The sequence below is a fragment of the Equus caballus genome, chromosome 25 (assembly GCF_041296265.1).
Source record: "Equus caballus isolate H_3958 breed thoroughbred chromosome 25, TB-T2T, whole genome shotgun sequence".
In the NCBI taxonomy this organism is placed as follows: Eukaryota; Metazoa; Chordata; class Mammalia; order Perissodactyla; family Equidae; genus Equus; species Equus caballus.
In genome coordinates, this window is record NC_091708.1 from 16,358,498 (window position 1) to 16,502,676 (window position 144,179).

Below are 144,179 nucleotides of genomic sequence, written 5' to 3' on the forward strand. Positions count from 1 at the left end.
TTAACTGAGGTCCCGTCCTCCTGACTGGGGTTCTGTTTGGATCATCTGTCATGTTCCTTAGGTCCTGGAATGCTACCATGCTCTCCCAGGCTTTTCTCAGGACTAGAGCCCCGTCTTAAACCCCATTCTAGTGTCTGAACCCCGACTTCGCTGACACTAACTGATTCCAGGCCTCCCAGAAATCCCCGCGTTTGTGCTATGCCCACCTACTGAGATATTCTGCAGCTTCACTTGGAAGCTTTTCTGCTTCATACGCATGTGGATTGGGGCCTGATATTATCGTATCTTTTTTAGCATTTTTTTTCCCTTGTCTTATAGCATGGGTCTTATGGGAAGCTCTTTTGGGTCTCAGCTGAATGACTGTGATGCTGAGCAAGGTCTCTCTGCTCTGTTTGGGCCAGAACTGTACAAAAACTGGCACATCTGTTTGGTAGTTTTTTTTTAAGATTGACCCTGTGCTAATGTCTGTTGCCAATCTTTTTTTTCTTCTTCTTCTCCCCAAAGCCCCCTAGTACATAGTTGTATATTCTAGTTGCAGGTCCCTCTACTTCTGCCATGTGGGACGCTGCCTCAGCATGGCTTGAGGAGCAGTGCTAGGTCCTCACCCAGGATCAAAACCAGCGAAACCCTGGGCTGCCGAAGTAGAGCACGTGAACTTGACCACTCAGCCACCAGGCCAGCCCCTCTGTTCAGTTTTAACTGAGGCCATCACTCTCTGTTAGGCCTTACAGAATTTTGCCCTGCACACGTGCAGCCCAGCCTCCTCCAGGGACCCGTGGGGATACCCCACACCTACTTCTTTGTGTAGCTCTCACCTTTCTGGTGTGCTGCTTAGAAAATACCAGCTACCTCAGCACGCTGCTCTCCAGTCTCTGCCTCCTCAGCCCAGCAAGACCATTGCTTTCTGCTTGGGCCTAAACTCCCTGCTTCATGATGAGAAACTGCTCTCTGACAGAAAGCCAGGGCAAAAGTGGGATTCACCCCTTCTCCTTTCCTTCTCTCAAGAATTATAGTCCTGCTGGTAGTCTAATACCTGAAAACAGTTATATTGTGTATTTTGTCCAGTTATATTTTTGTTTTTTATGGCAGGGTAAGTCTGAAACCAGTTACCCTGCCATGGCCAGAGGCACAGAGTTTCGGTTTGTGTTTTTATTGATGACATAGAAAAGTTTCTGTCAGTTTCATAACTTGCTATTGGTTATGTCATGTACATTTTTAGTAGCTGTGAAATTTGGAAAATTCTATATCAAGTTTCTTTCATATACGAGCTAATGTAATCACTAAATATCCCCTTAGCTAGATCCCCAAACTGGCCACAGTTACTCCAACATCACCAAATAGGAAGGAAGGTCAGAGTGGAGAGACAGCGTTTTCACTGATGACTCTCAAATTGTCTAACTTTTGAAAATTTTAAGAAAATGGAGGACTACGTGATCACAATTCCGAGGCCTCATCCAGACTTTGGAAGGGACTTGTGCAAAAGAAGGGGCCTTAAATTGCATTTGCTTCACAGAAACTCAGTTTCTTTTGTCATCTTCTCACCAAGGATTGCTGCCTTTGTTACTTGCATGTATGCGGAGTCCAACCTCTGTATAGCCCGGAATCGTAAACTTTCCTGACTCAAAAACTCAATGATTTTCTCTGGATTTTTGACACGCCATTTTTAGCCATCTCCTTCCCCCAAATGACCATATCCAGCTTCTGATATCTCTTTATAAAAGTAAAGCAGGCAGATATTAAATGGTTACCCACAGGGGTCCTAGCCCTGCCTGATGAATTTATGCTCTGGTTTGACTTCGCCGAGAGGATCTCTGAGTCCAGATCCCTCAAAATAGGAAGGCTTTGCACAACTGCTGGAAACCCATAGATCTTAAAAGTGAAGGAAATTGTGCTGGAGCCACTGAGTATTTTAATTAAAGTAGGATTTTAGGATGCCTTGTAAAAGCAGAGATTATATATCCTGGCAAATATTCCTTTACACATATTAAATTATTTTGGCATATTTTTTGACATCTATTTGGGAAACTAGCGTTAGTTACTCAAACTTATTTGATTTGAGAAATTGAACTAATCTCTGGGATTAAAACCCAAAGATGGTAAACATTGAAATTAAAAAGCAATTCTGGCGGCCGGCCTGGTGGTATAGTGGTTAAGTTCACGCACACTGCTTCTGCAGCCTGGGGTTCGCAGGCCTGGATCCAGGGCGCAGACCTAGCATCACTCATCAGGCCATGTTGTGGCTACATCCCACATAACATAGAGGAAGACTGGCACAGATGTTAGCTCAGCAACAATCTTCCTCAAGCAAAAAGAGGAAGATTGGCAGCAGATGTTAGCACAAGGCCAATCTTCCTCACACACACACACACACACACACACACACACACGCAAACACACAAAAAGTAACTGTTCATTTATCATTTAGTAGAAAGACTGTCATACGAAGATAATTTTTAAGTTGAGAAGACACTATGTGCACACAAACGTAAGTGTTTTCTTTTATATATTATAAGCTTAATATGATATAACAGTCCGACACAGATTTTCATTTCCTTGGATTAGCTAATGCAGGGCTTCCTAGATAAAGATGAAAATATAATTTGAGTTGTATTCTACTTGAAAATAGCATAGAGTTAGGAATTCTACCTTTAATAGTGGGAAGAGCATGAAAGATCATTAATTAAAAAGATTCTAATTAGTAGATAACCCATTTGCTCATATGAGAAAGGCCACAGAGATTTATATATAGTTTTAGGTCCCTGATAGAAATTCAGATTTATGATTATTTTTAAATATATAGGTAAACCTTTCATGTATCCCACTAGTTTGTGCATGAGAAAAAGTCTTTGGGGAGGGACATGAAAAGCTAATTAGAACAGTAGGAAATCACTCTTTATTTCAGTAAAGATGCCTAAAATGATTTTTAGAAAGGAAAATTAAAATTTGGCATTCCCAAAGGAATGGATCTAGATAAGACATCTTAAGCAGTAGCTTACTCTGGTGAAATGATAGTTCTTATTCTCTGGTTTTTTTCTCTACAACCATGAACGTTTTTTAGAAAGGCTAGTCAATAATGTGGCTTTGCCCCTGTTGGACTGCAATGGACCTCTCTTATTTATGGCATAATATCCATTTTCCACCTTTCTTGGAGTACCTTTGGCAAAGGCTCCATCTCTTATTTTCGTCATGCGGTTTGGGGCGGGGTTTACCCCATCACTGGACATTTTGATTTATGTCTTCTGTCACTTGCAACTGAAAGACTCCTAACAGTTACAAGACTTAATTTTGTTCCTTTTGTAACAGACGAAAACAGATGTCAATCCCCGCAGAAGTTATATTTGGATAAAAAGAAAATGTTGAAAAATATTATATCAAAAAGCTTCTGAAAGGAATAACTTGGCAGGAAAATCATATCTTTTTATAAGAGAGTGAGGTTTCATACTAATATCCACAATATATCCCTGGCTTAATGAAGCATCTGTTTGACTCATCTTCTGCAATTTTGTCATGCACTTATGTAAAAGCTCAGATCCATAAAAGTTTGTTGTTTAACATGTAAGTTTAATGAAAACATATAAGGCCTCTACCTTCATGCTTCTTCAAACTCTCACAGCTCTTCTCATTTCTCTCATTCGTTCTGGTAGTGTTTGATAATTTAAAAGTGCTTACGTCGTGTCTCAATTTCAGCATCTTGGGAACAAAGATTTAAACTTAGCACTTACCACGCTCATCAGTGACCCCAAACAATTTCTAGTTGAATTATATATATGCTTCCTGTTATAGAGATGAAAAAGGTACATATACTCTTATCTTCTTGTGATAAGCTTTTATTAACATATGCTAGTAATTGCCTTGATAGACAATTAGTCCTTTCTTCTAATTACTGTCAGAAAAATGGTTTAAGAGCAACTGTTTTAAAACTGAAATTATCATTTTTTTTGGAGAGATATTCTTGACAATTATTTGACTAACAGTCAACACTTCTTTATGTCAGATAAAGTCATTCCATTACTTGCAAGTACATTTTTTTACGAGATTTCTGAATGTATTTGCATGTTAAAATACAAAATCAGGTAATATGAGTGGAAAAATAATTTTTTAGTTCTATAATTCAATTGCTTTTGATATCCTGATTCATACTAATATCTGTTTTCTCCTGTTCTCCAAAGGAATTAGATTACATTTTCAAGCAAAAGTTCACAGGCAAGAATTAGAACAGAGAAATCTTTTAAAAATACATTGAAGGATTTAAAACTAAGAAGTCACCACTAGGGGCCAGCCCCGTGGCCGAGTGGTTAAGTCCGTTTGCTCTGCTTCTGCCGCCCAGGGTTTCGCCGGTTTGGGTCCTGGGCTTGGACATGGCACCACTCATCAAGCCACGCTGAGGCAGCGTCCCACGTAGCACAACCAGAAGCGCTCACAACTAGAATATACAACAATGTACTGGGGGGGCTTTGGGGAGAAGAATAAAAAAAGAAAAAAAAAATGATTGGCAACAGTTTTCAACTCAGGTTCCAATCTCTAAAACAAAAAGAATAAAAGAAGTCACCACTAATTAATAACTGAACTCTAACAATATAATTTTTGAAATAAAATATTTGGAATTTTAGCTTACATAATCAAATTTCTTGTTTTATGATTTATGTACAGTAAACTGTATTTAAAGTGTATAGTATTTAAACAAAGTGTATAATTCAATGCGTTTTTACAGCTGTATATACTCCTGAAACCACCGCAATCATGATAAAGAATTTTTCCCTCACTCCCAAAAGTCTCCTTATGTACATTTGCAGTCTCTCCTACCTCTGGCCTCCAGGTCACTCCTGATCTGCTTTCTGTCTTTATAGGTTAGTATGCATTTTCTTTTCATATGAATGAGATCATAGAGTGTGTCCTCCTTTTTGTGGCTTCTTTTGCTCAGCATGTCCGCAAAATATATCCAGGTTGTTGCAGGTATCACTCATTCACTCTTTTTTAGTGCAGACTACTATCCCTTGCAAGTACATTTTGTAACACATCTATCTTGAAGGGATCATCAGAAAATTTCATTGTTAAAATTAGATATTCTTTGTTTAATCAACTGAATGAGCAACACAAACAAAAGAATCAAATGCATGAACGGCCCTCCCACTGCCAACCTTCTCCAGAAAGTTCTCTGAGCACTGTGTCAGGTACTCTTCGCTTGTCAACCCCACTCCACTCTGGCTTCTGTCCCCAACCATTTCCCCAAAACCGTTCTTGTTAAGGTCTCTGACACATCTATGTTGACAAATCTAGTATATTCTTTTTGTCCTCTTTTAGGTGACCGCTCAGCATATTTGACATTGAAGATCTCCCTGAAACATTGCTCTCTCTTGTTTGGTAACGTGTGCCTAGTTTTCTTTCTCTCCCTTTGTTCTCAGCTTCTATCGTTGATTCCTCTCCTCTGTACTGATCCCTAAGTGTTTGAGTTCTTCGGTGTTTTGTAATAGGCCTCTCTTTTTTCTCCCTAAAGCCTTTATTTGGTAATAGGTCTCATACGTTTCTACAGATTTAAATATCATCTATGTGCTGGTGACTTACAATTTATATCTCTGGGTCCAGCATTTTCTTAGACCTCCGGTCTTAGACATCTAACTGCCCATTTGACACCTTCATTTGGATGTTTTACAGACAGCCTATGTTTAGCATCAGTCTTGTGAATCACGTTCCATTCATAGTCTTCTTCGCGTCAGTAAATAGTACAGCTTTTCTCCTCAGCTGCTTAATCCAGAAACCTGGGGAAAATCCTTTATTCTTTCTTCTCTCTGTCCCTCCACTTCTAATCTATTAATAAGGCCTGTATGTTTTACCCACAAATTACATCTCATATCTCATCACTGTACACATCCATCACCAGCATTCCAATTTAAGCCATATAATAGTAGTACTTGGAACTACTTCAACAGTTTCCTGGGTTTCTCTACTCCCTTCACTGAACTTCTCCCTGCTATCTATTCTCCCTATAGCATCCAGAATGATATTTCAAAAATAAATTTTGCTACTTGCCTGCTTTAAAACATTTTAATGGATTTCCATTGCACTTTGAATCAGATCCAAACTACCTATATTGGTCTAAAAGGACTGGCATGGAATGATCCTTGTTTATTTCTAGAATCTCATTCTTTCACCACACTCTGGTCATGTTGTCTTTTACTTTCCCTCCCAAGATTTCACCCACTTTAGCATATTTGTTGATTCTTCCTTTCTTTATGGAATGCCCCTTCTCTGGAATTTCATATCGCTGGCTCCTTTTCAGCTTGATTATCACCTCCTAACTATGATATGAGGATTAATCATTCTTTTTAAATAGATCCCTTCCCCATCTTATTCTCCATCATAGTGCTGCATTTGATTCTTTCACTGTATTTTGTATTCAATAATTTTTATTCATTAGTGGAGTTTGCTTATTATTTTTATCTCTCCATTACATTGTAAACTCCTTGAAGCTTTTGCCCAGTGCCTAGCACATAGTAAATATTTTGAATATTTTAAAATATGTACTGAATAAATAATTGAATGGGTGAAGTTTTGATTTTTCAACATCTGGCATATCTGTATGTACTATGAGCATTTCACGTCAGAACACAGCATTAAGTATCTCTCAGGTGTTCTTCACCAACAAACAGCTCTGATTGTTTGAATAGATATTTGAGAAGAACTGTCTGATGTGTGAGCAGTAACGTGAAGTTTTCTCTCCCTGTATAACCAACCTAAACCACCAAAATGGAGAGAGAGGCCAGCTATGTGCATTGGCTAATAATTAGATAGTGGAAACTCATGGAAAAAAAAAAACACTGAGGTATGAAGTGTGAGAACTTCATTCTTGCCCTGGATTTCTGTTCTATAAAATAAATGATATTTAACATGATTTCTGCTGCTCGGCTGCTCCATATTTAAAGTAGAATTAATAGTACCTGCCTTTACCCACCTTCTAGGCCTCTGGTAGAAATAAATGGAATAAACAATAACTCTTTAGCATGTCCTAGGATAGTAGTGAGTAGATGAAAGTTCGCCTGCTCTAAATTCATTACTGAAGGTATGTTTTCTGAAAATGTAAATGATATCTCTCTTCATGGTTTTTTAAAATTTAATTCACTAAACACACATTGAGTACTTGCTGTGTAGAAGGCAACATAAGAGGACCCAAGGTGCATGACCTGGTTTGTACTTTAAGGTGTTTGCAGCCTAATACAGGGAATAACATATGCAAAAATAACTATGTTTTTTAAAGTATGTGATAAATACTACTAAAAACATGAGAAAGTATTATAGGAACCCAGAAGAAGGTGCAATAAGAGTAGGAGTTGAAAAGTTTCCAACTATATAAAGTTTCCCTTCTCTAATGGAGACAATAAAACCATTCTTCATAATTTACTGGACTTGGAATAGCTTGGCACTTGTAAAGCCTTAATAAATATTTGTTGAAGGAATAATGTGATTAAAACGTAGATTGGACTGTCTAACAGACAGAGAAAAACCTTAGTTCCTGAAGAAGTCTCTCCTTTATTACATTCTACTCTCCTTTGAGTCTTGTTTCTTGGTTTAGCCTCTTTTCCTCTTTTTTTTAGTTTATAATCCCAGTTGAACAACATCTATGAAAAATCTCGGCTGTGATGAGCCAAAACCAATGTTGAAAAAATAACATTTCCCACTTTAAATATTTGAACCAAAGCTTAAAGTGAAAGCATAGTCTGGCTTTTTTTTTTTTTTTTTTTCCTTTGGACTTACAGCTCATTTTTCTTTCCTTACCACTTGATTTACTGTGTCAGTCATCTTCTAGTTTATCTCTGTTCCTTAGCATATTAGGTTACTTAAAGATCCAAGTGTGTTCCTTTTGGTCTCTGTTAACCTCTGTTTCACTTTGCAGATTGCTTTAAATGATCAGTTAAGTCCATACTAAAATTGTTTTGCTTAGAATGCCAAAAGAAGTTAAGAAAAGAAAAATGATTGACTTGACCTACTCTCTAACATCTTCATTAAATTATAACAATAGTTTTAGCGTACAACCCCTTCATCCTCAGTGAATCCCTGAGAAAGAACTTTTATATGGAAAGCCGGTTTGCAAAACAGACGAAAATGGTGCCGTTCTGCTGGAAAGCAGTGGGAGAGCTGGCATCCCTGAAGCCTTGGCCTCCCTCTGCTGCTGCAGCAGTTGGTGATGAACCTCCACAGAGCACTACACTTGGTCTCAAGAGTTTGAAAATGCTTGCAATTTATCTTTGATCAGCTATTCTGCTGCTCTATGGGCTTATCAGTGGGAACCCAACCCACTGGGTTGCAGAGCTGGAAAAGAACAGAAAACTTCCAGGGAATTTTATTCCAGAGACAAAGCTCAGAATTGATTTAATTATTTCTACAATTAACCCCTCTTTTTCCTACATTCTATAAAATAGAATTTGAAATTTAGGTCATAACGCAAATATTTATTAATTTTTCTCTATAGATTATGAAAATTGTAGAACTTGGAAAATTACCTAACAGTAATATTTAATAGCTTGTAACTCATTTTTGTTATTGACATTTTATATTTAGAAGTTGCCACAGTATATTTCTATTTCTCACCTCCCAGCTGGTTACAATTGATATTCAACTGCTTCATAGAATGCAATTGTAAGATAAACAAATTTAAAATTCATAATTAAATATTGAAAATGTTCAAAGTGGCAACGACATAAATAGCCTTAAGACATAGGTTTTCTCAAGAGCAGAGCTCATATTTTGCATCTGGCAATGGAAAGCTCTTGGCTATAGCTGAGATAGGTGAACATTTACCTCTATTCTGGCACTGATACTTTAACTCCAAATTTGTTTAACTCAATAGTTTATTTTGACAGAAGACATTATGAAGACCTTATTCTCTAAGTCAGAGTGCTTCCATAAAAATATAACCTTAAGAAGAATTTATAATAATAAACTTTTGTAAAATACTTGTTTCCTCGAATCTATTTATGTAGTGAGATTAGATTAATTAAAAAGAATTTTTTTCCAGCTCTATGCTGAATATGTTACCCCTCACTTTTTCAAGGTGACTTTTATTTTTAAAAATCAATATTTCACTCAGTGAAAATGTTATGGAATGAGACATGATAATTAGCATAAATAGATTACCTCTGTAATGCAATCCAAAGTATACAAACTCTTCCCATAATCATCAATCTTTAATTTTAGGGAAAGCGGTTGTTTGACTTAACTGACTATAAAGCATAAGGCATGCCTCTTGACCAACAAGAAGACATAAATTAATATTTGAGGATCAGTTGGGTATAGAGCCCATACCAAGACGCAACCAAGATAGATTCGGTTCCCAAGGAATTTAAATTCTAGAGGACAGATGAGAAGAGAATCGTAAGAATTTACTTTGTCTTGGTGACTATACTAAGAGAGATGCGCAACTAATTACTGGGCATTTGTGCTTTTTAGCCCAACAGGGCAGGCGCAATTGGGACAGGTGCTCAGTGGTCTAGGCAATTCCAAAAAGTATGCTCCTGTTCCCAGATAGATGACATTGATCCAAAGTCCAACTGTGACAACCATTCTTGAGATTCAGGCTTGGCTCCTTGCATGCAGCAGCCACCAGAAAGTAGAAGGCCATGTTCCAGTTCATGGTCACTCTGCAAGCAAGTAGGTGGCACAGTTTGATTTGCTGAATGCCTCTGAAGCAGCCACTGAGTAGAAAAATTCAAATCTCTCCAGACAGCGTACACATAGGAGCTGCTGGGGGAGTGTCTGTTGCTATGGCTGTCTGCAAAAAGATGATGCTCTACTTTCTGCATAAGGTTGAATCATTGTTAGAAAATCAAACAAAATGAGAGATTCTGTACATAACCATTCCTGAAGAAAGACTTTAAAAGCAAAATGATATTGCATGGATATTGCATGTCTTTATTGTGACATTTATAACAGCAGAAAAATATAAAGAAAACAAAAAATTCAACCAGGGTGATTAAGTACATTTTGATTGATCACCTCAGGGTACTATCAGTCTACCAATGCAATGATAATTATGAAAACTACTTAGTAACAAGAGAAAAGCTCCTTCAATTACATTAAATGAATAAAGTAGGAAACATATAGATGATATATTTTGTTTAAACTATATTGAAAAATTTGAATGTCAATAGAGGCAGATAAAAAAGAACATAAACAAGTACTAAACATGGAATCAGCAGATCTGGATTTACAACCTGCGTTTGTCATTTATGATCTGCATTTGGGCAAATTAATCAGTCTTCTTGGACCTCAAAATTGTAACATGGATATAATGATACCACCTTCATTCAGAGGCTATGAGTATCAGCTAGGACAATGTGTCTGTCATCTGTACAGTGTTGTTAAGAGGGTGGGCTCAGGACCAAGCAGACTGCTCAAACTCTGGTTCCACCACATATTATTTATGGAACTGTAGACAAATTAATTAACTCACAATGCCTCAGTTTCCTTACTGGTAAATGGGATGTTTAGTTCAGGGGTTAAAAGCATGGATGTTGGAGGCAAATGCTTGGATTTAAATTGATTATTTACTGGCTTTGGCAAGTTACTTAACTTCTCTGGGCCTCTGTCCCCTCACCTGTAAAATGAGGATAAAGCAGTGCCCATTTCATGAGCTGCTGTTAAGATGACATGACTTAATTTCTTTAAGTGTTTCTGGGACAGTGCCTGGCACACAGTAAGCACTTAATAAATATTAGCTATTATTATTCATAAAAAATGGAAAACATTTGGGTTGAAGCTGATTCTGAATTTGAATAAGAGCTGAAAGGGAACCCAGATAAAACAATTAATATATTACTACAATAGGACCATGGGAGGGGGGAAGTTAGTCCTTGTTATAGATTTCTTTATTCCTCCTGCAATTTTTGTTTGTATAATAAATCATAACCTAAAATGGGGAAAAATTAACAAATCCACCCTATGTACCATTCCCTGAGGCTACGCCTACTCAGTGACTGACTGATAAACTAATTTGTGTTGTAGTGTTAATGGCTGGTAATGGATTAATATGTTACCTCTTCAAGGTAATATATTTGCAGTTTAAACAGGCACCTTATGCTGAGAAACTGCCTGATGTGGGATTAGCAGAGCCTTGGTACAGACTGGTATGAGGAAGCTTTTGATTCAAAGGAAATTTGGGGCACTGCAGTGGTCACCATATCTTGGTATCTAAGAATCACACAAGTGAGGGAGAAATTCTGGAGGCCTCTCAGGATGCCCAGAGATGTTCTTTGTCTGATCAATGAAGCTGAGCAGAGCTGTGGAAAACAAGAGCATCATTCCACACGTGAAAGAGAAACAGTACCCAGACCCACCGGATTTGCCACTGCAGAAGTCATGCCCACCTTTCGCCCTAAATTGCCTCTCTCTCCTCCATCCCTGTCCCAAAGAGAAAAGCTTCTTTCATGGAGTGACCCAAACTAAATCCGTCTGCCCACAAAACAAATACCACTGACAACTTTGTGTCTACAAAGTTATGTCATGAATATTTTAGTGATCAAGGATCCTAGCTCAAGTACTCACTGAACTAGTTCTTGAAATCAGCCTCCCTTAAAGCATCCTGAAGCTATTCCACTACAAATATTTACTGAGGACCCACCAAATGCCAGGCATGGGGGACAAAGAATAAAATCCAATTTCTTATTCACACAGGGTTTTCTTTCTGATGGGAGTTATGTCCAGAGTTTCATAAGGTGGACTTCTCTGTCCTTACACTGGGTCAGTGGCAGGCATCTCCATCCAGTAAACATACTGTCTGTCCTCTCCTGTTCTGTATTCCATTTCCCCTCCGCTGTCACCCACTAAATCACTTGGCTCAGAGAACCCACAATGTTACCAATTGCCTCCCCTGAGAACCCCAATGTTCTTGCTAAGGACACCAACTCAAGATATTCAATCCTCAGGAGACCAGACCTGTTTTGAGTTCCATGCACATTGAAGGAAGAAGATCTACTTTCTCCTTGACTATGACCCCAGTCTGTCATCAGTGCCCTCGAAGTAGCTCTCCTTGTCTCCAGTCTCGTTTGTGTGGAAGAATAAAATTATGGCCAACCCTCTCGACTAAAACCTCATGAAGACAGGTCTATGATAGTCAGTCCTTCACCCCTGTAATAACAGATCTTAAACACAGGCTTAGGAACCAGATGGGGACCTGCTTCTTCCCTTGTCATTCTCCTCTCTGTGCTTTGCTCTGCAGCAAACTCCTCCATTCTCCAGACATAAAGCAAAATTTCCCGTACATGTTGGTAAGGAATGACATACCAAAAGGAATAATGTGGTCATGATATCTCAGTCTCATTTCAGTCACCAAATGTAATGTTATATCCTTAAGGAAAAAAAAGAAACCATGAAGGACTAGAGGTGAGAACACTGAGGTCAATGTGACCAGGAGAACCCCAGCTCTGGGCACTGAGGCTCAGGCTAAATCTAGGTGTGAAATCAACAACTACCTCTTTCTTCCTCTAGCGCATATCTTCTTTATAATCCTTATGAAGTACTGCCAAGTCAACTTCCTGATGGTCAGAGCCCAGTACAGCAGAAAGAGGACCTGGGTCTTCTGATCTCATGAGACATCAGATATCTCGGACAGGAATCACCTCCCTTGAGTGTACTATTATTTCTAATGTCCCAGTCACATGAGTATATTTGGAACTTGTATCTTTTTCATGGAGGAGGAACTGGAAGCTTGATTACATCCTCTGACTTTTCCTATTGTTTTCCCAGAGTCAGTTCAATAGAAGGCAAGGAGATAATAAACTGCTAAAGTGTGAATGGATCACATAGCAGGTAAACTCGCATCTCAGAGACATGATTAAATGCCACAGAAGGAAATTTATCATGTGATTCTTATCTCAGCCCACATCAGCCTAGAAGGAAAACTATGTATAACAGTCTTACAATAAAAATGGCGCTTCTCTGGATATTTCTACATGGACAGCAATTTCAGCCCTATTCCAAGTCTCTCTTCTCTTTAAGTTTTAGTAAAGCTGATAGTGTCACTAAATATGCAACCATGGTGTATGTTGTCCGCCATATCCTTGTCTCTTTTTCTGTCTACAGATTCCCAAAGTGGGGACTGCTGGTGAGGACTTTGGCTCCTGATGCCAAGTTGAGCCTATCAATGCAAGTGAAGCATCTGTTGGCTTCCTGTCAAACAAATGAGATGTCTTGTACAATCCTGTAGACATCAACTTTTATTTTCAATGTTTTAGAGACTATGGTGATACTGGCTTTTCTATTTTGGCCCTTTCCCCAAAACTCATGTTTTGGACTATCAAGACTGGGTCAGAATACAATCTCAGGGACAGGTTCTATTCTGGGCTTAGAATCCTCTCCCCTCTTCCTCCAATCACTATCACTGGCCTGTTACCCCTGGATCCCACCTGTGCGCCATTGTGACCTTCTCTATTTTGAGGAGAAAGCCTAATCAAGGAGATTTTGAAGTCCTTCTTATAAACTCATCTTTTGACATTAGCCTCGGCAATCCTTAAGAAACACTGAGCATATTCTACACTGGGGCTTCTGGAGTAATGGTGTGAAAATAATCACATGAGCTTAGTAAGAAACTCTCTGACTCCATAAAAACTCTCTCAGCTTGGTCTCCATGCCCTCTCACCCCTCTATACACCAAACTAATTCTGTTAGAAGGGATGTTTCATGGCTCTGAGCCCTAAAGGAAACCACAGCCAATTACATTTTAAGAAGAAGAATGAGTAGTACTTGTTAAATCTACTGGTTTGAAGAAAGAGGTTGACTACTGAACTGAACGAAAAGGGTGGAGTTCTTTAAAATGTAGAAATATTGATACATTCTTGTGGGAATAAATATTTATTTACTTTTTTATCAGGCAGGGAGAGACCCAAGATTTCAACTTAAACCTTTTTATATGCCATTCTAGCAGGTGGAATTGTCTTGACTAATTAAAACGATGTTTAACATATTTTTGGATGAATTGTTCACCTTTCCTCTAAATAATTTCTCTCAACTAGAGTGACTAGATAGGTAATCTTGGTAATTCTAGTCAGCTGCATAAACATTTATGGTTCTAAGTTTAGAGGTAAGCTTCATCCATTCCAAAGTAAATGATTCCAATTTGCGTAATTTCCTAGGAATTTTACCTTAGGAATACCCTCAACCTTTACTCCTTTGTCATTTTCTCAACATCTTTTTGTGCTGTACTTGGACCACTCCTCCATGCTCGTATCATGCTCCTTAATTTATATTGTTTACTTCTACATGGCCTAAATAAATGTGAGAAGCACGCATTTTAAAGAGTCCTCATTTACATAAAAGTAGGAATGAAGACAGTCTACCATAGCAAAAATATTCAATGCTAATCTTTTCCCGTTATTCTATAGTTTAAACATGCATTCTTTAGGTAGACTGCCTTGTTACTGTGGCATTTATGAATTCTGGAATTTTCCTGTGTGATTTACCTTCACACTGCTCTGTAATTGGTGGAGAATATTAAAAGAAATTCTTTTAGATAGGAAAAAAAAAGAAACCAACAACAATAGCCAATTATTCTGCTGTCTGAAACCAAGAGGCAGCCTGAACTCTTTAAAAGCAAAATCATATTCTTTTAAAGAATATTATAAAATGTTTCTGCTTTCATCTCCAAAAGGTATCCATCGACAAGCTTTTCATCTCATATGACCCTGTTCATTTCTACTTTGCATTTAAGCCTTTGTTCGTAGCTGTAAGAAATCAAGTCAAAATCAAAGCCCCTCAGGAGAGGAAGGGGACATGATGTGGAATATGTGCAAGGGAGCCAGACCAAGCCACTCGGCAGTTCCACTAATGAGCCACACTCTTACACCTCCCTGTCTTTCTACACTGCTGCTTCCTCTCATGACATGCTCTTGCTGTCATTCCTTAGACAATCTCTGTTTCTTTTTCAGGACTCAGCTCGGACGCTGCTTCACGAGGCAGCTTTCCCTGGACTCCCCAGTCTGGCTAGGTGTCTCCTCTCTGCTCCCCAGGGCCTGTGCTTCCTCCATCCCAGCAGATTTCTGTGTGTTGTGATTGCCTCTGTCTCTCTGTCTTCGCCGTTAGAGAGGCAACACTGTTGGCCTGACTGCTTTTCATCTCTGAGAAGCCAGGCCTAGACCAGTGCCTGGCACGCATGATTTGAGTGAGTTAAATGAACGTAGGTGAATGACCTCCTGCTTTTGGAAGGGAGGAAGGAACACCCTGCAAATTGAGGGTTGCACGTCTGACTTTTGGAACATTTTTCTGTTAGGGTAACCGATCATAGTAAAAAACTGTTTAGCTACTATTTAGAACTTTTCCATGATGTTTAATACATGGATGCAGGGAGAGAGAAGTATTCTGATTTCCACTTTTCATGCTAAGGCTCAGGCATCAAGGAAGTGTTCTAGATAGTTGAGAGTAAAAGAAGGCTAAGAGCACAGTGTTGTCAGGTGGTGGGCTGGCGGGGTGTGGGTGGCGGCTGGGGAGATCTCTGAGGTTCTTGTCTGGTACTGATGCTAAGCAGAGATGCCATGGGCCTGTCCCAGGGCTTGTGTGGCAGGGGAGGGGAGGGACACTGGAGTCAAGGCCTTCATGGACTGCAGGGCTGGTCGAGTGGATGCAGGCACTCTGAGGCCGAGTCATTCAGTGACTGATATCAGGACGGACCAAGTTGGAAGAATCCAAATCAAGAGTTACTCCAGCAGCTGCAAATGCCAGAAGGTAAGAATACAAATGCCCATGTCAGAATATGAGAGCCAGTGCAAGCCCAAGAACAAGGATGAGGGCTGGGGTCCCCATTGCCATCTCTCCCTACCCTTGGCAGCTTTGTCATAGCAAACTCTTCCCTGTGTATTTGATGTTATCTTGGAAAGAGAAACTGGGAAGTGGAAAGTCTCTGATAAATGAAACACATTTTACTCAGAAAGTATTGAAAATTACCCAAAGGGACCGTTTTATAATATTGGTTCAGACTAAAGTTTAAATTGGGTAGGAATAAAAGTTATTATCATTATTGTTTTCACTAATCAGATCAAGGCTTTAGATAAACATCAAATTGGTTTTAAAAATTGCATGTTTCTTCACATCCAAGTTGAAGTATGAGTTAATTTTGCAAACTTGTCACACATTTATCTCCAATTTAATTGAAAGCTGGTACGATGATGTAGGACTTCTCTTTTCCATCCAAAGCCTAATCTGGTACCTTACAGATAATCTTTGCTCCAGGAACGTTGATTTCATTTCCATGTTTGAAATAAAATAACATAGACTACACATGTAACAAAACAATCTGTAGCCACAGTATTGTCTTAAGATCTTGTTAATTTGCCTGCAAATGAAATGATCAAATCCATGTGAGATTTGCACAGATACAGTTACCAATATCTTCCTTGTACACCTGAGAAAGTAAAGATAAAAGAAACTTAACGTATCTTTAAAGACTGTAAAACTTTTGCTTACACTAACAAAGCAAAAAGGAGAATGGCATGAATTATCTCAATTATTTAGAAAAGCCGTTATTTTGGTCAATTTATACACAATTTCCTTTTTAAAAAACAAGCACATTTGCCTAAACGGGCAACAGCTGTCTTCTTCCCACCTGTGCCCCACTGAAAATTTCATGGATTTATTATGCCAGTGTAATTTCCGCAGACAGTGCATATTCCTATTTTTTACTGAAATTCGCCAGAAGTAAAATGGAGAGTGAATGAGGGAAGGAAGAATAAATGTGTTTTCAGGAGGTCTGAATTAAATTATTCTGCTCATCATTTCCTTCCTCATTTACAAAAGCAAAGTGAAATAGAAAATTGGAGCAATTATCCAAATAATCCAGACTCTCTGTCTCAGGCTGAAGGGGAGATGGCCAAAAGTCCTTTGTTTAGGATCCTTTGGGTCTCCTGAATTTCTCTAAGCTTCTGTCAGAAACACAGGTTTGGCTTCTCTAGGTGCAAAGCAGCTAATTGAGAATCACAGCGTGTCATTTGAAATTCTGGATGAGATGGGGTAAAGAAGTCACGGTTTCAACCTCTCACATGATTCAGGAGCAGCTCTCAGGAATAAAGTTTTCAGAGCTTCTGCCAAGTTTGAGGGGCCCCTGATTCTAGGACCGTCCACAGCTGTGCTTGTGCTGGCATTCTGCAATTCAGGAAAATGTTGAGTCCTCGGTATGACTCGCGTCCTTAGTGATGACCATCCTAAATACTGTTGTCTATTTATATCATGCTTTGGAGTTTATAAAATGCTTTGTCCTGTCACCCAATTTCTACCTTTCCAGCTCTCTGTGTGATTCAGTCTCCTCTCCTGCTAACTGCCCAGGGACTGTGTCTTCTGTACTTTAAGAAGTGTTTGAAATTAGGGCATATCTTTTCCCTTTGTATCTTCATGTTTTCACACACGCTGTTTCCCCATCATTATGTGTCCCGATCTTTTAAGACTTATTTCAGGAATCATCTTTTCCATGATGTTTTCTTGACATTACCTTCCCCTCCTGCCCACTCTGGAGAAATGTGACACATTTCTCCCTCTCCACTCCTCTACTATTCAATAACTCCTATGGCATAAACCTGTCACACTGCATGTAAATATGGTTATTTTCTTGTACCTCCACTCTAGACTCTGAATTTCTTTAGATCTAGCAACAGTGCCTGGCACATATTAAGTTGTGCAATGAAGCATTTTTCTTTTTTAAGTAGTGAATGAGATAGATACGATAAATCTTAATATCCTTATTTTCACCCTAAGAATTGGAGACTTGGGAATTTCAAAGATGAACTTAAGGGTATAAAGCTGACAAAGGGAGGAGTGGAAGCTTGGGTTTCAGTAAACTGACTCCACGGAGAATGGTTTCCACCTGGGGTGTCTGCCTATTGGAGGAAGTCACACCTTTATTGGTTCCACCTTTCTGAAATTAAAAGAGCCAGGTGTTTTCACTGATCTGTGCTAACTGCATATTACAAACGGGAAGCAGCGTATGCAGAGATGAATAGTATTGACTCTGGAGCTAAGCTGCCTGTACTCAAATTTCAGCTCTTACTTGCTGCCTGTTGTCTGACTTTTCTGTGCCTTGCATGTAAAATGAAGATAACAAAAAGTTAAAGTTAATTATGCCAATCATTAGAACAGCACCCAGCACATCAAGTGCTCTATGCGTTTGCTCTTGTTATATATGTTTGTTGTCACTAAAAATGGGGAAATAAAGGATTCCTTGGTAAATTTGAAATTTGGCAGATGAAATATTTCAAGTCAAGGAGAGAAATAATAAAAGCATCTTTAGTGAAAAGGTTGAGAATCATTGGATATGCTGTTTGTCCTTCTGGCTGAACTTTAGAGATTGTCCAGTAAAATCAAATATTTCATGTAGTCCACAAACATAAAATGTCTCCTTTCCAGGGAGGACACTGATGGAGAGGAACAAGCAGATTTCTAGTTGCTGGAAGCAATTTGGCAAAGAAATAATATAAGCAGACATCATTTTGAGTAAATACTCCCTTTACGATAGTCACTGAAAAGCTATTAAGTATGCCTCCAGATCAAAATTTACAACAGACCCACAGATAAGTTTCACAGCTTTTTGGTTTGGAAGGGGCCTCCTGTGGTTGCACAGGGACTATTTAGAGAACTCTTACTTTGCAGTGCTGTGTCTTATTTAAGTGATACCACACGTGCTAAGGATTGCTTTGAAACGCAGTCGAAATAAAGCATAAGGGTGATACAATAAAATTCAAATAAACTGCAATAATATGCTAGTTTTGGGACTCACCAGCCCATCTTGGAGTCACAACGGTAAAATAACATGTCCAGATGAGGCAATTAAGTCAGGGTCCTCATTCGAGAATGTGGAAATACATAAAGGGAGTGCCAGTGTTGAATGACACTAAATGGGGCATTGCTAAGTCCTGTTGTATGTTTGTGGGATCCCTGAATGCAAAAATAACAATAAAGCAAAAATCCCCAGGATTAAGAAAGAAATTGAGAATGCCTATTGCTGACAGTTAAAAGACAACATGCGGAGTGGGGCTGGCCCAGTGGCATAGTGGTTGGGTTTGGGTGCTCCTCTTTGGTGACCTGGGGTTTGTAGGTTCGGATCCTGGGTATGGACTTGCATACTGCTCATCAAGCCATGCTGTGGCAGCATCCGACATACAGAATAGAGGAAGACTGGCACAGATGTTAGCTCAGGGAGAATCTTCCTCAAGGAAAAAGAAGAAGATTGGCAACAGATGTTAGCTCAGGGCCAATCTTCCTCACGAAAAAAAAAAAAAAGGCAGCATGGAGGAAGAGAAACAGCATCTGACTAAAGTCAGAAAATCTGGTTCACATCTCAGTTCTGTTTGCTCCTAGCAGCACGATTTTAAGAAGATGGATGCTCTCTGAATTCTAGTCTGTAAATTAAGGGTTATAACACCTGTCTACTTTGCAGGCTTGTGGTGAGAATCAAGTGATGCAATGGATGTGAAAGCATTTTTGAAACTTTAAAGTGTCAAAAAAATTCAAGTTGTTCCCAAAGAAAATTTTTAAAGCAAACTTCAAAACCACATATTTCCTGTACACAGAGCCTACATTTCTATTTCAAGGAAGATTGAAAATGGGCTGTTTATTTGCATAAAAGAGAGAAAGTAAGAAAAAGTAATGGAGCTAGGAACAAAATGGTTAGTGTTTAACAAGTGAGCAAAAACAATTGGGTTTTGTTTTTCCCTAAAATGTAGCCTGGGAGGCTATATAATTGAAAATTTCTGACTCAAACGATCGCAGACCATAATTTTTGAAGAGGCCCTGCTTAGCATGAGTCCTTGGGATTGCACTCTTCAGACCTGAACGGAAAATTGAACTGAGGGCTTAGGGTTCCATTAGGAAGCAATTTTCCTCTGGCTGAGTAACTCAGGATAATACCAGCTGTGACGGCAGAAAGCTTGCCAGCCACCCTGGGGGCACTGTGAGAGGACAGCCCTAGCGGCAGGCCAGGCTTGTTTTTCCAGACTCTGTGCCCCTGACTCAATTGGGAACGGGGCCAGCAAACCCACAATCTGTGTTAGGCAGTAGTTATTTTTCATTCTGAAGCAGAAGCTTAAATACCTAACTTAGGAGGTCTGTTTGACAGACTGCTTCTTGGGGGTAAGGTGGGATAAGAGATGAATGAGAGTTCCTGTTTGTAAACTGCAGATTGTTCTCATTCTGAATTTGCCAATGCAGAATGCATAAATAAACAACCCCCTAGGTTTACCCCATTTTCACAAACTTGGAAACCTTTGGGAAAGATAGCGTGGTAAAAGCAAATGTATAAACTCTCACACATTAACTGAATAAAATGACCAGCTGAAATTAAAGATATTGCCAATTACAAACATTTGAAGACTGTTTATCAGATATAACATAGCTTAGAACACTTTTAAAGATGACACCGGAAAGCAGGATACAACCTACCTTTTCTGGTGGGTGCTGTTGGTGCCCTGCCCTTCACTGAGTGGGTGCAACTTTCTCCTAGTTGCTGTGAGTGTTGGTTGCTAAGGACTCATAGCTTCTATCTTCATCCAAATCTCCCAGACTCCTCTAGGATAGCCAGTGACCAATGACATTTGGCAAAGAAGACAAAGGCTGGGCCCCTTGCCTAAAGATGGAATCAATTCTGAGCTGCAGTTTCTGCTCCAGAGATTCCTAAGGGCCTAGGATTAAAGTTAGATTCTAGCTGAGAGACCAGATCTTGCTTGGCTTTCTTCCCTTTCCCTCTCCCGCTTTACTCACACTCCTCCTGAGAACACAAAATAAAACACTTTTGTAATCCCTTTCTAAGTCTCTGCTTCTAGGGAACCAGATATTTCAAAGACACCTTATAAGAGTTCATTGTTGTGGAATTCAGGTGAAAAAATTTTGGAAAATTCTACCAATATCTGCTAATTGTAAGGGTCCAGGCATTGGAGGTATGGATAGGCTATGGGAAGGACAAGGGAAATCCATTTTGGAGTTCTTTCCCCTGGCATAGGTATATTACATTCCAGGGCAACAGTCGCTCAATCAAAACTACTTGCTTTTCTCTGAAATGATTTCTCAGTAGCAATATTCTGATTTGAGAAGGAAACTCACTGTAGTATTTATCTATAGCTGCAAAATGAATTACTACATTGTAGTCACTAAAACAATGCACATCCTCTAGGCCAGGAATCTGAGCATGGCACAGCTGGGTCTTCTTCCTCAGGGTCTCTCATAGACATTAATCAGGGTTTTGTCTGTGTGTGGGCTCTCATCTGAGGCTCACCTGGAGAAGGATCCATTTCCAAGGTTGTGTGGTTGTTGGCACTATTCAGTTCCTTGTGGGCTGTCAGATCAAGGGCCTCAGCTCCTTGTTGACTGTCAGCTGGATAGCACCCTCAGTTCCTTGCCACATGGGCCTCTCCACATGGCAGTGTACTTCATAAAAAGCAGTGAGGGAGAACACCAATAGATAGGGTCTGCTAGCAAGAGAAAAGTTGCAACCTAATGTAACATAATCCCATGTACGACATCCCTTCATTTCCACTGTAGGCTATTAGAAGCAAGTCATAGATCCTGCTCACAGTCAAGGGAGAGGATTACTCTGGGGCAAAAGTACCAGGAGGCAGGGACCACTGGGGTCACTGTTAGAGAGTCTGTCTGCTGCCACATCCACTAATTTAGATCAAGGAGTTCTGGAAATGAGGATGAGTCCTTGGAAGAGTAGAGGAATATCTATTAAGAGCCATTTAACAATTTTAGATCATTAGTAGTAAAAGAATTAAGGAGAAAACATGTAGTTTTATCACATAGAAAGAAGTCTGATGTGGCTTTTTTTTTCCTGGCATAAATTCTTGCCTGTATGGCCAGCTGAATTAGAAGTGGGAGAGAACTAAGCGCCTCTTATGATGGGAGAAGATTTTCTCTAAACCCAGCTGAGTTGGCATCCATGCAACAGATTTCAACAAATGTAGAGAAAACGCTTTCAGAGAAAATATGCTTTGGCTGCAGCTTCCTATAGTGTCAACTTCCTTCCCACATTCTTGAAATCACTGCACAACTGAGGTGACAACATCAACCTACATCACCGCCCTCCAGCTTACTTCCCAGGAGCATACATTTCAACATGTTAGGAATAAAGCAAGCAAGATGAAGATCAATAGAAAGACTCCTTCTCCCAATTAATCCATTATGCTAAACCCACCACTCTCATGCTTTGGTAATGGAGGAGATTAACACATTCTATACCAACAGTGTGAAAAATTTAGTTGAAGAGCATATATTTGAAGAAGACTTACCCAAGGAAACAAAATCAAATTTTAGGTACTATCTATTTTGGAGTAATATTAAGGATAACATGGTGTCTGACATGAACATGAATGTTATGTTTAATAATGAGCCACAGGGATTTTTGTTAAGGAACTAAAAAAAGTAAATTTAATAAAAGTAATAATGTTATTAAAGCATTCGAAGTGGTAAAGAACAAAATTATCACTGCAAAAAAAATGTATCATTAAGGCATAGTTGATAAAATTACCTAGAACACCAAAGAAAAACTACAAGATTTTTATGAAAGTTATAATAAAAAGAGGTTAGAGAAAAGAATAAGATAATGGTGATTCAATATACCTATGATTTGTGTTCCTAGGGAAGAGACTAGACTAGAGTAGAAGAAATGAAAAAGACTAGAACAGAGTAAAAACTAAATATAAGAGAAATTTCCTGAATTGAAGGTAGATCTTAATCTGTCTATCTGCAGGGCCCTCCATGTGTCAGGAAAAATTAATGAAAAGCAACCCACGCTAAGATCTCTTCTGATGAGGTTATTGTATTTCAAAAACTAAAAAGCTCTGTGCAAGTGAGTAGAGGGGCAGAAACACATTACCAGAAGGGGAAACAAACTTTTGTTGTCCTCAGTCATGAAAGATGTTAGAAAAGAGCAGAAAAATGTTTTGAAGGAAAAGAATTTTCTACTTCAGGAAGAGTTTTTCTTCAACATAAAGGAAATAAAAAATTATCACTCCTGCACCTCTTAAGTGTGGTAACAAACCAAAAAAGCAAAACTTTGGTAGACACTAATTAATCAAGGGGCAAATTGAACTAATGAATTTATAAGTGGGGGATTGATAAATAAAATGTCTAAGAAGTTATTAGCTTTGAATTCACTTCAGCCAAAAATTACATGCAAAATGTGTGGCCTTACAGATGTATATGTATAACAGTAGATTCACAAGCTACTATCTTAAATTATAAGAACCTATTTAGCACTTATATATTTCCCACTTAGTCATTATTCACTTAAATTTAATTTATAAGATATATAATATAATTTGGACATATTTTATAAGATCAATTGTACACTATTGTATTCTCTTATTTTCACCTTTATTTTGAAGTCTCTATTCTGACTGATGGGAAGTTTAATTACAATCTATTCTCAATTATTTTCTTTAAATTAGTACTTCCTGTGTGATAGTCTATTTTCTGCATGCTGGCATTTATGCAGGTGAATGATATCTTAGCTAGGTATAAAATTCTTATATTGCATTCTTTTCTCTTCAAAGTCTGTCAACACTAGTCCATCAAATTCCAGCTTATAGTTTTTCAGATAAGTCCAATGCTTTTTTTTTTCTTTGTAGAAATTTCTCCTTTCTGCTAGAAGAGGGTAGAAGTTTACTTTGGAGACAGGATTTTTACCAGGCTAGGTAAGGCTGGGTGAATGTTTTCTAAAGTCAATACTGGAATTCATTGATCCCTTTCAATCTGAAGCCTCAAAAATGTCTTAAACTCAGGGAAATAAGATTTTTTAAATTACTTTTTAGTTTTTGAAGAAGATTAGCCCTGAGCTAACATCTGCTGCCAATCTTCCTCTTTTTGCTGAGGAAGACGGGCCCTGAGCTAACATCATGCCCATCTTCCTCTCCTTTATATATGGGATACCTGCCACAGCATGGCTTGACAAGCAGTGCATAGGTCTGCACCTGGGATCTGAACCAGCAAACCACAGGCCACCAAAGCGGAACATGCTCACTTAACCTCTGCACCACTGGGCTGGCCCCAGGGAAATAAGATTTTTGTCTGTTATTTATTTATTTTGTCTTCCATTTATATGGTGGGTCTTCCAGATTTGTCATCCGTATTAGTTTCCAAGGGTTGCTGTAACAAATTACCACAAACCAGGTGGCTAAAAACAACAGAAATTTATTCTCTAACAGTTCTGAAGACTAGAAGTCCAAAATCAAGGCATGAGCTAAGCCATGCTCCCTCTTCAGTCTCTAGAGAAGAATACTTTCTTGCCTCTTCTAGCTTCTGGTGGTGGCCAGCAATCCTTGGTGTGTTTTGGCTTGTGGCAGCACAACTCCAGTTTGTCTCCTTATTCACATGGCCTCCTTCCTTGTGTATCCTCTGTGTCTTCAAATCTCTCACTCCCTACAAGGACACCAGTCATTGGATTTACAGCCCATCCTAATTCAGTATAACCCCATCTTACCTTGATTACATCTATAAAGACTAAATAAGGTCACATGCAAGGTATGGGGTTAGGACTTCAATGTAGTTTTCTGGGGGACACAATGCAACTCATAATATCATTCAAGCTTCTAAACTCATGATATCCATCTCTTTATGAGATGCTTATACTTTGTATTCAAGGACACATATTTTAGCAGTTAACATCAGCACGAATTAATCTATTAAATTTTAACATTAAAACATTTTTAGTTGAAAAAAACAGTTTTATTTTGTGCCACAATTGAATCTCTTTGTGTTCATAACGGTTTTTTGCCAGAAGATGCCTGTTTTGAGTGTTCTTCTGGGCCTGTCCCTCTGTGAGTGGCTGAAGGTCCGTAGATGTGTCTTTTTCTTCATCTGCTCATGTCCCATCTTTTGGGCATGGGGTTCCTGATCTCTCTTATGTGGGATCTACCTTATGTTGAGGTGGGAATTTCAGCAGTCTCATTCCCTGAGGGTCAATGATGTAGCAGATAATGATTTGTCAGTTTCTCATTTGGGTCCCAAAGGGGAAGCTTTTTGCTACTCTTGTCTCCTCAATTGCAATATCTAGGGCAGGGATCTTCAACCTGTCTGCACACGGAGCAATTCCTTAGGAGTAATTCTTAATTAGGCATTGGTATGCCTAGTCCCTGTCCGTGGTTTATCTAATCTGGATTTCTAGTTCTTGGGTTAGATGTGGAACTTTTTATACTTTCAGGTAAATATGAATCCCTGGCCATCTTGTTGAAATGCAGATTCTGGTTCAGGAAGTCTGGAGTAAGACCTGATCCAGTATTTCTAACAAATTCCCAAGTGCTGCTGATGCTGAAAGTAGTCAAAGAACTGGTTCTCAAACTTGCCTGTGTGTTGGGATCACCTGGCGGACCTCAAAAATACTAATGCTTCTATCCCACCCCCAGAGATTCTGATTTAATTGGCATGGAGTGTGGCCTGGACAATGGGAGGCTTAAAATCTCCCCAGGTGTTTCTAATTTGGAAAACCACTGGGCTAGAGCCTCACGGTCAGGGTCAACTGAGTTGCTTTGTTAATTTCTCTGCCGTTCTTCAAGAATTGTCCTTCCTTGGGGCCAGCCTGGTGGCACAGTGGTTAAGTTCACGTGGTTCGGCAGCCCAGAGTTCTCTGGTTTGGATCATGGGTTCAGACCTAGCACTGCTCGTCAAGCCATGCTGAGGCAGCATCCCACATAGAACTAGAAGGACGTACAATTAGGATATACAACTATGTCCTGGGGCTTTGGGGAGGCAAAAAAAAAAAAAAAAAGGAAGATTGGCAAAGATTTTAGCTCAGGGCCACTCTTTCTCACCAAAAAACGCATATTTAAAAAAAAAGAATTGTTTTTCCTCTCAGGGATCCTTGGCTAACAGAGGGCCAACATCCCTCTTGCCAGGTGTTATATTCCATTTTCCTGAGCTTTGCACTGCTGTCCTTGGCTCGTCTCCATCCTGAGGGGAAGAAGTTGCAGGTCTGTTCTCTCCATCCAGACCTCAGCAGAGCCTAAGACCTGACTTGTCATCTCCAGGCCCTGCCTGGCAGCTTCCATACTCAAGAGGCTGATTGTTGGATGGGAACTGGGATGGTAAGGCAGTAGGGTTGTGTTTAAGTGAATCTCTTCTCCAAATCCAAATCTTTAATTTTCAAGAGCTCTGTCTTTTCTGATTTGTGTTTGCTTTCATAATGTAGTGTTTTGTTTTAGAGAAGCGATATCTTCTTAAATGTCATTGAAGACTCTAACTTGAAGGTCTTTCTTTCTTTGTCAGTTTCTTATTTCTCTTACCTTTTCCTAAGGTTATTTTTCATTTGTCTGTTGTTTGTTTTCAAATCTTGGTATTTCTTTTGCATGCTGTGGCCTTTCCTCAAATGTATCATTTGCTCACATTTAGAATTGGGTGACAGTATGTCTGACTGTAGAATTTATGTAGAGAGTTAAGGTTTATTCACTGCCAGGCTTTCTCCAGAATAAGGAGCAGAAACCGGCTATTAGGTTAGAGTACACCTATATAATAGAGTGAGGAGGTCTTTATCTTTTGGCACCAACACCTAGCCTTTGCTGCCTTAGTTCTTTCTAGATGGTTGTTTGTTCAGAGTTGAGTACAAAGCTTTAGGCCATTAGAAGCAGGCAAGAGAGAGGTACCAACTGTTTCACAAGTTTCTATACGTAGACCTCCATCTACTGTCCATTTTTAGCTCTTTTACCCTTCCTTCCTTTTGCCATACCTTCCTTTTGGTGTGCTTGCTGGATGGATCAACTTCTTCCTTTACTGGTACTCATACCACATGAGTTCCAGGCTCGGATTTCCTTTGATATTCCTTATCTACCAAGATTCTTCTATTTACCTCTCATTGTTTATTGCTGGCTATTTTCTTTTCCTATTTGTTGTATACTTATACCTTTTAAACATTTCCTTACTATTGTGAAAGAGTCTGAAGAGGGAGAGAAAATCTGCCCTCTTGCATCAGAAACTGTACAGCATCATTTTTACGGATGCACAATATTCACCATATTTTATTTGTTCAGTGAGTATTCTGTGGTCACAAATCAATTTTCCCCAAAGTTCTATTACTATAAACAATTGTAGAATGAACAACCTTAAAATAAAACCTTGGTGCAAACACTTTGTAGATAATATCCTACATATATATTTTTAGGTTAATTTGTGTCTATTTAAAAAATGTGTTTATTTATGCACACATCCTCTCAATATAGATTGCTTCAATTTATGGTGCCCATTGTCCAGTGCTCTCTTCAACATTGGGTACAATAATTATTTCCTTAATCTCTCTTAGTGTATAAATTAAAGATTTTATCTCATTTTAAGATAATCTCTTTGAAGAGACTAGCTATGTAAACAGGATTCCCTCCTGCAAACCAGTTACTCCCTGTAATTTTACCTTATTATATCATCTTCATTACACTTAAGTAATTAGGATTTATTAGTCCCTCCTGCTCCTTTTCAAGCTCCATAAGATCAGGGGCATTGTCTTTGCAGCTGTACTTCTTGAATTTGGGAAACTTTCCCTTTATCCTCATATGGTTTTCCCACTATATTTATGCACTCTGTGTCCTAATCTCCTCTTCTTAAGAAGACACCAGCCATATTGGATTAGGTTCCACCCTAATGACTTCATTTTAATTTAATTACTTCTCTAAGGACCCTATCTCCTAAATTACTGTGAACTATAAGTATTTTCTTAATAAAAAATATGAGGGAAAGCATAATCTTTTTTTTTTTTATTGAAGTATTGATACCTAACCTCTAAATCTCAAGTTCTTGTGCCCCATTCAAAGTAAGCCAATCACTGAGACATTGGTGCTTGGAGTTGGAGAAAGGTTTATTCACATTGGGCAAAAGAAGGCAGGAGGGAGGATAGTTCTTCAGATCCACCTTGACAAGAGAAGAAAAAGGAGGGTTTTATACAGCTAAGGGCCTTGACAGGAGAAGTTTCAGAGAAACAAAGGGGTAATCCATGTTTCTTTCACTCCAGATAAGCCCTTGGGCAATCTGACTTCTGGGCTTCAACTGGCAGTTGGGGGCTGGTTATCTGGTGGTGTAACTTCCTTGACAGCCTTTGCTTTTTGCTACAAAACAAGCTCTAGATCCTTGTGAGCCTTGAGTCACCAATCAGGTTAAACAAGAAAACAGCACATTCACAAGATTAACTTCTTTTTATCTGTGTGGGGAATAAGGTTGAGGGGCAATCACGTTCTTATTGAATACAGTAACTCTCAGGTAGCTGTTTTCAGTATAGATGACATACGGTATTATATTAGTTTCAAGTGTACAACATAGTAATTCAACATCTATATACATTACAAAATGATCACCACAAGTCCGATAACCATCTGTCACCATACAAAGCTATTACAATATTATTGACCATATTCCCTATGCTGTACATTACATCCCCATGACTTATTTATTTTATAACTGGAAGTTTGTGCCTTTTAATCCCCTTCACCTATTTTGCCCATCTCCCCACCCCCAGCCCTCTGTTGACCACCAATTTGTTCTTTGTACCTATCAGTTTTTTTCTGGGGAAAGCATATTCTTGAAAGAATTTCTTAATAAATACCTTAGTCTATTATGAATGACTCAATTTTTAAAGTATTAACTTTTGCTCTAATTTTCATAGCAAAACTACTCTACAGCCTAGAGCTTACATGTGTATATAGTTGTAAATACAGCCCAGCAACAGAGGGCTTATAAAGTAAGGGACTCTCCTTTTATATCTATGAAAGTGTAGAGGACCTTCTGGCAATTATTGCATGTATCCGGGAATTTATTCTTATAGCACTGATTTAATTGCAAGAATGTTCATACTTAACTACCTTTTGTCTTTATTTTAAGCTCTTTAACCCCATACTGATCCTGGGACTTCTTTTTCTGTGATTTTAATGGTAGGGAATGAACCACCGATTTCATACAGATGTTGGAGAACCAGCCTTGCAGACAGCTGGAAGAAACAGGTGTACAGAAATCCAGAGACTATTAACATATCTAATTGAATAAGTGTTGGTAGTTACAAAAGTAATTAAGAATAAAAGAAAGCCTTGTGAAGCTCCTAACAAAAACATTGCTGGTAATCACTGCCAACTTAAAACTCATTTTGTGAAGCTTCCTGAAAAAATGGGAGCATTTTATATTGAATATTACCTTTTGTCTTGTAATTTACATAGGTATCTTTAATGAACAGCTCGTTTATAGTTCCGCTGAGTCTTTCCTGTGTGTGTTGCTGGCATCTTTGAAACAGCAGTATCAGCAATTTAGAGTAGGCAGGCTTCCTCTTGAATATTTATAGAAAGATTTTAAAAGTATACTTACCAATTTGCTTTAGATTGTTCTTTTGAAATTACCATATTTTTTCCTATACTAGAAACACCTTCTTTTAGAACAAGAAAATGGAACGTTTTCCACCATGGCTTCTTTGTTGTTAGGATGTTCAGATTGAATCCCGTGAATGGTTCCATGCAAGATTTTATGAATATTTTTGTAATTATCACAGAAGCACACGATTATTGTAAGAAAAAAAGCACAAAGGAAGTGATTTAGATAGAAAATCAATCACTCCTGATACAGCCACATGGAGAGCATGTGTTACACCTACAGCGGGATAATCTCTTACCAGGTCTGTTAGTTTGCCAGGGCTGCCATAACAAAGCACCGGGGATGGGGTAGCTTAAACAACAAAAACTTATTTTCTCACAGATCTGGGGGCTGCAAGTCTGAGGTCAAGATGTTTACAATGTTTCTTTTGAGACCGCTCTCATTAGCTTGTAAATGGCTGCCTTTCCCCCGTGTCTTCACAAGGTCTTCTTTCTGTATCTGTGCGTGTCTGTGTCCTAATCTCCTCTGCCAATAAAGACCCCGGTCACATTGGATTAGACGCCACCCTGAGGATCTCATTATAATTTAATTACCTCTCTAAAGACCCTATCTCCAAATATTGTCAGATTCTTAGGTACTGGGAGTTAGGACTTCAACATATGAATTTTAGGGGAACACAATTCAGCCCATAACCAGGCTTTCTAAAATGTGTTTTATACAGAAACTGAAATATAATAATGTACAGTTGAAATTTATGTAGTGTTAAAAGCCAACATGACCTCAATAAAATAAAATAAAAAAAAAATGTGTGTTTTGAGTGTGTGGGTTTAACAGCTTTATTGAGGTGTAATTGACATACAGTCGACTGTACATGAATAATATGTACAATATTATAGGTTTTGACATTCATATACAGCCATAATAAACCTATCCATCACCCTCAAAAGTTTCCTAATGCCCCTGTAATCTCTCTCCCTCTCTTTCCTGTCCTGCTCCCATCCCCAGACAACCACCAATCTGAGATACATTTGTTCACATTTCCTAGAATTTTATAAAATGGAATCATATAGTACATACTCTTTTGGTCTGGCTTTGTTCACACATCAAAAATATTTTGAGGTTTATTCATGTTGTAACGTGTATCACAACATCTAGAATGGTACCTGGCACATGGCAGGTACATTAATTATTAATTCAATGAATGAATAAAAGCATAAATCAATGAATATTTTAGAAGGCTAAGGAGATGGGATGTTAAATGCAATTGAATGACACTCATAAGTTTGGTGTTCTCTCTGAAGCATTTTATACAGGTGAGTATATGAACCAGGTTTGTAGTTTAGAAAATATCTCTGGTGGCAACTTGAAGGATGAATTTGCAGCAGGGAAAGGCTAAAAGCAGGGGACTGGTTATTAAAAATTCTTATATAACGATTCCTATATATTGTGTTTGTGCAGCGTCATCCATGTTAAAATATCCAGTGAGCAACTGAAAATGTGAACAAGTAAGAAGAATTATTTTTGAGGGTGTAGAAGGGTGAGTGGGAAAATTAGGATAAAGGAAATAATTTTCCTAAATCTATTTGTAAAGTTGCCGAATAACCTTATAAATACATCCTGATACAGGGGAAAGAAAATAGGTATCAGAAACTCTGGTCCCAAATATTAACTCTCTCCTAACCCTTAAGACTTTAAGCAAGTAACACAATACCTTTGTGCTTGTTTCCTCATGTTTTTAGGACTCTTTATTGCTTACATTTTCAAATTTCACAATGATGGACCTAGATGTGGATCTTATTTTCTGTGCTAGGGCCTTCCATCTTGAAGACTGGCAGGATTTCAGCATTGAGGAATTCCTCTCCATTATTTATTTGGTAACTTTTTTTCTTCCCTGTATTCTCTGTAGTCTGTTTTTGGAAATCCTATCACTTGGGTAGAGATACTGATATTTTTGGTTTGGTATGTCTTTATATTTGGTCTTACATTTTTCATTTTTTTCCAGTCTTGATGAGGTTTTCTTAATCTTATTCCCCAACTTGACTATTGAAAATTTTATTTTATTAATCTTTTTTTGTAGTTTCCTGAGAGGTATTTCTGGTTTCTTTATTGTTATTTTTTTCACAGCAGCCTGTTCATGATTTATGGATATCATATTGTCTGGGCTATTTCCTAGAATATTAATTACACTATTTTAAACTTATTTTTTCTTCCTTGATTTATCTCTGTTTAATCTGGGGTCATCCCCACCCTTTCTGTTTGTTTTGGTCTTTCTTTCTTTTTTCTTCTTCAAGAATGTCACCTAAGCTAACAACTGTTGCCATCTTTCTTTTGTTTTTTTCTGCTTTACCTCCCCAAATCTCCCTGGTACATAGTTGTATATCCTAGTTGCAGGTCCTTCTAGTTGTGGCATGTGGGACACTGCCTCAACATGGCCTGATGAGTGGTGCCATGTCCACGTCCTGGATCCCAACTGGTGAAACCCTGGGCCGCTGCAGCGGAGGGTGCAAACTTAACCACTTGGCCACAGGTCCGACCCCCTGTTTTGGTCTTTATTATTTCATACCATAATTTTTTTTCTCATAAATCTATTGATTCTCAGCTGTCTATCTACTTTTAATAACAAAGTTCTCCCTAAACATTTCATTTAATATCTTTCAACAGAACTCTGCTCCTATGCCCTGCTCTTGACTGGGGGTAGATACCTGCCTACAGGCTGTTATCCATGGTTATCTATGTTATCCTGATGAGAGGGGTTAAAGATGGTGGAAATGACAGTTCTGTTCATGGAGTGTCAGTTAACCTTTTCAGTTCTACTTCTAACTCCTGCTCTACGTCGTACTGAGAATTTCAAGATAATCTCTCAAGGGATTTGTTGGTTGAAAAAAATACCTTCTCTGCTGCAGTCTTGTCACATTCTTTTGATGTTGCAGCTCTCTTCTCTGTTTCATTAGTAAATGTTCCAATATGTGTCTTCCAGAAATTTGTTGAAATCTACCTCCTGCTAATGATTCCTTTCTTGTTTTCTTTTTGTTGTTGTTATGGGTTTATAACAATTTTAAATTCTTGTTTTAGTCTTCTATTATTATTACTGAAAGTTCGGTCTCTGATCCTGGTGCCAATCCAAATAACGAGAACAGAGTCTTGGGTAAAAAAGGAAAGCCTTTACTTTGCGGGGCAGAGGGAGAAAAGCAAAGGGCCAGTGGCCCCTGAAATTGCTTGCTCCCTGTTAAGAAACAGGTAGGGGTTTTCATTTGGGGTTTTAGGTAGGGGAGGGGTACCGTGGCCTTCTTGGTCAGCATTTTCCCATCGGCCTGTGTCTGGGGCTGCTTCCAACAGAGGAGACAAAGGATTTCTCAGATGAGTGTCCTTGGCTGTTTATCTCCATGGTGGAAAGCAGACTCTGACATCAGGAAGCTGAGAAGTTGGGCCTGGGAAGCTTCGATTTCTTGACGTTCTCTGGACATTAGTTTCTCTGTAAAAGACTTCAAGGTCCTGTGATTAGCCACAACTTTAGTGGGAGCCCAGCATGAGGCCATCTGGGCTTTAACACTTTGTAACTTCTATTTGGCTCTATAGCTCAGGGGGTCAGAGGTTAAACAAACAAATATTTACATATGAGTGTAACTAAAGAAGCAGGGAACTGGGAATGTGTGCCTTCAGTTTTAATGCATATATGTGGGGTTCACTGTAGGGGAACCAATATCAGGGCTGATATTAACTAAGAGGTGGTAACATTGTCACTTTATGGTCTCAGCTTGATCTCAGTTAACCGTCTTGAAGTTTTTAAAGAGGAACACTACTGCCCAACTTAAAATGTTCTGAAGATTAAATGATATAATGTATGTGAAATTTCTTATTCACATATAAAATACTAGTTCCACTTTCCCATCATGTAAGAATGTCTTCTAGCTGATCTTCAGTCTGCTAACTCCCCAGCAGGAGTGACAAAATTTTAGCCTATCTGATATTTAATTTTGAACTTCCTCGTCACAGGAAGCGAACACCCTTCTTTACCATTCGGAAGAGGATTCTACTGGTTATGGATATTTTAGAAAGCTGATCCTGGCTCTACTTTTCTTCCTGATACAGCCTGCCTTCTAGTCAATATTTTGCTTTGTAGCATTTTTCCCCAAAAAAACACATTTGCAAAAGGAGATTTAAGTTGTGGCTTTGGGAACAAATATTTCAAAATTTGACCAAACTCAAGCACAAAGATCGATCTTTCAAACAGGAAATATTTACTCAATCTCCAATACAGAATGGACAATATTATACTATATATACCCAGCAGGAGGTTAGAATCTCATTGGGTAGACAGGGCAGAGACATGGAAAGATGTGTATGATACAATACATGGTGTGAAATGTATCAGGTCAGAGTCACAGCTAATAAACACTTCAACAGTCTAATAGGGAAAGATTTGCTGTGGTTTTATGTGTTGAGAGGAGACTTTAGCCTTTCTTTCTTAGAATATAAGCTCAAGAAGTCAACGACCTTATCTCCATTGGCTACTATGTATTCTTTAAGCCTAGAACAGTTTCCAACATTTAGTAAGGACTCAATAAATGTATGATGGATTAATGAGGATTGTAAAATTGTGTTGCAATTTAAAGGAAACAGATAACTTGAGCAGGTGGAGAGAAGGTAGCGAGAACACCATAGGTACAAAATAACAACAAAAAAGTAGAGGAGGAATAACCAACATGAATTTGCAGAAGAGGATAGACTGCCCTGGTTCAAGAGTTCATTTTGAAAGTTAGTGAGGGGTTAAGTTGTAGTAGGCTCCGAGTAGCCTGTGAAGGCCTCTATATAGCAGGGGAAATAATCTGGATTTTATCTCACTGGCTTTAGTGAGACATTAACAATCATTGAGAAGAAAAATGATTTGATATTAGCAGTCATTTTGCAATCCATTTTGAATGTTTTAATTCTGTTAAGGGATGGTGTAGTAGGCAGAATTCCTAAAATGATCTTCAAAGATTCCTTCCCTAATCGCTGGGACCTCTGAATACGAAGTGACCTCTGAATCATTCTTATGATTATGTTATGTTATATGGGCCTGATCTAACCACATAGTCCTTAAAAGCCAAGAGTTTTCTCTGGCTGGTGTCTGAAGAGAAACTCAGAATGATTTGAAGCATGGGAAGGACTTAATGCACAGTCCTGTCTTTGAAGATGGAGAGGGGCCAAGTGAGAAAATGTGGATGGCCCTAAGGAGGTGAAGGAGAGGTTCTCAACTGACAGCTAGCAAGGAAATGGTGACCTCAGTATTATTACTGTAAGGAATTGAATTCCAGTAACAACCTGAATAAGCTTGGAAGCTTTCTTTCCAGAGCTCTAATAACAGCTCAGATGGTCAGAACTTTGACTTCAACCTAGGAGATGCTAAGCAGAGGACTGAGCTGAGCCCCCCTAGACTTCTGACCTATGGAACGGTGAGATAATAAATGAGTATTGTTTTGAGTTCTTAAGTTTGTGGGAATTGTTATGCAACTATACAAAACAATTACAGAAATGTTACAGGAGGAGGAACAGCAGTCAGGGAGACCAGGTTATTTGTGCATCTCCTCTATACTTGCTCACTTACAAAGCAAAGGTGATGTGTCTTGAAATTCCTGAGTAATTAAAAAGGAATAGTTGTGTATTTTATTATATTCTCAGCACTCATCATACCTCACTGTTCTAGTCAATGATTAAGGAAAAAACCCATTAGATCTATGAACAATGGTATAGCAGATTTTATTTTTGTCCAAGGTATTTACTGCCTTTCCATGTGAGAAAGTTATCTTTCTTTGCTCCATTGTTATAAGACTAGCCCTTGTAACTGTTTTGGACAATGACATATGAACAGAAGTAGCATATACCTCTTTCCACCAGAAGCTTCAAAGCCATTGCATGGTTCTGCCAGCCTTTCTGTTCCTTTTGTCACAGACCTGGATGTGTGGATTGGGCTTCCCTTTCAGCCCAGGTTTTGGAGTAGAGGTGCTGTGAAGCAGAACTGAAGCTAACATGCGATAAACATGAAGGATGAACAAGAAATCAATGTTCGTTATTGTAAGCCAATGAGAATTTGGCATCACTTTTTACCACAGCATGACTTGCCTAAACTGGCTGAGTCAATTCGTAGCACACCAGCAGAGACCTGCTGTAACAAAAGCTGAAAATATGAGGCATTGGCTTTATGGGGAGCAATGGATGGTGAAGAATCTGTTTTGGGAAGCTAGAAAGATGGAGCCCAACTTATGCAGTGATGAGATATTTGATATAAAGTTTGCTACAGTAACATGGAAGGCAGATAAAATGCCAAATGATCTCACGCCATTAGGTGGAGATATGGGAAATACAATATCAGTAGTGCTTCCTAATTACTATGGCTGAATTTAACAGACCATTAACTGATTTTCAAACTAGTTTGTAAAATAGAATCAACTATGATTAAAACTCAACATTTTGATAAGGACCTAAGCATGGATATGGGTTTCCCATCCTTTGTTTTATTTTATATCTATATCTATAGCTATATCTATGTCTATGTCTATTTTTTGGTGAGAACAATTAAGATCCACTACTTTTAGCAAATTTCAAATATATGATACATTACTGTTAATTATAGTCACCATGCTGTATATTAGCTCTCCAGAACATAATCATCCTGTGTATCTGGCACTTTGTATCCTTTGGCCAAAATCTCCCTATTTCCGCCGCTCCTCAGCCCCTGGTAACCACTATTCTAGTCTCTACTTCTAAGAGTTCAACGTTTTTAGATTTCACACATAAGTGAGATCATGCAGTATTTGTCTTTCTGAATCTGGCTTATTTCACTTTGCATAAAGTCCTTTAGGTTCACCTTTGTTGTTGCAAAAGACAAGATTTTCTTCTTTTTTAAGGCTGAAATATTATCCCATTGTATGTTGATACCTCATTTTCTTTATCCATTTATCCATTGATGGACACTTATCAACCAATTATAGTTGATTCCATGTCTTGGCTACGTTGAACAATGCAGCAATGAACATGGGGGCGCAGATGTCCTTTGAGATAGTGAATCTTCGAAGATAGTGAATCTTTGGATAAATAGAAGTAGGATTGCTGGATCATATGGTAGTTCTATTTTTATTTTTTTGAGGAACCTCCACACTGTTTTCTATAGTGGCTATACCAATTTGCATTGCCACCAACAGTGTGCATCCTTGCCAATCCTTGTTATCTCTTGTCTTTTTGATAACAGCCATTCTAACCGGTGTGAGGTTATATCTCATTGTGGTTTTGATTTGCATTTCCCTGATGATTAGTGATGTTGAGCATCTTTTCAGATATCTGTTGGCTATTTGTATGTTTCCTTTTCAGAAATATTTATTCAGATATTTTGCCCATTTTTAAATTGAATTGTTTGGTTTCTTGCTATTGAGTTGTATGAGTTCCTTATATATTTTGGATATTAACTTCTTATTGAATATATGGTTTGCAATATTTTCTCCCATTCCATAGGTTGTCTCTTCACTCTGTTGATTGTTTCCTTTTTTGTCCAGAAGCTTTTTAGTTTGATGCAATCACATTTGTCTTCTTTGTGTCTGTTGCCTGTTTTCAGTGTCATATTAAAAAAAATATAGGCAAAAAACCATTGTCCAGATCCATGTCAAGAAGCGTTTTCCCTATGTTTTCTTCTAGTAATTTTATGATTTCAAGTATTACGTTTAAGTCTTTAATCTGTTTTGGGTGGATTTTTGCATATGGTGTTAAGTAAAGGTCCAATTTCATCTTTCTACTGAGCAATAGGAGGACTTTCCATTTAAAAAAGTCAATTTTCTATTTTTATAAGAGCTGATGGAAATTGACCTTAGGCATATCTTCTAGCAAAGAATATTTAATGGATGGAACAATCTCTGTGGTATCTAGAACACATATTAGAAGGGATAAAAATACTATTTCAATGAGTCAGGAAGATGAGAAAATTGAGAGAATGAAGCAGCAGCTAGGAAGTGGAGTGGCTGAGTTTTGTTACTATATGGTACTTTTCATATATTTCTGTGTGAGAAAGATTACTGACCAATTGCAATTAGCACCTAGGATGATACTTACTTGAAATTACAATTCTATTCCTAATGCTTAACCAGAAAAATCTCAACAATCTGGGTGAATTGTTATAAAACACAAAGAACTTTCATCTTTTCAAAAGATTAAAAAAAAGTAAAAACCTTTAGTTTTTCTCTCATATAAGAAGGTTGCCCTCACATTAGTACAGTAAACTTGTATTTTGTATAAAATAACTTGACCCCTGTGCATAAAGTAGCACTTTGGACAGGCACATGGTTAATGGGTTTTTTGAGGAACCTCATAATGTACTACATAGCAGATTTGTATATGTTACTACTCAGAGTTAGCTGAACTGCAAAATTTGAGGGCACAGCCCACAAGGCTGCCTTCACTTTTGACACTAACTGCAAGTTTGGAGGATTCCTAAGCCACCTTTAGGTTAGATAACTGTCCAGGAGGGCTCACAGAATTCACTACAGTCTATTATATTGACAGTTAATGTTTATTACAGGGAAAGGATACAGATAAAAGTCAAAGGAAAATGATACCTATGTGAGATGATGGATGGATTAACTAAGCTTATTGTGGTAATCATTTTGCAATATATATGTATATCAAATTGTTACATTATACCCCTTAAATTTACACATTATATGTCAACTATATCTCAATAAAGGTAGGGGGAAAATCAGCTAAAGGAAGAGATGGATAAGGCAGAATCTGGGAGGGTTCCAAATGAAGCTTCCATTGTTCTCTTTCACGCAGTTAGGAAGTGTTGCCCTCTTGGCCTTGATGTGTGACAATACATACAAAGTATTGCCAACCAGGGAATCTCACTTGAGCCTTATTCCAGTTTTTATTTGAGTGTCATTATGTAGGCATGATTCATTGATTGCTCTCATGGTTGAGCTCAGTCTGTAGGTCAACTGATACTGAATGATCCAAAAGCCCCACCTTAGATCACAGGATTAATCTTTTTGGCATAACCAGGCCCCATTCTAAGACTATTGAGTAGGGCTGACCACATCCTAAAATCTAGTGTGTCCAGCCCCAATGAAATAAAGATACCACTATCAGATATAATATAAATTACCTTCAGGAAGCCAAAATTAAAGCCAGACCTCTCTTTTGGCCAAGACAAATTCTTCACTACACACTTGCCCATAAGAAAAGATACTACCATACTGTAGGGAGGCAGAAAGTAACTTGGGATCCTTTGCCTCACAGTGTTCATTTTATATACTGACCCTTCTTTGCCCCTCCTCCCCCAATTAGATAACTCTGGCCTCATGTTTCCCATGGAACCAAAGTAATTTTTGGTTATGCAAAAGTAAAATGAAGACATACCTCAGATTTGAAGATTTTGTGAGGCATTGTGAGGCACTTTTTGGATCTGGAATCTGTCATCCAATGTATCTGTTCTCTTCTAAGCTCTTTGTGTCACTCACGTTTATGAGTGTGCTTTCTAGTTCGTTTATAGATAAAGCTTTGGAGAGAACAGATCAAGGACATCCTTGTGGCAATGCATTGAAATTTATTTATATGCCAAGTTTGGGATATTTGTTCAACCAGTTCTTATTCCATCTTCTTTGTAATAATAACAGAACAGGATAGTGTTTTTATTCCTAGGAACTGTTTCATGTCTGCCCCAGCCTATTACCAAAGATTCATAGCCATGGGTATATAACCCTGAAATTTTTCATAATTTTTTCTGTATGAAAAGACCCTGGGACTACACTTTTGTGTTCCCTTCAGATTTTAGTGGCAGCCAAAGGCATAAACAAGATTCCTATATGTTATAACTCTACCCTGATCTCATTTATTGTTTGCATTAGTGGAACCATAAAAATAGCTTTAAACAGATTTATTAAACCCACTCAGCTCTCTAAAAACTTCCTTAATTTGCACTATTTAAAAACTCTCTAGTCATTCATCAGAAATCATGAAAGTTGAAAGATATTCAGGGTGTTTGATTTTGCCTAATTTGCTATTATAGTAATAAAGAATGTTGACAAAAGGAAATTCCCAATACACCTAAAACAAACCCTCTTAGAATATTTTCAATTCACTGCATATTTATTGAATAACTTTGTCCTAGAAAAGAGTAACCTCTATTTCTCACAGGACTACATTAATACATTTATTAGGCCAAGAAGTATTTAGCTTGAGATATCTTGCCTAGATGTTGATATCTGAGGATATTTAGAATATTTCCATGCCATAGAAGCTTGCAGAGCTATCAAAGCATGTGAATTAAAACAGCCTGACTATATTGTTATCTATCCATTGCACTAACAAAAATTAGTAATCATGAGAAAATGCAATGTTGATAGGACTTTAGGCAGTATATTCACTGCTAGTGACACTGTTAGAGGATTTAGCCTTTCTACAAAACAATTAAACAGTATCCAAAAAGAGTTAAAAATTGTCCACGTCCTTTGACCAAGAATTTACCCAAAAGGAAAAAGAAATTCAATTTTAAGTCATTCACTGAATTTCAGGGTTTTTTCTAATATTGAAAAATTGAAAATAACCCAAATCTCACTTACAGAGAATAAACTAGAACACGTGAACATCACGGGATTCCAAACATTGGGAAGGTGTTTGAGGGCAGCTTACCTTGCCTCCCAAATCTGGCTGTGTGTCATACTCACCAAGGGAGCTTTTTAGTTCTTTGTCTGATATAACTCCTTCATAGATGGTGTATTTATTTGGGATTAATTCCAGAGAGGTGACAGATGGGATTGGGAATATAAATGGGGCCATTGTCAATATTTGCCCAATGGGTTTTGTGGGAAACCGCACAAAAATGATAATTGTTTGGCCTATAAAGCTGCTTGGGTCCACAATATTCTCACGTGAATGCATGTCCCTGCTATACTACATCAGAACGAAGAGAATTCTTTCATTCAGCTTCATGACAGGGTGATGAGAGGGCAGTGGGCCCCTCTGTGGAGCCAAAGGGTGGGACATGCTGGCTGTCCACGTTAACAGCCTGTTTGCCCCACCCAAAACTAGTTGAGTTAATAGAAATTAGCTGAAAAAGTATGAACACGGTGACTTTTTGTTTTTGTCTTCAAAGGGATTAAATAATGAAGAGGTAGTAAAGAGCTCATATTTAAGTGCTTTCCGGATCTGAGACCACAGAGCTAGACCATTTTATTTCAGATTCTCTGTGAGAAGCCATGATTATATGATAGATAGAGCTACATGCCCTTCCCTATTCTCAGTATTTGTGGCTTACGGTGGTGGTATTGATGATATGGTTTACCTAGTACTATCTGGCATTCAGTTTGGTCTTTGATCAGTGGACTTCCTAGTTAGAAGACAAAGTCTGACTAGTTCTTTGCTGTCTGACTCTTATTTCATTTACCCACATATCCGTGCAAGACAGAGAACCAGAAAGTGTCTGGGTCAGAGGTGAATATCTCTGGAACAGTCCCTAGGCACTGGGTAGATATTGAATTAAGCTGACCCTTTATGGTGTGGTTCTTCAATCAGGCTTCTGTAATTGCATTTGGATCACCTGCCACTGGAGGGCACTATTAGAATAGCTGTGGGAAAAGGCAGTTCTGGAATAAAACACTAGCCATCAATGGCCACTAGGCAAAATTTAGAGTTGGGGGGTGGGGCGTGAGGGTGAAAAACTGGAGGCTAGGAGCTTGGCATTGAAAACTTTGTGCACATTTCTTTCCCCTGCCTGATGAAGTTTGCAGGTCCTCTGCTATCCACTGAATCCAAGTGGAGGTGAAGTTGAGCTATGTTGGCTTCAGAGATGCTGTTGTGTGTGCATCACAGCATCAGTTCACAAGGTAGTTCTTGAAATCCTCACTGTTTAAGAACAACAGCTCCAACTTATCTCTCAGGTGATATGGGAGGCTGGGGTTGTTTTGAACAGAATTCTGAACTAGGCTGGGGTCTCAGGAGCTGGATCTCATCATGGGAGCAGGCTGGGAGGTCCATGTCAAGGGCAACTGCCATGAGACCCAGGTAGAGCAGCCCTTCTTACAGTGCAAAAATAGTTCCCATGGGTGGGTAGGGTACAAGAACTTGAATAAAAATGAAGGATCTGCCACAAAGGTTAGGGAAAAGGAACTGGTAGGAGACTCTTCAGGAGACTGAAGAGAATACTTGAAGTGAGAGTTTGAAGAAGAGAGTCGTTTTACTGCAATAACTTCTAATTAAAATGAACTGACATACTTGGTCAGAAGTCAAATGCAAGAGGTTTTCTTTTTAAGAAAGGAAGAAAGTCACATGTATCAAGCTTTAAGCAGTTTTTCTTTTGCTAAGTGTAGAGACGTGAATTTACCTTTGGTGCAAATTATGCCTTTGTTTTGGAGGAACCAAAGTAATTTTTTTGTTATGCAAAAGTAAAATGAAGACATACCTCAGATTTGAAGATTTTGTGAGCCACTGTGATTTGAAGGAAGTGAACTACTCTGTGGTAATATTAAAGATGTTCTATATGATAGACAGGATTGCATATCTGTGGCTGTGTCCTTGAGAAAATTATGACTATTTTAAACATGGTTCTAGAATGAACTATGCCTGAAACTTGCTGCTTCATTATATGGACAGAGATCCTGCAGGAAGGGTGTGTAGCAAGCCTGATTTGTACTTTGAATTATAGACAAGAATGAGGCTTAGTTTGGCATGTAAATATCCCAAACACTGCATGGGTTCAGCCTTTACGGATGCTGGATTGTTGGGTTCTGGTGTAGCTCAGGATCTTTATTGGGGTCCTTGGGGGTTAACTTTTCCTTTGAAGATAATTCATTTGTGTTATCAATCATTCTTGGAAGAAGCTAATCCTGGACAGGAAATGAGAAGTGGGGGTAGGAATGGGATAGAATGAAGATAGCCTGTATCATGGAGACTTGTCTAGGAAGGTCTGGGCCCATTTGGGACTGTCTAAACCCAAGGATGATTCTGGTCCTATGATCTCTCTAAGAAGAAATAGATCTAGTAGTGGTTACAAGCTACTCTCTAGGTTGCACTTCTCTTTCATTTCCCTCAAACTTTCAGTAAAGACCAATTAAAATTGCAGCCTGTTTCAGTAGTGCTGTTCATGCTTGGGGCAAAGCAGTGCAAGAGAGTAGTAGACTCTGAAGGGAGATGGTAATCCCAGCCCAGAGGCCAGAACCTGCAGAGGACAGGGGGTCACAGGCAGCAGGTGACAACAGGACGTATCTGTGGAACATTTAATTGTCCTCCAGGGATTCTTGGTCTTATTTGGGCAACCTGTGAAAAGGGGACTTCCTGCAGTGAAGCAGGATGGGGGCTTTCAGTCATTACAACTGAAATAATTAAACTCATCAGTGGCGTCACGCTGGAGTTAAAATAAAATTCAAATCCTAATCAAAGCCTAGAACTTAATTATTACAACCACTAAAAAGAAAGGATAACTACGTAACATGATAGAGGTGCTAATTATTGCTACAATGGCAATTATATCACAATACATAAATGTATCAAATTAACATGTACATCTTACATTTACACAATGTTATATGTCAAATATATTCAATAATAATAATAATAAAAGCCTACAGGGCCCTCCCCATCTTCATCTCAGGTTATTCCATTTTATTATGTTTCAATCACTCCTAGTTTCATTCCATTTCTTGAACAAGTAAATCACTCTCTAGCTTCGGGAACTTGGCCATGCTGTGGTCTCTGCATAGGAGGCTCTTTGCTAGCTCTGTTTTCTTCTTCTCAAGCTTCAAATCTCAGCTTAATTGGCAACTTCTTAAAGTGGTCCTCCCTGACAACAATGTTTAAGTGTATTCTCTCTGCTTTTCTCTCTCACAGCAACTTGTTCATTTAACTCACAGCCCCTTACAATTATACATATATATTTGTTCATTAATTTTCTACATTCCACACCAGACTACAAAATCCATGAAGGCAGAGAGGCTGTGACTATTTAAATAAGCACTGCCTAATGAGGTCTAACTGCTGATCTTTGATCATAGTAGGCCCTTGATACAAAATTTTGACTAAATGAATAATGTGCTTATTAATGAAAATATGACTTCATTTTACTTGTCAGACTGGCATGGCCAAGGACAATTAGGTTACATAAAACTTATTTCTGGAAACTTTTATAAGCCTTATATTCCCGTATATTTCCTCTGTTTGCAATGAGCCATGCTTTTAAGGGAGACCTGCCCACCTGCTTGTTACATGCCAATTAATGGCATATAAAGATACATTCTATGTTTTCAGCACTTCTAAAGCAATTGCATGGGATTCTGCCTACTTTATTTCCATTCTGCTTGGCTCCACTTTTGTTTCTTCCTGCTTTTAGTCTTGGGTTTCATCAACAAACTTTGAATCCACTTGTGACCCCATCTTTGGTGTTTGCTTCGGTTTCTTCAACTTCAACTTTTAGTACTCTCTAAGGACTTCAGTTTGTACTCAACCTCTGACTATTTCTATTTCTGGCTTTCACAGGTTTATTACTCCAGCTTAGCTATGGGTCAGGACTTGAACTCCAGTACATCTCGTCTGATCTCTGTTTGATCCCTAAATATATTGGTTGCCCAGCTGAGGAAGGCCAGAGTGTTTCTTGCTGGAGAGTTGCGGTGTCTTCAGCAAGTAGGTATATATCATAATTATGTCCCAGGTGTCTGTATTACGATAATAACATTGAACTCCTCCTCACACTGCCTCTTTCTTCCTTTCTCTCTTTCTTTTTTTTTTAAAGATTTTATTTTTTTCCTTTTTCTCCCCAAAGCCCCCCAGTACATAGTTGTATATTCTCTGTTGTGGGTCCTTCTAGTTGTGGCATGTGGGACATTGCCTCAGTGTGGTTTGACGAGCAGTGCCATGTCGGCGCCCAGGATTTGAACCAACCAAACACTGGGCCGCCTGCAGCGGAGCGTGCGAACTTAACCACTCGGCCACGGGGCCAGCCCCCTTCCTTTCTCTCTTGATCAGTGCTCCACCTAAACTAGATCACCTCTGCATCTTTGAACTTGGACAAAGCGCCACACTGTGGGGCAAGGGTTCTGGCTTCCTGAGATGTCTCTAGGATTGGATAATGAAACCTGAAAGTGCAGGGAAGTTAGCTCTCCATGGTAAGATCAAATGTGAAATGTGAGACAAGAAGGAGCTAGGCAAAATTCCCCTCCTTTCTTCCTCCTGTGGGCTACTCCAAAACTCACTTCCTCTTTGAAACCCTTTTGGAGAAATCCTGGATGTTGAATGGACTTCCCTGTTGAATGATCTGCTGTGTTTTTCTGCAGGTGGCTGTGAAGGGAAAGCATGTGTGATAACACATCACAGCACATAGCATCATATCCATCCATCCATTCCCTTTTTCCTTGCTTCACATCCCTTTTTCTCTTACTCATGCCATCCTGTGCTTCAACCTCCCAAGTATTGGCGCCTTAATCCTTTCTTCATCCAAGTTTAAACTAGGTAGTGCGTCCAGAATGGGTCAGCAGGGCAGAAATTCCAGTGAAGAGTAACTAGGATGAATATATGAATCTACATGGGGAGGAGCAGATTCCAAAGTGTGACTTCAAGGGAGATGGTCTAGAAAAATTTTAAGTGAAGGCTTTCAAACATTTCCAAAATGTATTACAGTGGGAATTGCCATAAGAGTATGTGATTTAAATAAAATGGAATACGTAAAATGATATATCTAAATAATGTTCTAAGTAATAAAGAGAATCTTCCAATAATTTAGATTTAATCAACAATTTGAAGGGTTTTTTTCAGTGAAAATAAATCTTTCCTTTTATTATACAGTATTTCTTTTAGATAGAGCTGTCATACAAATGTTGGCTATCACCTGTTTATGTTCAGAGACAGCGCTTTTTTTGTGTGAAGGAGGAGTCTCTAATTCTTAGGTTTTGTGACTTAAGGCAACTCCAACTTACTAAGAAAAATATCTAAGTCTTTGAGTTCTTCTGTATTAGGCAAGGAATGGATGATAAAAGATGCTTTTATGAAGCCCAACTTGTGTCATCCAAATAGTTCTCCCCTGAATATTAGTAGATGTAAGTCTATTTTTGGTCCGAGCAATGATTGACCTCCATTATTCTACTCACTGTACCTAAAACACCTTATCTATAGAAGCATAATCAAAATAATTGCCTACGTCTCTAGAGTTCTGTGAAAATTAGATAATGTCAGCAAAAGTGTTTTAGCTGCTACAGTGGTATTATGACCTTTATTCTCCACTTAGAATTAGTCTTAAAATAGTTCCTTGATAACCTCTCATTAAAGTTTTTGAGTATGTTTCAATCCAATGATATTGAAGGACAGTGGTTATAGACCATATCAAATAACAGATAGGTAGAGTTTGGGGACAGGAAAGAAAAAAAGAGAACTATAGAAGAAAGTTGTCAATTTGACACAAAAGGTAGCTAGGGTGTGGTAAAAGTTACCCTTCCAAAATATTAGCCTATCTATCTGCCTGCCTTTGTTCCTTCCTTCCACTTAATAAATATTCATCATGGGACAAAATTATTTATATACAGTTGTTACCATTCTTTCTTCCCTTTTTTGCACTTGAAGGGAGATTCTGAGTTGGCCCCCTCAGTCTCCTGCCCTCCTCTGCCCTCTCAGCAGCTTCCTTCTTTGCCAGATCAATTCTTTGGTGGTTTAAATTCAGAATGAGAGGAAAAGGGGAAAAGAAGAAAACTAGAGATGCCCTAGGCAAGGGGCTGAGGGACAGATTTTTTTCCTAGGACAGTTTGGGGGTATTAGAAACAAGAGAGTAGCTGAGATGAGTGAAGAAAATGCTAAGGAGGAGAAATATTTTTTAAAGAAATTATTCACATACATCTATTTTAGTAGGTAAAAAAGTCAAGTAAAGAATTTGAGCTATTATAAAATTAGTTTTGGTTCAAAAACTGTGTTTCTTGAGTGATAGAAAGTTTCTTTTTTTTGGAACCTAATGTTCTTAAAATGAGTTAGGTGCCAGGGAAACAAAGTAAAAATAGGAATAAGAAAGAGGAGCAGGCACATAAATAATGAGGAGCACAAACTGTTAAAGTTGTTAGAGTAGAAATATATATGGCGAGTTTTGGGGACAGCGTGGAAGGAGTCACCATTTCTACAAGGAAAGAGACAATTCAGGGGGCCATCAAAAGACCAGTTTTAAAAAGCAGAACACACGAAAACCTCTTTTTTCCTGTATGTCAAAGAAAATAATCACATAAACACTTCAGTGATCTTAATTATTGTGATTAAAACATTTTATTCCCTCTGCTTCCTTAGGGGTTCAGAAAGCAACTTATATGAGGAGGAAGTGTTATTTAAAAAAATGATTTTCTTTGGGAAGGCTTAGTTTTTCCAGCGTCTCACAGCACCTGCAGAGTGTGGAATTATTTTAAAGATGAATCACTTGATTCTGGTTGTTGTCATCGCCACTGAAATGCTGAGGAGATGATATCCCTCAGTTCATGGGAGACTTTTCTTGAGGGGCATGTTAATATCAGCCAACACTAGAGGCTGATCTAGAAGAGGCTGGAAATCCACTTGTCAGGATATTGTGGAGTATACACAAGTATCAGAGAGCAAGATGGATTAAAGAAGCACCCAGGTAAATTTTCAAGGCATAGCTTTATGATTTTGTGAATGTTTTGGCACCAAAAGTTATTTATTTAAATTATGTCTGTTTAAAAATATTTTTCCCATTGTAAAAATGTATTTGTCACATACTTTTTGGACAACAAAGGAAAAAGAAAGAAATCAATAATCCCTTTACCACAAGATAGCTCCCTTCCTCTCCCATGTGAAAGGAGTATGGAGCAGTCTTGACAGCAGGAAGAATGTCAGCTTTCAGATTCTTGTTCTGCTACTTATTAACCACATGACCAGGGCAAGTTGCTTTAACTTTTCTGTAAACCAGTTTTCTCATCTATAAAATACAGATAGTAATAGTGCCGATCTCCTAGGTTTATTATGAGACTTAAGTGAGTCAATATATGTAAACTACTTGTTTAGAAGAATATCTGGCTCATTGTATTTGTTATGTAAGTAATGGCTATTACTATTAGTGGTTAAGAACACAGACTCTTGAGCCAAACTGCCTGGATGTGAATCCCAGCTCAGCAAAATCTCTGTGATGTGACGTTGAGCAAGTTGCTCAATATGTCAGTGTTGCAGCCTCATAATTTTTAAAACTGGTTGGAACAGGAGCCACTTCTTGGATTGTGGTGAAGATTAATGAGTTAATATAGATAAGTTACTGAAAACAAGTAAGCATCTAATAGATACCATCTATACCGTTCATGTAAATATATTTTGAGTACTTATAATATGCAAGAAGCTATGCTACTTGTAAAGAAACAAGATGGATAAAATTTCTCTTCTCATGATTCTTACAGAACATTGTGTGTCATACTTTCAACAAGTAAATTATTTAAATGTAGTGAGAAACATGAATGAGAAGGATGGAGAGCTATCAGTGGAAACTGGGGTAGTTATCAGGGAATGTTTCCTTAAATGTGTGAGGATTTGACCTGAACTCTGGGTCTGAGCAGCAATTCATAAGTTGTGGGGCAGTGTGTGTGTACATGTGTGTGTGTGGAAAAGGTGGGGGAAGGTTTACAAGGAGATTGGATTAAGAGACCATTACACACAACCCGAGGAGCCAAAGATCATGTCACATTTGAGGCACTGAAAAATATTTCCAAAGCTTAGAGTGTAGTGGAGGAGAGTAATGTGAGATGGGCTGCTGATGTAAGCAGAAGACTTATCAAGGAAGACCTTGAGGGCTGTGTTGAGAAGGTCAACCTTTTCCTAAGTGAAACAGGAAGCTATTAAAGGTTTTTTTTTTTTTTTTTTTTTTTTTTTGGTGAGGAAGATTGGCTCTGAGCTAACATCTGTGCCAATCTTCCTCTATTTTATGTGGGATGCAACCAAAACATGGGTTGACAAGTGATGTCAGGTCTTTACTGGGGGTCTGAACCTGCGCCCCCCGGGCTGCAGAAGCAAAGTTCACAGACTTAACCCCTACGCCATCCGGCCAGCCTGTTTTAAGCAAAGGAGTGATGTGACCAATGATTGCATTTTAGTGCTAATCACTCTAGTTTTTAGTTTGTGGATATATGTAGATATTCATAAGTGCATTAAAAAAAAACTACTATCATTGCACAAACAGTACTTTTTCAGCAGATTTTTAAATTTAAAATACAGCATCAACATTTCCCCATTTTGTTGATTATTCTTCTAAAATTATTTTTAATGACAGCATTGAATTACATTGTATAGAGGAACCATAATGTATTTTAAAAAGATTTTGCTGGTGGACACTAGGCTGATTGTAGTTTTTTGATATAAAGAATACAGTAACGAACATATTCCTGCTCAAATTCATGCATTCCTCTATCTAGGCATGATTTTTGACCCTAAACATAGTGCATACTTTCTCCTAGATTTTCCTCACTGAGCAACTATTTGCTATTAGAATTCTTCCTTTGAGTTAATTGTAACTTGGCCAGCTGGTTGGTATAAATGCACTGTATATTATCTGTTGAGTACTGGAAGTTTCATGGGAGACAAGACAGACTTGGGCTCGGGGCAGCCCTATGAGGACATGCTTATTTCTGAACTATTATTTCAAGCTGCTGCACCAGGACCTATGATCCACTTTCAAATTTCTGTGGGTTAGGCTCCAGATCAGGTTCAATTTGGTTGCCCAAGCTCCTATTTTGTGCTGCTATCACCTCAGAGACAAGACTGTGGTTTTCTGTTTGTCATAGGTTCTACATATATCCTGTGGCCTTCTATCACGCTACTTTCAAATTCTATTGACTCACAGAAAGAAAAGAGAGCCCCAGGGCCTTTGATCTGTCTCTAGAGCCTGCAGTAGCTTTATACACACGATACCTGGAAGAATTTCTTCCAAATTGGTAGCGTTTAGATAATTCCTTTGATTAACAGAGATTTTTTGTGTTTCCACTTCTTAGTACCTTTAAATGGAGGTCTGAGAGATAACGAATGCTGGGCTCCCATATACATCTTCCCCAAGTCCTCCACCAGAATCTAAATGTTGCTTTTAAGAGTTTAAGTAATTGAAAAATAAAGTCCTTAGTTTTGACCTGAGGTCCTTACTTATTATGCGATATTAGTCAGCAATTAATAGCTCATTGCTAAATGCAAAAGTGCTGTGTGAGTTTGGGTAAATCACCTACCTTTTCTTTTACTCAAATTTCTTATTCATCAGTTGAATGTTTTGATAACAAGTTCACTCAAGTTGTAAGATAATCTAGAAGTCTATACATCACTGAATATATATCATACTGCATAAAGCCACTCTCTATCTCATAATTCTTCGTTTTAGAAAGAGCTTGATTTTTTCTTTCACTTTGAAAAGCTAACATGACCTTGATCCTCAACCCACTCATTTCACTCACAAACGTGGTTGAACATTGTAGAAACTCTTCAGTACAGAGAATAATTCATTGCCCTTGAGGAGTTCAGACTGAGGGAGGAGGCATCCAGGTAACAAGACCCATTATAATTCAGCTTGGAAAATGCCGTAACAGACGGGGAACAAATCGTTAAGGGAGACTGTGTTTTCTTGTCACACAAACGTGTACAATACAGATGAGGTAATTGCACCTTGAAACTCTCAACTAAAAGGCCATATTTAAACATAGACTTCAGAGGCCAACAGAAAAGCATTTGCATCACTGGCCCATCAATAATTGATATTGGCAAAGCCAATTTCAATCTCTTTACGCCTCAGTTTCCCTTTTTTGAAAAATCAAGGTAGTTTTAACACCTACTTAGCAGAGGTCTTGTACAGATGACACATAGGTGAAAAGTGCCTGGCGGAGTACCAGTAGACCCCTAGATAGAAACTTTGGTTCTTGTTTATTTACTTATTCAATAAATAGTTACTGAGTGCTGCTAGGTGTTGGAAATAGATAGGGTAATGAAATATACAGTGTCCTCCTCACAGGCTTCCATTCTAGTGGGAGAATCAGATAATACACAAATAAGCAAATAAATGACCCAAACAATTTCAGGCTGTGATAGGAGCCATGAAGTAAACAAAGCAGGTTATGTGAGAGAAAGTAGTGGTAGGTGGGGTGGTGCAGGTTGTTCAGGGAAGGTCTCCAGAGGACATGGAATTTAAGGGAATACCTGAAAGATGAGAAGAAATAATCCATGGTAAGGATGAAAGAAAATCATTCCAGGCAGAAAACAGAAAGTTCCTTTTCTTCTTTCTCTTCCTCCTGTTCTTTGTCTTGTCCTTTCTTTTCATCTTCTCTATAAAGGGGATCACCATTAACATTTGAGGCCTTCTCATTCCTAGGCTGTTTTGTTATGTATAATAGACTCAAAGACAAAGTGTTATCAATTGTTAAAGGTAAAATTAGCTGAGTACACAAGTTGTTCTTTAGAAGTCTATCATTGAAGTAAATTTTTTTAAATGGTTTTATAGATTGATTCTGAGTAAAGATACACTTAATCTACTCTAATGTTTCCCAATCAGTTTTACTATTTACTCTTTAAACCTCATGTTTTATAAGGTATTACTTATCACAGAATTGTATTTATTAAGTAATAATTAGCTCATCTTTCTATTTGTTACTAATAAAACCATCAAGGCCAATCAGAATTTCTGATTGATTTAGATTCCTAATTAGGAAATTCCAGTCGAAGGCAGGATTTTAATTGTTCTCTGTGTTATTAAGGTTAGGTACATAGTTTCATAAGGCTTTTTGCTATATAAAAAACAGCTCAGGGACATTTTTTACTACTTATGAGGACTTAGAGTCTGGAGTCTCTGAGATAAAACCCACTAGTTCTGGAGAATTAGAGTTCTAGAGTTAGGCATCTAGAATTAAAATACTCTTATTTTTGGCCCTTAACCTTCCCTCAAGATAATCTATATGATTTTTGACAATTCTTTTAAAACACTCTGCATGTCAATTATCCATACTAGACATTCAAGTTTGGATGTAAGGCGGCCAGTTGGCATTTGCTCCAAGGTTGGATCCTTTACCACTTCTTTTCATCTATTGATTTAAACTTACCTTCTCTTCCCACTAGGCTGTAAATCCTTGAAGGCACAGATCACCTCCAGTTTTCTTATCACTATGTCCCCAAAGCACAAAATACGTAGTTCCAATTTTTTATGATTCAAAAAAGTATGTCATTTATCAGCTTCTGGCCTGGGTCCTTTGTGATAAACCTGAGTCTACATTTGAAGTGTTCTGCCTGAGAAGCATCCTTTCCTGATTTTGTTTTCTGGAGAATCCTTTCAAGTACCCTATTGCAAAACAGGTCGAACTGTGAGCACTCTCTGACTCCATCCATCTTGAAGTTTTTCATTGCTTTCAGTTTAGAAGTTTAGCTTTACTTGACCTTCAGTGAAACATTTATTATGTGAGCATTTTAATATTTAATATTTTATCTTTTTTTTCATTTGCTTTACATTTTATTGGAGGTTTATGGGGAAATGAAAAGGTCAAAACAAAGGAACAGCCTGGCTGATAGCAGGTGCCCTAAATAAGATGCTTCTTTTTCCATTTCAGCTCCTTAGAAAATCCTCTTAACTTCTTAAAGTAGACATCCGTCTCCAGTCTAAGGAACCCACTTGATCAAATGCACCACATTGTGGGAAAGGCAGACACATATCCCTGCCTCTAGATTTCTTAACTGACTTCCACTTAATCAAATTGCTGGATTAACCCATCCTATCTATTCCGTCTGTAAAGTGCTCTGATGGATGCCCAGGTAGTAGGCTGTGTGCTCTCTACTACTGCTCCCACCATTTAGGTGGTTTGCTGATCATGATAAAGTTGTGTTTGTTCACGAACCTAATTATTCCAGTTGTATTTGTTATTGTAATTCTATGAAATAATCAAATATTATATTAACCGATGACATATGAATGCACAAAGAAAATTATAGATTCTACTAAAATCAAATTATTGTGATAATGGTATCTTGCGTGTATGCATATGTCAAATTCATCAAAATGTATACATTAAATATCTGCAATTTTTGTGTACTAAGTATAACTCAATAAAAATAAAAAAATACATGAAATATTTAGAAAATCAAATTAAAAGGTTTGAAAGGTTCAATAAAGCCAGCTTCCTAAAAAATTAGGTGTGGACAACACAGCTGTAAAATATTGGAAAAATCATACAAATCTAGAAAATTTTTTCTTAGGTTATTTCAAAAGTATCTTTAAGTTTTTTACTCACTTTAAAGAATGTAGATATTATAGATGATACGTTATTGGAACAATTTAGTAAAAAAGGGCAATGGAACTTCATCATTGGACCATCTAGACAATAAAATAAAACAAAACTTTGGTCTTAAAATGATAAAACGTAGGAAAAAGGCCTCTTGACACTGGTTTGGCAATGCTTTTTTTGGTTATGACACCAAAAGCATAAGCAACAAAAGCAAAAACGAATAAGTGGGACTACATCAGACTAAAAATCTTCTGCATAGCAAAAGAAACAATCAACAAAATGAAAAGGCAACCTATGGAATGAATAAGAGAAAATATTTGCAAGTCACATATCTGATAAAGAGTTAATATCCAAATTATGTAAAGAACTCATATAACTCAATAGCAAAAATCAATCATTAAAAAATGGGCAAAGGAACCGAATAGACATTTTTCCAAAGAATACATACAAATGGCCAACAGGTACATGCAAAACTCTCAACATCACTAATCATCAGGGAAATGCAAATCAAAACCACAACAAGATATCACCTCACACCTGTTAGAACGGCTGTCATCAAAAAGACAAGAGATAACAAATGCTGGTGGCGATGAGGAGAAAAGAGAACCCTTGCGCGCTGCTGGTGGGAATGTAAATTGGTGCAGCCACTATAGAAAACACTATGGAGGATTCTCAAAAAATTAAAAATAGAACTACCATATGAACCAGCAGCTTCACTTCTGGGTCTATATCCAAAGGAAATTAAATCACTATCTTGAAGAGATATCTTGACGTCCCATGTTCATTGCTATTGTTAGCAACAGCCAAGACATGGAAACAACCTAAATGTCTGCCAACAAATGAATGAAAAAGACATGGTGCATATATATATATATATATATATATGTATGCAATGGAATGTTATTCAGCGATAAAAAAAAAAAAACCCTCTGCGATTGGCGACAATATGGGTGGACCTTAAGGGCATTATGCTAAGTGAAATAAGTCAGGCAGAGAGAGAAAAATACTGTATGACCTCATATGTGGAATCTAAAAAAGCTGAACTCATACAAACAGAGAGTAGAATGGTGGTTACCAGGGGCTAGGGAGTGGAGAAATAGGGAGATGTTGGTCAAAGGGCACACACTTCCAGCTATCAGATGAGTAAGTTCTCAGGATTTGATATACAGTATAGAGATTATCATTAATAGTACTGTATTATACACTTGAAAGTTACTGAGAGAGTAGATCTTAAATGTTCTCACCACAAGAAAGAAATAGTAATTATGTGACATGATGGAGGTGTTAGCTAACACTGGGGTGGTAATCATTTTGCAATATATAAGAGTATCAAATCAACACATTGCAAACTTAAATTTAAACGTTATATGTCAATTATATCTCAATAAAGATGGAAAAAATATAAAGGACAAAACATGAGTATTTATGTCGTTTATGTTAAGTTAAAATATGTCTATAGCATTTTAAAATGATTTAAATTTGTTGTTCAATTAACTACATCTATCTAGGTAGTATAAGAGGGTCTACTTTACTAGTTTCTGGGAATTCAGAAGAGTCATGGATTAAGAAGAGAATAATAACATTTATCTGGATCTGGGCTACTAGAACAGTGATTTTTTTCTCATTTAGATCTAGATAATTATTTTCTAAAAATGACTTCTGTAGTTTGCATTACAGTAAAAATACCAAAAATTTGTGCTTATCACATTTGGATTGAAATCAGTTTCTGACACATACAAATGATATAGTCTTGGTTAAGTTTCCCAACCAGATAAAATCTCAGTTTTTCAGCTATAAAACATGAATGAGGATCATACACATCTTACAGAAATATTGAGAGTTAAATGAGATGATATATATGCAAGATGTTTTCAAAAGTGTGATCCATCTTAAAAATGTTGAAAAATTTTTTATCTTTTGAAATAATGTTAATTAATGCATGCTTCTTAAAATTGCTCAGCTCTAACTTGTTTATTTGCAGGTGAAAGAAAGAAATGAGAAATAAGCTAAAGCAGGGAGGGTCACGCAATGCAATCTTTCCATAAATTTGACAGATGGAATAACAAAGGCCAATGTGGTGATGATGCTGAGTTTCTTCTGGTAAGTTACCAGAGTCCTGTTCATACCATACCTGATTGCTTCTAGACTAGGCCTGAGTGCTAACCTGAGCTGAATTCCATGGGTATTTAAAGGGCCCTTTTTCTGTTTAGCAATCCCCAGTTCCCTTCTTTTATCATGGAAGCAAAATAGAGCTGGCCTTTCCAGGTCATTTCTGAATAGCATATGCATCACGAATGGAATCATACTCTTGCTGGGTAATTAATTAATCGCATTAGTTAACCAGATGATCCCCAACCCCTGCAGCCAACCCTTGAGTAGGATCTTAGAGCACCACAAAGTCAGGGCATCAGAACCACCACACTCTGACCAAGCCAATAGCTGGTTTTCTATTGTTACTTTCTTAACTACCAAGAATCAATTGAGGAGGCCAGCCTGGTAGTCTAGTGGTTAAGTTTGTGTGCTCTGCTTTAGCTGCCTGGGGTTTGCCAGTTCAGATCCTGGGCGTGGACCTGCACATTTCTTTTCAAGCAATGCTGTGGCAGCGTCCCACATACAAAATAGAGGACGACTGGCACAGATGTTAGCTCAAAGGCAATCTTCCTCACCAAAAAAGCCCACATAAAAACCTACACAGTTGAAGAGAATATTCTGAGTCCTTTTTATTTTTACCTCTAAAAACAAACTGAAAGCTATTTGAAATTTGAAGACACTGTCTCTAAGAGCCTATTTGATTGTCTTAGGCAAGTGATTTATATATATATATATCGATTTAATCTTGGAATGACATATTTAAAAAAGAAAATGTGAAGCTTGTTTTCATTGTAATTTTAGGATATGAGTTGTAGTACTGATAACATGCCGTTTTGGTGCTGTATTAATAAAACAAGTGCATATATAGGATACTCTTCAAATAGAAACCCTTTTTAAATACGGTAGCAGTTTTATTCATCAGGCATTTGTATTGAGTACAAAAGCCTTTGGTCCTAGATGATAAAGGCACAATATTTTTGTAATCAAGTCAGTAATCCTTTAAAGATGAAAGTAAGCCTTCTTGCTGGACAAATATGAAAGATAAACACACTTTACCATTAATTAGAATTTTGAAAGCATTACCAAGAAAATGTAATTGACAATTGCAAGGTTACTTGTTTCACAAAGTCCTATTATTTTTCATATATTAGAAGTCTGTTCATATTCAGGACTTGCCACACTACACAAGGTATACAATTATGTTATTTCAACTTGTTTTCTACCTAGAGTCAGGATATAGATCTATGCAAACTGGTTCTAGCCCTGGCCATTGTGTATCACTGACTGTTGAGATCAAGGAGTGAAATACACTGCAGCTTTTCAGTCTCAGATCAGTCTAGGGGCAGTGCATAGTCTAACCAATGAGCCCTCTTAAAATCTGGAGTAAAGATAAAAAGAAGTTTACTCTCTAAACCACCATAGAGAGGAAATTTATGGACATGGCCCATTCCAAGAAGGGGATTCTAGGTATTTTAGAAGTGTAGACCACTACAGCTACTTTAAAGATCATAGTCCAGCCCTGCCTTTCCATCGTAAGAGATCTGCTTTCTTTACTTCTTATACCCAGGTGGCACCTTGGAAGAGAATCTCTGCTCCTTAGAACCTAGATTCTATCAAGCACAAGACCCAGAATAATGAGTTTCTGTCTTACTACCAGCTTAAGCCCTTATTTTCTGATCTTGGATCTTCTCTTTCCTAGGATAACACTGGGAATATCCACTAGATTAAGAAAAATTATCCCCCTGCTGATGGGGCATGATCATGACTTGTGGTGTCTCCACAGAAATATCTCAGCACAAAACAATAATATAATTATTAAAACATGACCCAAGATTTTAGCTATTAGATTAAAACTGATCAAACCTTTCTCATGGTTCTTTCTTAGGGAGAGGTAGGGTCAAGACCTGACAGTTTTTCCTGCAGTATTCCAGATAGTATTCCAGCACATCTATGGGAAATTTACATTTCCACAAGAAAATTCAACTATCTGCAGGCACAGCACAAGTTCAGACACGACTATTTCTCCAAAGATAAGTAAATAACCTGGCTGTCAAAGCCCAGTCTGCTGAGCTGCCAGGCTGGCTACAGAAGAGCACAGAAAAGCATATTAAAACAAATTTCTGGGTCTCATAGACAGAGACTCTGGTTTGGTGGGTTGTCTTTGGGGCTCAGGAATAAGCATATATTTTTTTAAAGTGCCACAGCTTGTTCTAAAGCCAGCCAAGTTTGGAAACACTAAGTTGATGGCCTTTTACACTGTCATACAGAGCCAGTTTCACAAATACACCATTTCAGATGACACTTCTTGAGAATTTTCTTATTACAAATGATTGGGCTGCAACAAGATTGAATACAAAGCTCCTTCTTCTACAAAGAGAATTTCTTCGTTTGAACTTTAAATTGATTTTGGGGATAGGTGCTATTAGAATCCATCAAATTTTAAAATTTTCTAAGACTCTGGCTCTAAATTCACTGCATTTCTTCTTTTCTTCCAACTTCTCTCCAATTATTTCAAGGAAAACGTCTTGCAATCACATGGACTAAGAAAGACAGCTCAATCCTGAGATGAAAGTGTTTTCTCCCACTTCTTGAACCACATGTTATGAGATTTTTGCTATTATCCACACTACCTGATTTAAACATCGACGTGATTTGCATTTCAATTATTTTTCCTATTGTGGTTTTTAAAATAATCTGTCAAACTTCAAGATTTTATGCTGGTTTTAGCTAATTAAAAATAATGAAATTTGAAAGATAGGAGGTGTGCATTTAATAATAAAGTGGGAAAAAACCTTTATTAACATTGAATTAGGAATATGGACAAAGAACTTGAATAGACATTTCTCAAAAGAAGACATACAAATGGCCAAAGGGGATATGAAAAGATGATCAGCATCACTAATCATCAGGGAAATGCAAATCAAAACCACAATGAGCTATCACCTCATATCTATTAGGATGGCTATTAAAAAAGAAAACATAAGTGTTGGCAAGAATATGGAGAAAAGGGAATCCTTGTACACTGTTGGTGGGAATATAAAATGTTGTAGTCGCTATGGAAAACAGAATGGAGACTCCTCAAAAAATTAAAAATAGAATTACCATATGATCCAACAATTCCACTTCTGGATATATATCCAAAAGAACTGAAGTGAGGATCGAGAAGAGCTATCTGCACTTTTATGTTCATTGCAACATTATATTCACAACAGCCAAGACATGGAAGCGACCTAAATATTCATCAACAGATGAATGGATAAAGAAAATGTGGTACGTACAAACAATGAAATATTATTCAGCTTTAAAAAGGAAGAAACTCCTGTCATATGTGACAACATGGATGAACCTAGAGGACATTATCCTAAGTGAAATAAATCAGACACAGGACAAATACTACATGATACAACTTATATGAGAAATCTAAAATAGTCAAACTCATAGGAGCAGAGAGTAGAACTGTGGTTGCCAGAGTCTGGGAGAAGAGGGAAACAGGGAAATATTAGTCAAAGGGTACAAAGGTTCTGTTATACAGGGTGAATAAGTCCTAGGGATCTAACATACAGTATAGTGCCTATAGTTAACAATACTATATTACACAGTTAACCACTTGCTAAGATGGTAGATCCCAAATAGTGTTCTTAAAACAAAACAAAAACCAGCAAAGAAGCAGAAGGAAACTTGGAGGTGATGGATATGTTTATTACTTTGATTGTAATGATGGTTTCATAAGTGTATGCATATCTCCAAACTCATCAAATTGTATACATTCAATATGTCGTTTTTTGTATATCAATTATACTTTAGTAAAAATGTTTAAGAAATTGAATTAGATGCATTCTACGTATTTATTTTTCATGATCCATTTGTTTTTATAAATGGACTCAATTTTGGAATGAGAAAAATCTATATTCTAATCTTTGTCCTGTCACAGACTTGCTGTGTGATCTTAGAGAAGTCATGATTCTTCAGACTTCATTCCTTCATTGAACAAACTTCTGAGTGATTGCCATGCATGCCAGATCCTGTTCTAGGCACCACAGACACATTTTTTTTTTCATGTCTAATTATGAGATATAATTAGGTTGTACTCAAGGTCCCCTTCAGCTTTAAAATGATGAATCTGGGATAAAATGCACACTTTCTCTTCATAAGGATTAGAGAGGTAGCTTGGATTTTCTCTGGAGAGCTGAATTGCAATCAGATATTTGAGAAAAGATGTGAAAGAAAGCAATAACTCCCTTTGAATTGCTGCAGGTCCTCTGTTGATTGTAACGGAAAATGAGTCAAATGCCATTTGGAGCTTGAGGGAGAAGTTTAGTGGGGAAGGTATACCCCAGGGCTCGCTCTTATATAGAACAACAACAAATTGCTAAGAGTTGTCACAGCAACAAGAGCAGTGGCAGCTGCAGCTGTGGCACTGAATGTTCTGAATACACAGTACCTGGGGAAGTGGAGCCAGAATGAATGAAGCGACACACACACACACACAAAGGGGAATTCTGCAGAGTGGAAAAGCCAGCTCATTGATCCTTTTCTTGTGATGATGCCCAAGGCCCCCAGAAAGGACCCCTCCCTAAGTGTGGATGTTCTATTTGTCAGCAGCATTCACTTCTCCAGCTACACTTTCCAGGACCTAAGTGACTGTCCCTCTAGAGTGGACTGCTATTTAGGAATATGCCATGTAATTATAGAACCTTCTGCTCCTCATACTTGGAGTCTGTGACGTTCCAGAAGGCACAGGGCACCACACTTTTATGAGCGTCTGGTTGAGTAGGAATCAGTTTGATTAAGTCTAGTCCTTTGTTTTTCTTTGTCTCTGGTGCTGGCTGCTGGCTCAGACTTTACAAAGATGGGGAAAAATCATTCAAGAATGGAAAGATCCAGTGCCTGATCTCAGTAGATCCTGCAGATGCGCAGCTTATCAGGTATGCAAATTCCTAGGTGAGTATCCACCTCAAACTCAAACTAGCAATAGGAGGATTAAAGTCACATATAAGCTATTTCAAGAGATCTGAGTCATTATCATTTAACCTGAGACCTGAAAGATGCAAAAGAGATAGTTACGATGAAGGAATACTATCCCAGGCACAAGGAATGGCAAGTTCAAAGACTCTGAGACAGGCACAAATTTGGATGGTCAAAGAAAGGAAAGATGGCCATTGTGGACAGAGATAGTGAGCATGGAAAAGCCTGGTGCAACATAAGAGCGAGGGAGCCTGGGCAACTCTCTTAGCAATGGAGATGAAGTAAAGTAGACACTTTATTTATATTGGATATTATATTTATAATATAGGGGGAAAAGTGGTGGATTGATTATAAGGGCAAAGAAAGCAGAGAAATAAAGGCTAATACCTAGGTTATTGGCTTGACTAACTGGGGAGATGGCAGGATCACTAAATGAAATAAGGAAAAATGGAAAGAGAAACAGGTTAAGGGGTTGGGAAGAAATAATTCTGTTTTGGACTATTATCACAGAAATAATCAAATATAAATCATTAGAACTGAATAAAGTCTTGAAATAGTTACAATTATGAATAGGAAATTAAGAAATAAGTATAATATTTCAATACTGTAGGAAGAGGATGACTTAGATATTAGAAAATATTGATATGATTGATTATCTTTCAGGGAAAGAAATTAAGCTAGAGTCTGCCTCATATCACACAAAAGTTAATTCCAGATGAATTAACAATTTAAGAAATAGTGTTGGGACAACCAGATTTATCTGTCTAGAAAAAGTGAACCTCAAATCATACCTCATGCCATACACAACAGTTAACTTAAAATGGATCATAGCTTTAACCATAAGACCTTAAATTATCAAATATTTAGAAGAAAAAATAAGAAAATCTCTGTGACATTGGGCTAGACAGAGATTTCTTAAACATGACACAAAAGACAACAATTGAAAAATTGTTAAAATGTCTTTATCAGAATAAAAACCTTTGTTCTTTGAAAGACACAGTCAAGAAGATGAAAAGACTAGCCATAGATTGCATGAAATATTTGCAAAACATATTTCTGACAGCGGACTTGCATCCAGAATGTTTAAAAACGCTGACAACTTAGTAAGAACAACCCAATGTTTTTAAAAAGGGAAAAAGATTTAAACAGACACTTAACGTATGAATGGCAAACATAAGCACTTAAACAGATGCTCAGCATCACCAGTTATCATGTAAAACCACAGTGAGAGTCCACTGCACACTATTCGAATGGCTAAAATTAAAAAGCTTGACAATACCAAATGCTGGGGAGAATATGAAACAACTGAAAACTCCATACATTTCTCCTGAAAGTGCAAAATGGCACAGCCACTTTGAAAGACAGGATGGCAGTGTTCTGTAAAGTTAAGTGTACACTTAATGTACAACCCAGTAATCTCACAACTACGTATTTACTCAAAAGAGATGAAATAGATATGTCCACACAAAGTCTTTTACTCTAAGACTTTTACATTTGAGTAAATAATAATATTATAATATCAAATAATATTAAAATAATGTTATAACAACAGTAAGCATAATAACCAAAAAAGTAGAAGTAATTTCAAATATCCATTAACGGGTAGACAGATAATCAAGTTGTGGATTATCCATGTTGTGGGACATTACTCAGCAATAAAAGTGAATTAAATATTAATATATGTGAAAATGTGGATGCATCTCTCACATACAAAGGAGAGAAAAACACAAAAGACTACGTACTCTATAAGTCCAGTAATACGAAATTCTGGAAAAGGTAAAGCTATAGGGCTAGGAAGCACACCAGTAGTTGCCTGCAGTCAAGGGCAAGAGAGGGCATCAATTGTGAAGTGGTATGAGAAAACATTTTAAGATGATGAAATCTGTTCATCAGCTTGATTTTGGTGGAGGTTACATGGCTATATATAATTACCAAAATTCATCAAGCTGTATGCTTGAAATGAGTGAATTTTGTTGTATGTAAATTATACCTCAGTAAAGTGAAAAAGTAAAAAACTAAAACACTAAAAACATTAGAAGAAAATTTAGGAAGCTCTATAATCTCAGGATGAGGGATAACTTCCTAAACAAAAGACAGACATATTTGACTACATAAAAATTTTAAAATATATATTACAGTGTGAGCTGGCAGGAAATGGAAACTGCAAAAGAATATTTGCAACATATCTGCCTGACAAACAGTAAATATTCCTAATGAATAGTAAGATTTTAAAAATTGTTTTACTTGAAAAAAACAACACAATAGAAAAATACCCAGAGTGTACAAAGGCTAGAGAGAGAAGGTGATGTCCAAATGGCCAAGAAAGTGTGAAACAAATGCCTAACCTTACTAGTAGTGAGGAAAATGAAAATTAGTGTATGAGACCATTTTCATCCATTAGACTGGAAAAAATTAAAAAGAGCAATTACAAGAGCACTGGTGGGAATGTAAGGAAATGGGCCATCTCATAATGCTGCTGATGGCATGTGAACCCCTAAAACCGCTGGGAAATTCATCCAGAAATCTATGTTAAAATTAGATTGCACATATCATTTAATCCAGCAATCTCACTTTTGAGGCTCTAGTTTGTAGAAATAAAGGCAGAATTCCTGGAAGTTGAAATAAAGAAAAACTGGAAACTCTTTCAATGATTTATATTTGAATGAAGGAAACTATTTGAATGAAGGAAAATTACTGAATAAATTCTAACACTTCTATACTATATAGATACTTAAATTACCATATAGGTATTTAAAAGTTACCATAGAGATATTTAAAACTAAGTTAGAGATTTAGTTATTAATGCTAAGTGATGGCCTTGATGTATGTTAAATAAGAATATCGAGTAATATGATTTTATTTTTGCTAAAATTGCAATCAAAAATCCTACACAGGCATACACATTACGTCTGAGCTCTCACAGTCGTGTGAAAATATCAGCACATTGCTAATGCTGGTAACCTCATGAGGGGGAATGAGGTTAGGATGAGATTATTAACTTTGTCTTTATACATGTTTGCACATCTTTATCTTTGCTAGTGCATCACCAGATGCAATGAGGAAGCCTGACTTTTGTAAAATCATAATTTAAAAAGTAATGAGGAAAATTCTAGAAAAATATTATAGCACATTCTTCAATTTTAAGTCCTGTACACTGTGGGGTGGCTATCAATCTGGGTAAAAGTTTTGGAGAAAAATAGAACTCTACTGCAGCAAATGTACGTATCAATTGTACATTTATGAAACATTACAAAGGTGAAGACAAACTACATCTTAGTGTGACAGGAAAACAGTTTTCAGAAAAAAAGTATTAGTTATATCCCCCTTGCCCCACTTCCTTTCCCCTTTTTGAGGAGGGTGAATTTGTTAATTATCATATATTTTCTAAGCACATACACATACACACACAACCAATCTTCATCATCAGTTTATTGGCTTTTTCAGTGCTTGGAAACAGTTTTAAATGATGGGTATGGTGATGCAAATTTGGAGGATCAGACTCAGATTATTTGTCCTGTTAAGAAAGGGAAAGTAATGGAAGAGAGAGGGAGCAATCAGGGAGGTTGAGAAGGGCTGGGGAGGAGAGGGGTTTAAAGAGATAAGGGGAGATTTGGAAGCCAGCGGTGAAGAAAACAGTCTTAGGAAGAGATGTGTCGTGAAGTTTACTCACGTTGAAGTAGAATGCTGTGTTTGCCACATATACATCCACGGTCATGTCTTCTAACGTCCACAATCTCTAGTAAACCTTCTATACCTCACTAATGCTTTGGGAAGTGATTTGCTTTTTAGAATTGAGTCTTGCTTACAGACAGCTGTAGGGTGAAATCAGAGACTGGCCATGGGAGGCCATGCACATCTGGGTTATAAGAGAATTCAGGAGATAAAGGCCTTACTTCTACTACATTTTTTTTTTTTTTTTTTTTTGGTTTGGGAAATGGGAACATTCAGAGAAATCATAGATCCTTAGTCTACAAAGCTATGCAAATTTGATGCACAAATAATTATCACACGAAGAATAATAAGCAGAACTTAAATTGTGGATGAACTCAGGAGGTGGGAGGGAGGAATTACAAACACTTGAATACAATAATCAATCTTAACTCCCAAATTGAATTGCAAATGCTATAGCTGTAATTGAGTAATTTAAGGAGTGTCTATTCCCACTGATATCTCTTATTTTATGAGGCAACGCCACAGTTAATAAACAAAACCAATCTAAAGTCAGTGAGTTCCTATCTTCTAAGACTGTTAATAACATTGGTCAAAATAATGGTGAGCTTGACTATTCCTGTTTACATTTTCAATGACTTAAATCGATCATTGAATTATGACTTTGTTTTATTTTTCAAATAACTTTTCTCTATTGTCTATTCCTCTAATTATAAAAAGGAAATGCAGAAAATGTAAATATATCAGAATGCAAAAAAAGAAGAAAGTATTTTTGGTCCATTTTATTCTAGTCTTTTTTTCTATGCATGCGAAAGCATAAAAATATAATTTGTTTCTATCTAAAGTTATAATTAAAAATATAAAATATGATTTTTTAATTAAATAAAGACATCCTTATTCTACAAATATTTATAGTGTTTACTATGGAACCAGAAAAAAATTCAAGAGTAGAACTAAATGTTCTAGATGAGGAGAAACAAAAGACCAAAATTGTCAATGTAGGTTGCTGCAACCAAAGGGTAAAATTATTCATACTTAGTCACTCTACATGCACCATTTAATAAAAGTTATTGTGTTTATGGACACCTAATTATTTCCGTTTGCATTTGATATTTTCTTAGAGTGTAGGTGAGGGTGGGGGAGGATTATATTACAAAATGTTTAATACTTAGAGATTCTGTAACTTCCATTTGACTTTATTTTGTATATTTATCCTTATGTTATTGCCTTTTAAATTGGGTCTATTGTTACACAGTAAAACAAACAAAACTGCAATTATTTTATTATTTTTTAAAGCTTGCAACATTTTACACATTTTTATGGTGAAAATGTATTTACAGATTGACAAAAAAGATTGTGAAGCCAAACACATGTGTAATCACCTCTCAGAAATGTGTGTGCTCTGTTTTGGCAGCCTGGGGTTTGCAGGTTCGAATCCCAGGCACATACCTACACACCACTCATCAAGCCATGCTGTGGCAGCGTCCCACATACAAAATAGAGGAAGACTGGCACAGATGTTAGCTCAGGGACAATCTTCCTCACCAAAAAAAAAAAAAAAAAAAAAAAAAGGGCATGTGGGTCTTCACAACTCTTCCCATTTGTTTTTCATCCTATCCAACCTCTCATCCATGGGTAACCTTTATATTAGCTTTTTTTCTTTTTGGGAGGAAGATTCACGCTGAGCTAACATCCATTGCCAATCTTTCTCTCTTTTTGGTGAGAAAGATTAGCCCTGAGCTAACATCCATGCCAATATTCCTCTATTTTGTATGTAGGATGCCACTACAGCATGGCTTGATGAGTGGAGTAGGTCCACACCTCAGATCCAAACCTGCAAACCCTGGGCCGCTGAAGTGGAGCACACAGAACTTTAACACTTATCCATGAGGATGGCCCCATGTCAACTTTTAAGATTATCTTTTCTTCCCACCTTTGCATGTATATCTATTCTTAACATATAACCTGTAAATCTATTCTTAAACAAGGTAGCCGCTTTGGGACTTTATATTAATGGAATAATATAGTAGTTACTATTTTGTTTCTTGTGTATTTAGCTCTATACTGTAGTCCCCTAGGTTATTCCTTGTCATAGTGTGTGCCTATACATCATATATGTATAAAATTCCATTGTATTGATATATTCCAATTTATTTAACCTTTATATTGTAAATGGACTTGAGTCATTTCCAATTTTTGTCCAAAACAAACTATATAGTTGTGAATATTCTCATGAACATACATCCTGGCACATATGTACAAGCATTCCTCTGATGCCTAGGAGGGGATTTTCTTGGTGGAAAGGTACAAACATTTTATTTTATTGGAAAATGCCACCCTGTTTTCAAACATTGCTATACTCATTTATACTCCCACTAGCAGTGGACCAAACTTCTGATTGTTCCAATCTTTCTAACATTTAATTTTGTCAGATGTTCTAATTTTTAGCCAATCTGTGTAGTCGTGTCTGTGATTTTAATTTGGATTTTCCTGGTTGCCAATGAGACTAATAACTTCTCAAAGATTTGTCATCTGAATTTCCTTCTTGTTCAGGGCCTGTTCAAGACTTTGACTCATTTTTCTAATATATGGTCGGATTTTTCTTACTGATTTTTTTAAATTAAATCTTTTATTTTGAGATTGTAGATTCACATGCAAATGTAAGAAATCATACAGAGAAATCCCATTTGCCCATTAATCAGTTTCCTCCAATGGTAACATCTTGTATAACTACTGAATAATGTTACAATCAGGAAATTGACATTGATAATATCAATCAGAGATATTATTCAGGCTTTTCATTTCATATGTACTTGTATTTGTGTGTGTGCATGTGTGTGTATATTTAGTGTTCTGCAATTTTGTCACACATGTAAGTTTGTGTGTTTACTGCCACAGTCAAGATACTGAGCATTTCCATCACCACAAGGATCCTTACCCACCTTCCCACTCACCCCCATACACACCTTCTCTGAAAACCACTAATATGGTCTCCATCTCTATAATTTTGTCATTCCAAGGATGTTATGTAGATAGAATAATACAGCATGGAACCTTTTGGAATTGGCTTTTTTTCATTCATCCTAATTCCCCAAAGACTCATCCAAGTTGTCGCCTGATCATTTATTTTAATATAAGTGTACCCACAGGTCTGTGGCATTCCTTTTTGAATTCTCTCCTTTGTGATTCACCTTTCTTTTTTTTACCAATAGCATCACTCAGAACTACTGCCAGTTTATATACACTTCCCTCTTCCCCCATGGGGTGCAGCGAGTACATACTTACACTTTTGCCTAAGTCACAACACTTTGAGATACTGCCACATGTATGTGTGTATTCCTTTCTGGTAGTGCCCTGGAAGACTGCGATTCTAAGTCTTCTGCCCAAGGTCATTCAAGTATATTTTAAAGCAAGCTCATTCAAGTATACTTGTGGAATAACCCCTATGTTCATTGCAGCATTATTTACAATAGCCAAGATGTGGAAGCAACCTAAATGCCCATCAACTGATGATTGGATAAAGAAGATATGGTATATATATATATAATTGAATACTACTCAGCCATAAAAAAGAATAAAATCATCGCATTCACAACAACATGATGGAACTTGAGGATATTATGTTAAGTGAAATAAGCCAGACAGAGAAAGACAATCTTAGTATGACTCCACTCACATGTGGAAGTTAAACATGTAGACAAAGAGAACAGATTAGTGGCTCCCAGGGGAAAAGTGGGATGGGGAGTGGGTACAGAGGGTGAAGTGGTGCACCTACAATACGACTGACAAACAGTAATGTACAATTGAAATTTCACAAGGTTGTAAACTATCATAATCTCAGTAAAAATTTGAAAAAAGCACTTAAAAACCCTCAAAATGGGAAAAGTTTACCTGATTAAAATAATTCCTATTCTAAAATACATTTTAAAAATTATTTCTCCTAAAGGGAGCCCTCTTATACTGGTGGTGGGAATGCAAACTGGTGCAGCCACTATGGAAATCAGTATAGAGATTTCTCAAAAAATTAAGAATAGAAACGCCATATGATCTAGCTATTCCACTACTGGGTATTTATCCAAAGAGCATGAAATCAATAATTCAAAAAGATTTATGCACCCCTAAGTTCACTGCAGCATTATTTACAGTAGCCAAGACGTGGAAGTAATGCAAGTGCCCATCAATGGATGAATGGATAAATAAGATGTGATGTATATATATATGGGATACTACTCAGCTGTAAAAAAGACAAAATTGTGCCATTTGCAACAATGTGGATGGACCTTGAGGGTATTACGCTAAGTGAAATAAGTCAGACAGAGAAAGACAAGTACCATGTGATTTCACTCATATGTGGAAGATAAACAGACAAACACATAGACAAGGAGAACAGATTATGGTTACCAGAGGAGAAGGGGGTAAAGGGAGGGCAAATGGGGTAAAGGGGCACATATGTAAGGTGACAGATAAAAACCTGGCTGTTGGTTGTGAACACAATGCAGTCTATACAGAAACTGAAATATAGTGATGTACATCTGTGATTTACACCATGTTGTAAGCCAATATGATTTCTATAAAGTAATTAAAAAAACCTCTCTCCTTCTTCCTCAAAGATTTCAATTCATCAAATTATAGTTTTCAGTTCATTGTCTTGCTTTCAACAGATTTCATGATTTTTATTTGCATTTGCTTCTTCAATTGCTATCATGTTTCTTTAGAATACCTATGAGTAAAGCAGTATTAAGGATAAACATTTATGTATTAAAACAGTATTCTCTAGTTCCTGAAGTCTTCATGAATAGTAGAAGTATTATGTTTGCATTGACTTTATTTCTTAGCTCATTAAGACATCTCTAATTTGTTTCCCGGGTTCTGGAGTTAGCACAGTGCTTGACATTCCATTAAGATGTGCTGAAAGAGTGAATTAAATTTGTTGACTTTTTTTGAAAAACATGTGCATTGATTAACACAAATGCTCCTTCTTACTACTGACAGGTTAACATGCATCCCCAGATCTCTAAAACCAAAGATTAGAAATTGAGATGACACATAAAGGAGATGACAACAACCTTCTAAAGCAAACACAGGTACCAGCTTTTAAAACTTCAAGAGAACAAAGGTGCAAACTTATTAGCCTCCTGATTTAAAAATCTAAATTCCCTTTTATCATATCTACACACTTACACATAAACACAACCTTAGTCACAGGGTACGTGTAGTTACTTTAGAAAGCTGGGTAGGGACTTTGGGGACAGAATTCCTTCAGTGTGTTCTAACGCACCAACTGCTGTGACTCATGGATCATGGACTGCAGGAGCTTGAAGGCACCCTAGGGATCACCTTCTCAACCTCCTTAATTATAAAGGTGAGAAAAAAACGAGATTGAAAAAATGTTGTTGACTTATCTAAGGTTACCCTGCTTCGTAATGGCAGAACCAAGTTCAGAGCTCAGATGGATTAAGCCATTTCAGGGTTGATCTATTTGGCACAAATCAGGGAATGTTAACCTGGAAAATGCTTTGCCTACTCAGTCAGCAAATTTGTATTGGTCACCCATTCTGCATTGGGCAATGTGCTGGGCATTGTGTGTGCGGAGATGGATAAGATACGGTCTCACTCACTGTGAAGCTTGCTAGTTTCTGGGGAGTTAGACACATAACAAGATGCATTATTGTAGACTGTTGTGCTCCAATGGGGACATGGATAAAATGTGTAGAAATCACTGAGGAGGGACTCACCAAACAGCTTATTGCGATGCATTTGTCATGCCCCTCCAAGTCACTGAACATTTCTTTCTAGGCAGCTGTGGTGAGAAGGGATATGTTAAATACCTACTCTGGACTTGATAGAAATGACCTGATTGTCCAAGTTCTGTCTAGTTCTCTCATAGTGCATAGACCTATGTGTTAGTGATTACTTTTGGTTTGATTGTTTAAGAAGCACTGAAAGAATAATCCCTAAAAATAGGTTCTGATGTGTATCTGGAGATGCAGAGCTATTTGGATGTTTGACAAAGGAAAAAATTATAGAGAAAATATATTTCACTTTCATGGAATGACAAGTGGAGGATTTCCACATGCATCTGGGAGTAGTTTTTCAATTTACCTCCCCAAGGTGCAATGTCCTAAATCTTTAATTTGCCTGTGAACTTTTGTGTTTTTTTGTTGGAGACAGCTCACATAAAAGAACTATGTCCCGGCTCTATAAGCCTCCTTTCCCCGAGTCTCTTCCTTCTCCTCACTAACAAATGCAGGCAAATTGAACCAGACATGTCTCTCTTAGTTTTCTTTTCTTTCTTTCTTTCTTTTTTTTGGTGAGGAAGATTGGCCCTGAGCCAACATCTGCTGCCAATCTGTCTCTTTTTGCTTGAGGAAGATTGTTGCTGAGCTAACATCTGTGCCAATCTTTCTCTACTTTCAGTGGGATGTCACCACAGTGTTGCTTGATGAGCAGTGCTAGGTCTGAGCCCTAGATCCAAACCTGCAAACCCCGGGCCACTGAAGCAAAGCACGCGAACTTAACCACTACACCACCAGGCCAGCCCCTCTCTTCGGTTTTCTTTATCTGTCCCAAAGTCACATTGCAAAACTTTCATTCCTCACTTCCACTTTCTCTCCTTTTTATTCTCCAATTATGGACATTTTTGGCGTCTTGTTTCAGATTCCTTCAGCCCACCTCTGATTTCACCTGAACCTATGGTAGACAGTTGTAAGCACCTTGACAGCACCCATTTCAAACATTCTCTGTGCCTCTCTCCAAAGCCTTGGAGGTCTTGCTCAGCTTGTATGCAAGTACTCTGGAAGAGCAGGGAAGCTAATACCTCCAGGAAAACCCTCAACCAATGTGGAAGTTTAATGCCTCCACTTCCTGTCTTTTGGTGGGAAAATTTCAAGAAGCATTCTATTCAGTACCACGGATAGTTCCCGGGAAACTTTACCCCCAGTTGCTCATAGCACTGAGCAGTTCAATAATGATCCTGTTATTGTTTATTGGTTTCCTTCCTACTTCTCATTTTTGTTCCCTTACCACAGATGATCCCTGTGAGCATCTCCCAAGTAAACTACCTGTACCCAAATCCTTGTCTCAGGCTTTACTGTGGGGGACCCAAGCTGAGACACTTAAAAATTCTGAACTCTTTCTAATCATACTCTCTAGCCTTCGTCAACATGAGATCATTATTGCTTTGACAATAGGGTACCCTTTATTCTAGGACTAAGTCATTGACATGTACGCTATATAAAACCATTTAAAAATAGTTTCATGTCCAAAATTTCCTAACCAATTTATTAAAAATAATGGCACTAAATCTGTTTAATGATGTAGTAAATGGAAAAAGCTAGCAGGGCAAGTAGACCAATAAAACTATGCACGCTGAGCTGAAACATTGCTTTTGGCACTAAATTTTTCTTCTCCAGAGGACTATCTTGAAGAGAGTAAGAAAGTGTGATGTGTTTGCAGTAGATCCACTTGTATTACTGCTGTTTATTTCTCCCAACTGTTTGCTTAGAGACTATCAGTTTTAGGTGAAAGGCTTACTTTATTATTTTTCTTACTTTCCTCTCTAGTTATAAAAGTAATAAATGTTCCTTGCAGAAAATGTAGAATACTCAGAAAACCATAAAGAAGAAAATAATAATCATGCATAGTTCCATATCCCATAGTTAACCACTATTAATATTTTACTAAATGCCCTTTCAGTTTTGAGAATATGTATAGAAGAAAGTAGTGGAAGTATGGAGAAGAAGAGGGAGGAAATAGGCTATATTTCTAGTTTGCTGTCCAATTTTTCTCATTTAACTTCATTTTATAATGTCATTAAGAAAACTTTTTACAAACATCATTTTAAAAGTCCACAAATTATTCCACCATTAAATTTTCAAATTTTGCATTATTAGAATAACATTGGGACAAGTATATTTTGTTTATAAATATACAAAACTGATATTTCTCTTATATAGAGCCCTGGAAATGGGATAAATGGGTAAAAGAGCATGTGCATATATGGTGATCTTGATGTTTACTGCTAAACTGTTCTACGATTTATACTTCCTTGCAGGGCTGGTTTCATGAGTATACGACCTGTGCAATTGTACAGGTCCATGTTTAGAAGGACCTCATGCTTGGTTTAATTCTCCTTACTGTTGGGATCTTGAAATTCATAATGATTTTTAAACAAAAGACTCCTTATTTTCATTTTGTACTAGACCTCAGAAATAATGTTGCTGTTCCTGCTTCCATGAGGAAACCAGGAGAAGAAAATAACCATCATGCTAAGAGTATTTTATAATGGGAGAAATGCAAAGATATGTGAGAGCAAAGATTCAAATGGAAATCTTTTTTCCCTATTTCGTTTTCTTTATTCTCTGTTTTTTATTGGGTATTGTCTATATAAATCCAGTCAATTTTTTTTATCTGTCTCATATCCCATGGGGAAGATTAAATTGTTTTAGCTAGGCCCACTCAAGAGCTGCAGGCAGTATGAATCTGATCAAATGAGATGAAGCCATTTCTTGTCTTGGTTGTTTTTGCACTTAATGGGACTCTGCCACTATTTCAGATGGTTAGTAGGAAATTGTTCCTGTGCTAACAGTTAATTTTAGTTTTTTTAGATGGAAAATAATACCCACATCCATATGTATAACTTTTTCTTGAAATATAACGTAGAGAATGGCAATTTAGAACAAAAAAAGGATAGAAAACAACAATACAGTCAAAAGAGCAGGCCCAAAAGAACAAATTGAGAAATATCTATATATCTATGTCCATCCGTATCTATGTCTTTTCCTAGTTACTATTTTTAACATATTAATAATTTTAGAGTAGTTTGGTAAGCTTTATTCACGTTTAAGCAAAGTTTTCTGTTTTATTAAAAACACTTTAGGCTATTTTCCTAATTTTCCTTTAGCCAGTTATGTATGCCCTGATTATTGGAAATATTTTGAATTTTAATAATTTATGTGAAGGTGCAAATGAATTACATTTTTATCCAGTAATTCAGTTGATTGATTATCTTCAATGATTTTAGATTCTTTCTCCGTTCTACATCCTACATGATGCTGCCTATATGACAGATCCTTTTCTTGTTGGCATTTTGTAACTCATTTTCTTTCACATATCCTAAAGTTCTGTCAGGACTTTTAGTTGCAAGTTCTGGAGCTCAAATTATAAGCATAAGATAAAAATAGGTAATATTATGGCTCACGGAAGGATTTATGCTTGACTCTTGTGTGTTTATGTCTATGTATTGCAAGGATTACGGTATGCTGAAGCAGTGCAGCCCCACCAAGGAAGAGATGCTGGCAGATAAAACAACATGACCACTTCACTGTGCAAGCCAAGCCCAGAATCATTTTCTTCCAGGAGTCTGCATTGAGAATACACATGCTTTTTACTGTGGATTCAAGTCTTACAACACAAAAGTATCAAATAGTGATGACATACAATCTTGAAAAGGCAACAATTGTTTCATATGAAAACTGCTTAGGTGTAAAGTAAATACAAATTAAAAAGTACTTAAAAATATAGCCTAATATGCCGAGTTGGCCTTGTTGTTTGAAAATTAATTTAAAATTCATAAAACCAAAATAACTTAGAAAAAGGCAACATTTGCCAACTTGATAAAATCACATTAAAGCACATAAAATTTAAAAATCACTACTATTTACTGAAAAAAAATCAACCAAGTTGTTTTAGGATAATTGATACAGAACTGTAGGCACATTGACCAATTAAGTAGAGAACTGCTAATCAGACAAAGAACACATAATTGGCTAAAATGTATTTAACATTATTTAGAAATTCAAAACAAAGAGGAATCTCCCAAAACTCTGAAAAATGGGAAAATGTTTAAAATTATAGAAGTCATTGAATAATTTTCTCATGTTACTTTAACCTTACAATTATATAAAGACCAGTGATGGGGAAAATTTATTTTTGACTGACTTAACATTTTGACCAATTTCATTTTAACCACTCGATTTGCAGTCATTGAGCATAAGCACAAGGCTTAAAATTGGAGAATGGTAGTGATAATGTACATTAAAATTTTCTGGAGAATTAAAACTCAGCATTCATCTAGTTTATTTTTTCTCTATTGCTGTTTCATGGGATGATGGAATTCTCTATTACAATTTTTTTCATCCTTTGTTTGGAGCTATTGTAGTTGTGGTTGTCTTGTCTATCCTCTTATTCTCTTTGTTTTAGCAACTCTTCATAGAGAACTTATGGATTATTTAGCCCATATTGTTTGGAATGATATCTCTGAATTATAATCTAAATACAGTAATTTCATGGATGGAAAAGTTGAGCCCAGTCCATACTGTTTTATCTTAGTCTAGCATATTTTTCACTATACTCAACAGCTTTGGTATAACCTTCAGGAAATTTTTTAAATATTGCATCAAAATAAAGTAAACTTCCCCTGTAATTTCAAAGAATCATGTTTTATTTCTTCAAATTTCTTAAGCTTTTGTTATTTTAACAATATCTTCAGAATTTAGACTTGTGCTTCTGGGAACATGGTATAGACATACTTTTCTCTTTTCCTCCCACTAAGTACAATGAAAAACTCTAGACCTTACACATAAAACAAACATTAAAAGACTTGTGTAGATGGAGAGAAGAAGGCAGACTGGCTAGGGATCTAAGAGCCTAAGGAACAAAACAGCAGTGTGTTCCCTTGCCTTTCTTTTGCTTCATATATTCCAGACTTGGAGCTGAAAAAGCTGGCAAACCAGAAATGCCAAAGACTGCAAACAAACAAACAAAAAGAGCTCCAACAAAACCCTGCTCCCTCTAGCCAGAAGACCAAGAAAGTGGCAGCCTTGCAAGACAGAAACTAGCAACAAAACTAAACAAACAAACAAAAAAACCCAAAACATAAAAAACTGGGCCTCCTCTCTAGTCACAGCAACAAAGGCTGAGTGGGAAGCTTAGACTTCACCCTTGTGACATTATAATAAGGTGCCCCAACACTTCACCAGAAAAGAAGAAGAAAGTCTCAGCAAAGAAATAAAAGATACAAAGAAGAACAAAGTGGAGACTTTAGAATTGAAGATACAAACACCAGAATATAAAGGTTAGTGCCTGGGCTCAACAGCAGAATGGAGGGGACAGAGGAAAGAATCAGTGAACCGGAAGTTAGAACGATAGAAATTACCCAACCTGAGAAATAGAAAATAGAGTGAAAAAATTAACAGAGCCTCAGAGATGTGGGACCACAATAAAAGATCTAGCATTAGCATTATTAGAGTCCCACAAGGGGAGAAGAAAGAGGGCAAGGTTGAAAAAGTGCTCCAAGAAATAATGGCTGCGAACTTCTCAAATTTGGCAAAAGGGATAAACTTACAGAATAAAGAAGCTGAGCAAATGATAAATAGGATAAATCTAAAGAAATCCTTGTCAAGACACATAATTATTAACCTTCTAAAAACTAAACAAAGAGAAGAAAATAATAAAAGCAACCAGAAAAAAACAATACCCTACTTATAGAAGAAAAACAATGAGAAAGACAGGCAATTTTGATAATCCAGACTGAAGATGTTGAAGGTCTGGCTTAAAGCAGCTGGCTAGCAGTCTTGTCTGTGGATGTCCAGATATTTATATCTCTATGAAGATTAAAAATTTTGGAGTTTGTTTACAATCCTAGATGAGATATAAATGAAAAGATATAGCATTCTAGAAGTCAGAATGGGAAGTTATTCAACTGATGATTAAATTGTTGGTTCTGACCTTTTTCTGTGTTTTAGTCGTGTGGATCCTTTACCTCAGAGAACTACTGGAAGGAGTGGGCAGGGCTAAATGTAGTTGTTGTATTATCAAATTACTTGTAACCTGATTAACCAGTCCTGTCTGATGTGGCATTATCTCTTTTACATATGCAGAATAAAATACTCTTCTTAGAAATGTCCTTTGGAGACGATAGATAATGACAGATATACTCACACATCTTTTCTCAGAGTAGCGTTGACATTTGTGTTCTCATCTCTACTGATTCATTTGATCACTAGACTGTGAGTATCTTGAGTACAGTGACTTGAGCTTGAATTCCTTAGTGTAGTCGATAATGTGTGGGATATAGCCAGTACTCAATGTTTGCAGAAAGCATGTATGCATAAATAAATACTGGAATAAATGAATGGGATATTTGTGTAACTAGACCCACGTTTGTCCACAAAACAAAAGAAAATCCTCATATAATATAGCCTTTTTTGGTACTTTAAAAAACTTGAGAAATAGTATGCATATTGTTACTGCTTTGCGTTTCTAGACAATCCCTGGCATTCTGTGTAACCAGTGATTACGTGTTAATTTAAATAGCTTATAGAAGCTATTGAAGTAGGCAAAAGTGAAAGAGGCATTTTATAATTTGTCAAGCAGTGAGGATTAGCACCTTATTTTAAATTTTTAGGTAGGAGAGACACTATACATAATTATATAATTAGACACTAGCCTAATGATATCTAAAGCATGTGACAACTAAACTTAGCCAAAATATTTAACCTTATTTGCTATTAGTTATTTATGTGAATTATGGAATTTGCCAATTTCCACTAGTTAACCGCAGATAAAATGATTTCAAAAGAGTTTTCAAGTTCTTTAAAGCCTTTAAAGTGTCAGAACCTAGAAATAAAATTTTTTTAGTTCATTGGTATATGTTAGTATGTATATGTGTGTGCCTTTTTTGTTTTTTTTTCTAAAGACATTTTTTTTCCATTCCTTTTTTTTAAAAGGTAGGCTTTTTGGTGAGGAAGATTGGCTTTGAGCTAACATGTATTTTCAATCTTCCTCTTTTTTTTGTTTTTCCTCCCCAAAACCCCAGTACATAGTTGTATATCTTAGTTGTGAGTCCTTCTAGTTCCTCTCTGTGAGATGCCACCACAGCACGGCTTGATGAGCGGTGTGTAGGTCTGCACCCAGAATCCAAACTGGTAAGCCCTGGGCTGCCAAATTGGAGCACGAAAACTTAATTACTATGCCACTGGCCAGCCCCTGTGTATGCATTTTAATGTAACAGCTTTATAGAGATGTAATTCACATGCCATACAACTCACCCATCTAAAGTGCACAATTCAATAGTTTTATAGTATATTCACAGAATTGTACAATCATCTCAACTATTTAATTCTAGAATATTTTCATTATCCCAAAAGGAAAACCTAGGCTCATTAGTGGTTGCTCTCCATTCCTCCATTCCCCAGCCCTTGTCAACCATTAATCTGCTATCTGTATTAACAGATTTGCCTATTCTGGACATTTCATATAAATGGGATCATATAATATGTGGTCCTTTTTATCTGACTTATTTCATAGAACATAATGTTGTCAAGGGTCACCCATGTTACAGCATGTGTCAGGATTTGATTTTGAACTAAAGCCTAAAGAACAACATATTTTAGTCTAGTTAAGCCAATTAAAGGATGAAAATTTCAAAGCATAGTCACTTTCACTGGAATCACATACCTTTATGTTTTGGGATAAAGTTGTATCTATCTCGAACTTCTAACATGTGCTTTGAAGATCGTGTTGCCTCATAAATGCTGAATGAATGAGTGAATGAATAGATGTGAAAAGGAGTCATCTCTAAAGTTGCCCAGTCTCAGTTGCTACTAGATTTCATAACATTAGGCAGAGAGATGGGCCAATGAGTTTCTTGAAATACGTACAACTCTACTGAGTCAAAAACATAATCGGTAACATTAGGTAAGTAATGTTTTAACTAAGTAGTCTATAGACCATAGGTAACTAAGAAATGACTCTTCCATTTCTAAAACCAGGTATGGTCGGTAAGTAAAACTGACAAAACTTGTCAATCAGGGAAGATTCAAAACAGATGAAAATAGATGGAAAATTACCCAAACACATCAGCAAATGTACTAATGTCTGCCTTCAAGAATGATCTGCAGGAAATCCAATTTTTCTTGATGAATACTGTGAGAACAACCAGAATTTTCGCAGTAAGTCCCCTGTACCTGAATGACCATTATATTTTCCCACTTTACCCTCTAAGGGAACATAGAGGGCAGAGCCCACTGTGTGAAATAGTGGAATCACTGGGGTGTCAGTGAAATGTATTTCAGATAAAGTGAAAAACCTTCCAAATGGTGCCAAGAATCTTCTTAAGCAGACGTCTAATATAACAATGATGATTTCAAAGGAGAATAAAGGCTGATGTATGTTTTTAAGGAATCAGAATTCATTGTAAAATGAAAGTCTTGAAAGGGGGCTGGCCCCGTGGCCGAGTGGTTAAATCCGTGCGCTCCGCTGCAGGCGGCCCAGTGTTTCGTTGGTTCGAATCCTGGGCGCGGACATGGCACTGCTCATCAAACCACGCTGAGGCAGCATCCCACATGCCACAACTAGAAGGACCCACAACGAAGAATATACAATTATGTACCAGGGGGATTTGGGGAGAAAAAGGAAAAAATAAAGTCTTTAAAAAAAAAAAAAAAAAAGAAAGTCCTGCTAGTTCCCAATATTCTGCAATTTTGTACAGACGTGTTTTCGATTTTCTAAGCACTGGTTGTACTGAAATGTCAGATAGGCTGGGGAGTATTTCATGTTAGCTTTGTGGATCATTCCACTGTCTTCTGTTATTTGCTTGGGGAGCACAAGCTGAGGAAGCATTTAAGCTTAAAGGCAACACGAATTTGCATCTTTGTTAAAAGTGCTTTTCAAGTCCAATTTAAAAACCAAAAATTCTAAGAAGCAGGGAAAGAAAATTACATTGCATAACTATTCCTACTCTGGTAGAGTGGTCGTTTGTTGGGAACTATTAAATGTAATTCTTTAAAATAATCTGGATTTGAATAACTCTACTTCTAGACTAGCCACTTTAGAATTATTTAAAGTTTAGAGAATGTGAATAAAGCCATAGGTTTAACATTATGATTTTTTAAAGTAGTGAATACAAGTAGATTCAAAATATCTAAGTATTTATTGTAGTATTTTTATTTATAATTGACTACTTGTGGGATAAGAATCCAATTATAAAGTGCAAGTTGTAACAGGATAAACTGTGTGTATAAATCTTCTTATAACCAGAAGATTATTATTGCAATAATTGGAAAAGAGTAGAATGTATGCAGAAATTTATCTCTTAACTTCCTATCAAGGAATTATGTCTTTTTAAGTAATCCTAAATAGGAAGTTAATTTTCTGGTTTCTGTGTAATTCAATTAAGTAAAATTATCGGTTGCCTCTCATGTTCTAGGTTCTGTGATAAATGTGATGCATTCAAAATGACTAAGATGCGGTACCTATGAGCAACAAGTTTCTAGTCCAGCAGGAAAGAGGGACAGTTTAATAAATGATTCCACTATATGATAACTGCATTGTAAATAAACACAAGGAACAGATATTTCCTAGAGAATGGAACAATTTATGACGCAGAGGTGTTGGCCAGGGAAATTTTTCTCAAGGAAGATATATCTGAACTGAGGTTTAAAATGATGACAACCGGGGCTGGCCCCGTGGCCGAGTGGTTAAGTTCGCGCGCTCCGCTGCAGGCGGCCCAGTGTTTCGTTGGTTCGAATCCTGGGCGCGGACATGGCACTGCTCATCAAACCACGCTGAGGCAGCGTCCCACATGCCACAACTAGAAGGACCCACAACGAAGAATACACAACTATGTACCGGGGGGCTTTGGGGAGAAAAAGGAAAAAAAATAAAATCTTTAAAAAAAAAAAAAAAAAAAAATGATGACAACCAATTTGCCCGACAGGCAAAGAAGGAAGGATAGAAAATATTCCAGGAAGTGGCCCTTCCATGTGTGAAGGTATGAACCGTTATGATATGTTCTGGGATAAAGACAATTATAATCATTGCTATCTGAGATGTATCTTTGAAAACAAAAATAAGAAAAGCTTCATATAGTATAATTATTACTTTGACACTTTTCAAAACAGTGTGGGCTATAATAGCTTATTTTTTTAAATGCTGCTAGGATTATATCTTATAAAATACAAAGATTTTCTTTCATGGATTTGTCTGTTTTTTTGACACATGATCAAATATCTTTTTTTTTTTTTTTTACCATGATTAAAAGAAAGACTCTCAGAGTGTAGCTTATATTATTTTTAAACCTGTAGCTTAAAATGAAAGATATATTACCCTTTTTCAGATCCTAGTTTTATCAGTTAACAGCTGTGAGACCATGGGCAAGTCACTAACTTCTGTAAGCATCGGTGAACTCTATATGTCAATCACAGTCCTGCCCTGCCCATGCCCCATCTAAAGGAAACTACCAAGCTCACAGACTCTGTCATCCACATGGTTATTCTTTGTATTAGACTACATGACATTTCAGCTTCACTCATCTGCCCACTTACCCTTCTCTTCAAGAAATATTCCAATTCTCCCTGTGAGATACGGACAGTTAAGAGTGTGCGTACTTGCATTATTCATCTCATACATAAAGAAAAAGGGGCAGGAAATAGTTGTATAATGTTTTCTCCTTTCCCAAATAGAATGAAAACATTTGTAGTAGTTACCTCAGGCTGCCAAAACAAAGTACCACAGACTGGGTACTTATTTGCTCACAGTTCTGGAGGCTGGAAGTCCAATATCAGAGTGCCAGCATGGTCTCATCTCTCTCTCTTTTCCTTATTTTATAAGGCTACTAATCCCATCATAAGGTCCTATACTCATGACCTAATCTAATTCTAATTACCTCCCATCTCCCTTCTCCAAAGGCTCCATCACCAAACACCATCAAGTTGGGGATTAGGGCTTCAACATATGAATTTTGAGGGGGCAGAGTCAGTCCATAACAATCTTCCTTTTGATTTTCATTGCAGAAAATGTATGTACTAATTCTTAGAGGAATCTCATAACTGAAAGACCATGGACTTTGGGACCTGAGAGATAAAAAATTAAACTATAGCCCCATTAATATCTATCTTTGTGGTAAGGACAAATTATTTCACTTCTGAGACTCACTTTTTGAATCTGTTAAATGAACAATAGTACTGATCTTTTATTTTGCTTCCATATATTGAGTATTTCTTATGTGCATCTCTGCTAAGAATTTTGTTACCATTAACTACTTAACTCCTTAAAATACCATTATGTCATATTTCAGCCCTATTTACAGAGGAAGACATTGAAACTCAGAAAGCTTAAGTAATTTGACTGTCACTTGGCTAGTGAATGGATATGAACCCATATAAAGCTGATTCAAAAGCCTGTGTCTCTAACCACTGTACTTACTGCCAGCACATTTTTAAAGATTGTGGTGAAGATTAAAAGTGATAATGTATATAACGAAGTATGATCTTCCTGGTAAAGCATCAATACCTGACAAATATCAGTTCCCTTTTCCCCTCCATTCTTTTCTGCTATTTTATTTAAAGACCCTAATAGAGTGGAAATGTATTCATGAGCAATGTATTTTACTACAAAAAGAAATCATACAATGGCAAAAAGATTTTAATGGACCATGGAATTCATTTATGTGAGATTTAAAAAATATAATTTCCATTTGGTCTCCAAAAATGAGCTTAAATAAAGTCTTTAAAGATTTCAGAAATTAATTTTCTTTATGCCAAGTTTTTGATGAGCTCCTGGAGTGATTTTTGAGAAAATATCGGTGACTTCTTCATTATTCTCTCTGAGTACTTGACTGCTGCTCAGAGACACCCACAGACACTGGTATAGCTAAGTCTTGTGGCTGCCAGATTCTCTGGGGGAGAAAAAGAGCTTTGCTACGTGAGATGCATTTAATATTAAATAGTTATGAAAGAACAAGAAAAGAACGTGCTGCTTCACTGACAGTTCGACTTTTCAGATTTTAAGTTTCTGTAGTAACTAAAAAAGAATGAAATGTTAAAGCTCAGAAACCTATGTGAATCTGCCATCTTTATATTCGTTCTAAATTAAAATAGAGCTATGTCCATATAATAAAACATAGCTTAGCACTTATTGTTGTGTGAGGGACTGCTGTATTTCTCTTTTGACTCAGATGTGCAGTCGCACATTTTTTTCACCATATTTTTTTTTGTTACTTGTAAGAATGCAGTATAATGTGAGTTATAACAGAGAATGACTTCTCCCCTTTGTTCTACCAGGGTTCATGAACTCCATGGTTTAACCATAACCAAGATCAAGGTTTGGACATAAAAATATATTTTAAATATGCTACCAAGCCAGTTTTTCATCAGATAATGGGTTAGAAATCTCAGGAGCAAAAGGAGAATTATAAGGTGACTTTGGATGATGGTTTTCTGTAGCTTTGATCATTTCTGGTAGTGAAATGCAGACAGGCAAATTAATTAAGCCAGTCTTATACCCTTTACATCCTCTCTCTCTAAAACCCTGACCAGTAATAGCAGACTTTGTATTGTGAGGTAGACTGAAGCTGTAGAGATTCACATTTTGTCCCATGCAAATACACCTACAAGTTACATTAAAAGTAATTATACATTTCTTGCTTAATATAAGTGTAGGAAGTAGAAAGGGAACAAATCTTAAGGAGCCCTTAGGATTGTACAATTGGAAATTATTTGAAAACTATCTTGTCAAAAACCAAAATCTGTCAATCCAGTTTTCTTCAAGAAGATTTCAGCTTATGTCCAGTGGCCTGCAGTGATATTTCAGTATTAGTTTTTGCCTTTGAGTAGTTTGTAGCACTCCAGGACTGATCCGGGCTGAACAGTGGGACCGAAGCGGGAGTCTAATCCATCTGACAGTCATTTCAACACTTATAAAATTTTCCTAAGGACTTGGACTAAAAGCCAAAGCACTGAGTTCCAAAGAAAACAGTTCATTTCTTGGAAACAAATCATTAAATGAAAAGTCACAAAACATCAGGAGGTCAAGGACTTTTTTCAGAACATTTGCTGAATGATTTGCCCTCTGACAGTCACTTCTGCAAGATTTGAACATAAAGTTCATTGATGAAATAAGAATGTATAGAGCATCTACCACATATTGAGCCAGATTCCAAAAGCCGGATATGTTGGTTTGGCTAATGTTGTAGTAGTTATAAGACATTGTTGAGAAATTTGATATTTTCTTAAGCATGGTAGAGGAATAAAATGCATGGCATTTATTGACTTATTGCTGTGTGCTAGGTGCTGGATTAACCCTAGAATTTGGATTGTTTCTCAGTGAGAAACATCATAGTATAAGGTAGTATAAATTAGAGTTTTCTTAGTGCATCTCATTTAATCATCGCTACACACCCAGAGGGGTAAGTATTATTTCAGCTTCACAGGGGAAGCAGTGAGCTTAAGAGTTTAAGATATGTACTCATGGTCACACGATGAATCATGGAAGAGACAGACTTCTAATTCCAAGGCCATTTTCTTAATAACTTTACCATGCTTGGTGATTTGGGGGAGCCTCACAATTTAGTGAGAGCAGAGGTGTTTATAACTTTCTCACAATGGATTCTTGGATTTCCATTTAGTTTTTCTGACAGTACAAAGAATTCACGTCTTCCCCATACTAGTGTAGTATGTTTTTGACATCCACTCCTCTCCAAGGGAGAAACATTCTGTTAATATATCTAGCTAGAGTTCGAGTCATTGATTAGGCTACAATTAATAATAGATAAGATTATTGTACCTTAAAATCATAGAGATCCATACTCCCTTCTCTCTTGAGAACTTCCAGTTTTAGGCACTGAGGCCAACACAGCCAACTTCTTGCCATTTCTGCTTGCATTCCATGAGGCAGAACTGATAAACCAAGTTAAGGACACTAGTAAGGCCTTGTCACCTTGCTTGTTCTATGTAGGTATTCCTGAGAATGCTCTTCATAATTTATATGGGAAGGGAAAGTGTTGAGAGGTAAGAATTGGAGGATTAAGAGATGAGACCCTGAGATCAAGGCTTGTGTTTTGAATCAACTTTTAATGCATTGGGGATCTTTGTTGATTTCATAGACGTTAACTATTAGTAAATAGTAGTTTGAGTCAAATTCTGTTTTCATTCCGAATGTAAAGATCCCTTGGGAACCTCCTGTACTGAGGTAGGAGGGGCTTGAGTTGGCATTAGATTGGGATCTCTCTGGATTGATGGCAGTAATGCTTTTAAAACGCTTTCACAACCTCATCCAAAATGATATCAACCCTTTGTCTGGTATATGTTGCAACATTTTTCAAAATTTGTCATTTGTCTTTTTTTTTTGGTGAGAAAGATTGACCCTGAGCTAACATCTATTGCCAACCTTCCTGTTTTTGCTTGAGGAAGATTGTTGCTGAGCTAACATATGTGCAAAACTTCCTCTATTTTGTATGTGGGGTGCCACCAAAGCATGGCTTGATGAGCAGTGTTTAGACTCTTACTAGGGATCTGAACCCTCAAACCCCAGGCCACAGAAGCAGAGTGTGCAAACTTATCCACTATGTCACTGGGTCAGCCCCTGTGATTTGTCTTTTAAAACTTTCTTTAGAGTATCTTCTGCCAGAAAGAAACTTCATTTGGGATGGTAGTCAAATTTATTAGTCTTTTTCTATATTATTTCTGACTTTGGTAATATGTTAAGAAAGGCATTTCCCACTGTGAAACTTAAAAATATACATCTATATTAATTGTTTTAAAGTTTTTTAAAATTAAAAAAAATTTAAATCATTGCTCTATCCAGAATTTAGTTTTCTATGGTATATGGTAGGGACCTAACTTAAGTGTTATTTTTCCCTACACCTAATATTTAGGCATTTGTTACAATGTCATTGATTAATTTCACTAGTTTTGAAATTCCAACTGTAATAAATCTGTTACTTGCCTCTCAGATTCTTGTCTAAAACCTAATACACTTTCACATAATTTGTTTTTTTAAACAATCATATTTCTTTATAAAAAATGTGCAACAAGTGCATATGCTCTTTTGGAACCATCATAAATACCAATACTTGATGTATAATTGAGCATATTTATCTCTTCCCTATTGATTCTCAAATGTGAATGACTCTTACAGCCACACTGACCACTCAAATCTTTCTTAATTAGAGAAATTGTAAGAAACGGATTAAGGGAGCTTGCCTGTGAACTTGGGGAAGCAACACCCCAATGCTATTTTCACATAGCACAGGTAGTCCAAATCCTAATTTTTTAAAAAAAGACAATGTCTGTCCTATTGAATTTTAATAAAAGAAAAACGTCACTGATTCAAAGAATGGCAATTCTAGTTAGGACCATAATCACAGGTTTAAAGCAACTCAGCATTTGATAGAGGAACAAACCAGACCTGCTGAGGAAAAAATGAAGAGCAATGCCTCAAATTGAACTAAACCATAACGATAAGTATAATTATGGTATCAGCAAAGATTTGACCATGTCTGAGGTTGTAGGCCCTATGTTAGGTATCACTTAAATTCTTTTTTTTTTGTTTGTTTTTGACGAAGATTAGCCCTGAGCTAACATCTGCTGCCAATCCTCCTCTTTTTGCTGAGGAAGACAGGCCCTGAGCTAAAATCCATGCCCATCCTCCACTACTTTATGTGTGGGATGCCTGCCACAGCATGGCTTGCCAAGTGGTGCCTAGGTCCATGCCCGGGATCCAACCTGGGGAACCCCAGGCCGCCAAAGCAGAACATGTGAACCCAGCTGCTGCACCACCGTGCTGGACCTTCACTTAAATTCTTAAAATAACCACAGTATTATTTTCATTTTTTATGTGAGATAGCTGAGGTTCAGGGAACTCAAGTAACTTACTCATTTTGTACAACCAGTCAGTCTTGAAGCTGGGAACTGGGATTTACACCCGGATTGGTCCAATCTAAAGTCTGGGTTAATTTTTCAGTTTGCTAATTCATTCCCTCTTTCTTTTTACATCTATGCCCAGTGACTAAGGATAGGAAACTGAATATGGTAATCGAACAAGAAATGGCTTCCACTGAGAATGTCTATGCTAAAAATTGCCAATTCTATCAATTAAGCTTTGTCATCTTGCCACACTGCGGGAAAGTCATAAAGAAGAGCTATTTTCTGAGTGACTATTTCTGTTTAACAAAGATGGGGTTATAGATGAGAGATTTTTGAAATTATTTTAAAGGCATTTTTATACATATATTTATACTTACCTATAATTAAGACTATCTTAATGATTTTACCATATATTTGCAATATCTAAACTCTGTCTGGGGCAAGTTCACATTCTGCAAGGTGAACATCATTATTTAAAATTTAATAAAATAGAAATATTTTATAGTAACAACTTCATTTAAATGTTTGAAATGTGCTGGGTATGGCTTCTGGGATCACTTAATTTACAGGCAGCCTGTTCCAATTTTCTCTAGCTTGCACCCTTATGGTTCACTAAATTAAATAAGCATTAGAAATTGAAAAGAGGAGAGGTGCTATTTACCAGGCAAAATGGCAAAAAGTAGAAATATATCCAATTTCCCTCACGCTCCTTTCCCACCTCAGGTCTCGAAGGTCAATGACTTGACTGAATATGGAGGTGGTGTTACTGTCTCTCTTGGACCTATGCTGATTTGGGGCTCCCATCTTAGGTTGCTGGATTTGATTTTATTGAGGACATTGAGAGGCATTGATTTGAGTCTTAAATCATCTGGACAAGAAATCTGTGCACTGTGACCACTTCTTTATTCTTTGATTGTGCTTCTTTTCATCCCACATGTTGCCCATCAAAGTAGGGCTAGGTCTTAACTGCAATCTTCCCCACACACATCACATCAGAAATGGTGGGTAGGGTGGAGTGGCTTGTTGCTTTGTCTCACCTGTGAATTTAATATTTGGCAATTTTGGAAATTAAAACATGCCTTTGGGGGCCAGCCCGGTGGCGCAGTGGTTAAGTTTGCACATTCCACTTTGGCAGCCTGGGGTTCGCTGGTTCGGATCCTGGGTATGGACATGGCACTGCTTGTCAAGCCATGCTGTGGTAGGCATCCCATATATAAAGTAGAAGAAGATGGGCATGAATGTTAGCTCAGGGCCAGTCTTCCTCAGCAAAAAGAGGAGGATTAGCAGCAGATGGTAGCTCAGGGATAATCTTCCTAAAAGAAACAAAACAAAACAAAAGAACTCCATGGCTTTGGCTAGATTACAATAACTGATAAAAAAATTATATCCAATACATTAATATGTAACTATTTAAGCCCTGAAAAAAAACCTTACTTTGTATTTCTACATTTTAAAACAGATAAATAGCATTATTTGAATGTTATTAAAATAATAAAATATTGAAAAATGTCCAATACTTATTCTTTATCCTAATTTAAACATTCACATTAAATATTCACAAAATTAGAGCTTTAAGAAATAGTGTTTTCAAGATAAAAGACATATTTCTATGCAGAAGAAACTAACGGCTTTTATAGGGAGGGGATGGTCCCTCACAAAACCAAGCAAATCTAATGGACTCCTCATATATTCAACGAGGAGGTGAAGTGATGTTACTATCTTATATTAGATGAAAAACTGAGATGAAAAATATAAGTACCATTTGTTGCAAACTATTCTCAATATTTGGCTTTTCAGAAAAAGGAAAAATGCAGCCCAGAGCCAACGCATTTCATCATTTGAGTTTCATTATAAAAATGACAAAAACTTACTGGCTTGGAAATATTAAAGGCACATGATGGGATGTAGGATCCTGTTAATAGTTGTCAAATCTAGAGAAATGTCAAGCAAGGGATGAAGGGAGGTACTGAATGGAAAGTTTCTGAGACTCTTAAAAATAAAGGCTTTACAGAACTGTGTCTCAGTTGCTCTCTCTGGGGTAAAACGTATCCTACATTTGGGACATATTCCCACTCACCTTGTGAGACTTAGCAATTATTACACCTTAAACCAGCCTTGCTGCACCAACAAGAGCAGGTAGGGAACAATTGCTAAAGAAGACTTAGGAACCAAAATGGCGTTGCTTATAAATCTACAGTTTGTTTCAAGAAAAGGATGCAATAGAGCAACATCATTAAAGTAAGGACATGCATGACAGCCAAAGGCCGTCTGGCAGCAAGAGGTCCAGAGAGACCATATGTGACTTCCAATTGCCTTCTCTCTGTAAGGGCCGTATCAGGAACTCTTTCTCTTGGATTAGGAAGCACTAACACATGCCCAGAATACCTTGGAACCAACGAGCCCAAAATGGAGTTTTAGCCAGGGTTTCTTATGGCCTGTTGGTTAAGTAGGCATATTCTTATTATGTAACCAGCCCTGCCAGCAAAGCACCCCTCTCCCTATACCCACCCCTCCGCCTCAGGGGTCACACCAAAATCAGTTGTAAATCACCAATTTCACTATTATCAAAAAACATAGCTGACAAGATGGTATGAATGACCCTGAAACTCCTCAGACTCATGGTTACAAAGAAACACTATCAATCAATACCTTTCACGTTTTGACCAGGGATTATGCCTGGTGGTACTTTAGCAAAACAATTCAGGTCCAGACTTGCTGGAGTTAATCCTTGCAAATGGCTGTAAACTTACTTGCCCAGAGAAACATTTCAAATGTTGATTTCTTGCTAGAAAATTGGAATGTTATTATTTGAGTAGATCTATGTAGTGGGCTTTAGGATTTCCAAAACACTAATTGTATAAAACAACAACCATTTTAAGAGTTGTGTTGTGGAAGGGATATCATTTTTGTCTTTTACTTTAACATCAAAGGTAAGCTAAATGCCACTGTTCTTCTGGAAAATAGCATCATTTTAATGCTGTGAAATGTATACTACTATTACTATTGTCCAGGAGGCTCATGTTCTTTCAGACAGTACGTAGTGGAATCTTGATGACTTAGGTGAAGGCAAATGTATTACTAGCTTGTTCATTTGGGTGTCGGTCTATTAAATTGTGCCAGTTACAAATTTATTACCTCTTAGCTCCAAATCTACCCTTCATTGCCTGTTTGTGATACTGGAACATTTCTTCCTCATCACTTGGCACAATGCTAGTCTTTGATAGTAAAGGGCTCTAAAGGGACACTGGAGGGAGCAGGAAGGGGCTTCTCTTCCTGGGTCTGATGTGCTTTGCTTCTTCCTGCTTGTAAAGGGCTAGGCTGCCATGCAGGACATCCAGTGGAGATCACCAGATCTCCTTGATGAGTTCAGCAGGTGGCTTCATGAATTCCATAGACACATAGCTGGCTTTCTAGAAGCAAGGTCAGTGACATCTCAGCTTCTGGGTGAGTTCTGTGGGCGACTCAGCTAGCTTCTACAGGGTGAGTTCCAAGGGAACCCCAGATGCCTTCACAGAGCCTTCCCAGTGCTAGCCTTTTGGTGAGTTCCTTTGGGCAGCTTCCTAGTAGCTTTCTGGTTAGGTCAGTTGGTGCTCCAACTGGCTCCTCAACGAGTTCAACAGCAACCATAGCATGCAGCTTCCTGGAAAATTTTGTAGGCGCCGTGTCAGATGGTTCTCTTTCTACCCTTGGCCTGCTGACTTTGAGCAAGCTCTGGCCCAGGACAATGCAGAAATATTCTCTGTCATCCAGTGGACTCTAATGAAGTCTGAATCCCCACCCTAGGGTGGAACCCCACTCCTTCCACTTCCAAGTTTGTTCCTTTCTTGAGTATATTTCTTCAGCCCTAGAGTATTTGGGGGTTTTCTTTTATTCTCTTTTAATTAATTCCCTGTAAAAAGTTGGTAACTTTTTATATTAAACCTTCCTTGTTCAGATTACTGTGCAGTTTCTGGCACATGTATCCATGACTAATACAGAAGTAGAAATAAAAGCTGGTATGATTGGTAGTAGTCTGGGAGCTTTTATTGTTCTCATGAGGTCAAGGAGCCCCATTAAAAATGGCAACGAGATACTTCAGTTGAACTCAGCTCACACAGCTGCATCTTGACCCAAAATTATATAATTAACAGGAAAAAAAAATCATCTCTTTAAAATGTTTCAAAGCCTTCTAATTTCACTCCCTCTTCACTATGTAAAATTTCATATATATTGATAGAGAATGGGAGCAGGACATTAACAAGTGAGTTAAGAGGAGTTAGTGATTTTATATATATATATATATATATATATATATATATTTTTTTTTTTCCCCTAAAAACCAAGGGTAGGTATATAGCCTGGATAGTCTTTTATTTCCAGCAGCACTAGATCAAATGAGCGCCAAAATTATGGTGCCTTTTAATATCATCTAAAGGAAAGATGAAAAGCTTTATAAGAAAATAAGGGAAACCAGATTATCACTGGGTAATCCAGGTTGAAAAGAAAAGAGAGCTGGCTATAACATTGCTTAGTACAAAATAGTGGAGATTGAAAACTTTTTCCTGAATGGCAATAGGAGGTAAAATTTTAGTCAGATCAGTTGTGATCCAATTGATGAGTCTCCCTTCAAAGCCTCTGTACCATAATGGAATATAATTACGAAGAAGGAAGAAATGCATACAAATACTCGATCATTGTCCCAAATAGACAGGACAGAAACAGCCTAAAACTGTGAACCTGATTGTTACTAAGTGGCTTCTTTGTATGTATGACACTGCCATCACAGTGACTCTGCTTTCTGCAGGTAAAACATATATTCTTCACCTAGAGTTTTTTTGCCACTTACGCTACAGACCAGGACTTCTCAGGCTGCTGCTTCTGACAGCCAGAAAGGCAGAGTTCTCAGGCAAAAACTATGCAGAAATAATTATTCCTAATTATTGGAACATTAAAGTGCAGTTCTGATGCATCATTAGGGTTTCCCCAAGAGCCTAATTTACTTAGTATTTTTTTTTCCTCTGGAGAAAGAGCAATCAGGGAGTCAGCCCTCAGCAAACCATTAATAGTTTGCTATTACATATAGTCCCCAAAGCAATGTTACTCAGACCGGAGCAGAGAAAAAAAAAAATCTGATTCTGTACTCTTCACAAAAGGAGGCATCTATTGTCAGGATATTTTGCTTAATCAGGAGAGTGAAACCATCCACCTCTGCCCCACCCCTTTGTCTTGTTCTTTTCTCCTTCTCAAGGATTGAGATGAAAGTCATCTTCTTTTCTCAGAAGAACCCTCATCAGCCCACACCTCGGATTTCACCCTCCCCCAGCTCTATGGCTATTTGGTAGTCATGTTTATCTATTCTGCCTTCATTATTTTCATATTGCCTAGCTTTTCATTCGTATGTTTATTCATATGCCTCTGTCTTGAAGAAAACAGTTTTCAGACTCTGCAGTTTCCTCTCTTGTCTTCCATTAGAATTTTCCAATGACCATGCTGCTGGACCCTGCTACCAGCAACCTGGCAAGAAAATCTAATCACTGCCTACTTTTGAAGGATGGGGGATTGAAGGTCTCTTTCCTGCTCAGACCACCAAGACTTCCCTGGCAGAGGGAGGAATCAGAGAGTTGCTTGCATTTGCCAAGCAGGTAATGGGTGAGCTCTGTACTCAGCTCTGGACTCAGTTTGTAGACACCATCCCGCTGGAGAATGGGAGCACAGCCTGGTTCTTCCAGGGAGGGATGGAACATGAACTCTCTGCTCAGACACTGGGCTGCGGTATCAGAGCAGGCTGCTTGCTTCTGTGGGGCAGGAGGATGGAGGGGAGGCTACGTTCCCTGATCATACCTCTGGAACAGTGTGATTTTTCTATTGTGTTTGGCTAGATTTGGGCAGGAATTTCTGAAAAGATTTTCTGTTGTTTGGTCAATTTTCCCCAGGTCCTCTGGCAATGGGAATAGCTTTTTCTTGAAGATTTTTTGTTTGTTTGTTTGTGCCTGTTGGTAGTTCGGGGTTGGAGGGCTTGGGATTGCTCTTTCAGGGATAAATAGGAAATAATAAGGAAACCCAGAGGCTTACTGCTGTGTCATTTCCTCAAGTCCTGAGGTCCCTGGGCAGTTTCTCTTCTTCTTTCCACCTTTCAGAGCCTTCCTATGTTTGCTTGTTCTGTTGTATATATGGGTTTTCACTTGTAAGAGAGGAGCCTGGGGAGGAAAGGGACTACCCTGTCTTTGCTGGAAACAGAAGTCTCCACCCACTTTAATTCTACTAAATTTAGTCCCAATTTTCCAGGGACTCTGATTTACTTCCATCTTCCTGGCATAGTTTTTGAGAGCTTCACTTTGATCTCAATAGTACCCCAGTTTGAAAACCAATTGTACAATCACCCACATCATATCATATCTCTCTGCATTTTCTTCAGGAATATCAACATAATCTTTACTTCAAATATCACTTCAAATATGTTCTTCATAATGACTTTTAACAAAGCTCCAGTGCTATGCTTACATCTCCCCTGTAAATGTTTCCAATCAAACATTTTGTTGTCCTACCATACTTTATCTTTTTCCCTAATGTGTCTTACTTCTTGACCTCCCTATTTCTGCGAATGCTATACTACTCTCAGTTATGAAATTCTGGAATCACCTTTGACCCCTCCCTCTCCTCCACCTCCAATTCCAATCAGCCTACAAGTGCTGTTAATTCATTCTTGGAAATAGCTTAAGCATCATTGTTCATATTTCTTCTTCTTCAATCATTTTTACACACTATTATTAGATTGTGTTATTAAAATGGTCTTCTAATTTTGTTTTGTTAAATTTTCAGTGGATCCAAACCCTTTAAGGATTTCTTTAAGGATAATTTCCTAACACGTCTGTTTGCTTCCTGCCTTTCCAACATTAATACCTTCTGCTCTCTAACACAAACCTTCTGTTCCAGGTAGACCCATTGCCTTCTGTTCCTTAGACCAACATAATAGTAAAGTAATCAGAACGTTTCGGTAGCAAAAACCAGAACTCCAATTTAAAATTTGCATAGGGGAAAACAAGGGAACTTAATAGATCATATGATGAAAAACATCAAGGATAGATTTTCAAGCACGGATGGATCCAGGTCTTCAAGTGATACCAAAAAAACCTCTATTTTCTATTTTGGCTGCTTTCTTCTTTGTAGGTTTTGTCCCTCTTCATGGAGGAAAATGGGCCATCAGGCATTTCTATCCTCCCAGCTTAACGATTCCTACCGAAGGAGTTCTTTCTTTTCAGTAGTTTTAGCAATAATCCTATGATTCCCATATTATGTAATGATTTAGGAATGACTAATCCCAGGAATTGGAGGTAAAGTGATTTCAAACCAGCCTGAATCACATGATCTCAGAGAAGCAGGAAATGGAACTTCCCATAAAACTGAGATTCTATAATCAGGAAAGGCAGAAGGTAAAACAACAAATTTTCACTACCAATAGATTGTAGGTTTTTCTAGAGCATGAGCGTTGTTCCAGCATGTAAGTACAGTGCCTGTCACATAATACGTTCTCAATAGATATTTGATGAAGGACAATTTTTTCCGTATCCAGACCTGTGGCATTATTATGCTTCCCTCTTAGGATGTCTCTCCCCTCGCCTATGTTTCAACTCCACACTTGTCTTCCTTATTATGTTTTCTAACCACTCCAGCTATTACCAAACTTGTAAGACTTTTTTCTGTTTTAACACTCTTGTAGTTTTATACTGTCTCTTAATATTATTCATATGTTTCACATATATGTGCCTATTCACGACAAATAAATTTAAAAAGAACGTAAAAGTAGAAAATGATCTTATACTCAAATGATATTCTTCATGGTATTTAGTGTTTTATTTTTCAATTTGGATGCAAACAGGTATGAAAAGTGAAGCCATGATTCTGTGAAGTCAACAAAATGAAGTTTATTTGATAGTGATAAAAGATAAAGATTTAGAAATATTAAATTTTTGTTAAACTCTTTATACAAATATTATGGTATCAAAATCATAAGCAAAATCAATTTAAAGTATAAGTGGACAAATGCAAAATTGCCATTGAAAGTTTTAACACTTCTGTTAAAGTTTCAAGTAAATTTGTATATTACAATAAAGTTGACTAGTTGATAAATTCCTAATATTTGTCCTATATAGAATATAATTTCTTCTCATTGTTTATGAAATAGCTATCATATCTTTGACTCTGATGTATTTATCTGACATCTTCTTTAGTAACACTTATCGCTATGTTAGATCAGCATTCTCTGACTTCTATATCTGTTATTTTCTGCTATGACTTTTTTGAATTGTTCTCTGAGCACAAAACAGATATTCTTTTTCTATATGTTGAGTAGTGTGTCCCCTATAATTTATTATGTAGGTCCTATTTTTTCTTGTTTACTCCTTCAGTAAGTAAGAATACAGATATTCAGGCAAATACACTAACTGTATAAAGCGTGTCCCTTCCACTGAATAAAATAAGAATGAACCCACAGTGAAGCAATTAGTGCAATGAGTTTTTATAATGGAAATTCTTAAACTATAGCTTCAAACATATACACAAGAGTAGTACAATGTAAAATAAATTAAGATTATGTATTTCTTTTCCTCCCCTTAAATCTTGGAATTTCTATCTTGATATATGAATTTGTCTTTATAAACATTTATAGTATATGTTTAAATACATTAAACATTATACATTTAAATATTTGAAAGTTCATAGTTAACACAAACAGTTTTGTTGAAATCTCTACTATCTTAGTGCTTTATGCTGGCCAATCACGAATTTTAGAGTTGGCTAAACTATTCAAACAAGTGGAATTTGCTTCTGGTAGTTGGCAGAGAAAAGGGCACAGATAACAGGGCCCATAAAAGAGACCTCTAGGAGTCATTGTGTTCCTCAAAGTGTATATGGTATTTTACATACACACATCCTTGTATATTGGATACATGCTCCTTAAATGCAAATATTCATGTTATTTTGTCAAAAGTACAGTCATTTTAATGAGCAGAGTACTCAATTATACTTTCACAATCTCATTTGTCTTAAAAAATTTAAATCTTGCTTCTATAAAAGGGTGCCAAATTGGGCTTATTTTTATGATGAAGTTTACTTACCTTTTAATTAGCTGTGCCTCAATCCATAACCTGCTTTTATGTCTATAGGGAATGAACAAAGTCGAGAATAACATTTTGTTCTTGTAGTTCTCCAATTCTAATTAGAATGTCCTCATCCTTCAAGAGAAGTTTTTTCCTTCATTTTTCTTAGGAAAGGCAGCATATAAACTGGAAGTTACAGATGATTAATAAACTACTGTTTAGCTGTTATTCTCACAACCCAAATGCATCAAATTGGGAGTAATTCAGGAGTTTTGCTGAACTTGAATTTTTCTTTATTAGTTTTCTCTTCATTCTACTAGTTTGTTTTAAAACTGCAAGTTGACTCAGGCCTCTGCTCCATTGCTCAAAAGCTGCCCTTAGTTCGTTGAGTTTACTCAGCATCCTTGACCACGTAACTGTGAGCTGAGATAGCTCTTTGGAGTTTCTGTCTTGGTTCTGAGAAATTTTCCTTCAGAGATCACTTTAAAAGTACTTTCTTAACATGATCTCAAAGACTGACCCAAAGCACCCCTGGGGCAATTTTTTTAAGACAGTGTCGAGAGAATGGGTAAGGAAAATATTGAAATTTTGTCATTGTCATGGTTTAAACTGCCACATTAGTTATCTGGTTACCATAATTTCACCAAAAAGAAATTAGCCAAAGCCTCTATTTTTAGGCTTTTAAATCTTAACAGGAAAATCAGAACAAGATAATAGTGTGAAGACTCGGAATCTTGTCAAGCTTATTCATAAGTTTTCCTAAATGTCAAGCCAACAAGTTTATTTTGGGATTTGTAATGACAAATTCTTCCCAGCATGTTGCTCTTCCATAGGATTGTGCCTAACTTTCAATTAGTAGAAGGTCATTTTTGATCTTTTAAATCAATGCATACCAAGCAATGCTAGAAAAGTACCTTGCACAAATTGGGAATCCATTACCAAGGGTTATCATGAAAGATATTTTATTTCTTTAGAAAAATTCATATTGGCCTCTTTTGTGGGACAGTTTGCTTTTTATTGACAATATAGATTCAATGATTTGCAGATGTTAAATATCTATTATAGTAAGTAACAAGACTAATGCCAGCATTAAGCTTCTCAAAAAATAATAGCATTGAAATATTTATTTTCCAGCCTCTGTAAAATCTCCAGTTAGAATAATCACTGTTTAATAAAGGCAGGCTAAGGTTCATGCTATCTAACTAATTCTGAAGGTCAGTAGTTTGCCAATGCCAGGAAAATTTACTATTTAGTGAAATGCTTTTCATTAGTCCTTGAAAATTGAGGAAAGTAAATAAAACATAGTAAGTTTAAACTAAATATATTAATTCAATTTGAAGGACATTCATTTATTACTATAATATTATTTTCACTTTTTTGTTTTACATATCCTTTATTTATGAAACAATATTAGTGGCATAATTATTTTCTTTGTGTGCCTTTATTTGGTATGATAAAAAGTTGGTAATATATGCTATTTTTCTAAATTATTATTATTATTATTATTTGGTGAAAAAGGTTGTTGCTGAGCTAAAATCTATACCAATCTTCCTCTATTTTGTTATGAGGGATGCCACTACAGCATGGCTTGATGAGCAGTGTGTAGGCCTGCACCTGGGATCTGAACCCACGAACCCCAGGCTGCCTAAGTGGAAGATGCAAACTTAACCACTACACCATTGGACCAGCCCCTTTCTGAATTATTTTTAATAGTTTTATAGAGGTATAATTGATGTACAATAAGAGCAGAGGTTTTTAATTTTGATAAAGTAAATTCTGTCTAATTTTGATTTTATAAATTGTGCTTTTGATGTCGTATCTATGAAATATTTATTGAACCCTAGCTCACATAGATTTATCTCATATATTTTCTTCTAGAGCTTTCATAGTTTTAGATTTATCATTTAGTTCTATGCTCTATTTTGTGTTAATTTAGGGATGAGGTATGAGGTATGGATCAAAGTTCATATGTTTGCATATGGCTATCCAATTATTCCAGCAATATTTGTTGAGAAAGACCAACTTTTCTCTGCTGAATTACCTTTGTATCTGTGTTGAAAATCACTTGTCTATACATGTGAGTATATTTCTGGACTCTATATTCTGTCTCATTGATCAATTTTTTCCCCTGTGTTTTCACCCACACTCCATTGTGTTGTTGATTAGCGTAGCTTTATAGTTAGATTTGAAGTCGGGTAGTGTTCTCCAATTTTGTTTTTTGCAAAGTGGTTTAGGCTACTCTAGTCTTTACATTTCTATACAAATTGTAGCATTAGGTAACAATTTTTTAAAAGCATGCTGAGATTTTGATTTGGAATTTGTTGATTCTAAAGACCAATTTGGAAACAATTGTCTTCATAACTTTAAGTCTTTCGATCCTTTAACATAGTAGATCTCTCCATTATTTTTAGGTTTTTCTTATTTTATCTCAACATTGTTTTATAATTTTCAGTATATAAGTATTTCATGTTTTGTCAAATTTACCCTTAGGATTTCATATTTTTGATGCTGGAGAAGGTATGGTTTAGTCTACCAGTTAGCAGAGAAGTTGGCTGGTTTGGCCAGGCTGGAGCTGGTCTGGAGTTGCAGCAGGCAATGAGCAACAGTCCAGGATGCAGCTCAGGGAGCAGTTGATTAGCAATCAGTGGTATAAGTGTGCAGACATCTAGATCCTAGTAGGAGCAAAGAAGCTTTCAGAGCATATGGACCATGTAGGGGTGTCTGGTACCAGCTGGGGGAGGAAGCCCTGAGATTGTGTCCACTCCTTGGGAGTTCTGCTTTCTGTGTTCTCTCAAGCCTGAGGCTATACAATCACAGAGGAACTATGTTTTAAGTCTATGATTGGGGGAGTTTTGCAATGGGTGTCTTCACATCTACAACACGGAACTCCAGTCTGCAATGGAAAATGTAGGAGGGGCTTTTCCTCCTGTAATGTCACTCAAGCACCAGTTATATGAGCTCAGCATCATGCTCACCTTAAAGGAGAAATTCTTAAAGGAACTCCGTTGCTTATCAGAGAGCATATGTTGAAGAGTGCATTCAGAGCAGAGATAATAAATTGATACCTGACACACTGCCACATGGTGAGACAATGCTGAATAAGACAGGAGTTTAGATTGGACTTGTGGTTGAGGATAGTCTTGAGCAGGGTCTAGGGTGAACAACCTTCCACATGAGTTGCTGCATTTTTGCTACTACGCGGAAAAGGCAAAGCAAATGAAAATAATATCAAAACAAAGAGAAATATCTTGGATTTTTTTAATTCTAGGAAGTCAGGATATTCTTGAAGCTAAGATGTTTTTAAAAGATCCATCTTTTCTCTGTTTTAGATACTTTCTAAATCTTGGTAAAAAAAGCACAACATTTCTTACTCTGGGAGAAAAAGAATCAGTTTTTCCTACATTAAATTTCCATCTTGCCTAAAGGGCATAATCCTGATTAGATTTTAACCAGGATAGGCCAATTTTCTCCCTGGGTGAATCTTGTACTTCTCTCTACTCCCACATTATAAATCTGGGACTACTTTTTAATCTTTTCATCATATCCTGTTTTAAGATGTGAAAGTAAAAATAGTACTTTAAAATTAAGACACTTACTTGTTTAGGTGTATTATTTTGGAGTATGAAAATTAGGCTTTAAAACATTTCTGAGAAAGTTAGTGGTTCCAGGCTTATTAAACAAGTTGTCTGAAGACAGAGATGTGGTTTACAACCCATCTTCAAGTCTGAGCAAAGATCTTTCTATTTTTAGGTCTTTCATTCCTTTTAAATGACAGGAATGGAAGCTGAAGGAGGTTCTCGAGGAGAATCATGAGCTGCTCCACACAGAGGTGAGCTCCCAGAAGGCTGAACTGACTTGAGCAATTTTGTTATAAATGTAAGGACACATTTGAAAGCATGCTAAAGAGCTATTTATTTCCATTTCGGGCACAGATCTTAAATCTTGGAGAATGAGTTCTTTTTTCTGATCTATGTTATGAATGATTTACAAATGTTAGGCATGGCATAATGTTGCTTATAAAGTAGCTCATCTTAAGCTGTGGTTCCCACCTATGTTCTCTAGGTATTGATCCAACAAAGAGATGCAGGTAGTTATTTTTGTCCTGCCAAAAATATTGTGGCTGATCAAGAAAGCCGAAGCTTATGCCCCTGCAAATTCCAGAACTCAAATTGGATTGTCTTGGAGATATCATATATTTATGCAATTAAAAATAATATAGGAACAACTATGATACATGGAACAGAGAGATTTGGACCTTCCAAATTCAAGAAAAAGTCAACATGGACAGAAGGCTTTTTATGACTCATTTATGTTTAAATCCCAACACTGTGAAAATCCAAGAGCGCAGGAACAGCATACTGGTGCATAGTCAACTCACCTCACTCCTGATTTTGCAGCCTGGCATTTTTATTCTTGAGTGCAAGTTTGTAAATTCTCTCATAAAGCTAAACTGTAGTTTTGTGAGACAAAATTCTCTTCATCGATCCTTGCTCAAATATTGTTAGCCCTGATCTTGTACCTTTTGCCCTACTGATGTTCTGATCGCATTTTGCCTCATTATAATGATCAGACTGTAGTTGCCTGCATTTCTCCTGGGCAATCAGACCCCCAAGCATCTCAGCAGATAACCCAGTATCCTGCATGCTCCCAAACATCAATGGAAGCTCTATTTTGGTCCTAGACTCAAGGAAATGAGTGACAATAAGTGGTATTTTTCTCACTGGCCCATTAGAAAAGCATAAGCTGCCTTTTCCCATTATTTCAGACCTCAGGAGAAAAAAATCTCTCCTTTTCAAAAGAAAAAAGGAATAGGTAGATAATAGAAAGTCAGATAAAAGAGAATTCCTAACCTCAGGCTTCTGAGATTTGACCTCCTCTTCAGCTGTTGCTTCAACATCTGGTTACATTGTTACAGCCATCTCCCCTTGAATATGAATCCTCTACTCAAGGACGTGTTGCTCTGTATCTAGCAAAGCACCAAGGACAGGACAGGCTTTGAACAAATTAAAAAATATACTTAGAGTTAGCATTCATTGAAATACATGTATTGCTTCTAAAGTTTGGTCTTCAATTCCAGAGTAATAAGAGTTGCCTAATAACTCCCAAGGTGTACAGTGGGGGTGATAGCTCAGTCCCCAAGGCCAGGTGAGTTATTTTTGATCCATGTACTGCTATAAAGCTCAAGAGAGATATCAGATACATCTTCACATCAGATTTTTGGGGAAAGCCTTGGTGTCTGCTAAAAAGCCTTCCCTGCCGTTCCTGAAGGTGGAAAACTTTGGAGTCCTCTTGGAAGCTCAAGGGTATTCACAGGGATTGACAACTGTCAGTCTCCTTAGTAAATATTTGAATGAAATTCTGTATAGGAAAGAACCCATTTTCTTTTCAACATATTCTTTTATTTGAATTATATTCAGAAAATTTATGCCTGTCCATCAAAAGTAAATCACAGGTTTGTAAATAGTACATGCTTAGCATTTTCCTGTTGGGTATAGCAGAATGGCAAAATGCCTTTTATTTTAAAGAATCTGCAAGTTTATTAAATAAGAAATTGATACAGGGATAGAACAAAAAATAATAGCCAAACAATAGCCATTCACAATTAGCAACTTGAGTTTCAGTGGGATGTGACATGTCAGCAGAATCTCCAGAGGCCCCATTAGTCAGTTGGCATGAAGACTATGATTCTTGTTCCAGATCCTTAAGTCTAGTATCTATGTATCTCCCCAAAATGACTTTCCCTATGTGCCTAGGAATACCCTCATTTTTCTTCCCCCCTAAAATTGTATATTAACTCTTCATTTTTCCCCTCCAACGTTGATCTATCTCCCTCCTTCCTATCATAGCAAAGCTTCCTTAAGAAGTGGACTCACTGTGCTGTCTTCATTTTATCACTGTCATTTCACTTAAAAATTTTTCTGTAAATATCACAATGCTACATTTGATGCATATACGAGGATATATGAGACATATATGCAAGTTATAAACACATCATCTATGTGAGAAGTAGAAAGTTATTAATATCATTGCATTTACGGAAGTGTTTCTCCTCTCCCCCCACCACCTACACACTGGCTTTCTCTGTAAGGTGACCGTCACTCTGAATTCTGTGTTTGTCATTCTTTAGCTTTTTTACTGTGTGCACACATACATACATTCCACACATATATGTTATACACACATTCACACATATGATGTGTTTAGTTTTATTTCTTAGCTTTATAAAAAGACTATACTATGCACAGTCTTCTGAGACTTGCTTGTATCCCTGAGATTCATCCATGATGCTGCATGTGGCCATAGTTATCCCATTTTACTGTTTTGATTCTATTCTTCTGTCAATGCATGTTTGAATTGTTTCTATTTTTTTTCTCTTCATGATTAACATCACTACTGTGTACATCCTATGTTTAGAAATTTTGTCTATTATATAAACCCAGGAATGGAATTGCTGGGTTTTTGTTCACTCATCAGCTTCCTACTATTCCTCTACCAAAATTGTTCTCATTAAAGTTGCCAATGAGTTTCTAATTAGAATATGTAATGGACATTTTTTATGCCTTTTGTATTATTGATATTGATTTTACCCTCTCTCTCCTTCTTGATATTCTCTCCTGTCTTGCTTTTGATGCCATTTATCCTTGATTTTCCTCTCTTACCTGTTTTATCTCAGATATCTTGAAAGGTGTCTCTTAATTTAGAGAGCTGTTTCGCTGTTTAGTGTTTGGCGTCTATTCTGATTATTTATCATTGTGTAACAAATGCTTCAAAAACTGAATGGAGATATATATACAAGAATGGAAAAAAATATATGTATATTCCACATATTTTTATATAAGTATGTAATTGAATCTGTCTATCTGTCTATATGTTTTGTGGGTCAAAGACTCAGGCACTGCTTGACTGGGCAGTTTTTCTGCTGCACATTGACCGGGGTCCTTTGGAGGTGGCCAGTTGGGTCTGGTCGACCCAAAGTTTTTTCATTCAGATGCCTAACACCTTGGTGGGAATGGCGGAAGTCTGACTCAGCTGGGTCCTTCTTCGGGGCCTCTCCATGTCATCCCTCCAGCAGAGAGATGGACTTCTTAAACAATGGCTCAGGATTCAGAGACTAAGGTATAACTTGCCCATCAGTGATGATTAACTTTATGTGTCAACTTGACTGGGCTAAGGGATGCCCAGATAGCTGGTACAATATTATTTCTAGATGAGTCTATGAGGGTGTTTCTGGAAGAAATTAGCATCTGGATCTGTAGACTGAGTAAAGATCACCCTCACAATGTGGGTATCCAATCTCTTGAGGGCCTGATTAGAACAAAAAGACAGAGGAAAGGTGAATTTACTCTCTCTGCCTGAGGTGGGACATTCGTCTTCTGTCGTTGGACATTAGCTGTCCTAGTTCTTGAGCCTTCATACTCAGACTGGAGCTTACACCATTGGCTCCTCTGGTTCTCAGGCCTACAGGTTTGGACTGGAGCTACACCACCAGTTTCCCACGCCTCCATCTTGCAGATGGCACGTTATGGGATTTCTGTCTCCATGACTGTGTGAGCCAATCCCTTATAATAAATCTCTTTATATTTATATATTTTATTGGTCCTGTTTCTCTGGAGAACCCTGACTAATATATCATCCTCTTAAAGACTAGGCTGGGGACTGGCTTCATGTTACTTCTGCTGCACTCTATAGGTCAAAACTATCTAATGGGTAAAACATGTTTTCATTTGTATGCTCTTCACCATTACCATAGTTTCCTTTAATATGCTTATTTATCATTTGCTTTTATTCTTTAGAGATTTGGCTGTTTCAATACTTTATTTTTTGATTGGGTGATTTTTTAAAAATAATTTGTTAGATATCCTTGCCTATTAAGGGCATTAATTCTTTTCCTATTTTATGCTTTACAAATATTTTCTTCCTACTTGGAGTAATTTTCATTTGGTTTATGTATATTTTGACATACAGAATATAAAAAGCGCTATTATAGTTAAATTTGCTCATTTTCTCCTGTTAGCTTTTGAGTTCCCTGCCTTGCTTAGGAAAAATTATCCAAAGATTTGTAGTATTACGGTTTGCTAATAGCAGTACAAAATAAGCACACCTTCCATAATGTTCTTTAAAGTAAATAAAATAATCATAAACATGTCACCATATTGAATTCCGTTTAGAATAGCTCTGTTATAGTGATGTATGGACACTAACTTGAAGGATTGATTAGCACAACGAGAAGCAGAAGCCTTTGCATGAACGGAACTTTGAAAGCACTGTTGTTATCTCCGGGGACTTTATTTAAACCAGACTCCTGGCAGCCATGTGTCTTTTCTCTGTGTTGAGGTGATGTGTAGCCAAGAGGAACAGCCCCTAGCCTTCCTTCTCAGCTTGTTCAAGTCAGGCAGATCCTTGTCTCCAGTGCTCTGGGAGCAGCAATATCTGTGCAGAGAGATCCATTCAAAGGCCTAGGTTCCACTCCCCCTCTGCCCTAACTTCACACTAGTTTTGGAAATTCTTGATTTCACCTCTACTGGAGTCTACCCCTACCCAAACCTGCCTCCCCTTCAGGTCAGCAGCTGTAGCTTCTGTATGTGCCACTGCTGAGCTTGTACCTGGGACTAGAGTCAATCTTTCCACCTCTAGGATGCAGCCCCTGTAGGTGGTGGTCATTGCAGGCAGCTCAAGTATTTGGCTTCCCTCAAGTTCACTCTGATCAGGAGCTCTTTATTTGACGGAGTGCAAAAAGTAAATGAGTGACCAACTTGGGGTTATGGACAAATGCAATTACCCACAATTACCTCTCCTTCTGTTAAGAAACGAGGCTAGTTCTCAGGAGTCTGAAATAGAGATTAGTTCACTCAGAAGTGACATTTGGGTAATTTTCTTTTCCAAAACTCTTCTCCTGGCCATGACTCAATGAACATGTTCACTGACCATGCCCTCCCTGCAACCCCTCTTCCTCGTCTTGGACACAATCTAATTTTTTTCTCTTCCAAGAGGTCCCAATGAGGCCGGCAGTAGAGAGTCCTCATGGTAGGACGGCTGGAGTCAAGTCAACCTGAGACCCAGACTCAGTTCTGCCATTTATGAAGTGACTTTGTTTAACTTATCTTAATGCCTGTGAGATAGTAACATAGATCTTATCTTGCAGGATTGTCAGAATTACTGATGATGTATGAAAATCATGTGGAATAGTACTTGACCCACAGTCAATGCTCAAATTTAGTGTTAAATTTAAGGTACCATATTTCTTTAGAGTATTTTAATCCATATATAGTAAACTGACCATATTTTTTAGTAGTTTTTCTCAAGGGATCTGCCCAATGAAAAGGAACCTCCAGGGTATATGAGCAGTATGTCAGGACTTCCAGAAAGGAAGTGTATAGAAAAAGTTTCAAACAGTATTCTAGGGTTATGCTAATGTTTACATTCTGCATAGCATAGTCTTCTCATTGGCCTGCATCACTAAAAATATATATGGTTTAAATTAATGAAGATAAATAAATTTCAACTTATTCCACTATAGAACTTGCACACTTACCTGAATCTGGAAATCAGAAAAATGACCTCCCAGATTGGTGTAGGATATCTTGTGACTTTAATCCTATAGTTATGGGTGAGATTTTAGGAGGGGGAGAAATAATCACCTGAACTTCAAATTATAAGTCTAGTCCCTTAGCTCTCAGGCCTGAACTGCCCAATCAAATTTTGATACAGAATCCTTTGCCCGAACTAGTATTAGACTAAATGTGAAGAGATACATGTATAACATGGCTTATTTCCTTGTAAGATGTTTATGTCCCTTTGTCCAAGACCAATTCCCAAATGTTGCATCCCTAAAAAGCTCAAAAATCAGATAAACAATATTCTTTCCATCACTTCTCTGAGCCCTCAACAAAAGCATGCCTAGGTCCTATCTCTATTCCTTCCAGGAAGCACCTCTCCATTATTGCAGCAAAGATACTTTGCTAGTTATCTGTTTTCCTTATGCTATACCCTCTACATAACTGATCATTTTATTTTAATTGCTTGATCCTTAACTGTAATTAGTACTACCAGCTGTGCCCTCTCCTGGGCTTTCCTGACATAGTTAAGCCCGTAAGAACACTAATTAGAGATACTAGAATTGATCACATTATCTCTCCTACATAGTTTCTGCCATTGATATGATCAGTTGTTGCATATGAATATCCCATTACACATAAGGGGTGGAGGGAGAGAACTGATAAATATGGCTTGCTCCACTATCTGTTGTTACAGGAAACAAATTCCTAGATTGAATGATCTGATAAGTCGAACACAGTCAATGAAGAACATGACCTGGGACTAATCTATCTTGTTTTACATTTCCTGAGCATAGTTGATGCCATTATTTTCTCCTAATGTTGCGTTGATGTTATATATCTTTATAATTTTGAAATTGCTTCAGGATCACAGTACAATATATTTCTTTTGGGTTCCCAATCTCCAAGGTGGCTTAATGTTTTAATGTTGAAGGTTTTCAAATAGATTAATAGAGAAATATACATATATTCTTTCATGATTCTAAATTATTTGTTTTCTGTTGTTTTGTAGTCTCATTTCTAAGTTTATCCTTTATAATGCCTTACTTCTATTTCCAAAGATTTATTTTATTCTAATTCTAATTTTTAAGTTAGCAATTGTTGGAGGAGGTCATCCAGAGGACGTGATGGCCCACGAGCTGGACCTAGGCCATAAGAGGTTCCTCTCCACTCTGCTGTCCTTGGAAGTATGTTGTGCCCATTATTCCCACAGTGGGAGTCCTCTTCAAGGACTCTGCCTTGAGAGAGCAATGTGTTGTTGAGACTGTCTGGACTGGATACATGACTGAACTCCGTTAAGGCCTCTATACAAACTTTCAAGATTCTGGCGGGCAGGTGTGGAGAGCTACTTGTCTTGTGGCCACTCAAGACAAGCCACATAAGAAAGTTCACTTGCTTATTAAACCTGCCACCTTTCAGTCTGGCGTGGTCTGCCTCTTTCTTCTCTCTCTCTTTGCCCTCCGTATAAGGGGCCAGTTTGTGAAGCAACAGTAATTCACTAATATATTCTTTCCCGTTTAGTAAGTAATGTGTTTAAGACAGGTTTTGCCTCTGAGTATGTATATTAAAGGATTTTTATTTCTAACCTTTTTCCATTGCTGTTGGAAGATACAGTCCTTGTTTCTGTTAATTTGGAATTTACTCATGTTTCCCTTCTGGCTTAACCTACTAAAATTTTTATAAATGTCTCATGTATGATTGAAAAAATGTATATTCTTTTCCTGCAATTTGCAGGTACAGGTATTTTCGTTAGTTATATAAACTTTGTGGATTATATATCTCTATTTAATCTATCAAATATTAACATTTCCCCTGTAGTTATGCCTCTCTTTGGTATAGCATATTTCACTTCATAATTTTCAAAACTATTCTCTGTTTCTTTATACTTCAGTGTGTATTTTCTAAGAACAAGAAATTTTCTTACGTTATTGCAGTAGAATTATCAAATTCAAGAATTGTAACGGTGATACACCACTATCATGTAATCTGAAGTCCATGTTCAAGTTTCACCAATTGCCTTAGTAATGTCCTTTATAACTTCTTTTTCTTGGCTCACACTGTAGTCCAGGGTCACATCTTGTGTTTAGTTGTTGTGTCTCTATAGTCTCCGTTAGTCTGAAACAGCGGCTTGGCCGTTCTATGTCTTTTTCCACCTTTACATCTTTGAAGAATATACAGGCCAGTCTGTGTATGTGTGTGTGTGTGTGTGTGTGTGTGTGCTTCCTCATGATTAGATTCAGGTTATTCATTTTTGGCAAGGATATCAGAAATGATATTGTATCCTCCTCAGTGTATCATATCCAGGAGCCGCATGAGATTGAGTTGTCCTAATATTGGTGCTGTCAGCTTTGTTCACTTGGTTAAGATGGTAATTGCCAGATTTCTCACTTGTAACTTTACTATTTTCCCTTTGTAGTTAAATAGTTGTGGGAAGATTCTTCGAGACTATGCAATTATCCTGTTTCTCAAACTTTTCCCATTAGTTTTTCTAGACATTGATAATTTTTTTCCCTCCATTATTTCTTAGATATTTATTACCTGCCATTCTACTGTAAGGAAAACCTTTCTCATCCACCATTAATTAATTAATATTTATTGTGGATTGATTAGTTCTTATTTTACTCATGGGTTGTAATCCACTGCTATCATTATTATTTATTTATTTATTTTCCTGAGGAAGATTGGCCCTAAGCTAACATCTGTTGCCAATCTTCCTCTATTTTATATGTGGGTTGCCACCACAGCATGGCTGATGAGCAGTTAGGTCCACTCCCAGGATCCGAACCCATGAACCTGGGCCACCAAAGTGGAGTGAACCAAACTTAACCACTATGCAACCAGGCTGGCCCCTCGTTATTTTTTTTCCTGCTCAAACTGTTTGGCCGGGGGGAACTCCTTCCAGGTGGGTCTTGTATCCTGTTGATATATCCCCATTATTCTTTGGTAAATGGAATTATTTTTATAGTGACCAATAATAGTACTCTCTTCCTTGAATTTGTGGCTCTTTTGGTTTCCAGAGTAATATTAATAAGGCCAGCACTGGTCAGGGTAGCAGAATCTGAGGAAACGTTAATGCCTGTGACACTGTAGAAACTGGTTCTCTTCAGCATAGAAGATAATTCACTGAAGGAAATTTCATGTATTTTAAAACTGTAACTTAGGACATCATAAATCTGAAAAATTATCTAATAAAAGCAAAATAATTAATCACACTGATTGATTCAGTCAGTAATTTAATCAATGCAATTTATTCAGAGAGACGAAGGTAAAGGAGTAAAGAATATAGATGTTAAGAAATGATGGATTTGGATTTGATTCCCAGGTCTGCCACTTATTAGCTGATAACCTTGAATGTTTCATTTAAAATCTCTAAGCTGCAGCTGCTTTATTTGTAAAATGAGTAGAATAATAGTACCTACCTCATAGGTTTGCTGTAAAGATTAAATAAAAAGATGTAATAAAGTGTCTAAAACAATGCTTAACATACCAGCGTTCGATAAATATTCCCTCTTATGATTACTTTTATTATAAATCCTAAAGTAAAAATTTTAAAATAATCGCTGTGCTTTCATCCATTCATTCACTTAGTGATGAAATGTATTTTGAGCTCCTTCTTTGCTCCGGGCTGTGCGCTCAGTACTGGAGACAATATCAGTGAACAGAACAGACACGACTCCTGCTCTCACAGAGTTCAAAGGGAAGTTTTGAGGAAAGATGGTTATTCGAATTGTTCTTCTCTTTTTGAAGTTTTCAATTTTTTATGAAATTAAAACATTTGTAAAATGCATGAAACCTGAAGATACAATAATTATTGTAACAATCCTCGTGTAAATATCTTCCAGGTTAAGAAGTAGCACATTGCTGGAATCCAGAAGCTCTATATGTTCTTTCTTTATATACCTCATCTCTTTCCTCTGGATATAAGCATTTTCCTGAATTTTATGATAAAAATTTATTGGCTTTTTTTGTTTGTTTGTATTATCATTTATCTATGCCTGCTTAAATAATACCGTTTAGTTTTGCTTGCTTTTGAATTTTAACTAAATGAAATTATATTATATGTATTCTTTTCTGTCTTGTTTTATGTGTATGCATAATAATCCTTTTTCTCCCCAAAACGTTATGTTTGTAAGCATCTTCCATACTGTTGCTTCTTGCTCTGATTGCTCTAGTTCAGAGACACTTGCAATGTTTCTCATTGTTGGTTACTGTAAACTATGCTGCTCTGAACACTCCAGTACATTGCCTCTTGGACACACACCTTCATGCATCTGTGTTGAGTGTTCCTAGAAGCAGAATTGTTGGGTCCTATAATAAACATGTCTTCATATTTAATGGATAATGGCAAATAATTTTTTGAAGTAGTTGTAGCAATATACTCACATTAGCAGTTTGTGATGATTTTATGAAAAAAAATTAAAAGAATTGAATTGAAAGCTACCAAAACTTAGACAGTTAAGTAACCAAGTGGGACTTTTTATGGTTTACGTCGACGCTTGCTCCCCTGATCACGTCCTTCCTCTTTTTCACATTTGACCCAGAGACACAAGCTGCGTTTGTCCAGTCTTTAAATATATCGTATCAGTACCTTGTGTATTTCCAGGGACTATTCTTTTTCTTAGATTGTCTGTGACAAAGGAAATGATCTACTCAATGCCTTGATTCCCTGATGCACTTTAATTACATCAATTCTTTGAGTAAAATATACAGAAGGGATGTTAAATAGGGAGGAACAGGGTAAAGAAGAGACACAAGGACAGAATTTGGTTTTAAAGGTTTTCCTGCTAATCACAACTAGATAATAAGATATAGGGTGTGAAAGTTTTGACAATTATCATGCCAGGACTACAATTTCTTAATCTTTCCACTGTAGAAACTTGGAGCCCCATTAGACTTTTAATTTCCCCAATTATTCCTGAGTGTAAAGCTGAAGGCTACAACAAACCAATTTCCACATTTCAGTGTGCATTCCTGAGACCCTGCAACTGGGTGACATTCATGTCACTAGGATTTACCCCACTTGAGAATGAGCCCCAATAATTTTCACAGCTTCCTCTAATACTTTGAGGTCTCTCTTGCAGTTAGACCCCCTTTTGGAAAATTTAGGAAATTCTTGTAGTTTGAGATCTAAGCTTCCAGCCTGCAGAGGCTGTTGATCCTATTCATTGTAATGTGCCTTCCGTACTTCAAGCGATTTACTCCTGCACTAGTCAAAATACAATTGTCAGCTCCTTCACATGTGTATCACCGAGTTCCAGCCACTTCGTGTACAAAGAGTAAATTATAACGAATAGAATCAACATCCTCAATTGGCGGGAGCTCCCACCCCAAACTATAGCAATAGAGTGGGGTTTTTGTTTGTTTGTTTTTTCCACAGAAAGAAAAGTATACAGAAATTCAGGCAGTAAAAGGTTAATCAAAGAGAATTGAAGCATTAAATTATTATAAATATAACCATGGTGTCATCGTATTCCTAAAGTGACAGTGAAAACTAAATACACATAAATGTCAAAAACAGGATTGATTTTACTATAATATAATTTATTTATCAGAGGCTGATCTTTATTATCTAGTAATACTCAAGATGTCATTTACTCAGCAGAGCATCAGCAGATTTGTAGTTTTGATAGAGGACACTTAGGGTACATGGAAGCAAAATGCTTGTGTGTGTGTGTGTGTGTGTGTAAGTGCTTGGGGACACCATGTATATGAGTGGGTACACACAGTGAGGTTTCACTTCAAAGATTGTTTTAGATGTTGATTCAGGCAGCAAGAACAGAAATAATCTTGAAAATGGCTTCCTTTACTATGGGACTATGAACATTATCTAATTACATATCTCAGAACTTAGTCTCTTCTGTCATAATTAGGATTCAACAATTATGAGGTAAGAGAAATGAATTTTCAGTCTCAAAAAGTGGCACAAAAACAATATATTTGTTGTTATTAGTTTTCATGAAATAGTAACAGCAGAGAAAAATTTGCTCTTATACTTTGTACTACAGCTATGCAGTGCTATGAATTCAAGGCTCCATGCCTGCAGTTTTCATTGGCACCAGTAGATGGCAGACTTATTTCCTTTATCATTAGACCAACTGTGTCCTATTTCTCTTCTATGAACAGGGAATAAAAAAAAAAAAGACTTAGATTTATCATCTATTGAATGCTTTGTTGACAAATTATAGCCTTATTCAGTTTATAAAATTCACTTACAATGGTTATCACAAACAGCAAGTTGGAATATGGTGATCAGGTTCTCCTTAGGAAGTTGAAACAGATCAGGTGTGTGGCTATAAGATGCCTCATGTAGGGGTATCATTGGGAGGGATGTTCTTGAGGGCTAGATTCAACCAGAGGGAACTTTAAAAAAAAAATGAATAGTAATTTATGTGTTTCCAGGCAAGGAAAAGAAATAAAGTTGAAATCAATAGAACAGTTGAAATCAAAGGCTGAGAAAAATTGGACCAAGCGTTCAAATGGAAGCTGGATGGCAAAGCTCTAAACAGATAAGCAGATTGTCAGAAGTTAAGAACATTATAGACTGGACTCCAAATGAGGTCAAATCTGGGGTCAAGTTCATTTAGGATCCAAGTCCATGCACACTGTATTAGTTTCCTACTGCTGCTATAACAAATTACTACACATGCAGTGTGGTAATTGTAAGCCACAGCAACACAAATTTATTATCTTACTGTTCTAGAGGTCAGAAGTTCAAAATGGAACTCACTGGGCTAAAATTGACGTGTCAGCAGGATTATATTCCTTTCTGGTGTCTCTAGGGGTGAGTCCCTTTTCTTGCTTTTTTTTCAGTTTCTAGAGGCTTCTGGAATTCTTTGGCTTACAGTCTTCTTCCATCTTCAAAGCCAGTAAGGATCGGTTAAATCTTTCTCACAGGACATCACTCGGACTCTGACCTGCCTTCCTCTCACCTAAAAGCATCCTTGTGATAATATTGTACTCATCTGGATAAACCAGGATAATGTCCCATCTCATGTCAGCTGATTAGCAATCTTAGTTACTTTAATTCAATCTGAAATGTTAATTCTCCTTTGCTATTTAACAAAACATACCCACAGGTTCTGGGATTGGGGCGTGGACATATGTGGGGCTATTATTCTGCCCACTGTAGACACTGAGCATGATCTCACATGGCTGGCTGGGACAGAGGATATTTTCTAAAATAGTGTTATGGACTGACTGTCTGTATCCCTCCAAAATACATATGTTGAAATCCTAACCCACAATGTGATGGTATTAGGAGGCGGGGCCTTTGGGAGATAATTAGGTCATGAGGGTGGAGTTCTTGTAAGAAGACAGCTCTCTAGCCTTCTTTCTGTTACTTGAGGACATGATGAGAAGACAACAGTTTGAACCTGGATAGGGCTCTCGCCAGAACCTGACTACGCTGGCACTCTGATCTTGGACTTCCAGCCTCTACAACTGTGAGAAATAAATTTCTGTTGTTTATAAGCTACCCAGTCTGTGGTACTTTGTTAGAGCAGCCAAAAATGAGTAACACAAATAGTAAAAGTAAATCAGGCTGGGCTAAATAAACATACTATTCTATGATTACCTCTGGCTCAGATAACCTGCCGGCTAATTCTCTACATGGTGATGACAACTAGAGGCGAGGCAGGGCTGGGCTGGGATCACTTTCCAAGTTGTTTAAATGACAGACACAAGCATTGTGTGATTCTCTTTTATTCTTTTAAGTGCAAAGCATCTTTTCAATACTTTTTTTATACTATTTCTGTTTCCTGGCCATATCTGTTTCTTTTTTTTTTTTTTTTTTAAAGATTTTATTTTTTCCTTTTTCTCCCCAAAGCCCCCCGGTACATAGTTGTGTATTCTTCGTTGTAGGTTCCTCTAGTTGTGGCATGTGGGACGCTGCCTCAGCGTGGTCTGACGAGCAGTGCCATGTCCGCGCCCAGGATTCGAACCGACGAAACACTGGGCCGCCTGCAGCGGAGCGCGCGAACTTAACCACTCGGCCACGGGGCCAGCCCCCATATCTGTTTCTTGGAAGCAAAATTGATTAAAAAAATCACAGCTTTGGCCATAATTTATTTATTTAAATATTCAAATTAAGTGAGAGGCTCTTTGTGTCATTTTTGGTGTTGACATTTAGAGTGTTAACTCTGATTTTGCTAATACAGTAGTCCCTGCTTATCTGTGGTTTTAGTTATCCATGGTCACAGTGGTCCAAGAATGTTAAAAGGGAAACCCCAGAAATAGACGATTCATAAGTTTTAACTTGTGGCCATTCTGAGTAGTGTGATGAAATCTTGTGCTGTCCTGCTCCGTCCCGCCCAGGATGTGAATCATCTCTTTGTCCAGCATATCCATGCTGTATATGTTACCCACCAGTTAGTCACTTAGTAGCCCTACCAACTATCACGGTATCACAGTGCTTGTGTTCAAGTAACCCTTATTTTACTTAATGATGGCCCCAAAGTGACAAAATGACAACTCATACTGTGCTTAATTTATAAATTAAACTTTATCATAGATATGTATGTATAGGAAAAGACATCGTATATACCGGGTTCAGTACTATCCTCAGTTTCAGGCATCTGCTGGGGCATTGGAATCTATCCCCTGTGGATAAGGGGGCCTACTGTCTGTTCATTCAGATTACTGTGGCATCATAAAGTCCCAATAGCTGAGAAATCTTATCAAGTAATATTCTTGTAATTAACAGTCAAACAAAGATTATCTCATGACTCATGGACATCTTCTTTTTCAACAGTTGCAAACCTGCCTCCACATAAGCATTATCTGGGGAATTTTAAGAAATACTATTCATGCAGTCTGCTCTAACCCAATTAAGTTAAAATCCCTGGGGATGGGGCCTGAACAGTAGTATTATTTGAAAGCTCCCCAGGTATTTTAAATGTGCAACCCCAGCTGAGAAGCATGCTGTCTAGTTTTTTCCCTATTTTTCATTCTTCTCTTGTCTGCCTTTCTTTCCCTCTACTCTGGGCTGGGCTGAAAGATTACCTTTTCCATGTAATAGAGGGAGTTAATTGGAAGTCCCTGTTTTTATTGAAGCTGCCAAGCTATATTTCCTGTAGAAAATCAAACTAGCTTGTTCCTGACAGCAACTGCTTTACCTGTTTCTCTGAATCAACAGATAAATAGAGGTATGAACATATTCAAACAGATAATAATAGAGGTTTCTCCACAGGCACAAAGTGGTTTTAAGTTACTCAAGTGTTTTGTATTTATTGATGATAATGTTTTTAACAAAGAGACGATGAGTTATGATTATCATAAACCACTGGCAAGTTTGCCATTTCAAGTCAAAAGTGTATGTGCAATGCGAATCATTTGCATTTATCTCTTTATCACTTGAAACCAGCCAGATTTAAACTACTTAGAACTGACTTCATAGCAGATTAATATTATGTACAATGTTTGGATGTGAATAATGTTAAAGGCACCCTGAGGTGTCACAAAAATTAAGTGCCTCTTGTGTCAAGGCATCTCTGAATGCTATTTTATCTGCAGAAGTGTGTGTTCCACAAATAACTGGTGAATACTGTACAGTGACAATGTAGTATTTTATTAAGACAATTCTGAACGAGTCCAACATCATATTACAGAATTGCAAGAAAAGGAAATGAATTTCTTTACCTCACATGTCTGCAGCCAACAATATAATTGTCCTTTTTCATGTCAGAAGATCTTTGTTTGTCCTTCTTTGTGTGATAATAGACTTGATCACTTTAAAAAACATATTTTGAATATTTTATAATGCAAAATTAGACATTCTATACAAATCTTCCTGCTTTAAGGCTTGTCAAATTGCCTGTTCATGGAGAGTCTTCCCAGAGAGAGAGCTGAAGTGCATGGGTGTAATTTATTTGTCCGTGTCTAGGCTTGTCCTGAATGCTCACTGCACCAACTCATTGAGAACTGATTTACATATTGAACTGCATAGTTTTATAGGAAAGACATGTGACTAGAGTCAGAAGTGCGTGTGGACCTGCAGGACTAAGACATCAAAGCTACAGTGAAAGAAAGGTCTCCCCTTCATTTTAATGCCCTCAAAGGGGAGGGCACTCATCCTGAGGAAAGGGAGGGTTGAGGTGCATGATAGAAGATGGGGGCACCAAAGTCTGACACATCCTGTTCTAAGACGCTGAGACCATCTTTCAGCCTACACATTGGTGTCAAAGCAAAAGTTGCACTGACAAATTTAAACAGGCAAGGAAGACTTTATTCAAGACTATTGCAATAGAGGAGAGAGAGACTGAACTCACCTATGCTGAAACAAAAAGTGGGAGAGTTTTTGAGCACTAGAGTGAGCTAGTGGACAAGTATTAGTAGACGTTAGGGGATAGGATGATCGATGAGATGTGTTGAGCACATTGAGTTATTCCTGAGCTTGCAAATGTTTTCTTCTGCTATTAGACCATCTGTGTTTGCTAATTGGCACCCATCCAAGTTAGGCTCATACTCTTCCACAGAGACTGGGAGACAGGGATGCTATTTCCTTCAGTGTTTATGTTTCAAAGAGATGGTTCCCAGTCCTTGAGAAAGACATTTCCTAGGTTGTAAAACTGGCTAGAGGCTGGGAAAAGATTTACATACGCTTCAAAGTAGAAGAGAAAGAATTTACAACTGCAAGTTTTCTAAAGTAAATCCTCTAAGAAAGGGGAGGTCAGGGGCTTATAGTCAGGAAGAAAACTGTGTAAAGTTTAGTCAAGCTGAGGGGAACATTAGGCTGCTCTTGCCAATGGACTAGTGCTAAAATCTCAAGGAGAGGTGACCTCAATAAAGACTGATTCAAATAAAAAGTGATGCCATGAAATTTTCTGTAATAAAGCAGAGACCCAGGGCAGTGCCGAGAGAGGAAAGGCATCTCTCTATGCCGTGTCCTCACAGTAATCGTTGAAGCAGAAAGGAGAAAAGTGTCTGTCAGGGCCAGTGAAGAGCAAGGGGCTGTGAAAGATCAATAGGAAATAAAGGCAGAGCTGACAACAAGAAGCATTCCTGTAGTACCACCTTTCCGAGAAGCAGCTGGGAAGTTTAGTGCTGCATTCGGATAGTGTGACAACTGTGGTTCCACGCACAGGAAAACCACTAGAAGTGATGGAAGATGGCAACCACTTCTCATGGGCACATGTGAGCACCCCGTGAACCACTCTGGGATCAAAGGGAAGTATTTGGAAGTGGTTATGGTTTCAGTGACATTGATGGGAGGAATGATCCTAGAAACTTGCCTTATTTTTCTCCTTCTGATTCTGCAGTACCTTTCAAATTGATGTAGTTTTTGGAGTAGCATATTTTACTGAAAATAATCCACTGATTTCTGTTATGCAAATCAAAATTCCAATTTCAGTTTTGCCATTTACTCACCTATGTGATCTTGAGCAAGTTACTTAAATTCCCTGTGTTTAAATTATATTCTTTTCTGTTAAATAAAAATGAAAATACTTACTGTGACATACATATGATTCGTGTAATTATTAAGTGTTTAAAAAGCATAAAGCCCAGTGTGTGGTACATGACAAGCCCCCTACAAATGTAAGTCCCTTTCCGCCACTACATTCTTATGAATGTATAGAGATGATAAAGCATCATACATAGCAAATTATCTCAATATTCAAGAATTTAATTGATATTGAAAATGTGACTAAATTATTTGCTTTCCTTAGATGGTCTCAATGCACTGAAAGTTTAGAGACTTGAGGAAGTCTTCAAATTATTAAGATGCATGAAAACTTTGACCTCAATTACTTAGATAATTCAGATGGAAAAGACTTAGTATTTTCTTAGCATAATGGCCTCAGTTCTCTAATATATTTTGCATGTTTAGACACAGCTAGTGAGTCAGGAGAATGTGAACAAAATGATTGCAATTTGAAACTAGAATATAACTAAATTAGTTCTAGTAACAAATTTTGGCAAAGGAAACTTTCGTCATGCAATAAAGCAATAATGTATTTGCAAGAAATCTCCTTAACTTTTCTCACATTTTACTAAAAGGATAAAGATACTATGGAGTCTAGATTGAACATCAGTTTTAATTTTATTATATCTAGCCTATGGAACACCTATGAAAATATGTAATCTAAATGCATGATTTACGAAGATTTTATGCCATTAAAAATAGCATTAATAAAAAGTTAAGTGAAAAAAGAGGGGTAAGTTTTGTGCCTCTCTGCCACTGTGTTTGTATATGTAGGGATGTGGGGTATGAGTTGAATCAATATTAGTAACTTTCTTGGATCTACATAGCTCGTATCTGAATATATTTTTTTCCTGTCCTGAGCTTTGTGTAGCACCTTTTCAGTGCGGCTATTTTTATGACTTTCTCCAGGTAATTGGTTTCACGTGATTATACTTTTCCCCAGCATCCCAAGAAACATCTTAAATCCTCATATCTCGTATCTTTTATCACACATATATAGGGAGATTAATTATCAAAAATGACTGTTAAACCTTGTGAAGAAGTGATGCTGTGCCTTGAGCATTTCTTCTTTCTAACATCTATCTCTGAAAGCCCATTTGCCTCTTCTGTATCTATTGACACTCTGTATCTTTGTGTTGTAGGCAGAACAATGGCCCTCAAATATGTTCATATTCTAATGCCTGGAAACTGTGATAGTGTTAAGTTATATGGTAAAAGGGACTTTTCAGGTGTGATAAAGGATAAAGACCTTGAGTTAGGGAGATTATCCTGCTGGATCCAATCTAATCATACAAACCCTTAATAGTGGAAAACCTTCTTGGCCTGTGGTCAGAGAGAGAGGTGATCACTGAAGAAGGATCAGAGCGATGTAACGTTTCTGGCTTTGAAGACAGAGGAAAGGGATGTGGAAAATGGAGCTAAGGAATGCTGGTAGCCTCTAGAAGTTGGAAAAGGCAAGGGAATGGATTTTCCCCTAGAGCTGCCAGAAGGGAATGCAGACATCTTGATTTTAGCCAGTGAGACTGTGCTGGGCTTCTGATCTACAGAACTATAAAATAATGAATTTTCATTATTTTAAGCCACTAAGTTGGCAGTGATTTTGACAGCAGCATTAGAAAACTAATACACCTTGGGTCCACATACAACTTTGGCGCAAGCTGGAGGATAGGAATGGGAGGGGGAGGAGGCATCTTGCTTTACAATTCAAGTTTCAAGGCATTCCTGAAATTCCACTGAAGACACTAACTTGAACTATTTTAAAGACCCATTCTGGGCACATCTTTAATGGGTATGTTGATCACTTCTTTCCCAGAACCTATCCTTGTATAACATGCCTTACATCTGGGGGCTGTATATAAAACTTTCCAAACAGAACCACTCCAACTGTCCTGATGTCTTTACACATTTCCAACAATCTACAAATCATGCAGTTATCACCAGCTACATAACCTGCTCACTCAACCTGTGATTTCTGATTGCTGAACTCTTCCTAATTTAGCTGAGGGAGAGGAGAACCTGATTTGTTTCTTCTCTCTCTACTCCTAGGGACATTATTTCTATTTTTATTGCTTCTTGAGGCTCTTTCCTCCAAATGAGTCCACAAAGCCCTTCTGCTATCTACTAATTCCCATAAGGACTGGGAAAGGGAGATGTGTGTGTTACTAGTTTACCATGGAGGTGCGTGTTTCTTATTTCAATCCATCTTTCTATCTGTGATATGGATTCTTTTTGCTTCTTTTCCCCCCTAATTTACCTTCCCATTTCCTATCATATGAATCTTTGCCTTTACATGTTTACATATAGAACTAAAGAATGAACTTATGTTCACGTATGTATGTGCATGTATGCATATCCATAGGCATTTTGTTAATGGCAATTTAGATAGAAATTGCTATCCAATTTCATATATATACACATAGACACATATGTTAACCTGAAACAAATTAAAACTAAAATAATTAATGTTAGGTAATTTTTCTTTTGGCTGATTTTCTCTGTAGGTCTGTAGGCCTTGATGTCTTGATGAGAAAATAAGTCTATAAACTGCTATAATTCTGAAGGTCTTTTGTTAGGCTAGGTTGTAGTTGTCACCCCTTTCTGAAGTTATACCATATATTCTGACTGCCAATGCTTGTATTTGGTTCATATTAAGATTGAAGACAAAAGTCCCTTATTTGACGAAGCCTACTGTATCCTCTGCTCATTAAATAATTCATTGAATAAATAAGTATTATCTGAAAATTATATGCCACACATCATTTAAAGACAATGTAGGCACATTTCTTACCCTAATGAAAAATACAGTAAAAAATAGCATGGCATGAAATTGAGTCAATGGTATGCTTATAGCCAGACCTTGATTTATTTAACCTTTTTACAATTTAGAAAAATACTTGCACTTCCTCAGTCTCTACCACCTTCCACTCTTGTTCCAACCTCTCCAATAGTCCTCCTCTACTATTTTCTTACACATATACTAAAATAAATGAAATGTTTATTATAGATAAGCTCAAATATTGATTTAGAACAAAAGTTAAATATTCTTGTAGCCATAACACTGCATGTAACTTAGAACGAGCCTCTCTACGCCACTTAGGGAAGTGAAAGATGACTTGCAGCAGGCTGGATGCAGACACACTCTTATAGAAGTTACTCTGGGGACAAAGCTTGAACTATAATGAGAAATGCGGAGCAAGTGAAAAGGAGCTGTTGCAGAGAGCAGATGGTAGTCCACGGGGCTTTGTGACTTTTAACATAAATAGTTCTGTAAACCGCTCATCCACAGTAACCAAGACCAATTTCTTTTGAATTGCTATCCAGGAACAGAAACATATAGGAGTGATAGTAATCCATATCAGTTAGAGACAATTCATGAATAGCTATTCTTTCCTAGTCTTAGTGAAGTATGAACATGGAATAGGAAAGTGCAAAATATGACCATTGAAAGCTCTTCTTGTGATACCCATGTTTGTATTTTTTGCATCATAATCTCATTGCACCAGCTGTATTTAACCACTGGCTATATATTTCAGTTAAATAACTAGTGCTTTCTTGAGTGATAACCTCTCATGGACATGTTCTGATGGCTCTGGGGTGAATTTACCCTCTTCATTAAACACAGTAATAAGCCATCTTCTAGTGGAATTAAGACATTGAGTGCACAGCATTCCAAATCTTTGGAAACAGCAAAATGCAGTCAACTAAATGTATCCTCTAATTGGAAGATAACCTAGAAAAGTAAAGATTTTGGGGGGGATCATTTCACACATATGCACATGAAACCACTGTAGGTATTGTGTGTGTGTGTGTGTATATATATAGATATATATATATATATATACACACACATACATGACCCTGAATATATATATATATTGGGCTTTTAATGACTTGAGGCTCTATGGTTGTGTACATTTTTTCAGCTATACTGAGGATTACAAGTGTAAACGACAGACTTTTTAGAATTATTCCAGGGTTGAGGTTTTGTTAGACTTATGCAATAGTGCATTTAGAGTTTATTAAATATTTTTTCTGATGATCAAGCATCAAGCCTAGAACTAGACCAACAATGGAAGAAAACTCAAGATGGATTTGATGTAATGGTAGAAAATGAGAAGAAAAATGGGTTAGAAATCTCAACGAGGTCAAAGTAAAATTAGGAGTGAAAGTAACAGGATAGACAAATCACCAGAAGATTCAATAGGATCAGAATCATTATGGAAGCTCAATATTTCAAAGATGGAGCTGTTTTAGTTGATGACAATAATGGATGACCAAACTGAAGATGACTTGAAGATCATTAGAATTGAGGTCAAACAATGATCAGGTCAGTGTATATTCACATGGTGTTTGGAATCACTCAGAATTATGACAGAATTAGGGTGGATACTTGGAATGAATCATAGTATATAAGTCTACAAAGACTGTGAAGTGACCTTGAGATTTATAAATATCAGGGACAAAAAGGGACTAGTGTTACTTGATGAAATTCCAAGAAACTGGGATTTAAATGATGGTAGATAGTAGTTATAGGAAACAGGTTTGGGAAAATAAAGGAATCCTATCTCATTCTCTGACTTGGAGGTCCATGAAGAGTGTGAGAATAGTTGTTTCATTGGAGATATCTCCTGGAAAATCTGGGTGTTTCAGGGAGAGCCTGCTTTTGGTTAAGGTCAAAAAATGAATAAATTAAAGATGAACAAGGATTCCACAGGGTGCAGAATAAAGGAAGGATAACACTGATCAGTATGGAGATGAGAATACAGAGAGGAGAAATGAGGAGAGGGGTTTTCAATTTGGGAGGTTATCATACTTGGTAGAGATGTAAAGAATTGGGTTATTAATTGTCTGAAAAAGAATTTCAGTGTTGATGAAAACTGAGACCACAGGTACCATCGGAAGCCTGGTGAATCATTGCTGGCAGGTAGGTATGGATTGCAATGCAATAGGCAGAGAAGGAACAGCACTTAGATGGCTCAAGCCTCTGTCTGTAGATGCTGAAACTGTCATAAGAACAGAAGTCAAGTAGCCAGAAAGGTAATAAGGAAAGTTAATAAGCCTAGGTGGTGAGAGACCTTATATGTTTCACTATATGTACATACACTTCCCAAATACACAGGGAATACATTTTTATTTATAAACTAACTTTGAATTGCGTTATTACTTCATCGAGTGTACACTTGCACAACTTTAGTTATTTAATTTTCACATTATAAAGGTAGAATATGTTCTAATCTCTCAGAGGCTGTGTATAGTAGTTAATGAAAATAAAATTTGGGAGCCAACCCTCATGGCCTAGTGGTCAAAGTTTGGTGCACTCTCCTTCAGCAGCCTGGGTTTGGTTCCCGGGCACAGAACCACACCACTCATCTGTCAGTAGCCATGCTGTGGTGGTGGCTCACAAAGAAGAACCAGAAGAGCTTACAAGTATACATAACTATGTACTGGGGCTTTGTGGGGGAAAAGGGAAGAAAACAAATTAAAAACGAGCATGATTGGCAACAGATGTTAGCTTAGAGCAAAATTTCCCATGCAAAAAAATAAATAAATGAAAAATTGAAAAAGTAAAAATATCCACTGGTGCTTTAATCTACATCACCTAAGGAGCCTGATTTGCTTCAACTTTTTTTCTGTTGAAAGGAATATGGTGTTTTTTATTTTAGTTTTTGTATATAACCAAAGGACTTCTAAAGCAGAATTAATACTCCCTGCCAAGGAGTTTTACTGCCTCTTTCAAATGGGGAACTGACCTGCCCTGACTTTTTTAATAGTGCGTAGTGATAATTGGTAGAGTGGTGTGGTGGTTTACCACAGCTGGTCACTCGCATAGAGAACAGCTTTCCTATTAGAGTGAATTCATCCATGAAGGAGCTTTGAATGTGCTATTTCTGCAGAGTGGGTGCTCTGCTGATGCATTCTACTCAAACCCCAAAGGAAGAAATGCTTGGCTTATTTTTGATTCAAAGCAAGCAAGGGAGTGATAAGCAACTGCCTATTCACTTGAAGCCTATGCTCGCTGAGTTCTAATTCTCTTTTTTGCTTTGGGACCAGATGCTTCATCCTAATAATTCCTAAACCTGGCTGATCTTCAGAATTGTCTAGGGAGCTTTTAAAAATACCAATATCCAGGCTTCCCACTCAGAAATTTTGATTTATTATATCTTGGCTGGGGTATACTAATCTGCATTTGAAATAAGCTCCAGATAAATATTTCAGGTTTGGGGATCACTGCTTTATATCAGTGGTTCACAACCTTGGTGTGGGATTAGGGTGAGGAGGAAAACTCTGTGTGTAATTCATGTACATATCTCACTCCCAAGCTTTCTATCCCCAAAGGAAAATCATTTTTTAGCCTACTTATTAGACATAGATATTTATCCACCTGATGGGCATGCTTTGGGATAGCATTGCCTACAAAATGTGTAGAAGATTGAATGGTAAAATGCTTGGCTCTTTGACAAAAATATAGAACTGGGGCCACCATCTCCCCTGGCACATACACTCTCCTTAAGATAAAGGTACTACATCCTTCCTGAGTTACTTGCTCTCAAGTCACATGCACCAGGCTTAAAGTTCAATTTTCTTCAGCAAGAAATAACTCTAAATACTTTAAGCTAATCTTACCCCAAAAGTAGGATAGTGTGTAACAAATCAGCAACTGACTATTTACCAATAGAGCTGTCTATAAGGGCAATATTCATGTATAAGAGGTCTGATGCTATGTTTAGAAGTTTCTTTAATAAGCTCAAGAGCATACTGGGCCAGGAGAGAGAATACAAGTTGGAGTATGGGGATAAAACACATGATCAAGGTCTTGGAGCAAAGATGAAAGAGTGGAGTGCCTGGGTTTTAGTCCAAGAATTGGTAGAAATGCACCAAATGTGAGGGAAAGTGCATAAGAGGGTGACCAGAAATGAACCAGCATACCATAGAGTGAGTATACATCAAGAACTAATTCTGCTTGCACATCTAGCATAAGTATTTTGACCCACTGCTCAGCAGATACCTTGGACTAGATGGAGGACTCATAAATGACTGGACGGTGCTTTATAGATGGTGCAGAGTCCTGCCATGAGCCCTAATTATGTATTTCACCACTCATTCCTTTCTCCATAAAATGACCACATGGAAATATCAGGTATCCTCTATGATGGATACCTGTTGTTTTTGTCTGCTCAGCATTGATCACCCTCTGTTAGGAATGGCATTCTGATCTTCTTTGAGGAATTACCCTCTTCCTGGACACAATATACTCAAATGGTTACAGTGATGGGTGTGTTACCAGTTAGACCCAATGAGACTCAATTCTGGGCCAATTGTTGGAACATTTATGAGGGACATGCATGCTTTTCACTAGAGCTTATGGGGGGATTGGATAAAAGCCTGGAATGTCTGGCAGCTATCTTGCTCTAAGACAAATACCTGCCCAAGAAAGGAGCCACCTAAGGAAAACAGAGCCAGTAAATTTAGCTTGTGAATCCAGTGATTTCTCAAGCTGATATAACCTGAACTTTTCAGAGATGTGAAGCAAAACTCCTTTCTCTCTCACTCTCTATTTCTTAATCAAGTCCATTTGAATCACGTTTTCTAACACTTTCAAAGAAAAATAGTCATTATTAGTATTTCCTGAAGGAAAAAGTTACTTACTTGTTGAAAACTACGTTTACTTGTAGTTCAGTTTTAATGAGTAAGAAAATAAACCTTTAGAAAAAGTGCAGATAATAATCATTTGCTGAAAGAGTGGATCCAAGTAAAGCTATTTAAAATAGTTTTGAGAGCTAGTGTTAAAATATCCTTGAAATTTCCCATGTAGCAAGAGAACAGAGGATAACAATGGGGAGAGGGAGAGAGAAAGACAGAGGATAGGGGAAAAGACACTCTTACAGAAGCTTGGAATTGACTGATAGGAAAAAAATTAAAAACACTTATAGAAGATTGAAACCATGAGACATAAGCAATGATGTACTCTTCTAATTTAATGGCTATTTCAGTTCTTGTTTCTCATATTTAGAGAGAGAGAAATGGTCAGGACATATATAATATCTCTAAGTAGTAATTGGCTATCAGCTAAGATAGGCAAGTAGATAAGAAAAAGTGAAAATGTCTTGGCGGATAGCGGTAGGTAGCAGATTGTCAAAAAGTATGGTTGAAGTAGCGTGAAAAATTTTATTGTATTCATTTTATTATTAGTTCAAGCTGGCAATATTTGTTTTAGTTCTTCTTCAGTTGGTGGGGTAAACTCCATGAGATCACTAATGAGAAAATTCCTGGGCTAGTCTAGACTCAGAGAGGTGTTTATATAAGGCTCAGACAACTTAGTGGGAAGGAGAGACTGACTGGTGGACAAGGCGTGTGGCTCAGTTAAACTCAGTTAATCCATTCCTCATCCTACTTGAGCTGTAACTCAATTAATAACTTGTAGCAGGGGTCTCAGCTTGAGGCCATGCCATTTTCATTTCTGGGCATCAGACATATCTGTATGTATCTGGAGAATTTCAAAGACACCTGAAAGATACTAATTGATGTACAAGACTGATACCCCATTTTGGAGAGAATTCATCTTATAGTGTGACTGAGTGAACTAGGTGGTTTGGGGAAGAGAGATTTTGAGTCAACCTTGATGAGGTCATTGGGTCTACTCTTCACTATCTTACTGTGTCTATATATTAGAAGAATATAAGGATGCATGTACGAGCTAGAAAATATACAAAATACTCAATGGATGGGAAAGAGTACGTTGCAAGCAGCACAGCTTTAGCATCTTTATCAAGAAGTATAACACAAGTAGGAGAGAGGACTATATCCGCTTCACCACAGCTACAGAGAACTAGGCAGTTTCAGTGGTATAAGGAGTGCAGTGCTTCTGTGGCAGTGAGGGCTTTCAGGGGAGAACAATGGTGTCAAGAAGAGACATCTTGACATAGCACAGCATATAATATTCAGTAGTAGTAGTTGTGTTTAGCAAAATTAGAGTAACTCACTAAACGCAATATCTGTGCCTAGAGTAGTGGTGATGTCTAGTGGGCATGGCTGAACCTAACAGGAAACAAAGCAGTGTCCACCATGGGCACCCAGGCTGGAGGAGAAAGGCAGGACACGGTGGGAGTGGAAGGAGTGTCCGGTGGATGGACAGGAACCCAACTGGAACAATAATAATGCCCACATTGTCAGAGCATGAAGGGAAGAGTCGTGCCCAGTGATTTTGAAGTAGACAGAAGAAGAATCAATGATGCTCAGGGAATGCCACGTGGGAGGTCATCAGAACTGTCTATGACTCTCTGACTGTTCAGGTGGTTTTCTCAGAATGTTGGGATCCTCCATTACAAGGTAGCAACAAAAGCTAGTGAAACATGGCTTATGGGCAGAAACAGAAAAAGTACAGACAGACACTAATATTTATAGAGTTAATTTCTATCTGCCTGTAACCTGCAGTCCTATCACAAAGTAAATTTTAGTTTCTATGAGTATTGAAAGGCAAAAATCAACTGCCCCCCATAAAAATTAAGAGCTTGTTTTAAAACCATTTAGACAACCAGTTGTCAGTAACATGGGTGTTAGGCTCCAGCAACAATGACAAAAACTATTCTTTTCATTCCTTATTTTCCTAGAGCAATGAATTCACATAATGCCATTTTGACATTGTAGAGACAAGTCTATTAAAATATGAATTTATGGTTCCTTTGTCTCTTATGTAGGTCCATTTAGCATAATAGTTGCAATTGACCCAAATAGCAGAAAGTACATTCTATTCTAAAAGTGTTTGAAATTAAAATAGATTGAGTGATTTTCTTGTATGTATCATTGTTGAAGTTTTTGTTACACTCTGAATTAATACAGATAGCAGTAATAACACAATCGGATGCACTTGGCATGTATTATTGGATTTATCCCAAGCCGATTTTTCATAATTGGGCATTTCTATGCATGTAACTGAAACTCAGTAATGTTTTTAATGTTTTAAAATCAGAATGTTTTAAAAATCAAACTTGCAGAAATATAATCAATAAAGGAAGCAAGGCAAGAAGTTGTGGCAACCTGTAAAATAAGAATTTACCATCTTTTTGAAGTGTGTTTGGCAACATACATCAAAAGCCATAAAACGTCCATAGCCTCTGACCTAACAATTCCCCTTCACAGATTTATTTTAAAGATAAATTAAAGATGTGCAGAAAGATTTAGCTAAATTCTGTTCATGACAACAGTATTTATATAGTAACAAAGTAGAAAGAACTGAAATATCTAACAAGAGGGACTTGGAATTATAAAATACTATGTCACCAAACAATAAAAGGTTAGGTAAGTTTTAAATTAACTGTTTATATATTTTTTATTTTCTGTCAAGTGAAAATATGGAAAACCCCATATAATATGTATAGCTTAATGGGTTATTGTAAGTTGAACACCCCTATAAACAGCCACACCAGGAATTCTCCATGTGTCCCATCTCAGTCACAACCCCTTCATCTCCATAAATAATCATGATTTCTCACTTTCAAAGCAATCACTTCCTTGTATCTTTATTAGTTTCATCACCTGAGTGTTCATTCCCAGGCACCATAGTTCAGTCTTGCTGATTAAAACGAACAAAATTACAAAGCAATTTCGATGTGTCTTTTAAGTCTCTTATACCTGCAGGTTTTCTCTTGTGTCTTGCATTTCTTTCTTTTCATTACAATGTGGATGTTGAAGACCCTGAGGACATTGTGACCTGTAGAGTTTTCTGGTGTGGATTTTGTAGGTTGCATATTCAACTCTTTCTTCTCTCCTCTGTATTTCCTGCAAACTGGCAGCTGGATCCCGAGGCTTGTTCAAATTCATGTCTGACCCCTTCAGCAAGTCTATCAGGAGTGGCAGTGGTGTGCTTCTTCATTAATCTATGCATAGTGTCAGATAGTTGCACATTTTATGATGCTTGCAGCTGTTGATGATGACATTTGGCTCTATTAATTATTTGAGGTTGTACATTAGCCATATTCTAATTCTATCAATTCTTTTTAAATTTATTAATTGGAAAAACTATTATAAAGACATGATTTACCTTATCTACTACTTATTTGGTAACCAAGTGATACTGTTTCTAGAATCCTAATCATAGGCAGGATTGTTTCCCTGTATTTGTCAGTTTTCAAGATTACTATAGGACATCTTCCGTTATACCCTAATTTAGTCCTAGATCCTAAAGAAACTATCAGTCCTTACGTCAGTGTCTCTTTAAGCATTTTGATTATTTGAAGCCCTTTCTCTAGTAGATTCTTGAGGAATTTCTCATAAGAAGAATCATCTACTAGTTCTTGCATGCTGATAAGAGTTTGTACCCTTTATAGAAAGTTAGTTTTTTGGATATAAACCTGTGATTCACAGTTTCTTTCCTTGCCTCTCTTGAATATGTTTTTCTATTTTTTTCTGACGTAAAACATTGTGTTAAAATCAGAAGATAATTTAATTTTCTGTCCTAACATGTATGTACTGTTTTTTTCTTAAGGCCCAAGAAATGTTTTTTCTTTTTTTTCAAGTCTAGGCATTTTACTAGAATATACCTTGCTGTTAATCATTCTAGACTGATATTCTGAAGCACATGGTATGTTCATCAAATCATTTTTTATTTTAGAAATTTTTATTTAGTAGAATTTATTTATTTATTTATTAGAATTTATTTATTTAGAATTTTTATTTTAGAAATTTTTCTGAAATTATAGTTTTTAGTATTTGTTGTTTCTTTGGATGAAATTGATTTTCTTCTTTAGGGACTCCTATCTTAAACATTTGCCACTTTACATCAAACCATTTTCATCTCTTTTTTTCCTTTTTCATTTAAAAAATATCTTCTCTTTTACCTTCAATTTTTTAAAAATCAAAATAATATTTATTCAGTCCTCTGTTCCTTCTTGTTCAAATACATTTTTTGAAATTTTTTCTTTTACTTCAAATTCTATCCTGAAGTCTGAATATCTCTGAGATTGTCCACTTCTGATTTCTGTTGTTCTTTCATCTGTTGTATTATTTTCTCGATGCCATGAAAGCGAAGGTTAAGCTTTGATCTAGTTTTTCGTCTGTGGGGATGTTATTCTGCTCCTGATCTTTTCTTTCCTTACCTAGCTTTACATGGAATTTGGCTTTGAAACTTTTCTCTCGTTCATTTAGATGTGAATTTACTCTTCCTGAACATTACCCTGAGGTTCAAGATAATGTTTTTAACTTCGCATGTCTTCCTCTGTTCTTTTGTGTAATGTTCCAAACTATGGAAATTTTGTCATTTTTCTGCTCAACTCTAATTCTACGCTCAGCACTTTCTCCTCAGTGAGAGCTTCTGTCTTGGGAGGGAGCCCAGGATGTTTGGATTTCAAAAGAGGACAGGTGCTATCTCTGGGTTGTGAGATTAAAGTACCTGATGTTTCAATCTCTCTCTCTCTTTTTCATTTACTACAATACATTTTTACTGGAAATAACATAACTTTACTTTTAAATGTAAGTGTAAAGTAGAGTAATTTTGATAGCAAAACTCTAGTTTTTCAACTTCAGTATATTCACTCCTTTATTCATAAAGTAGATATTAACCAAACCCCTACTATGTGCTAGTCACTTGGACTTTACCTGTAAACAAAAGAGATATGGTACTTAAAGCTCTAAGCTGGTAGCAGTACTTAAAGTTCTTCACGATCATATCTTGTAGGTCTATGCAGCTAGGACCCATTCCAATGGTCTGACTAGTAAGCTTCGTTTTTTTCTTTTTCCCATATAAAGATCTTTAAGTCACTGTTGCTTTTATTTATCTATTTCTCCTACAGCCTATTTAGGCACATATAGCTCAGTACCCTTTGATATTTTTTTCCTCATTTCAGACTCTTCTGAAATAGCCTCCCTCACTGCTGTCTTCACTTTTCAGGTTCTGTTGATATTTCTTATTTAAATTTGCACTTAGCTCCTTAAAGTTATTTGGGAAATAGTTTTCATAGAGGCAGGTTAGCTAAAGAAATTTGTTTCATTTTTTCTACAAGGAAAGTTAATTTTACAGTGATCTTAAACTACAGTATTACACCTCATTTTTAAATTGTTCTTTTAAACAGCCCTACATACTATTTGTCTGGAATCCAGAAGATTAATTTTTTGGTGGATTAATTTACTCTGTAATAAACTGGACAAATTCTTATGCCCTAAAGCATATTCCCTGAGATTTAACTTATTCTTCAAAACAAAATATAAAACAGTAGTTTCTGATAAAGAATCAGATGCACATCTTATCTGAGTAATTATAAAATACTGCATGAAATAATGATCTTGTAAAATCAACATAAGGCCATGAATTTTCCTTTATGGTGAAAGTTCTTTCTCACAGACGAAAACAGACAGCTCGGCAGTAACGAGAAACCACTTCATCCACTTTACACCTTGACTTTAAAACTGATGAAAGATGAAAACAAACTTGGGTGTGAAGATACTCTGCTAGTTTACAATTTAAAAAATAAAATATGGTTTTATAAACCTAATAATGCTTAACTTGAAAAAAGGTACAGTGAACTAGAGTCCTTAAGGAATCAATTGGAAGGCAATAATGAGATAGCAATTAATAATTAGGTATTAAGTAACTAAAGATTAGTTCTATATAGTAATATTGAGATCACAGAGAATAAAACTTAAAATAATCAGTTAATTTTCACTGTAAAGAGTTAAGAGATCTTTCTGCAATCCCTATATATCCAAAAACTATTTCTTTTGTCCTATCTACCTAACACACGTAAGCTTCTGGCCTAAAGCATCTATTTTTCTGGCTAACCTTGAAACTAAGGAATTTATTCTACAACTTATTCAAAATGTTTCTTTCCCTTGCCAACCTCAATCTCACAGAATGTATTTTTCTGTATATTCTTACCATGGGCCATCTACTTCTGAGAATGAACAGTAGAACATTTGTCTGTACCTTGTTCTTAGGACCAATTTAAGTGCCTGTGACATACAAACTCTCTGTTAACTGCAGCAAATGAAGTTTTCTCTTTTCTCAGTTGTTTTCTTCTGGTATCACATTACGGCCATTTATATCCAGAACCTATTTATCTATTGATTGCCATGATGCTAGGCATATGTAGAAAGTTTAAAATGAAAATCTAAGTATGAAATGAAAGAAAATAATCTAAAGAAATTAAAGAGAAAGAAAAGGTATCATCCAATTTTGAAAAAATTGGGAAAAGACTTAGACACTTCGCCAAAGGAGGCTATATGGAAGACAATTTAGCTCGTGACAGATTTCACTCTCATTGGCCCTTAGGGAAATGCAAATTAAAACTATGCCATGATAAGACATGACTACCTATCTGTCGGAATGGCTAAAACAAACAGTACTGACAATGCCAAGTGCTAGCAAGTTGGTAGAGAGAATGGAACTCTCATCCATTGTTGGTGAGTCTGTAAAATGGTATATTCATCATAGAAATGATTTGGCATTTTCTAATAAAATTAAACATATAGTTAGCATATATCCTAGAAATCCTACTCCTAGGTATTTACTCTGGGGAAATAAAAACTTATTCTCACACAAAAAATGTTCACACACAAATGTTTATAACAGCTCCATTAATAATTTCCAAAAATTGGAAACCATCCAAATGTCTTTCAATAGGTGAATTGATAAACTGTGGCACATCTATAAAATACTACTCAACAATAAAAAGGAATGAAATGTTGACACATACAACTATTTGGTTGAATCTCAAAGGCATTAAGCTCTGTGAAAAAATAAGTTACATGCTGTATGATTTCACTTGCATAACATTCTGGAAAAGGCAAAATTTCAGTAGCAGAGAACAGATCTGTGGTTACTAGGGTTGGGAAGTTAGTGTGACTACAAAGACGTGGTATGAGAGTATTTGGGCTTTTGGAATTGTTCTGTATCCTGATTGCTGTGGTAGTTACATGAATCTATACATGTATTAAAATTCGTAGCACTGCACATAAAATGTCAACTTAATTGTATGATAATATAAAAAATAAAATTAAAGTGTAAAACATGAACTCTTAGGCCTCAAGGTATGCAGGTCAACTGTTGTTTCCTTTGAAAAAGTATGAACCTTCCTAAAAGTATCCTGTAGCAATTTGCCAGGGTGACTTTATTTTGGGAAAAGGGAGACACCTAGACCTTCTGGGGATTATTGGATGACAACTGTTAATACATTCTTTTTTTGGTTGCTTTTTTTTTTTTTTGAGGAAGATTAGCCCTGAGCTGACTGCTGTCAATCCTCCTCTTTTCACTGAGGAAAACTGGCCCTAAGCTAACATCCATGCCCATCTTCCTCTGCTTTATATGTGGGATGCCTACCACAGCATGGCGTGCCACGTGGTGCCATGTCCACACCCGGGATCTGAACCGGCGAACCCCGGGCCACGGAAGTGGAATGCGCACTTAACCGCTGTGCCACTGAGCCAGACCAATACACTCTTATTACTAGAGGTCCACAAGTCCCCTGTGGTTCAATCGTTATAGTAGGACTCTATGGAGGTCAGAGGATGGATGAAGGTTCAGTCCAATTGTGTCTCACAGAGTTGTGTGGGACTGAGAACCACACTTTTGTTATTTCTCCATTCTCAAAATATATAGTAAAAATATATGTACTTAGTAACTACAGAATTCTTTCACTGATTCATGACTGATGGAATGAGGGCTGTTTACTCCACAATGATATTATCTTCATTGATCATGATGTAACAAAGGTCAACCTACTTGGAGCTCTTCAACTCCAATTCTCGTCTCTCAGCCACATGAGCTCTAGAGCTTTGCTTTCTCTTTGGTCTCTATGCCACGTCTTTAGTTGGTATATGACGTATGGAAGATAACGATGAAGGTCAGGCTCACACCTCAATGTATTTCTTTTTTTTCTTTTTCCCCTCTGGATCTTGGATCATCAAGTCCTCAGGGTCATGGTTGCTCTCCACTGCAAGGCCATCAAAGAGCTGTTTTGGGGTAGGCGCTGATAGTGGTGTTATTTATTTATTTTTTAATCCAGCTCTTGTAGCTGATTCTGAAAGATTGGTTGAGGAATTTTTAAATGCCAATAAGTTTACTTTTCATTACAGAATAAAGTAGTAGTACAGCTGTTCTCATCTGTTGATTAGCAGAATTTGCTGTATAAGTATCACATGGCTGCCCTAAATCCACTGAGTATTGGCTGGGTTGCCTCCCCATACTGTGACTGCCATCTCACTGGCTCTGTAGGCTCCTCTGCTCCTTGCCAAAATTTGCCTGCAGGCTGCCAGTTTTGAGGGGGGCCAGAGCAAGAAAAATCTTACATCAGTTCTAGCCTGTGCTACAAGCTGTGCTGCCACTTGGGCCCTTATGACTCAGCACAACCAAATATATTGGAAAGGTCTGTGGCAAACAGAGATGCTGTACAGAGCCTCTGGCAATAACTAATAAGATCTCTAGGGTTTTGGAATAAGCCATGTCACCTTATGCAGGCAACATATTCTCCATTCGAAAGCGGCCTCTGTGAATGGGACCACTAAAGACTAAATACGTGATTATCGAACACTAAATAACAATTCGAGTCAAACTAAATCATCATGAAATATGTCTTACTAATTCATTGAGCCATATAATTTGATATGCACTGGAGCATGTTTTTGCATTTCATTGTGAAATAGAAATATAGGAGTAGGTGCTAAAGTAAGTCCAGAAGTTTCCAGGAAACAGCACACACAGATACATTTTCCCATAGCATCTGTTCTCCCTGCTTTATTGTCTCTTCTGCAGCCCAAATTTCATGAAAAATTCACTATTACTTGTTAATGGGGAGGAGAAAGTGATGGATTTATATGCTTTCCAGGTACCTGCCAGAAGTGGACGGTTGATCCTTTACACCCATATTCAAGAATTGCCCCGAAAGTGTTGATTCCTAGTGAGCATATCTCTGGGTGTTGCACTTGATTGTCTATGTCATGTGAAAAGGACTATTGCCTGAATTATGCATTATCCTGCTTCGTGGGCAACTGCTAAAGACTTGGCTGAGTGTGAGAAACTTGCAAAGATCAACATAGGAAAATTGGTGACAAGGAGATTTTAAGAAGTATATGAATGAAGATAGGCATGTTTATGACCTACATAAATGCCACCAGACTGCCTTTATTGCCAGTGGAGACTCTTAAAAACATGACAGGCTGTTTGGGGATGTCAGCTTCCTCCCCCTACCCCAACCTTCGGATACTTGCTCAGTGAGTCTACATAAAAAGTGATCGTAGTCTCAGAGATTAAGGCTGTAGCAGTTGCTGTCAGTGCCCTGCCAATATTCCTTGGTCTCTATCTTTTCAGTGTGTTCGGATGATTTCAAACTGCTAACATCTGCATCTGTGCCTAAATATTTTTTTCTGGCCTTTCTTTTTATACATGTATCAGACCAGAATTTCCTGGGAATTAATACCACTAGGAGTAGACTTCAACCAATGACTACCGGGAATTGATGTGTACACACCTCTGCTCCCTCATATTAGGATGGATCAGTTCCAACGTGTGTGCTTTACACTTTTTCTTGGTGTTTTCCCTTGAATTAAGCTCAGTTTGCTCATTGTGGCAACTGGTTTAATAACTCAGCCATTACTGGCTGTCTTTTTCTCCCTGTCTTACTTCACCATTCTACTGCTTGTTTTTCCTGCATCTCCTAAATAAACCACCTGTACTGTAGCCATTTTATTAGTGTCTGTTTCTAGTGGAACTGAAGCCGTTTTGGCTACGACTACTGAGTGCCCAATTTTGCAACAACAAAAGCCACAGCTAAATCTACAATATGTCACCATTTGCTGTAGATTCCAGTGAGTTCCCTCATAAATGATGATTCCATTAGACACTGTCCATCATGGAGGGGCTAGTGATGTCTTACAGAGTAAAAACATATTCCTAGTAGATATTTACTATCTAAACAAGGCTCTTCTGCTAGCACCACACTTAGGACTTCACAGGATGTGTTATCCGTTGACATGGCATCTCACACAACAATGTCTCTGACCGAGAGCAGACTTTAGAATTACAGCAGTGGCTCACAACCATAGAATTCATTAGTCGTACCCTGTGTTCTACTAATAAGAAGAAATTAGAGTGGAATAGTTTGTCTAAGACTTAGTTATGGCATCAGCTTGGAAGTAACATCATGAGAAATATTGATGCTATCCTAAATGTCTCAGTTATATCTTAGACAAATGATCAGTTACCTCATAGCCACAATGCACAGGTTGGAATCCAAGGGATGAAAATATGTGAGACCACTCTAAATAAAGTACTTCATAACCCACTTCAAGAGTTTTGCTACCTACCTCAACACCTTTAGGCATTGGTCAGTTTGAAGATCCTTGTGTCCAAGGGAGGAATTTTTCCACCAGTGGACATAGTCGTAGTTCTACTTAATTAGAAGCTGAGGATACCACTTACCATTTGGGGCTCCTCATTTTTCAGAATCAATGGTTAAAGACTGAGTCAATGTGATTGACTCCAATTACCAAGTGGAACTCTGGTATAACTTTCTGGTTACACAATGAGGGCAAGGAGGACTATTTCTAGCACACAGAAGATTCATTGAGACTCCTTTTAGTATTTTCTTGCCGAGTTACCCTGATCAGCGGAAAACTAGAGCAAGGTACTGGGAGAGATTAATGATTACATGGAATGGGCAGTAGAAGTTGATAGTTCGGTTAACTTTGGCTTCATGATCAGCTACAGAAGCAGTGACTGAAACACATTTGTTTTGTGCTAATTTTTTCCTTCCCTCTACATGCTTTTCCTATACTACCTTATTTAAAAAGCGTTGCTGGCAGCAAATACTTTTGGTTTCAAATGGGAATCTGTTCAAATTGAAATGATCTCACAATAATAGCGTATAGGATGAAAAGTTTTGTGTCTCCTATTTTGAGAATACAAAATTTTATTTGGCAAAAAGACAATGAATTAATCTTAGGGGCAGGAATAGTAATGACACAGTGGATATTGTCTGTTGTTTTCCCTAAACTACCCACACATTTGTAATTAATTTTTAAAAACTCTTCTTATATACCCAGTTTGAGCGTGCATCAATTTCATGATTAGAGACTAATAGATACACTGTTTGAAATCATAATTTCAGAAGAAGAATATGTGTATACTATGCAAAATGTTAAACTCCCATCAAGATACAATATAGCTTATTGTACTAGTCCAATATTTTTCAAAATTATCATCATAATTTTAAACCCCCTTTTCTACAGCTAATTGATTATTGAGTCCTATTACAATTGAGATTTTTTTTTGGTAAGGATTCCTTCTGTGTCTTTTATCTTCTGCTAGATTAGAGATACTTAAAGGCAGTTTTCATGTCTTATATTGATATTCATATCCAGTATTACACACTTTGTAAGCACTAAATAAACATTTATGGCATAAATTGCATTATTCTCAAAACACAACAAGTAGAATAAGGCACATTAAGAGAAACAAACTTTGGAATAATGAGCTTGACACTTTCTTCAATGTAGAATGCTTTGGTATTGAATAAAAGGACCATCCTAGGGAACATCTCCATTGTTTAGAAACACTAACACACTGACAGAGTATCTTTCTTAAGTGATGTGAACATTTACAGCCTCGAGTAGTCATGAAGACGTCTGAAAGATGACGACTGTATTTTACTCATAAAACTTATTTAAATATTCAGAGAAAAAATTAAGAGTTCACTATAGGAAAACCTTCATATGGTTTGATGAGTTTCTTTATCTACTTATTTCTTTTTCTTTCGGGTCCCAGAGTATGATAAATACACTCAAGTATAATGAACTGTCACACTCCCCTTCAAGCTTGGTTCTGTTTCCTTTTGACATAATCCTTTTGACATAGTCTTTAAACTCTTCCTTACTTACTGGAAGAAAACTGTACACTTGATGTTATACTTTTCCTGCCCCAGACCTAGAACCAACTATCCTCCAAAAGCTTCTTTAGTAGGGAATGGTGCTACTTGGATAACAATGTTTCCAGACCTTTCAGTGAGAAAATAAATATATATAATGTTTTTCATATATGCATGAAAATATATATGTATTTTTCATGAATTCATACTGATATCTCCAATTCAAATCCAATATCACAGATTCCTCCTAATATTACATTTCTTATTGATAACTCATTCTCCCTTAGTGAAAACCCAGTCTCTCAACAATATCAATACATTTACTCATTTGCTCAATCCTACAATACTCATAAAACAACTTCAGAATTACTATCCTAATACCACATCCACAACAACCTACTAATTAAAGTAAGAACTTTGAGTTATTTTTGTCTTTAAAATATATTCCAGTTAAGAGGTACAGTCAGAGTATACATGTGTATGTTACTATGTTGTGGTAGCTGGATTAATAACGTACTATGTTGTATGGTTATCAATTTGAAAACAGATAAGCTTATTTGTTTCTATTTGCATTCTGAAAAATTTAGAGTTTGTTCTTTTAAGCCTTTTGACTTACTTTTTCGAATTTGTCAAACATTAATATTATTTCAAATGTCAAAGCTATGTAAAAGAGTATTTTTAGAGAAGTCTCACCCTATTCCTTACTCTTCCACCCTTACCTCATTCATCCCTTACAGGCGACCATTTCCCTAAGTGCCTAATCCTTTGTATGTTTCTTTTGGTTAAAAGAAATAAACAAATGGGCATATATAACTTCCCTGTGTTTTAAAAAATTGAGATGAAATTGACATACGCCATTATATTAGTTGCAGGTGTACAATATAATGATTTGATATTTATATAAAAGTTATTATTTATTACCTTTAAAATCTGGGTTGTATTGGTATTTTTGTACCCTATTTTTAACACTCTCCATATATTATTTTTCCTTCTCCAGGAACTAGCTTGTGCCTTTGTTGATCCTCTTTACATGTGTTATTTTTTCACTCACTTCTCTTCATGAGGAGATGTTGTACTTGGATTTTCTGTAACTACCGGGATAGAAATGCAGGATTGTTTCTTTAATCTTCCAGTTTATTGAAAATATTAACATGTTGTGATGTGAAATTTTCCCTGGATTCTTGAAACAAACCATATTTGGTCATGGGTAATTTTTATAGAAAACATTTCTGAATTGTTGTTAGTATTGTAAATATTCAGAAACGAGATTCATCTATATTTGTTTTGTGTTGTCTCATCTGGTTATGAAATCAAGGCAACATTAACTTCATAAAATCACTTTGGCATCTTCTTCTTTATATTCTTTGGAACATTTGGAATAACAAATAGGTTATCTGTCACTTGGAGGTGTGGGAAGATTTATGTCTTAGGATTCAATACAATTGGTAAAATTTCAAAGCAACAGTTTGTAAATTCTAGAAAAATAATTGCCAGTACTGTAATTTTTACTGTTTCCAGTAAGACAGATGAGGGTGTTAGTCCATGGGGAGCATATTAAAATTATTTAACTTTAGTCTTGATTTTCACATGCTATTGTGTTATACTGATTTTACATTTTAAAAAGAACAATTAGAAAGATTTTTCTTAATGTAGCTAACACTAGACACAATGATAAATATGGGAAGTTGGTTTTGACATCCATTTGTTTCTTTGTCCTAGTCCTCTCTGCTCTGATGAGCAAACACATACATTTCCCTAGGTTTTAGTGTTTTAGAAAAGGTTTTTACAATCTTAACACAAAGTGAGACATCTAATAGCCTCAGGCATTGAGCAAGTGTATAATAGAAGAAAATTGGTAGTTTTCTACTTCCTTTGTGATCATGCATATTCTTTTCTAGTTCAGAGTTCCATGCATTGTTCAAGAATGTGTTTCTTATTCTATACCCAACTATTATTCAAAAATTGAAAATGTTGCTCACGGCCAATTTCTGTCTGTATCATAAAGTACTATCGTACTGTGATGCTATCAGCAGGTACTGTGAGGCTGTCGGTAAGTAAACTCTGAACTATGCCAACTTGAAGTCTGTAATGTGAGCATCTGTGATGGCTGCCCCTAAACTTGGTGCACCCAAACTAAGCTGAGAACTCTGTGGTTACCCTCAGGGTTCCCTACTTGTGGTTATGTTTGTTGGCTGGATTTGTGATTTTATTGCATTGTGGTCTATGTCTTATTGACAGGATTTCCCTTTTGCCCTGGCACAGCTACTCCTATTGCATTTTATACTCCACCTTCATGAAGTACTCTTAATTATTAATCAGGTGATGTCAAAATCTGTACTTTTGGAGCTATCTTCTGAGTTCCTAACCAATATATCTCATTTCCTACTTGAAAATCTCACTTAGATATTGAGAAGGCATCTTAAATTCAACATGTCTGAATCTGAGCACTTAGTCTACCTCGAGCCATCAATACTGTTGTTCAAGCCAGGAGCATGCAAATCATTTTTGACTTATCCCTCTGTACAACCGAATGCCTACTTTCCTTACTAGAATGTAATGTCTGTAGGGACAAGGAATACACCTGAATTGTTTGCTATTGCATCCTTAGTGTCATAAAAATTGCCTGGCCCATGATTAGATGTTCTGAAAACAATTATAAATAAATTAATAATAACACTGACCCTATAGTCAGACAATCCTGGGTCAAATCCTGGTTCTGTGACTTCCTGCCTGAGTTGATTAACATTTCCTACCAATTTTTCAGTCTCTAAAATGAGTCAAAATATTATCTACCTTACAGGATTTTAGTAATGATTAATTTATATAATGCATCTTAAATGTTTGGTACCTAGTAAACACTCAATAAATGTTGGTAATTAGAGGGAAAAATCACAAACTTTGAGGACTGCTGCTGTATATGTGGTTTGTATTCTTTATTTCCATGGTCTAATTATTACCTAAACTATTGAAAAGTTCTTAAATTCCAATTGGCCTTTTACTGAAAATCTAATGAATTAATGTTTTTTTTTCTAGTTATCTGGAAACAAGGAATCTATGCATTAACATGGAAAGTGGTTGTAAATAAATGTGTTCCTTGTAAGTATTTAGCTTGAAGCTAGTATTTCATCTTATAGTGTTATACTGCCTTACTGGGAAATAAAATACTGTTCCTTTGCTACTAGGGTAAAATAACGTAGATTTTTCATGTAAAATATTTGTTCATATTCTGAAATAAAAATATAAAAGACATGAATAAAGCATTTATTATAAGTCAAAAATTCTTTTTGATTCATGGGTCTCACATTCAAATTAAGATATTTTTAAATCATTTTTCAATCATATTTATTAAATGGTTCCCAATTCTACATCATATTACAAAAGGATATTAAGCTTACTTCTCTGTAATTTTATTTTATTAATATGAGTTAAAAATTTTCTTTTTCTCTCTATTTTCCAGGAAATGTCTGAAGTAAAAGAAATGAAACTAGATAGTTAACATAGAATAAATTCTAGAACAGAGGACAGGATATACATTATTTGTATCTACTTAGCATGTTGTCTAACTGATCACATCCCATATTAGTTTACTCATTTTTTAAATTAAGAAAAATTAAAATATTTTAAAGGCATTTTAAGTAGTAAAGAGTTAAGTTCAAGATATTTTAAAACATATATTAGAAATCTCCTCTGTTTAAGCCTGCTTTCATTTTAATGTATGGATAGGATCTTTCAATGGATGTACCCATGGTAAATCCTATTGTAAGTACATAGAATAAAATAAGCTGCCATCAGGTCTTACAAATGAAATTAAACCCTGAACAGTTAGACTAGTAAAATATAAAATCTATGGAAAAGACCGGTCATATACTAATATTTTCAGATCCATGGAAAAATTCAAGAAATAGTTGGCTGAATGAGTTCCAGAAAACTATTGTGAATATGTGTTGGCTATTATTTTTCTGAGATTCTACTAAAAGTATCTAAAAGGAGTAAAAAAGATACAAACTCACTAAAATAAAGAATTCAAGAGGGAGATAATCAGTGGTGGGAAAATATTTAAAACTTTTGTTAAACATGGAAAGTGATGATTGATAAAGCAAAGTAGAGGAAGCCACAGCCTAAAGTTCTATTGAAGATGACTGTAGCAAGAGGAATTCTATTTTCTTAATTGAATTCAGAACAGGCACCAAATAAAACTGAGAATGGAAGTAAGTTGAGATGAAAACAGGAGGATTAATTCTACTTGTGCGTGCAGCAGAAATATTATGCCTATTCGTATGAGCAGAATGGCTCAAATCCAGAGATTTAATCCACACACAAAAAAAGAATTTTTGTTTTCAAAATGAATGGGAAAACTGACCTGCAAAGAATCAACACAGCTAGTATGGAGGCCCTCTACACCACGGAATTTATTTTTCCGCCAAGACAATTACTGGATCTATACCTGTGCATCCTAGGAAAGACTCCAAATCAACAAATATCACCAACCTATAAAGAGCTCATGTTCATATTATGTTTTTCCTTTCTTTAAATATGAATGATAATGGATCACCAAATACCTTGCAGTGTGAAAGAGAAACATAACTAAAAACAAAAGACTCTGGAAGAAACAGAAAACCTGCCAAACCCTCTAATTAGCATCCTCAGGAATATTCATGAAATGTTTTATTCAGGAAACAAGAATAGTAGGCTGTAAAAAAGAAACAACCACAGCATTCACCAATTTTAAGTGTTGCGGGCCAGGAGATATGCATAAAGGTGAGAAATCCACCATAGCTAGATCCAAACTCTTTAAGAACTGAAATTAAGATCACAGAAGATGGCATTTACCACAAGAATAAATTCAGATGAACAAAGAATTAACAATTTAGAGTAATAGTTAGTAAAAAATATTCTAACCAAAGCTGGGAAGAAATGTGATGAAAAATAAGTATAGGAAATATATGAATTTCCATGAAAAATTCTAACATACATATATTATTGGAGTCCCACTAAAGAAAGAGAGAAAGAAAAGATGAACAAAATAGAAGCAATATTTGCATAGATAACAGCCGATAATATTTCCAGACTGATGAAAGGCAAGAAATACTGTACTGCAAGTACACTGAACACAAAGAAAAACACATGTTGACACATCATAGTAAGAAATTACAAAAAAAAAATCCCAAAGAAATTCCTCAGCCTTCAGAAAAATTATAATGAAGGAATTAACTTCAAAGGGGAAATAAAATAGATAACTGATTTCTTTTTTTTTGAGGAAGATTAGCCCTGAGCTGCCAATCCTCCTCTTTTTGCTGAGGAAGACTGGCCCTGAACTAACATCTGTGCCCATCTTCCTACTTTATATGTGGGATGCCTGCCACAGTGTGGCTTGATAAGCAGTGCATAGGTCTGCACCTGGGATCCAAACTGGTGAAACCCAGGCCGCTGAAGTGGAACATGAGAACTTAACCACTGTGCCACCATGCTGGCTCTGTAGATAATTGATTTCTTACTAGTACCATGGAAGCCAAATATAATGGAATGATACCCTTAAAATGGTGAAAGAAACTATCTGTTAGACGAAGGCTATAATCAAAACATAAAATAATCTTAATGATAAAGACAAAATAAAAATATTTCTAGATCATAAAATACTAAGAGGATTTATAGCCAGGAGACTTATTCTAAAAGAAATTCTTACTATGTAAATTTCTTCTTGTAAATGGAATATGATCCTCAACAGAAGCACAGAAAGGAAAGGAAGAGTAAAGAGTAATGGAAAGGGGACATGTGTTGGTAAGTCAAAGTGAATATTGACTATAAGACAATGATTGTAACTTCTTTTGATATTTAAACTAATCAGAAACAGAATTGGTGATAACAATAACATAAAAGATAAGAGGGGGGTAAATTGAGGAAATTTCTTACAAGGTTTTGTTTTCTCAAGGATGTAGGGATAGTACTCATATATAATAGAATTTAGTTAAGAATCTATGTTTAAATCTCTAGGGCAGACACAAAAGAATAATAGAATTTATAAATCACATGCTACTCGAAAGGAAGATGTATTAATTAAACCCTTAATTCATAAATAAGAAGAGAAAATAAGAGGGAAAAAGATAACAGAGGGAAGATGAGACAAATAGTAACGTGGTAGAAAATTCCAAGTAGATCAGTAATACGTGTAAATTGTAAATATCTGTAAATTTAATAAATGCTCATTAACAAAACTGGATTAAAAATACTACATATTCCTCATATTTACCTTGCTTACAATGGACACAATTTGTATATAATAACAAATAGAGTTTGCAAATAGAAATATGAAAAAGATGTATGCAAACACTATACAAAGGAAAAGTTGATATAACTGTTCTGATGTCAAACGGGGAAGTGAAGAGGATTTTAAGAGAGGATAGGTAATAAGTATCCTGGTTCTTGACTTCTTTACCTTTCTTCCTCTTCCCTCTGTTCTTTAGAACTGAAGGAAATGATCTTTGACTTTTGTTTCTCTTGTAACATAGGCTCCTATGTTAGGATAGCCAACCTCATGACCTCTTTGCTGTGGAAGAATCCCTCCTATGATGTTAGTCTTCCATGATTTATTTATATACATAGGTATATGAAATTTAGGAAATTCTATCTCTCTGGTGCTTTCCTTTGTGTGGGTTTTTTTTTTTTGGATGACAGAAGCTCTTTATTATTTTTCTTTCTCTTTGAATTTCTACTATACCAACTCTTATCCCTCATCAAAGGAAAAATAAGTGCCATCTTCAAATTAGAGAGAAGATTATAAGCATCAAAATGGCTAGGAAAAAAGCACAATGATGTTTTTAATAATATTACAGTTTACAGCATTTTTTACTCTGTGTATGATACTGATATCTAATGTTATTTTATTTTATATTCATGGTCTGAGATCTTATGCAAACAATATTTTATGTTTTTTTAAGAAAAAGAAGTCATGTAATTATATCCTTTCTCTCAGTCTTAGACACCAAATAAATCAAAGGCATTTTTTTCAGTCCAACCTCAACCTGGATTAGAAGGAGTCAATTTAACCGATTTTGACATATGATCAAACTATTTTTTCACTATGATCCTGGCAATTGAGGAAATTTAAATGCATCTCATTTTTTGTCTGAAAGTAGTTTATTCTGAAAATAAAAATGACCCTCTCATTTTCTCTTTACACACTTTCATACCTCAAGCCCATGCCCTCATGTGGACCATAAACATCAATAAAATGTGGTTGGATGAAAAGACCCAGGACCTGAAAGTATATCAGGAAAGCCATGAAGTAGAATGTAGAGACTGTCCTTTACCTCTGTTAAGTGTCATGCTTAGGTGGATATCACTTCCCATACTTATTGTGCAATTACCCACTCATATTGTGTGACTTTGGGCAAGACTGCAAATCTGCATGGACCTAAGACAATTTATTTGTTATATTGAAGATTATTACAATACTAACACTTTTGTAGTAAAGGTTAAAAAAACACTGTTTATAAAATCTTTTCCTAATTTTGAAGTACATTGTATCTATTATTGTTGGTATAATGATACATGAATAATGAATTGGGGTTTAGGTGAAAATGATAAGTGAATTGGGCTTTTACTAGACATTCTAATAAAAATCTTCTGGAGGAGTGATGTCAGCAACATGGCAGAGTGAGCTGTTCCCTTTTTCTCTTCCCCTTCAAACTACAACTAAATGGACATTCTTTGATCAGTGGAGAGACCCACACAGCTACACATCTGAAGGTGGATGGAATATCCCTGGGGAGGTGGTGGAGATAGGTGAGTACTTTCCAGCCAACTGGCCACCCTGTACATGTGTGTGACTGCTCTCCTGCTGGAGTGCACCTAGTACCACTGTGGCCCAGAGGGTGGGGGTGCACATTGGCATGACTATGGGAACAGGTGAGGCCAGCCCTGAGCTGCCATGTGATCACTTTCTCATCTGGTGGGAGAGCCCACAGAGCCACCATGGACCCCAGGGAGTGACCCAGTCTTGGACCCAGTGGGGAGGCCCTACCCACCAAGCACAATGGCTGGTGAGACCTAGGAGGAGAGGGTGGCAGATCTGTGCACCTAGGACAACAAATTCCTGGCTGCCATGAATGTCCTTAGTACCACTGCAGCCCTGAACTAGGGACCACTCTTGGTGGGACAGTGGGAGTAGGTGGCAGCAGCCCTGAGCCCCTGGCATGAGTGCTTTCTCATCTGGTGGGAGAGCCCACAGTACTGCTGCAGTTTCAGGGAGTGGCTCTGGTTCAGATCCAGTGGGGAGGCCCCGCCCACAAAGCACAACAGCTGGCGTGACCCAGGAGGAGATGGTGGCAGATCTGTGGGCCCAAGCAAATGACTTTATGGGTGCTGTGAATGCCCATAGTGCCAATGTGGCCCTGAAGGGGGGGATCATGTCTTGGTGGGACCATAGGAGCAGGTAGTGGCAGCCCTGAGCCCCTATGTGATTGCTTTTCCATTCAGTGGGAGAGACCATAGGGCACTGTGGTCCCAAGGAGTGGCCTAAGCTTAGACAAGTACAGCTGACAGGGATCATAGCAAGCTCAGAATACACAGCTCCTGCCCCCCTCCCACTGGCAGCAGGTGGAATCTGTTACCAGATGCTATCACTAAGTGAAGGCACAAAGCCACCCTATCAAATAGAATGAAGAAGTATATTAATACTCTAGATCAAAATGAAAAAGACAAATGCCCAGAAATCAATCCTGAAGGCACAGAAATCTACATTCTAAATGACAGAGAATTCAAAATAGCTATCATTAAAAACGCAACAAGTTACAAGAGATCTCAGAAAGACAGTTCAATGAAATCTGGAAAAAAATTAAGGAACAGAAAGAATTCTTCACAAAATAGATTGAAACTATAAAGAAAAACCAATCAGAAATGTTGGAAATGAAAAACACAATGAACGAGATAAAGAAAAATCTAGAGTCCTTAAATAATAGAGCTGACATTATGGAGAATAGAATTAGCAATTTAGAGGATAGGCATACAGAAGTGCTTCAGATGGAGGAGGAGAAAGAAGTAAGACTAAAGAGAAATGAAGAAATTCTCTGAGAAATATCTGACTCAATTAGGAAATGCAACATAAGGATTATATGTATTCCAGAGGGAGGAGAGTGGGAGAAAGGAGCAGAAAGCTTGTGCAAAGAAATAATAGCTGGGAACTTCCCAAACCTGGGGAAGGAGTTGAAATGACAAGTAAAAGAAGCTAATGGAACTCCTAATTACATCAATGTAAAAAGGTCTTCTCTCAGGGCTGGCCCAGTGGCACAGCAGTAAAGTTCGCATGTTCCGCTTCGGTGGCCCGGGGTTCATCAGTTGGGATCCTGGGTGTGGACATTGCACCACTTGACAGCCCATGCTGTGGCAGTTATCCCACATATAAAGTGGAGGAAGATGGGC

At 37.0% G+C, this 144,179-nt stretch overlaps 2 long non-coding RNA genes across 2 annotated transcripts; one reads left to right on the plus strand and one right to left on the minus strand.

The window, feature by feature from the left end:
* Positions 1 to 3,806: 3,806 nt before the first annotated feature.
* LOC138920717 (uncharacterized) lies at positions 3,807 to 20,542 on the minus strand. The gene is made up of 2 exons (XR_011432413.1): positions 20,404 to 20,542; positions 3,807 to 4,452 (listed from the first exon to the last, which is right to left on the minus strand). It is a non-coding gene; the product is annotated as an uncharacterized lncRNA (long non-coding RNA).
* LOC138920718 (uncharacterized) lies at positions 15,502 to 59,515 on the plus strand. Its single transcript, XR_011432414.1, has 4 exons — positions 15,502 to 15,705; positions 43,774 to 43,917; positions 54,481 to 54,599; positions 59,429 to 59,515. It is a non-coding gene; the product is annotated as an uncharacterized lncRNA (long non-coding RNA).
* Positions 59,516 to 144,179: the final 84,664 nt, after the last annotated feature.